General features: G+C 44.9%; 3 protein-coding genes and 1 pseudogene across 6 annotated transcripts; 2 read left to right on the top strand and 2 right to left on the bottom strand.

Annotated features, from left to right (window-relative positions):
* Positions 1-50,511: 50,511 nt before the first annotated feature.
* LOC311630232 (spermatogenesis-associated protein 31A1-like) lies at positions 50,512-61,941 on the top strand (the record flags this gene model as incomplete). The annotated part of the gene is made up of 4 exons (XM_084899104.1): positions 50,512-50,542; positions 51,944-51,998; positions 52,882-56,388; positions 61,914-61,941. The coding sequence occupies 4 exons, from the start codon at positions 50,512-50,514 to the stop codon at positions 61,939-61,941; spliced, it is 3,621 nt and encodes a 1,206-aa protein (XP_084755230.1).
* A 3,130-nt stretch (positions 61,942-65,071) lies between these two features.
* On the bottom strand, positions 65,072-77,974 carry LOC311630231 (NUT family member 2G-like; the record flags this gene model as incomplete). Its single annotated transcript, XM_084899103.1, has 7 exons — positions 65,072-65,179; positions 73,012-73,128; positions 73,672-73,916; positions 74,336-74,475; positions 74,924-75,052; positions 75,399-76,113; positions 77,959-77,974. 7 exons carry the CDS (start codon positions 77,972-77,974, stop codon positions 65,072-65,074), a joined length of 1,470 nt encoding a protein of 489 aa, XP_084755229.1.
* A 21,142-nt stretch (positions 77,975-99,116) lies between these two features.
* On the top strand, positions 99,117-101,445 carry LOC311630229 (ADP/ATP translocase 4-like; annotated as a pseudogene). Its single transcript has 2 exons — positions 99,117-99,895; positions 101,404-101,445. The product of its transcript is annotated as an ADP/ATP translocase 4-like (transcript).
* Positions 101,446-102,559: 1,114 nt separating this feature from the next.
* ZNF484 (zinc finger protein 484) lies at positions 102,560-138,248 on the bottom strand. Of its 3 annotated transcripts, none has more exons than XM_084898962.1 (7): positions 137,951-138,079; positions 137,747-137,860; positions 135,753-135,811; positions 125,999-126,125; positions 125,619-125,714; positions 116,778-116,838; positions 102,560-102,581 (listed from the first exon to the last, which is right to left on the bottom strand). In XM_084898962.1, exons 3-7 carry the CDS (start codon positions 135,765-135,767, stop codon positions 102,575-102,577), a joined length of 306 nt encoding a protein of 101 aa, XP_084755088.1. In that variant the 5' UTR covers positions 135,768-135,811; positions 137,747-137,860; positions 137,951-138,079; the 3' UTR covers positions 102,560-102,574. The 3 variants fall into 3 exon arrangements, with proteins under 3 accessions (XP_084755088.1, XP_084755086.1, XP_084755087.1); XM_084898960.1 differs by lacking the exons at positions 102,560-102,581; positions 137,951-138,079 and adding exons at positions 112,981-116,309; positions 138,141-138,248; XM_084898961.1 differs by lacking the exons at positions 102,560-102,581; positions 137,951-138,079 and adding exons at positions 112,981-116,309; positions 138,141-138,248 and having other exon boundaries at positions 137,747-137,856.
* Positions 138,249-144,179: the final 5,931 nt, after the last annotated feature.

Raw genomic sequence — 144,179 nt, 5'->3', positions numbered from 1 at the left:
TGACCTGCCCTCAGTCCTGACCTCCCCAACCCCACTTTCCCCACAGAAAAACGGGGAAGGAACTCGCTCCCAGGCTCTCTAAGGAAGGAGGTAATGTTACAATATCACCCTGGGAGGCTACAAGGAAGCGCTGAGCACAGGTGGACACAGGGAGCCCCTTCTCCTTTGAGCATCGTGATTTCCCCGGAGGAGTGAAGGGAGGGCACTGCCCTTTCCACAGATTCCACTTCAGTCACTAGGAGCCCTGCAGGCTCCCTGCCTGACGCCCCGCCCTCCAGGGGGTCCTGTCAAGTTTGTTTCCTGTGATGAAGAGGGTTGGCTGCAGGGAAATAGGAAACACTTCTTCCCTTTTCTTGTCATTGCTCCCAGCTTAGTATTTACAGACGCTAATGTGCCAGTCTCTCCAGGATTCCACGTAGCCGTGGACTTGGCCTCCCCCATGATTGAAGCAGTGATGGGCCTCCAGTCAGACCCTCTGTACAGGCTCCAGGGAGATTTCGGGGTTCCCAGGTTTCCGAGGTGGGGGCAGCCCAGGCTCTGCCTCCCGCTGGGAACCGTTCATCCAAACAATGACTCAAAGGCAGAAACAGCAGGCGAGTGGGGACAGGCTCAGAGACATCTGGGGCCAGGTGTGAACGTGATGGTGGTGACAAGGCACACAGGTGGAGCGAGTGGGTTCCCTTCAAACACACTCAGTGTTCCTGACAACCTGGGCGGAGACGGGGTAACCTATTTCACCACCGAGACCCTGAAAGCAGGGAAGTAGCAGGACTAATTCGCACAGGGAACGAGGGTCCAGGCTGTTTCTCTCAGCCTCACATTGGCATCCAGGGCCGGCCACCCAGGCAGGGACACATTGGGTGCCCATGGGGAGGGTGCTGACCCGGGAGGGCTGGCGGCTTCTGGACCAGCCCACGACACACGCAGAGTCTGGCACAACCTCTGAGCCCCTTTCTCTGTGTTGAGGCCCAGCTGGGCAGGGAGGGGCAGCAGCCAGGAAAGACAGGCCAGGTGAGAAGTCTCCTTCACAAAGTGCCCGGAGGCCGGAGAGTGGGTGTGCCCGCCGCACGGGACAAGGGAAGGCAGCGGAGGAGGAGCTGAGGGCTGAGCTGCGATTCTGTGGGAGGGGAAGGCCCTGACATGAGGCCATTCTCCCCTGAGCTGTGTGGGCAGCAGAGGGCCAGGCCTCCTCTGGAACTGCAGGGCTTCAGCCCTCCCATGGCTGCTGCGGGGCCTCCGCCCGGGCCACAGCTCTGCTTGCTGGTGGGCAGGGCCCTGCTCAGAGCCTCAGCCTTCCCACCCAGCCTGAGCCCGGGAAGGAATCAGAATTTGAACTTGGGGGAGAGGCATTGGCCAGAGGCAGGGGGTGAGGGCCAGGGCATGGCCATGTGGGAGCAGAGCTGGGACAGGCAGTTCTGCAGACAGGGGTCTCCTCCTGGCTCTGCTCCTGCCCTCACCGCTGGCTCATCTCTTACATCCGGGGTTTCGGGCCCCGCTTTGTCTGTGGGGTCTGTAGCAGTGCCCACAGAGGTGACTGGGGCCCCTCCCTCAGCCTGGATCTCAGCTCCCACCAGCCCTGGGGCCACACACACCCGGGACCTGCTGCCCCTGCGGGTGGCACTGGTGAAAGGGCCCCAGGGGTGTGAGGAGGACCTGTTCCCACGCGGATGTAACTCTACGTCAGCATCTGTCACACAGAGCCCAGCCATGGCTGGAGGGAAGGGACAGCAGTCGTCGGCCCTTGAAACCCCGTTGTCCCTGAGCCCAGGCCCCCAGCCACAGCAGAGGGGTCCTCCTCCCCCAGCTGGACTAGACTGTCCCACACAGAAATCCCACAAGGGACTTGGTATCCTCCCACCACTGTCATTCCCGTGTCCCCACCTTCAACAGGCGTGTCGCCGTTACTCCCTGTCACCCCTGTTCCAGCCTCCCGCACCCCCTCACTCTCAGTCACCCACTGAGACAGGGTGCTCCTCCTGCAGGAGGCCCAGGGGGACAGCCGGCCCCTGAGGCCCAGCCTGTCCCTCCCTGCACAGGCCTCAGTCTGGCCTTGGGAGCAGAATGATGGAGGGGTCCCCGGGGATGAGAGAGCTGTGTGCTCCCAGGAGCAGTGGGAGGAGGTCCCTGTCAATCAGGAGGAGGGACTGAGGGTCCCTGTGGGTGCAGAGCGCCCAGGACCTCCCGCATGCTCCCTTCCTCTCAGGTCCCCTCCAAGGAGCAGCGCAGACCCGAGTGTGGACACAGCAGCCCAGAGCATTTTCAAACAACACTCTCTTTATTCATAACTGACCCACAATGCCCCACAGGTGCTAGCCCTACCCCCACCTTACCCACCCCGAAATGGTCCTCTCCTCCCTCCTACCCCACCCCAGACCCACCCCCCCTAAGGGTCCTGCCCTCCCTCCTGCCTCCATCCTCCCAGGTCAGGGGACCAGCAGGATCAGCCCTGCCATGAGAAGGAGCCCGTGGCTCCTCTGGGGGACAGCCAGGTCCCATCAGGTCTGGGCCCCTCGGGGCGCGGGCAGTGGGGGGCACTCCCCTCTGCTCCATTCTGGCTGCAGTGCCGCTTCCTCCAGCTCCCTGGGTCAGAGGGCTCACGCTTTCTCTTGTGAGGCTGTGAGGAGGGAACCGGCCCCGGAGCCAGTGCTGGCCTCCCCCAGACCCCGAGGTCGGCCCCTGGGCGGGGGGTCTTCTCCGCATGGACGGGGCCGCCCCCCAGAGCGCGCTTCTGAGGCTGGCAAGCTGCAGGGGAAGCGCGGCTGAGGCCTCGTCTCTGCAGGGACCGGGCCTGGGCAGCGCCCCGGGGCCCCGGGCCTCCAGGGCAGGCCGGGCCCGAGGCAGGGCCAGGGCTCAGAGAGAGCGCGCAGGGCAGCAGGCGGCGGGGGGAGGCCCAGAGGAAGGCCAGGCTGGGGAGGTCCTCCTCGTCCTCAGGGGGCCTGGCCGCTGGCCCCAGCGTCTCCCTGACCACAGAGGCTTCTCTGGGGATGCAGGCGGCCCTGGGTGCCCGTGCAGAGTCCGCAGGCCCGTGGCCCTGGGCAGCAGCGGGGGGGCATCCAGCCCGGAGCGGTGGCTGCTCCTCAGGCCCCGAAGAGACAGCACCAGCCGGGGGCCGGGAGCGGGGGGCGTCTGCTGGGCCGCGCCCCTGAGGGTCCTGGAAGCCAGTCTCTGGCGGGCAGGCTGTGCCACTGACCCCCAGCTGGGGGCCCTGGTCACGCCTCCGGGCATCTTGGCTGCTCGCAGGCTCAGAAGGACGTGAGTCCCACAGGGGAGCACCGCGGCTCGGGGGTGCCTGCACGCCCCCCTCCTCGGAGGCCAGGAGTCGCCTCTCTGCCAGCTGGAGGGAGAAGGGACAGTGACTGGCGCTGCACACGTGTGTGAGGAGGAGGAGCGGGCGATGGGACAATGGCACTGGGGGGAGGGGAGGAGCTGACACCGTGACTCGAATCCATGACACTCATGAGGCTCTCCTCCGTCCCCTGTGCCATATTCCCAGCTTTATGCCCCCCTTCTGGGCCCCCACGCCCCCTCCTCTCTGTAGCCCTCTCCTCCTTGCCCTGCTGCTCTGCTCCCACCCAGGCTGGCCCCTTGGCATACGCTGCCTGCAGGCATGGTGGTGTGGACACAGGCTGTGTGTCTAGGTTCTGGGGTGCTCCCTCCCCTGGCTCATCCCCAGGCCCATGATCTACCTGGATCCCTTCCTCCCTGACTCACCAGGGCCTGTCCCTCCTCTAACTCCCTGGGGTCCCTGGGTCCTATGGTCACTTGGGGTCCCCCCCATCGCCCTAAGGTCGCACCCTCCCCTGGCTCACCTGGGCAGCAGTGAGCCCTTCTTCCTGCTCCAACTCCTCAGCAAGGGCCAAGGGGTCCAGCTGGGCATCTGGGGAATTCAGTTGCTTCAGGAACTGGGGGTCAATGACCTCCTCCACCTGGGACAGAGGAAGCGGCCGTGAGCCCCTTGGCAGGGAGGGAACTGGGAGGAGCGGGGCCCGGAGGACAAGTGGGAAAGCCAAGACCCCCGTCCTCCTGCACAGGTGGGTGTTCCCCTCCATCACGGTCATCAGGTACACACGCATGTACACATACACACACGCACGCACATACACATGAACACACACATGCACACATACATGCACACACACCACACAAGGGCACACCCACATGAACACAGATACCATACACAACACCCAAACTAAGTGCACAAATGCACACACAGACACACACACTCTCAGGCGCCCAGCTCAGAAGCGAAGAGCAGAGCCCCATCCCATCAGCCTGGGGGAACACGGGTCTGGGGGCAGCAGAGCCACCCTCTGGGACCTCGTAGTCCTGGAGCCATGCGTCAGCCCACCTGGGTGACAAAGTCTTCCTGGGAGCACAGCTGGTCCAGGTAGCTCAGGAGACCCTCATCCTGCAGCCACTCCTTCACTTCCTCTGCCCATCCTCCGCCAGGCGTCCCCATGGGCAGCACCTCCGTGAGGTCCATGTCCTCCTGCTCGGCCTCATGAGGGATCACATTGTGTGACTCGGTCTCCCAGGGCGGCTGGGCGCTGGGTACAGCCTTCCAGGGAGTGGGCGCTGGGCAGAGGGAAGAGGAGGGAGCGTGAGGGGACAAAGCTCCCACCTGCAGGGCACGCGATGCTGAGGGCAGTGTTGGGCATTAACACAGGTGTGACTGTGTGAGGGGAGGCCAGAGGGGAGCACCCAAGAGGGTCAGCTGTGAGGACGTGGGGAGCCACCGACTCCCAAGGGGACTGGCAGCCAGCCTGCTTCTCAGCAGACTTCATGTGGGCCCGTGGCAGGGAGCGGGGCGAGGGGATGAGAAAGGGGACCCGGTCCAGACCCCATGGGGACACAGGGCGCTGAGGCCCGGCTCTCAGGGCTGTTTCCCTTCAAGAACAAAGCCCCCTGAGGAGAAGTCCATGTGGGGGACAGTGGCCTGGGCTGGGCCCTGTTGCCTGTGGCCATGGGCTCCAGTGGGAACGTGCTGGCTTACCTGGCTGCACGCCCACCACTGGGGCTGGGGGCCCCCGAGGACCAGGTCTCGGTGGGGCAGGAGGCTGGGTCTGCGCCCCCTTCTCCAACTGCAACTTCTGAGCCTGCATCTGCTCCTCCACCTCAAACGCCATGAACCTGGGGTGAGGGCACAGGCTGTGCTGAGAAGGAGCCGCCAGGAGCCCGCACAGGCAGCAGCGGGCGGAGGATGGAGAGCAAGGGCCTTGGGGCTGTCAGGGCCCGGACCCTGGGGAGGCAGGAGGCTGCTGAGCACATTGCTGCACAGCCCCTCTGGCTGGGGTCTGGCCCCGTGGGCGGGTCACCCCCTCCCCAGCCTGTCCTGAGCCTTCATGTCCCACCCAGGATGGGTCAGCCTCAGAGGAGGGGGAGCTCCCAGGAGGTGGGACAGGAGCACCCACGCTCTGAAGCTGAGGGAGAGACTTCCCCAGGAAGAAGGGCCTCAGGGCTGCGGGGACCCCGTGCTGAGTGACACCCTCCCACCCCTCCTCTCTGATGAGACCATAGCTGGACCCTACCCCGCAGTCAGCCCCCTCCCCCGGTGTGGGGACCCAGGACCCTGACTCACTTTTCTGCCATCTTGAAATAGACCCTCCGGTCACAGTGGCTCTTGCGCTGCCATTCCTGCATGGCCCGCCCTATTCCCTCCGCCAGCGTCATGGTGGGCTTCAGGCGGGACAGGGGCCGGAGCTCTGGCCTGTAATGCCTCAGGGTCAGTCACCGCCCAGCCTGGCCTCTGCCCGCCTGGCCACCCCAGCTCAGTGGAGCCCGTCCCATCCTCACCCGGCAGGACTGAGCACCCGCAGGTGAGGGAGAAGGCGTCTGTGTGCAGACAGACCTTCCAGCTGCTGCTGTCAGGGCCTCACTACACACCAGCCCGTGAACAGGCCTGGAGGTGACCCCGCACTCACACCCATAGCTGGGACCCCACCCTCAGGCCTTCCCGCCAGCGTCCCAGCATCAGCCCGCCTGCAGGGCCCTCCCACCCCCTCTGTGATGGGAAAGCTCCAGGGGCGCCCCCTGCCCTGCCAGTGCACTCACATGAGGAAGCAGCAAAGAGCGTCCACATCAGGGCTCTGGGGAAGGTGCCCCCGGGCCAGGGCCTTGAAGCGCCGCCAACGACGGAAGTCCTCGTACACACTCTTGGGGTCAGAGGCGTCCAGCGAGGCCTTGGACTGGGAGGCGGCCAGGCCACCCTCCCTGGAAGCCCCATGTGGCCCTGTTCTGGGGTCCACTCGGGGGACGATGGGGATCAGCTGGGCAGCTGGCAGTGGAGCTTGAGGAGGAAGGCTGGGACACCAGCCTCCATCGCCAGCTTGGGTGCCCCCCAAAACAGAGATGGGCATAATGTTCTCCACCGCAGTGGCTTCCAAGAAGAGGGGTGCAGGACACACAGCACCCCCACGGGCGGCACCTGGAGCGCTCCCGTAGAGGGGGGCCTGGGTCAGGACAATGGTCTGAGTCTGGGAGGGCTGTGGTTGCCTCCCTTCTGAGCTGACCTGGGCCATGATGTTGTAAGCCCCAGACCCATCGGGGCCTTGACCAGAATCTCCTGCCACCAGAGGTGTCCTGGGCCAAGCCGGCAGCACCAGGGGGCGGCCAGGAGGGAATGACCGGGTCCTGGGGGGCGGCAGGTGCTGCTCCCCAGGGGGCCAGTGTGCGGGGCCAGTAGATGGTGGGGGACAGGGCTGGGCCATGAAAGGAGTCAGGGAGGCTCCGGGCTTCAGGCTCACATCCGCTCCCAGCGCTGCAGATGCTGTGGAGACAAAGGAAAGGGGGAATGGAGGAGGAGGCCCAACAAACAGCACTGAGGCACTCTGGGCCCCTTTAGCCACTGGGGAACCAGGGCAGTGAGTCTCACCAGGGAGGGCCCTTTGGGTGGGCAAACTGGGGAGGTGGCAAATGTCCTCAGGTCATGGTCACGCTCTGACCTCCAGTTGGGAATTATTCCACTGGAGAGCTTGCTCCCCGTTCACCAAGGCTCCCTGACCCCTGTCTGCGAGAGGCACCAGCCCAGCCAGCGCTGCCCTGAGAGGATCCCTAAGGACTCCCCGGCACCGACCCTGCCAGCCTCAGAGGCCTGGCCCTGGGCAGATGTCTGCTCTGGGGCAACAACCCTAGGCAGACACACTAGCGGTAGTGACCTTGGAACTCATGTCTCAGAGGTAAGTTCTAGGCACCCGAAGGGACTCTGAGAACAGCCGTGTCTAACACATTAGGGCCCATCTGCTCCTCAGTCTTCCTCTTCCTCAGTACAAATCTCCCCCTTTCTGTCCTGGGCTTGCACAACAACACAGAAACACTCAAGTAATGTCTCTGCACAAGAAGGCACAGGAACCCTGATCTAACCTTCCACACACCGCCCAGCATGCACATGTGTCAGAACCAACAGTGAACACTTAACATGGCCAGGCCCTGCCACTGGGCCCCAAAGCTCAGACTGATGGCCACCCTCAGGAGCTCTGTCATTTCACAGCCAGCAATGGCTGCAGAGAGTCAGAGGAGGGCCACTGAATGGGGCAGAGCGGGGCTGGATTGTAGGGGTTTCCAGAAACTTCCATAGCTACTGTCCTGTTAGGTGGGTCACGAGACTGCAGACTGTGTGAGGTCCTTCCCCCTCCAGCTCCCAACAGTGGGAAGTGAAGGCACAGAGGAAGCAGGTGAGAGCGGTGACAGTGGGACACAGGTGTCTGAACACATCCCCGCTCAGAGGAACCAGAGCAGACCTCGTCCAGGGGAGCACTCTTCATGCCGCACCCTCATTAGTCAGGACAGATGGGCGTGGCCATTCACACTGACACAGACATGGTCCTCCTGCCCCTGTGCTCCCCTTCCCCCTTTACAAAGGAACCCGCCTTCGCAGACGTTCCACGGACACCACCCACGCTCCACATCTGTTTTCTGTCCCCGAAGCAGGGATGTGGTCTGTCAGTAAAACCCTCATCCCAAAGGTAAAGGCAGGGCAGAGGGTGCGCCATGAGATGCAGGACAGGAGGTAGTCGGGCTGCAGACCTGGGTGGCACGGGGGGAACAATTGGGGACAGCTCCGGGAACCGGGCCCTGTCTTGGTGGAAGTTTCCCGGCCGCCCTGCCCGTGTGGAATCCCAGCCACCAGGCAGCTCCCTGGGCTGAGGAGCAGTGAGCTCTGGGCTGGAGGCAGGGGAGAAGCTCTGGGCGGCAGCCAGTGGAGGACCTTCCAGCCCAGCCCTGGGGAGGACATTTCATTGTGGACTTGGCCACACACAGCCCCACTGGACAGCTTTCTGGCTAAGACCACCCTCCCACTGTCCCATTGGCTCTAGCGCACTCAGTTCAATCCCTTAAAAAGATGCTGCAGGGCCAGCTCCAGGTGCCCCAGAACAGCACACAGGACTGGACTTTCCCGTGACCACCCTGACCCCCTCCACACCCAGGCATGTCCCTGAGCCACCCTAAACCCCTCTGAGGAGCCCTCCTGGCCAGTGCTATCACAGGTTCCCACTGGCTCCCAGCCTCCCCAGGTGACAGGTCCTTGGAGGTCCAGTGCTCTCTGCCCCCTACTTCAGTCAAGCCGTGTTTCCCCAGTGTCACATTTCAATCCCAAGTTTTGAGGGACAGCTCAGTGTTTAAAACACATCCCCTCCAATCTATATTCCTACCTCCTACTGAAGCCATCCTCGCGGGCTCATTCACGAACCACCACTGCCTAGAAGCCTCCACAACGAGAAAAGTCAAGCCGAGGATCCAGAGAGTGACCTGCTCCAACAGCTGCTCACCATCCAGTGGAGGGAAGGTTGGGATTTAAACGGTAGAATGTGGGGCTCCTGTCATTCTGCTGCGGGGGAGGGGCAGAGGGCTGGTTGGCTGGGGTGCTGGGGGCATTCCATGGAGGGCTCTGATAGGTAGGCAAGAACCAACAGTTCCGTTCAAATTTAAAGTCATAAATTTAAAGACACACTAACAGTAATAACCCCCAAGGTTAAGTTCTAGGCACCCGGTTATTGATGTGTCCTTTATCTCCGTTCTTGATCCATCACCCTAGTTCTGGGTCCCTCAACCTGCTTTCTATTTGGTCTTGGTTTACTTCAACACAGGCTACATTTTCTGAACAAAATTCAGAACATGTTGCCTGAAGACATAATGGGAACATATGGCTCATGGATCCCAGTGTTTGAAATTAGGATTGACTCCACAGAGGCAGCATGCTGGTTTTCATTCCTTAGGAAGCAGTCCTATGTCCCCAAGTTCTGCCCAGTGCTGGGAGCCCTGCAGATGCAGCCGGCCCAGCCTTACAAAACATCCCCTTTGCTCCAGTCCATCAGGGCAAGGCCCTGCAGCCTACAAGGCAAGGCCAGAAATTACCACTTTTGTTTCTCATTGTATTAGGTTGTTAAATGTTAAATTTTTTGCTCTTTGAGTGACTTTAATGTAATCTTTTAAACAAGTAATGCCTTTGCATAGATCACAACTTGTGCTAAATGGAAAATGTAGTGATGCGTCTTTCTCCTGCCTCTTTCCCTTCTTGCAAATGGCCAGAAAGATGATTGTATAATTTCAGTTTCTTTGGAAAGTATGACAAACTCAAGTGAATAAGTTGATTCTGCTACTATACATATGTTTTATTGACTATTGAAATTCTGCAATATAATGCAAATATGCAGGGTGGGCAGAGTGACATTGTTCCCATGCTACCTGCCATGTCATGGGAAACTGGTGCAGACAGCCACGTTTTGAGACCAATGTTTGAACAACAACCTTGCAAAGGAAACATCTGAGTGAAGCAACATTTATTTAAAAACCTCCACATACTGAATAAATACAGGAGGGACGGGGTTAGGGTCCTCTTCCTCTGCTGCAGGGACAGCCTGGGTTCCTCTTCCCAGGGTGCCTCGCGCCAGGACACAGGAGCACGCCCACTGGGGGCGGGGCTCTGTCCTGCAACTGCTCCCAGAGTCTATTGCAGCGGTTGGCTCCTAAAGGTGCATGCGCTAAGGCGGTTGCTCCCATAGGCGCATGCGCTAAGGCGGTTGGCTCCCATAGGCGCATGCGCTAAGGCGGTTGGCTCCCATAGGCGCATGCGCTAAGGCAGTTGGCTCCCGTAGGCGCATGCGCTAAGGCGGTTGCTCCCATAGGCACGCATGAGCTAATGGCAGGGAGCGTCCTCAACTGCCTCCCAGGCTGCACGTGGGGCCTGGCATGGCGGCCTCCAGAGTCCGTTAGGTGAACAGGAGGGAAGGGGCGCGTGGCCTCCGCCCCCCTCAGGTGTCCCCCTCTTCTCTGCTGTTTGCCCCCAGGTCTGTGTTCCCCACCCCGCTCACTTCCGGTGGTGCTCGCAGGGGAATGGGCTCTGACTGGCGGTGTTGGGCGGGTGGTCAGTGATGCCCGTGAGCTGTCCGCCCGGGGCTCCTCTGTGTCCCGCTTTCTGGACACGCAGCTCCCAGCAGTTCTTCTGGATCTGAAAGCGCCTCCGGGTCAGCAGGAAGCTGCCCTCATTGTAAACAAAGGGACATGGCGGAGCCTCCCCTCCCCACAGGTCCCGGGCTCCTTCCCCCTGGAGCCCCTCAGCCCGCGGCTTCCTTCCCCCGCACCCCGCCCTGAGGGCAGCGGCCTTGTGACCACATAATGCCTGTGCCTGGAGCCTGGGGTGGGGGTCAGGCCTAGGTGTGTGAGGCCTGGGGTGTGTGAGGCCTGGGTGTGTGAGGCCTGGGGTGGAGGGCAGGCCTGGGTGTGTGAGGCCTGGGCTGGGGGGCAGGCCTGGGTGTGTGAAGCCTGGGCTGGGGGGCAGGCCTGGGTGTGTGAGGCCTGGGCTGGGGGGCAGGCCTGGGTGTGTGAAGCCTGGGCTGGGGGGCAGGCCTGGGTGTGTGAGGCCTGGGCTGGGGGGCAGGCCTGGGTGTGTGAGGCCTGGGGTGGAGGGCAGGCCTGAGGTGTGTGCCCTGTTCACTCAGTGGCGGGAATCTGAGGTGTGAATTCAAATGTGTGCTCTCGCTCTGTCTGTGGATGTCTGTGATCACGGGAAGGTCATGCCTGTGTTTCTGTGAGTGTGTAGGGTTGAGTACTGTTTTTGGAGGGTGTTGAGATGTAGTGCATGAATACTCAAGCAGTGGGTGGTAATGTGTTTGTAATTTGGTGTTTGCTGAAATGTTATCCGTTTTGTTTTTCCCCCTTTGAATTCCGGGATTTTTCTTCTAGCAGATTTGGAAGGATTATAGGCATTCACATAGGGCAATGTTAGGACAAGTGCAGGCGTTCATTAGCTTGGGTGTATGATCTGTGTTTTGTATTTGGGGAATGTAGATGGATCATTGTGTATTTGGGGCATGTTGTAATGTTATGTGTATTTCTTTTTGTGATCTTCGCCTGTTTCAGTGTGCAAAGTGACTATTTTTAGGACTGGTAGATCTGTATATGCTGGTTTGCAGTAGTGTTAGTGCCATTCGGTGTGGTGTGTGTGTGGCTGTATTCTATAAGATGGAAGAGTTAATTCTGTGGGAATTTGGGAGTGTGGGGTTCTGTGTATGCAGGTGGTGTGGCATGAAGTGTATTTGGGACATAAGTATAGGGAGGTGGGTTTGCATATTTGCGGTGCACTGGGTGTTTGTGGGTCTATTTCGGGCTTGTGGAGCCTATGTGTGTGGAGTTCACATGTGTATTCCTGTGTATTCCAGGGCCATGGCCGTAGGGAAGGATATTTGCTGGAGCTACATGTTTGTATTTTTCAGTAGGGTCTCTAAGGCTTACATATTTTGGGTACCGAGTATGTGTGTATTTGACGGGGAGAGGGGTTTCTGTGTTTATAAAGGGGAGTGGGAGGATTGTGTCTATGTATGGGAGGTGTGTGATAATGGTTATTAGTATTTGTGGATGTTAGAGCTAACTTGTTAGCTAGAGGTAATTTGGTATTTGGACGTTGTTTCATATGTGGTTTCCTGGAGATATTTCTGTTACTTGCACGTGTATATTGGTCTGTATTTATGTCTATCACTAGCTGCATGAATTGTCAGTCTGCTCAGAGGTTATGGGTGTGTTAGGTGTACTTAAAGTATTTCTCTTTGGGGAATACTAGAGTGTTTCTACATGTATTTAGTAGCCAGTAGAAAGCAGTGGTCTGTCTGTAGATTCAGAGTAAGGGTAGAAAAAAAAATATATATATATGATATCTTTTTATTAAATATTGAAGAGGAGAGATGATGAGGTACTCTAGAATACAGGGATTGGGAATTTTTGTATGCAAGTGTGTGCGTATTGTATATGCATATTAGTGAGATTTAAGGGATTGTTAGTGTTTTTGTTTTGTGTGTATCTATACTTCTGTGTGGGGTGGATATTCATGAGTGGTTGGAGGGCATGTGTATTTGGGATATGTGAATGTGTCAAGTGGTCCTCTTTGCATCTGTTCCAGAATGTAATGCTTGCAGAATTTGGTGGTGGTGCTTGTATGTGTCCTCTCAGTGTGTGTGAGGTGGACTTGTATGTATTTGATAAGTAGTTGTTTTTGACTGTGTAGGTATTTGAGTTTCTGGAGCTTATGGGATGCATATGCTAGGGAATGAGGAAATGTGAGGTTTCACTTTGTGTGTTTGGAAATTGAGACTGTAGGGTGTGTGTGTGTGTGTGTGTGTGTTCAACAATCATGGAGAATGTGCATTTCAGAGCTGTGGGAATGCATATGGACTATTTTGGCACATGAGACAGTTGTATACTTGGTGGTTTTAGAGAGTCTTTGTATGTATTCAGTGTATATATCTGGGTAGTATGTTGGTGACACATGTTTGTATTCAGACCCATATGGTGTGTGTGTCTGTGTGTGTGTGTGTGTGTGTGTGTGTGTAGCATGTGAATATACAGATTAATTAGGGGTTTGTTGGTAAACATTTAGGTAGTAAGAGGTGGTTTATCTGTATATTCAGTGAGGTTGAGGATAGAAATATTCATGTTTGAGATATATGTATCTGGGGTAGGAGTTGAGGGTCCTACTCAGTGTTTAAGAGTATTGTGTGCACATATGGAATGAAAAAGGGTGGGGTGCACTGGAACTGGCTCGTCCTAGCTTGGGATACTTGATGACACATGACTTCCCTAAACTATGTTTGTTACATCAGGCGGATACCTTGAAATTAGTGGCACTGGGCATATTTGTATCAGTTACACACCACAAATGAAGCCTTTCCTACATCCCCCTGAGAGTGTACAGTATTCACCAGCACACCACTTTGTGTGTGTGTGTGTGTGTGTGTGTGTGTGTGTGTGTGTGTGTGAAGCATGAATATTCAGGCATCAGTGGACATATGCATGGGAGGCTCTATGAGATTTACAAGTGAGGCATCTGGGTCTGTTGGGCCTTCTGTGTGTGCATGGATCCAAGTCATTTTGAATCATTGTATTGCTCTTAATCACGTTGATCCATTCTTTTCTTTTTTAAAATGTTGTTTGTTTGTTTGTTTAAAGTATTATTAGTACATATATCTCTTTTTCCCTGATTGACCCCCCCCCCCCCAAACCTGGTCCATTTAGGGCCAAAGAATTGACACAAATATGGATAAGTTCTGGCCCCTCTTCATGCAGATGGACTCAGGCATGTCTCTCATTTAGGCAGGTGGACATTTCTTTTGCACCTGAATGGTCCTGACATCAGGGACCCATATGAGTGGGCCTGGTAGACCAGATAGCCAGGCAGAGAGACCCTTCCCATGTGTGTGATTGGTGTGACAGGGAGCAGTCAAGAAGTATTGGGGCTTCCTAGACAGGAGGTCAGATAGCCAAGTGTTGCCCAGGAAGACTCCCTAAGAATCAGCTGGACAGCTACAGGCATTGTGGCCCTTCTGGGGTATGGCTGGTTGTCAAGGACACCCTCCACTTGGGGTTATGTGGTAAAAGTCTACAGAGCCTTGTGACCCTGCATCCATCTGCCCCATGGGGGTATCTCAACTAGGTGTGTCACTAGTTCTCAACCCACCTACCTCCATGGAAACCTCAATCCTTAGGTATTGGAAGTACTTTAGGGGTCAGTGAAGTGGCAGGGATGGAGATGGGGAGACTTTGGGCCTGTGGAGGGCTGGAAGCTGAGACCTGGAGAGACTGGGGGTATTACTCTGATGAGATATATATATTCCCAAACCCTTTAGACATGCTCTCCTTTGTTTTCTGAAGGCCCAGAATGCTTCTCACACTGACATGAAGCTCATCTCAGCCTCACATTTCACTGAGAGGATGACCTGACCCTATTTTCTTTATTCCATGTTTAGCTGCACACTCACCAGAGGGAACCACGTGATCAATGTAGCTATCCTCAGTTCCACCCTGAGGATTTCTAGGCCTTTCTTCCTCATGGCAAATCTCCTTCTGGCCTTTTCTCTCTCATGGCCTTTTCTCTCAACAGAATGTGCCAGCCTCACTTGTTTAAATGCCCAACAACTGCTTTTCTTAGTACAAGCAGAGTCCTAGTGGCTCTCACTGCCCCCTTCATAACCTATCCCCAATAAAATGACAGTGCATTGTACTGATTATATTGTGTGTTGTTGGTAGAATGGAGCTGAGCGTGATTTTATATTTAAATGAAAATGCAGTATAATGTATATACAGGTATATGTTTTGGTTTTGTTGTTTTGATTTGATTGGTCTGGTTTTGAAATGGTAAGTCACGGACCTTGAGTTTTAGGGGGAAGGGACAGGAGTATCTCGGTATCTTGGATCAGCATTGAAAATCCTCCACCAGATGGAATGAGAATTCAAATTGTTGGAATGGCTACTGCTGGACAGAGCTAGTTGTCCTGGGGCTGATATTTTTTGGAGTATATGTCATTCCCCCGTCTCTCCATGGACAGAAGGAATCCTCTGCTCTTTTGTGTTAAAATAATTTTTTGAACTTTTAAATGTCAGATGCCATTCAATATTATATTAGTTTCAGGTGTATAACATGGTTACTAGACGTTAATATAACTTACAAATTTATTACCTCGATAAGTCTAGTATCCATCTGACACCATATATAGTTACAATATTATTGTAAGTATTATGCTGTACTTTATATCCCCATAACTGTTTTCATAACTATAAACTTGTATATCTTTCTCCCTTCCCCTTTGTACCCATTTCTCCCAACTTCCTTCCTATCTGCAACCACCAAAATATTCTCTGTACCTACAAGTTTATTTCTGTTTTGTTTGTTCATTTATTTTGTTCTTTAGATTCCATATATAAGTGAAATCATATGGTATTTATGTTTCTCTGTCTGATATTTCACTTGACATAATACCCTCTAGATACTCCCATGTTGTTGAAAATGGCAAGATTTCATTCTTTCTTTTGGCTGAGTAATATTCCATTGTCTACAGTAGCACATCTTTCTTTATCATTCATCTATTGATGGACAGATTGGGTTGCTTCTGTATCTTGGCTATTGCATAGAATGCTGCTGGGTTGCTTCTGTATCTTGGCTATTGGCATAGAATGCTGCTGTGAATATAGAGATGCATATAGTTTTTCAAATTAGTGTTTTGGTTTCCTTGAATAAATACACAGTAATGGAATTGCTAGGTCCACATTGTTTTCAATTCATTTTTTCTTGTTATAGCCTTTTTTTTAAGTCTATTTAGTCTGGTATAAATATTGCTACCTCAGCTTTATACTCGGTTCCATTTGCATGAAATATTTTTATCCATCCCTTTACTTTCTGTGTGTGTCTTCAATCTGAAGAAGGTTAGGGTTCTCCTTTAGACAGCATATGAACAGGTCTTGCTTTCTTACCCATTGAACTATCCTATGTCTTTTAATTAGAGCATTTAATCAATTTAAATTTAAAGTATTATTGATAGGTATATAGTCATTGCTCATATTTTTATCTGTTTTTTTTCCCTTTGTATTGTTATTAAAGAGGTCCCTTTAACATTTCTTGTGATGAACTCCTTCAGCTTTTTCATGTCTGTTTTCATGTCTCTAAAGTTCTGTGTATCTCCTTCAATTTTAAATGATGGCCTTGATGGATAGAGTGATATTGAGTATTGGTTCTTGCTTTTCATCATTTTTAATATTTGGTGCCAGTCCATTCTGACCTGCAAAGTTTCTGTGGAGAAATCTGCTGACCATCTTATTAGGAGCTTCTTTGTATGTAACTAATGGCTTTTGTCTTGTTGCTTTTTCAGATTCTCTCTTCCTCTTTTACCTTTGGCACTTTAATTACATATCTTGCAGTGGCCCTCTCTGAACTTCCTGGGCTTGTATGTCCATTTCCTTCACCAGGTTAGGGAGGCTTTTCATCATTATTTCTGCACATTATTTCAGTACTTGCTCTGTCACTTCTCCTTCTGCTATCCCTGTGATGTGAATGTTTTTATACTTGCTATTGTCCCAGAGGTCTTTTAAACTATCCTCATTGTTTTCAATCAATTTTTCTTCTTGCTGTTCTGTTTGGGTGTTTTATGCTACTTTGTCATCCAAATTGCTGATTTGATCCTCTGCTTCATATAATCTATTGTTAATTGACTCTAATGAATTCTTCATTTCAGTTATTATATGCTTCATTGCTGACTGCTTCTTTTTTATATTTCTTCTCCATTTTCATGTTTCCTATGTCTTTGTTAGTGTTCTCACTGAGTTAATCTACAGTTCCCCTAGCTTTATGGAGCATCTGTATGACCAGTGTTTTTAATTACACATCTGGTAGATTGCTTGCCTCCATTTTATTGAGTTGTGTTTTGTTGTTGTTGTTGTTGTTGTTGTTATTTGGTTGTGTGTTTTTTTCTTTTTCTGGAGTCTTGTCTTATTCTTTTGTATGGGACATGTTTCTTTGTCTCTTCATTTGGCTGTCTCCTTGTGTGTTTCTGTGTATTAGTAGCTCTGCTCTGTTTACTGGTTTTGTAGAGTGTCCTTATGTAGTAGGTGTCCTATGGGGCCCAGTGGTGCAGTCTTCTAGGTCACCTGTGCTGGACTCCAGGTGTGTCCCTTGTATGGATAATGTGTGCCCTCCTGTTGTAGTTGGCATGTCAGTGGGAGGGATTGACCTTCTGGCTGATGGCTGTGAGTACGGCAGACAGGCTTATGCAGGGGCTGACCCCCCAGAGCAAGATTCACTTTAGTGAGGATCTATTGTCTGCCAAGTCTGACCTTTAGTTGTGTCACTTATGGAGGTGTTTGAATAGTGCTCTCATGTGGTTCTGGGGCCTCTTGGAAGAGGATCTTATATAGGCCAAGGTTTTGTGCCCAGCCTGGGGCCACCTAGTAGGAGCTACAAGTGATCTGCTGATGGTTGCCACTTGTGATAGGTTTGAAAACACCTGGGAGATGCTATGCTGCAAATCAAGGCCAGCTGCCAGTAGTGCCAGACTTGGGGCCACTTAGCAAGTGGTATGGGGCATCCCTAGGCTAGATGCTGCTAGTTTGGGTTTTGTAAACCTGTAAGAGATTTTAGGAAAGTCCTCAGTGCAAATCAGGACAGGCCACTTGTGTGGCTATGATACTGGATGTCGTTTGGGTATACCATAAGTTTAGTGGAATGGAGTCTCAGGCAACAGCCATGTTGGGGTCAGTGGCATTGGCCTGGTTGATGGATTTTCAGACTTTGTGCCCACCTGCACATGTCGGCTGTGAGTGGGGAGACTCAACAAAGGAACAGTGTTGCCTGCTAGCACTTTTGTCCTGGAAAGAATAGCCCCTCCAGGCCTCACCCAGAAGCCTGACAATTCAGTTCCTTCTCATATGTCTGCTGGCTCAGCGCTGGAGCACAGAGTAAATGAGTCCATCAGCAATAAGTCTGTGTGGATGCCCTTTAAGAGAACATTGAGACTCTAGCAGCCTTCTGTCTCACTCAGCCACAATCTCCACTGGTCTCCACAGCCAGAACTTATGAGGACTTCTTTTCCCAATCACTGGAACCCTAAGCTGGGGATCCCAGTGTGGAGCTGAGATGCCTCACTCCTCTTGGATTCTTCCTCAGTGAAGATAACCCTGCCAATTTCTAACTGCCACACATGGGTATGAGACTAGCACGTTTTGGGTCTCCACCCCTTCTACCAGTCTTGATGTGGCTTCTTCTTTATATCCTTAGTTATAGGAGTTATGTTAAGCTAGTCTTCAGGTGGTTCTCAAGGGTGATGGTTCTGTAATTTAGTTGTGATTTTGATGTGGTGGTGGGAGGAGGTGAGCACAACATTTACCTAATCCACCATCTGGAAGGTCAGACTGAGTGGTTTCTCTGGCCAGACCATTAGAAGCCTCTATCTGTTCTACTTCCCAAAAGTTGATGGCAATAAGATTCTGAACCCTTACCACCCACACTGGTAGTGGGGTCCTAGGGGCTCTGCAGAGACACAGTGGTGGGTCTGCAGAGACTCAGAAGTTGACTGTACAGCCACTAAAGAGCTTCGCCTGAAAAAGAGGCCATTCTGTCCTAGCTGGTTTGGCTCAGTGGATAGAGCATTGGACTGTGAACTGAGAGGTCCCAGGTTCAATTCTAGTCCAGTGTACATGCCTGGGTTGTGGGCTCTATCCCCAGTAGGGGACTTGCAGGAGGCAGCCGATCCATGATTCTCTTTCATCATGGATGTTTCTATCCCTCTTCCTTCCTCTCTGAAATAAATTTTTTTAAAAAAAAATTTGTAAAGAGGCCATTCTGATGTCTGTTGTGGGTCCAGGGAAGAAGGTATGCAACTGGCAAAGCCCAGGAAAAGCAGAACAGGGATGACACACTAGGAACAGGGGAGGGAGACTATGGGAGCCTGGACAGGGCTGGAGGTAGTAGACTTTGATTGTGCAGGAAGATTTGGAGACAGCAGGTGGGGATATGAAGTCCCAAACACCTAACTTGAAAGTCCCTTTCCTCTTGGCCAGAGTCACCTCCTGTGGCTGCAAGTAGCAGGCAGTTTTATTTGTGGTCTTGAGTGTCAAGGAGACTGCTGGAGACCCGGGTGATCCTCTTAAAGCACACATGTGAGAGGGTTAACTTGAAACACAGGTAGATAGGGCAGGGGTCCAGTGGAAAACAAAGGCAGATGGAACATAGACAGGGTCAGACATGACAGCTTGAGTCAGCCTAATCAAAAGAACTAACCAGAATAATAAAATGTTTCTGGACGCAAAGCGGGAAGCATGGGAAACCAAGGGAGGGCCTACAACAATAAGGTGTTGAATCAATAGAAACATAGAAAGTTCAGCCTAGGAACAAAGAAAGAACACATAGAAACAGGAAAATTTCAGATCCGTTGTTGGGCAAGAATAATTGAGGGAATCAATCAGGTGATGACATGGATAGATATAGAAGCAGGCTTGTAGAAAATGTATACTCCTGAATTACAAGGCTTCCCGGGACAGCCCATTATTGGGCACTCCTCCCTGTGAGGAAGTATGAATCAACTTGTACTAAATTTTCCACACTTTGGCTTAAGTCTTCTGGTCTGTGGAGCTCATTCTTTGGTGTCATGGCGCACAACCGCAGGAAAAAACATCTGCTCACCATTCCAGTTATCACATGAACAAACTTACATTCTCTCACTTCCTCTAAGCTCTAGTACCCGCTAGTGACTATGGGGAAATCCAGGACATACAAAGGGATGGGGGAGGTTACTGGACTGTCTGGCATTGGGACAAGAATTCAGGGGAGTGGCTTTCTCCCAGACAGGGATGTTTGCAGGGGTCATTGTTCCTGTGCTGGACCTCCCTGTTGCAGAGCTGACTGGCTCTGAGTTTCCATCAGCATGTCTCACACTATTCATTCCACCCTGGTGATTCTCTGAGATCCCCTCCCCATTCAATTTGCAACCCCACCCAAACTGTTTACAGCTGCTTTTCCTAATGAATGGTCGGTCATGGTCCAGGTTTCAGACGTTGCTGAAATCAAACAAGCAGCAGCTGGATTTGGTGTGACCCAAATCTATCCAAAAAAGCCCCAAGATCTAAGAGGAGAAACCAAGATGGTGGCATACGTAAACACCTGAAATTGATGCCTTGCACAACAACTTCAAAACTACAACTAAAAGACAAAACGGACATTATCCAGAACCACAGTAAGGCTGGCTAAGTGGAAATTCAACAACTAGAAGGGAAGAGAAAAGTACACTGAGACTCAAAGGAGCTGTGGAAGTAAAGGCAGAGGTATGGAGGCGCTCACGTGGAGAGGGCTGACAACTCAATATGCAGCTGGCTTTTCAATCCGCAGGGAGAGACAAGCTTCAGACTGCTCTAATATCCAGTTCTGGGTGAGACTCTAGGGACACAGACTCATACAGGGAGAAAGTGGACTGTCTGAATGCAGGTGGAACTCGACGGTGGCTTTCTCTCAGAGGTGCGTGCAGCAATTACCAAGGGGTACTGAGACCTGGGGGCCTCTTAGGGCAGGGCTGACGGGAAGCCATTTCTGTTTGCACTGCACTGAGACTCTGCCCTATCCAAACTGTGCGGAGGCTTTTGCATATGAATGGCCTGGTCCTTTGAAATATAAACTTACCTAACAAACTGCAACTGTGACAGTGAGACCAAGAATATCCAAAAGAAGGCCCAAGGACCCACAACAGCTTGCATTGCTTCACAGCTGGGCCTCATCTGGGCACCTCCAAAACCCAAACAAAGAAGAGGAATCTGCAGATCTCTCTGTAGTTTCTACTTGGTGGCCTCAGGCAGAGGCTAAATTAGCATCTTCTTGGCGATCCAAGAGCCAGTGTACCCAGGGGTCAGAGTAGGACCACCCAGATTATAACTCCTCAGATCCATAAGGGACACACTCAGGGGGCAAACTCGGCACCAAAGCCCCACTTAAACAAGTCTTGCCTCATAAAGGTGTCTCTAGCATAGAAGTTCTCCCATCGCAGACACAGCTGATCCTCACAGCCAATTGATTCTGGAGATCAATTCCTTCCAGTGGTATCAAGGCTTAAGTACAACAAGACTGTGCACACAACTCACAAAGAGATGCACCAAGAGTGTCCACCTCGGGTAACTGGGGAGGCTGAGCCACTGGGCCCTATAGGACACCTAACACACAAAGCCACTATCAACTCAGGTAAGCAGCCAAAATGCGGAGACAAAGAAACAGGTCACAAATGAAAGAAATGGAGGAAAGCAAACTATTGGATATAGAGTTCAAAACCACAGTTATAAGGTTTTTCAAGAATTTTCTAGAAAAGGCTAATAAATTTAGTGAAACCCTTGAGGATATGAAAAAGGACCAACTAGAAATTATCATACTCTGACTGAAATAAAAAAATTATATACAGAGATCCAACAGAAGACTAGAGGATCACAAGAATCAAGTCAAAGATTTGAAATACAAAGAAGCTTAAAACACCAAACCAGAAAAGCAAAAGCCAAAAGCATCCAAAAATATGAAGATAGTGTAAGGAGCCTCTGGGACAACTTCAAGCATACTAACTTCAGAATTATGGGGGTGCCAGAAGAAGAGAGAGAGCGAGATATTGAAAACCTATTTGAAGAAATGACAGAAACCTTCCCCCACCTGGTGAAAGAAATAGACTTACAAGTGCAGGAAGCACATAGAACCTTAAACAAAAGAATCCAAAGAGGACGACACCAAGACACATCATAATTAAAATTCCAAGAGAAAAATACAAAGAATATTAAAAGCAGCAAGAGGAAAACAGTTCATTAACTACAATACAAGGGAGCACCCATATGATTGTCAGCTGATTTCTCAACAGAAACTTTTCAGGCCAGATTGGAGTGGCAAGAAATATTCAAAGTGATGAATAGCAAGAACCTACAACCAAGATTACTCTACCCAACAGAGCTATCATTCAAAATTGAAAATCAGATAAAGAGCTTCACAGATAAGAAAAAGCTAAAGGAGTTCATTACCACCAAACCAGTGTTATATGAAATTATGAACAATAAACACATATCTATCAAGTGAATCTAAAAATCAACTGAATAAAAAATCTGATGAACAGAATAAACTGGTGAATATAATAGAATCGGGGGCATAGAAATGGAGTGAACTGACAATTCTCAGGGGGAAAGGGGTATGGTGGTTGTGGGAAGAGACTGGATAAAAACTGTATATCTATGGATGAGGACAGTGGGAGGGTAAGGGCAGATGGTAGTGTGCAAATAGGGTGGAGGGGAGCTATAGGGGAGAAAAAAGGAACAATTTCAATAATCTGAACAATAAAGATTTTTTTTAAAGCCCCAAGATCTGGAACTCACACCAGTCTTCTTGACCTGTCCTGGGCACTTCCTAGCCCAATACAAATAGCAAATCCCTCTATAGCTCCTGCCAAGTGGCCCCAGGTAATGGCTGACTTTGCACTGTCCTAGAGGCTTCAGACCATACCAGATTACAACTCTACACATCCAGGAATGACACACTCAAGGGGCAGACTCAGTACCAAAACCCTACTGAAGCAAGTCCTGCTCCATAAGGGTGTCTCCTGAACAGCAGCTCTTCCATAGAATACATAGCTGGTCCTCACAGCCAATTGGCCTGGAGGTAAATTCCTTCCAATGATGCCAATAGCAATCAAGACTCAACTACAACAGGACTGTGTACACAGCCCACACAATGGCGCACCTAGAGTGCCTAACTCAGGTGACAGGGAAGGCTGAGCCACTGGGCCCTACAGGACATTTACTTATCCAAGGCCATTATACCAATTCCAGAAGACATGGCAGCTCTACCTAATACTTAGAAATGAACACGGAGAAGCAGCCAAAATGTGGAGACAAACATGTCACAAATGAAAGAAATGGAAGCAAGCAAACTACTGGATACAGAGTGCAAAACCATTATTTAAGGTTATTGAAGGTTTTTAATGAGAACTTCAAAGGTCTTGAGAGCTTCAGGGGACTTAGTGAGTCTTTCAATGATCTTAGAATTTCAAATACATGAAAAAGGACCAGTCAGAAATTAAGCATACACTTGGTAATTATGCATACTATAATCATCAGATTAGAATATTTAAGTTTGGTGTAATTAATGGATTTGTGACATTTTTTCTAAATTTTTATTTCAAGGCCATCCAAATTTCTGATAAATGATATACAGTGGTGCCTCGCATAACGAACGCCTCGCACAGCGAACTTTGGACAGGTTTTTCATGAAACCATCGGCCAAAAAGCAGAAAATGGATGAAGATTTGCAAGATTCGGTAGACTCTACTTAGTCTGTCTTAAAATTAAAAAAATGTGTGTTTTTTTTTAAAAAAAATTATGTTTTTAGATGTATCTAAATAAAAATATGTCATCTTAGCATATTTTTTATGTCATCTTAGCATATTTTATGCTACAGAACGAATTATTTTTTTTAACATGTATTGTTATGGGAAAACGATTTTCACATAATGAACTTTTCGCATAACAAGCTTGCTCCTGGAACGAATTAAGTTCGTTGTGTGAGGCACCACTGTATTTGACTCAAAATTGTTCTCTGTTGAAGAAATAATGAGGAAGACAAAATAATATAGAAAAAGAATGAATTTGATATAAAAAGCAGAGATTGAATTAAATTTTAAAGGGAACTTTTTACAAATAAATGTGTTCTCAATTTTATACAAGAAAACAATATTGTGATGGTTACTGCTGAATGCAGAGTGCCAGGCAACTACCAAAGGTTAATGAGAGACCTGCCAAAGGTTTAATTTACTGCAAAATATACATAATTTGAAAGAGGTGGGGATGAGTTCAGGAGACTCATTCCTGTTAATATAGGAGATATTTATTCAAATAATAGAGATTTTATTCAAATTCATATTTATTAGAATGACTTGGACAATTTCTTTGCCCAAGTTTATTTGAGATGATTGAGTAAATAGCTTTTCTGATATAGTGTCTGTATTCAAGGCCTACTCTTAAACTCACTAATTTGCTATTCTAAATGACAAATACAAACACCTCTTACTCCAAATCTTCCAATAAGAATACTTATTCTTGGAGAAACCAAGATGGCGGCGTAGGTAAAAAACTGGTCTGCTGCCTCGCACAATTTAAAAATTAAAACTAATATAAAGGACACCTATCACCCCAAACCACAGGAAGGCTGGCTGAAAGAGAAAGGAGCGCAAGTGCTGAAAAGCTGAGGAGCCTAGGTATGGAGGCACGCGAATAGGGCTGGTGGCAGGCGACTGGGCGTGTGGTTTTTTTTCAACCCGAAGGGAAACAAGCTCCTGATCACTTTGAAATCCAGTTTCTGGAGTCCCGTGGGGGACCCAGACGCCTATGGGAAGAAGCTGGTCTGTCTGCCATCGGGTTCGAAAGTGAGGGTGACTCTCGCACAGTAATCATTGTTTACTGCGCTGGATCGCAGGGAAGCAGGGACTTGGAAATACGGAAGGGCAGGGAAGGCTGAGGGCAGCCATTGCTGTTAGCCATGCCCCAACCTAGTGATGTCCTGAGACCCCCACTCTCCCTGAAGCCCCGCCCCGCCCTGAGGCTCTGCCCACACATTCTGCAGACCTGCCCAGGCACCACACAGCTGCTTTTGCATATAAATGGCCTGTATTGTGGCAGCTTAACAATATAAACTGCAGCTCCTGCATCAAAACCGCCAAGACCCAAGCAAACAGGAGAAAACTAGTTTTGCGGTTGCTCCTGCAGGGTGGCCATAGACAGTAGCTGAACTGCATCCCATTGGAGATCCAGAAGCCAGTGTTTCTAGTGGTGAATTTCAACCACTCACACCCATAAGTGACATATTTGGGAGACGGGCTCAGTGAGCACCAAAGCCCCACTGAAACAAGGTGTGTCTCCAGCGCAGCAGTTTTTCCTTTATAGACACAGCGGGTCCTCACAGACAATTGGCCTGGAGATCAATTCCTCCCAGAGTACCAACAGCAATCAAAACTTAATTACACCAAGACTTTGCACTCAGTCCACGAAAGGATATACCAAAAGTGACCACCTCAGGTGATTAGGGAAGCTGAACTACTGGTCCCTACCACACAAAGCGACTCCATCAACACAGGGAGGCAGACAAAATGAGACACAGAAACATGTCACGAATGGGAGAGATGGAGGAAAGTAAACTGCACGACACAGAGTTCAGAATCACATTTATAAGATTACTCAAGAATCTTCTAAAAACCTTTGAGAAACTTGATGAGACCTCCAAGAAGCTTTGTGAGACCTTCAAGGATCTTAATGAGAATACCAAAACAGTCTACAGCCATACCACCCTGAACGCACCTGATCTCGGAAGCTAAGCAGGGTCGGGCCTGGTTAGTACTTGGATGGGAGAATATCAAAACAATGGAAAAGGACCAGTCATAAATTATGCATACAATGTCTGAAATAAAGAATATACAGAAACTCAACTATAGACCAACGTACCCCAAGAATCAAACCAAAGATCTAGAATATAAGGAAGAAAAAAATCACCCAACCAGAGAGGCAGAAAGAAAGAAGAATCCAAAAGTGTGAGGATAGTGTAAGGAGCCTCCAGGATGGCTTAAAGTGTACCAACATCCGGATTTTTGGGGTGCCAGAGGAGAGCGAGCAGGATATTGAAGGCCTATTGGAAGAAATAATGACAGAAAACTTTCCCTACCTGGTAAAAGAAATAGACTTACAAGTTCAGGAAGCACACAGAACCCCTAACAAGAGGAATCCAAAGAGGACCACACAAGGCACATCATTAAAATGTCAAGGGCAAAAGATAAAGAGAGAATCTTACAAGCAGCAAGAGAAAAACAGCTAGTTACCTACAAGGGAATACCCATATGACTGTCAGCTGATTTCTCAACAGAAACTTTGCAGGCCAGAAGGGAGTGGCAAGAAATATTCAAAATGATGAACAGTAAGAACCTACAACCAAGATTACTCTACCCAGCAAAGCTATCATTCAGAATTGAAGGTCAGATAAAGAGCTTCACAGACATGAAAAAGTTAAAGGAGTTCATCAACACCAAACCAGGATCACATGAAATGCTGAAGGGTATTCTTAAGAAGAAGAAGAAGAAGAAGAAGAAGGAGGAGGAGGAGGAGGAGGAGGAGGAGGAGGAGGAGGAGGAGGAGGAGGAGGAGGAGGAGGAAGGAGGAGGAAGGAGGAGGAAGGAGGAGGAGGAAGGAGGAAGGAGGAGGAAGGAGGAGAAGGTAAAGGTAAAGGTAAAGGTAAAAATTATGAACAACAAAAAGACATCAAATACATACCTACCAACAAGTGAATTTAAAAATCAAGTGAATAAAAAATCTGATGAACAAAATGGACTGGTGAATATAATAGAAGCAGGGACACAGAAAGGGATTGGACTAACAACTCTCATGGGGAAGGAGGTCTGAGGGGTGTGGGAAGAGATTGGACAAAAATCTTACACCTATGGATGAAGACAGGGGCAGGGGTAAGGGTATGGGGTGGAGTTGGGAATCAGGGGGGGAAAGTGGAACACCTGTAATCTGAACAATAACGATTTTTTTTTAAAAGAATACTTATTCTTGCTAGGTAGGATAAATGAGAGTTTTTAAAAATAATTTCTGCTTAATCTGTTTATCCTATTAACAGCATTCATAACCAAATTTTAAAGATTTCTAAATAGACATGCAAAATAATTTTTAATTTTAAACTTTTTATTGTCAACCCATCACTGAGGTTATCCTCTTTTCACAGAACTCTCTGATCTGTCTTCTCCCCCTTTGCTCATACTGTCCTCCCCCATACTAATCTGATCAGATTCCTCTTCAGTTATTTAACCTTGTCTCTTCTGGCCTCTGTCTTCTGGATAACTTAATACAAAGATTCAAAGCACTTACTGACTTAAATGTGAAATTCTCCTTGCCTGCCGAAACCGGTTTGGCTCAATGGATAGACCGTCAGCTTGGGGACTGAAAGGTCCCGGGTTCAATTCCGGACAAGGGCATGTACCTTGGTTGCGGGCATATCCCCAGTAGGAGGTGTGCAAGAGGCAGCTGATCGATGACTCTCTCTCTCATCGATGTTTCTAGCTCTCTATCTCTCTCCCTTCCTCTCTGTACAAAATCAATAAAATATATTAAAAAAAAAAAAAAAGAAATTCTCCTTATCACATAATCACTATATCTCAAGTTAGATTTCTCTTTTTCTCATGTAGGCTATTTTGAGTGTATTTTAGATCTGCTCAAAGAACTATGACTTCATGGCTTAATCACTTCACCAAGTGCTATGATGATAAAAATAGGTAAACCTCACTCACTGAGAATAGTTTGTTTGGATATGTGTTTGACAAAAGGAAATCAATCCTTAGTGACAAATGACATAAACTTCTTACTTAAATATAAACTTTCCAATCATTCAAAAGTGTTTTTATAGGCAATGAACTCAATATTAGACATTGGCTGCCCCTGACATTAACCTTTCTGACCTGTGTACCTCACACAATTTTCATCTCATGCAAAAGCTGATCCTTTATAGTACCTGGTAGTACAGGGGCACTTGTACAGATCTGCTGTTTCAGGACAGGAAAGGCCTTAGAGTCCTATGAAGTTCATGGAACTTAAGATAGAGCAATCAACATATTTTTCTGCCATGTTATTCACATAGCTGGAAAATAAGTTTCTGGGCTCAGATACTATGCCAGAGGCAGGAAGGGGCCCCAGAGCTAGAGTGAGAGGAAGGGATTCCACTGGAGGGAGCAAAGGGAATCAAGAAGTTTCTCTAACCCACAATTAGGGCATAGACTTTCACCGTCAACTCTCTATATATCTTCTTAGGCGCCTCTCATTACCCTACAGCTGACACCACAGTATGCACCCCACATAGTGTTTGTGTGGAGGGCAGTGCAGTTAGGCGTTTGCACTGGGATAATGCTTTTCCTTCAGCTAAGAGCTGCTTGCTCCTCAGGCAATGACTATCATCTATCTATCTATATCTATCTATCCATCTATCTATCTATCTATCTATCTATCTATCTATCTAATCGTCTTTCATCTATCCATCTAGCCAGCTCTGTAGGTGAAAAGGGCTGTGATATCCTCTCTGCTTTTCCTCCTCTTGCTCCTGTACCTTCCTGTCTCTGTATGCCAGAGGGAAAAACTCAAGCTTTTTGAGAATAAAACCAGGTTTCCACAGGATAGGCCCCTTGTTATTGGTGTTTGTTTTTTCCAGAGTGTACATATATATGCTCACGATCAAGATGAGCAATGGAATTACTTTCTTGCTGGTCCAAGTCCAGAGATGTTTTATGACCAGTAAGTACTTGATTTCAAAAGCATGTTTTCATATGTGACCTGAAGCTGATAAAAATACAGGCAGACTTACATTGCATGTTCCTTTTTCTCTTTTATTTTCCTGAGAGGCTTCTTTCTTTCTTTCTTTCTCTTTCTTCCTTCCTTCCTTCCTTCCTTCCTTCCTTCCTTCCTTCCTTCCTTCCTTCCTTCCTTCCTTCCTTTCCTTTCCTTTCCTTTCCTTTCCTTTCTTTCCCCAAGTATATTTTTATTGATTTCAGAGAGGAAGGTAGAAGGCGGGAGGGGGAGAGAGAGAGAAACACCAATGACGAGAAAGAATCATTGATTGGCTGCCTTCTGCACACCCCTCACTGGGGATCTTGCCCTCATCCTGGTATCTGCCCTTGACTGGAATTAAACCTGGAATCCTTCGTTCCACAAGCCTATGCTCTATCCACTGAGCCAAACCAGCTATGGGAGAGACTTCTTTTATTCTAGCAAGAGAGAGAAATTACTGTCTTTCCTATATTTGAACTAGAGGCCCAGTAATTCATGCTCCAGTGGGGTCCCTCAGCCTGACCTGTGGAGATCAGGCTGAAACTGGCTCTCCAATATTCCCCAGGGGGTCCTGGATTGCGAGAGGGCACAAGCCAGGCCAAAGGACCCCACCAGTGCACAATCAAGGCCTGCAGGAGGAGGCCTTGATTGCAGGAGGGCTCCAGAGTGTATCTGGCCATCTTGCCCAGTCCTGATCAGCTGGACCCCAGCAGCAAGCTAATCTACTAGTTGGATCATCTACCCACTGGTGGTCAGTGCACATCATAGCAATTGGTCTAACAGTCAAAAGAACAATCGGACACGTAGCATATTGGGCTTTTATTCTATAGGATTCTCTCTGTTTAGTCTCAGAGGTACACCTTTGACTGCCACTGACCACTGAGTGGATTTGGGGCTGAGTGATGTGTGAAATCTCCACCAGAGCCCTCTGTACTAATGTAGATATCTTCTTCCTCCTTTCTCACTGCAGGCTATAGGGACGTCTTCAGAGATAAGAACTAGTGGCATGAGGATATTTAAAGAGACTCCGTTTGCTACATCTTGGCAGCACTGAGCGAAGACATCATTTTATACTCTGTTACATTAAATGTATTTGTATGGGAATAGGGATGGCAGCAAGGTTCTGTTTCTGCCCTTTATTTTTTTTCTTTGTTGATTAAGGTATTACATATGTGTCCTTATCCCCCCACTGCCCTCCAGCCCACCCCCCACTGCCCTTTATTTTTGATTATTTAATTGATTAATCATTTCATGATCTTTTAGTTTTCTTTCCCTATACTTTTTCTCAGTTAATGGCATAATATGAGAAGCACTTTATATGTATATGAAACGTGTTTTTTAGTTAAAGAATTATACCCTGCTTTTGTGTGCAAAACACTAATCAATGAGAACTATATGGGAATATTTGCTTTGGGACATAATTGGGAAATAAGATTTCTTTTTTTCCTTTCTGCTACTCCTTTGAAAGGAGATAGGAGAGTGGAGGGTAGGCTTGGGAGACAAAGATAATGTATAGCTCTCTCTTTAAACTGCTAATTCATGGACAAGGAATAGTTCTTAATAGATAGGGCTGCATGCCCTAACATATTATAGTCTCATCTTTGAATGTCTTATAGATGGAATTGGGTTGTCTAGCCTATATATTAATGTTTCTTTCATATCATAGTTTATTGGACCATCATTCAATCTCTGTACCAGCATGGTAATAGCTACTTTATTCTTAGAACAACTTATAGTCGTACATTATTTTAATGTACAACTCAGTAATTACTATTCTTGTATCTATGTTTTTACTGAATTTTAAAATAAATTTCTAGAAATAAAATATCTCCAGAGAAAGGTGTCTCAATCATATCTTCAAAATTAGATTATGTAAGTATTTCATTTCTTACATGTTTCTAATGCAGAAAATGGAATTATTTTTTTAAACATTTAAAATATGCTAGGTAAGTAATCATGTACTTTTCAGGTGGCATTTTTAAAAGTTTTATTTCTTGCCAGAACTGGTTTGGCTCAGTGGATAGAGCATCAGCCTGCGGACTGAAAGGTCCTGGGTTCGATTAAGGTCAAGGGCATATACCTTGGTTGTGGGCACATCCTCAATAGGGAGTGTGCAGGAGGCAGCTGATCGATGTTTCTCCTCGATGTTTCTCTCTATCTCTCTCCTTTCCTCTCTGTAAAAAATCAATAAAATATATATATTTTTAAAAAGTTGTATTTCTTAGTTTGACATGAGGTTGATTATCTCTTTGTAAATCTTTTTAAAAGTTATTTTGTGAATATCTTGTTTATGTTCTTTGAACCTTTTTCTGGGATGTGTGTCTTCTGCTTTCACTTTTTTCTATAATAAATATATTGTTTGTCTAATATTTATGTATATGCTTGTCTAATATATATACCAAATATTTTCTTACTTTGCTGTTCTCTTCTAAATTTGATTATGATGTTCTCACATGTAGAACTTTACATTTTGTTACTGCACCTCTTCATCATTTTATTTTTTTCTGCCTTCAATATAGTCTTCTACATTTAAAGATTAAAGACACAGAAACACATGCTTCATTCTATTGTTTATAGGTTTAGAATATCTATTTCATCTGTAATTGGTCTTCACACATGATAGGGATAAAACTTAAGATAGTTATCTGTATACAATTTCTTGAAAGGCCAATTCCTCAATTATTTGAAATGCAATATTTATTATACAGACATTTTTTAAAGTACATTTTAGTCTATTACTACAAATTTTGCTCAGTTTTACCAATATGTCTATTTTGGTATTGTTCCCACACTTTTACTATGACAGATCCTCCTCATTTTTATTTTCTTCATAATTTTATTATTTCAGAAGAATTTATCATTCTTTACTGATAATCAAAAAAATTTTAAGTGAAATATGAATTACATTTTTTAAGATTTTACACAATGATCTAGCTGATTTAAGCTTTTTCTTGATTTATTCTGTGCACTTAATATTTTAAATTAGGTTATTCTAACATGTTTTATTTACTTACACACATACACATATAAATGCTGCTAATATGAGTACAGGTTTTCTATATCTTTATTTTTTATTTTGACATGTTTCTGAAAGCCATGATATTTCTACATTGAACAGAAAACTTACATTAGTGTTTTTTAAAAAATAATTCTTTGTTGTTGAATATTACATGTGTTCCCTTTTTTTCCTCCAATTACACCCTCTAGCCCAGCCCTATTCCCCACTCTTACCCCAGGCCTTCAGAACCCTATTATCTGTGTCCATGGATTTTGCATATATGCATTCAAGGTCTTTGATTGATTAACTCCCACCCGCCCACCCTCCCCAGACTTCCCTCTGAGATTCTACACTGTTCCATGCTTCAAGTCTCTGGATCCATCAGTTTATTTTGTTACTTAGTTTCCAACATATGAGTGCGATGATGTAATACTTGGTTTTCTATGACTGATTTATTTCACTTGGCATGATACTCTCCAGGTTTCTCCATGTTGTCTTAAGAGTCTTCTTTTTTACTGCTGTATAGTATTCCATGGCATAAATGTGTCACATGTTTTTTTAACCCACTCATCTACTTATGGGCACTTGGGCTGTGTCCAGATCTTAGCTATTGTAAATTGTGCTGTATGGATATAGAGGTGCATACATTCTTTCTGATTACTGCTTCAGGATTCTTAGGATATATTCCTAGAAGTGGGATCACTGAATCAAATGACAGTTCCATATTTAATTTTTTGAGGAAATTCCATACTGTTTTTTCATAATGGCTGCACTGTCTGCATTCCCACCAGTAGTGTACTAGGGTTCCCTTTTCTCCACATCCTTGCCAGCACTTATCATTTGTTGATTTGTTGATAGTAGCCATTCTGACAGGTGTGAGATGGTACCTCATTGTCATTTTTACTTGCATCACTCAGGTGATTAATGACTTTGAGCATTTTTCATATGTTTCTCAGCCATCTGTATGTCCTCTTTGGACATACACAGTGATCCAGCTGATTTAAGCTTTTTCTTGGTTTATTCTGTGCACTTAATATTTTAAATTAGGTTATTTTTATGTGAATTTTAAGTGCACAGAATAAACCAAGAAAAAGTTTAAATCAGCTGGATCATTGTGTAAAAGGTCCTTTGCCCATTTTTTAATTGGATTGTTCGTCTTCCTTTTGTTAAGTTGTTTGAATTCCTTATATATTTTGGATATTAATCCTTTTTAAAAAAATATATTTTGTTGATTTTTCACAGAGAGGAAGAGGGATAGAGAGCTAGAAACATCGATGAGAGAGATACATCGACCAGCTGCCTCCTGCACACCCCCTACTGGGGACGTACCCGCAACCGATGTACATGCCCTTGACCGGAATCGAACCCAGGAACTTTCAGTTTGCAGGCCGATGCTCTATCCACTGAGCCAAACTGGTTTCGGCTGGATATTAATCCTTTATCAGATATATCACTGCCAAGTATATTCTCCCATATAGTGGGATCTCTTTTTGTTTTGTTGATGGTTTCTTTTGCTATGCAGAAGCTATTTTGATATAATCCCATTTGTTTATTTTCTCCTTAGTTTTCTTTGCCTGAATTGCCAATGTGTTTATAATAAAAATGGAAATTGTGTCCACTAAGCAAATACTATTTAGGTAAATAATATTTTGATGTTCTAAGCTGGTTCATTGTATTCAGGAACAATTTGTGTTTTCAAGTTTCCCTTTGCTAACCTCTGATTAACTATATTTATAAAAATTCACATCTGATCATCTTTTCTAGATGATTACACAAAGAATTCCCAATTTCACAAGCTTCACTTTACAGTTTAAAATATAAGTATCTTGGTTGTCTTAATTAGAGTAATTGATCATTATCCATTACAGTAAAACGTTTCTAAATAATACTAAACCGGTTTGGCTCAGTGGTAGAGCGTCGTCTGCAGTTCCAGGTTCAATTCCGGTCAAGGGCATGTAGGTTGGCTGGCTGGTCAATGTTTCTCTCTCATCGACATTTCTGGCTCTCTATCTCTCTCCCTTTCTCTCTGTAAAAAATCAAAATATATTTTTAAAAATTGTTAATATTTTTTTTTAAATAATAATAATAATAATAATAATAATGCACAATTAGAGTAATTGATCATTTCTTGGTTTAAGTTACTTGTTTTAAGTTACATATTTTCTGAATATGTAATTTATTCATATTCACACTAGAGATCCAGTGCATGAAATTTGTGCACAATTAGGGTCTCTAGGCCTGGCTGGCAATCAGAGCCAATTTGGGCCTCCCAGCTGCTGGCTGGGGCCTTCCTTCATTCCATGCCACCTCCAGATGATCAGCGCATGTCATAGCAATCAAACTCCTAGTCTCCTGGTTGAACTCCTGAGGGGACAATTTGCATATTATGCTTTTATACATATAGATTTCTAACTTGTTGATAGCCTATTTCAAACACTAAATAAACTAATTTACTCGCCAATGTATTTCCCTTATGATTTTTTAATTATAAAATAGGGGGAAGAAAGAAGCTGCATTCTACACCTGTAATAAGTATTTCAGTAAATGAGATAAGTAACATCAGTAATAAATAAAGCAATTTACATATTTCAAAAATGACTGTCTTGCCCTAGCCAATGTGGCTCCATGAATAAAGCATCGGCCTGCAGACTGAAGGGTCCTAGGTTCGAATCCTGGTCAGGGCACATGCCAAGTTGTTGGCTCCATCCCTAGTAGAGGGTGTGCAGGAAGCTGCCCATCTCTCATCGTTGATGTTTTTATCTCTCCCTTTCTAAAATCAATTTAAAATTTTTTTTTAATTACTATCTCTACTTAATATAAAAGCTGTAGCCAGTGGTAGAGCCTAGCAGCTGGTATGGCTAAAGTGAATACTTACTGGGAAATTAGGTTGTTACTCTATCAGCTTCATTATACTGACAAGGACACACTAAGATTCCTGTGGAACATTTTAGAGCTTTCCTTTTGTGTTCACTACTAGGAAATGACATCATTTTACTTGGTCACTGATATCAGTTGAGTGACACAATGCAGTTCATTGCTGCTCCTGCAAAGCAATTAGCTTTACTTCCCATTGTAGGCAGAGTCCAGAGTGTTCTTTAATGAGAAATAGGAAGAGAAGAAATCCATAAGATTGGTGAAAAATAAAAATTATATTACATTTCCAAAGGTTATTATGTTTCTAGAATGCCTAGGGGTTGTGAGAATAGAGCATGTTACAATATGATGTCAGGAATTCATCATTTTACATACACACACTTACCCTGCTGATCAGCTATCACAAGTTAGACTACTACAAGTATAACAAAATTAAAATTTCCCAAAGTTTAAAAAAAAACAATTGTATTTTCTAATAACCACTAAATCTATAAGGACCTATGGTTAGTTAAACTGAGTTTTCCTATGTCACAGGTAACTAGAAAGATCATACAACTACCTAAAAGTTATGATCAAACCACAAAAAAAAGTTATGAATCATATCCTCACACTAATGTTTGGATATTAGTCATCTAGGCATCATCTATTCATGGACCACGTATGTGACTTTAATTTACATACAACTAAAGAATAGTATTGAATTCATTTCTATTGACATACTAGAGGCCTGGTGCATGAAATTTGTGCACTTGGGGGGGGGGGGGTCCCCTCAGCCTGGCCTGTGCCCTCTCAGTCAGCAGCCATGGGAGGATGGCTGACTGACAGCTTGGCCTAAGCATCAGTCGGACATCCTTAGCATTGCCACGGAGGTGGGAGAGGCTCCCAGCACTGCCGCTGTGCTCACCAGCCATGAGCCTGACTTTCGGCTGAGCAGCGCTCCCCCTGTGGGAGCGCACTGACCACTAGAGGGCAGCTCCTGCGTTCCATGTCTGCCCCCTGGTGGTCAACGCGCATTATAGTGACCAGTCATTCCACCATTCAGTCTTGTGCATATTAGCCTTTTATTATGTAGGATATGGTGTAGATGAGGCCCCCCAGAACCATAAGAAATGCAACAAATTCACTGTTAACTCATTCTCTAATTGCCCCACTTAAAATCAAACCGCCCACCTCCCCCACTTCCCACCTGTGGGGCGTGCGCTGCACCTTGGGAACCCCTGGGCTTGACACTTCCTCTCTGAGCTTCATTTCTGAATACGTACACGTCTACCATGGGGATTGTAACCTCTTCTCCGCCTGCCTCTCTGGGCTGTCATGAGGAGGTTCCGAGCCAATAAACCTAGAAATGTCTCATTCAGTAAGTGATGTCTAAGTGGGAAGGCTTTGTTATTTTTAAGCCCACGGTACCCTCACAGGTAGCAGTGCTGATTAGGGGAGGAGGGCATGGTTGTTTCCTGAGACTGTGGCTGTGGAAGCTTTGCAAAGGGTTCCACTGGCCTCGGAAGGGCGGGCTCTGGCCAGCAGCCCTGTAGTGGCGGCAGGGGGCAGGGAGTTAGGGGGACGCTAGGGGGACAGCGAGACCGAAGGGGGAGTAACTGTCAAACCTTCCCGCTTGGTGCCATTCTTTAAATTGTACCTGGCTGTTTCGCAGCTGTACCCTCTCAGGGCAGGGCTCCAATCCCCTGGAGCTGGGTGGGGGCCAGGCCAGGGCCGAGCCAGGCGGGCTAGGAGGGCGGGTTTATCCGTGTCCCCAGCGAGGTTCAGCGTGCTTTCGCTGCAGACACTGCTGCTGCTGGGGGGGGGGGGGGGCCGGGGGGGGGGGGCCGGGGGGGGGGGGGTCTAACTGTGGGAGGCCACTCAGACCTGCCTCCACCCGGATCTGAAGTAGGGAGGAGAGGCATGCATGCCAGCCCCGGTGGAGGGGCCCAGCAGTGGTTGGCCGTGGGCGCCAGGTGCCTGGGGGGCGCTGATGGGTGGTCACCAGCGTGCTATTGTTGTGGGCGCCCTTGGGGGCGGGGGGGAAGATCGGGAGTTGGAGGCACAGGCTGCAGCTACCCCCAAGGCGGGGTCTTCTCCCATCTGGTCCGCCTCCCCATCCCCTGGGGGTGCAGGAGATTGGAAGAGCTCCCTGGCTCAGCAGCTCCTCCTCCTTTGCAGTCCAGGCTCCTGTCAGGCACTCGCCCAGACCCCCAGGAACTTGGCTCCAGGTTCCTGCCCCCTGCTGCACACACATCAATATGCAAATTGGTCGTTATGGGGACTCAGTAGCAGCAATTAGCATATTACCTCTTTAATGTGTATAGATTTGTAGCTTTTATCTGTATAGCACATGTCAGAGCACAGCCCAATCTCTGCATGAGCACTGCTGCTCTGAGTTGCTCTGAGTCCATATATTCTCCAAAATTCTTCCTGACTATGCCTGAGCAGGTCCCTTCTTAAACCCTGCTCACTGTACTAACTATTGGGAACTTAGTCCAAATTCTTCCTTTATCTTCTGTTTTTATCACTAGTTACAGGTGTTGTCCAAGCCCCTCTGCCTGGGGCTGGACCTCCTTGGATGCCAGGTCTTAGGTGAAGCCGTGAAAAAAGCTGTGGGTGTATACGAGTCTTTATTGCAGAAGCCAGTGGCCATACAGTCATCAGACAACACAGTCTTTTATAATAGTGTCCCAGTCAGGCAGGCAGCCATACACGGCTGGTAAATACATGTCTTTCCTACAAAGCAGCATTAATCTCTGTGCCCACAGCTATTATCTGAGCTGCCACATGCTGCCTCTAAACCTAAAGCTTTACATAGAAAGCCTGAGTTCTCCCTCAGAGCTACAGCTTCAGTATCCTCCCTGGCACAGCAGCTTCTCCCGTCTCTCCTGCCCAGTGAAAGGGCAGGGCAGGGTGGGGCTAACTCCTGACTCCATTTTGTACTGTGGGGCAGGGAGGAGCAGGGCGGAGCTATCCTCCATTTTGTGTAACTGGACCCTAGCCCTCACCCAACCAATCAGGGTCTGCCAAAGCAGTGACATCACCACCCCTATAAAACCCATTGAACTGCTGAAATTCATCCTCTCTTCCACCACGCTGTCAGTGTGGGTGGGACAGAGCCCATGCTGGCATGGAATTCAGGCTTTCTGCAATTGCATTGGACTCGGCTCCCTGGTGTTCCTTGGGGATCACGAAATCTGGGTGTAACATTTGGGGGTTCATCCGGGATCCCCAATCCAGAGAGCCTGACTGGCAGAGGTAGGTGTGTGTGTGTGTGTGTGTGTGTGTGTCTGTGTGTGTCTGTGTGCTTGTGTGAGCTGGTTCTGGAGGGGGCCAGAATCCCCTCATGTTGGTAGTGTCTGAAGAGGTTTAGGTGGACGCACCATTGAAAGACCACGGGCCGGAGGGTTCGAAAGACATTCCGATCCTCCTTTAGGAGGGACATAGAATTCCCTCTCAGGACAAGGCGAGCGGCTGAGGCTGATGTCTCCTAGGTGGGAGGGGGTGGCGCCTCTCCCAGGTCTGGTTTTGAGTTGGGGTGTTGATGTTGGGCGCTCTTTTCTTGTTGGTTATTGTGTTAGTGTGCAGGTCTGGAAGGGCCTATGGCAGACTTGTTCTACCATGTTTCCCCCCAAAATAAGACATCCTCCGAAAATAAGACCTACTTACAGATTTCCTTCTGAGTGAAATATAAGGGATCCCCCGAAAATAAGCCCCCACCCCCAGGCTAAACATGAGAGATTTGGTCCACTGATTCTGAAAGAAATGGAGTCACAAGAAATTCACCAGGAAATTCAGGAATTGGATTGTTATGATGATGTTCCAGAGATGATGACATAATTGTCATTGAATAAATGAATAAATGATACTGTAGGATTCACAGTTTGTCTGGTTTATGTTGGCAACTACCATACTACCATACCATATACAGGTAATAAATTTCCTTTATTTTCATTTAATAATAAATGTGTACCATATTCTTCTTCATGGAAAAATAAGATATCCCCTGAAAATAAGACCTAGCGCATATTTGGGAGCAAAAATTAATACAAGACACTGTCTTATTTTCAGGGAAACAGGGTACTTCCAGTACTATGTCAAACAGGAGTGGTGAGAGTGGGCATCCATGTCTTGTTCCTGTTCTTAGAGGGAATGGTTTTAGTTTTTGCCCATTGAGTATGATGTTGGCTGTGGGTTTATCATAAATAGCTTTTATTATGTTGAGGTATGATCCTTGTACTCCCACCTTGTTGAGGGTTTTTAAAAAGAAAGGGTGTTAGATTTTATCAAATGCTTTTTGTATTCCCAGAATAAATCCTACTTGGTCATGGTGTATGATCTTTCTGATGTTCTGCTGGAGCCGATTTGCTAGAATTTTCTTTAAGATTTTGGCATCTATGTTCATGAGGGATATTGGCCTGTAATTCTCTTTCATTGAGCTGTCTTTATCTGGTTTTGGTATTAGGGTGTTGCTGGCTTCATAGAAGGAGTTTGGAAGTGTTCCTTCCTCTTGAATTTTTTGGAATAGTCTGAGGAGGATAGGTTTTAGTTCTTCCTTGAATGTTTGGTAAAATTCTCCTGTGAAGCCATCTGGCCCTGGGCTTTTGTTTGCTGGAAGCTTTTTGATGACTGCTTCAATTTCTTCCCAAGTCACTGGTCTATTAAGATTTTTAGATTCTTCCTGATTGAGTTTTAGAAGGTTGTATTTTTCTAGGAATATGTCCATTTCCTCAAGGTTGTCCAGTTTGTTGGAATAGAGTTGTTCATAGTATTTTGTAACAATCCTCTATATTTCAGTGGGGTCTGTTGTTATTTCATCTCTTTCGTTTCTGATTTTGTTTATTTGGGTCCTCTCTCTTTGTTTCTTGGTTAGCCTGGCTAGAGGTTCATCAATCTTGTTTATCCTTTCAAGGAACCAGCTCTTGGTTTTGTTGATCTTATGTATTGTTTCTTTGGTCTCTATGTCGTTTATCTGTGCTCTGATTTTTATTATTTCCTCCCTTCTGCTTACACTGGGCTTTTCTTGTTGCTCTTTTTCTAACTCTTTGAGTAGTAGAGTTAGATAATTTGTTACCATTTTTTCTTGTTTTTTTGCAATAGGCTTGTAGATATATGAACTTCCCTCTCAAAACTGCTTTTGCTGTGTCCCATAGATTTTGGATTGTTGTGTTTTCATTGTCATTTGTTGCCAGGATGTTTTTCATTTTTTTCCTTGATTTCTCTGGTAACCCAGTCCTTATTTAATAGCATGCTGTTTAGACTCCATGTGCTTGATTTCTTTGGATTATTTTTATTGTAGTTAATTTCCAGTTTTATGCCACTATGATCTGAGAAGATGCTTGATATGATATCTATCTTCTTGAATTTGAAGAGACTTTGCCTATGTCCCAACATGTGGTCTATCTTTGAGAATGCCCCATGTGCACTTGAGAAGAATGTATACTCTGTGGCTTTGGGATGGAATGTTCTGAAGGTGTCAATTAATTCTATCTGGTCTAGTGAGTCATTTAGGATTGATATTTCTTTGCTGATTTTTTGTTTAGATGATTTGTCCAAAGGTGACAGTGGGGTGTTAAAATCTCCTACTATGATTGTATTGCTATTAATCTTTCCCTTAATGTCCTCCAGCAGTTTTTTGGTTTTTTTGTTTTGTTTTGTTTGTTTGTTTGTTTGTTTGTTTGTTTTAATGTATTTGGGTGCTCCTGTATTAGGTACATATATGTTTACCAGAGTTATTTCTTCTTGTTGGATTGCTCCCTTTAGTATTATGAAGTGGCCTTCATTATCTCTTGTTATGTCCTTCACTTTAAAGTCTAATTTGTCAGATATAAGTATTGCTATCCCAGCTTTTTTTTTTTTTTTTTTTTTTTTCATTTCTGTTTGCCTGGAAAACTTTTGTCATCCCTTCACCCTCAGTCTGTGTGTGTCTTTTTTTCTGAAGTGGGTTTCTTGTAGACAACAGATATATGGGTCTTGTTTTCTTATCCAATCTGTTACCCTATGTCTTTTGATTGGAGCATTTAATCAATTTACATTTACAGTTATTATTGATAGGTATTTATTTGACGCCATTTTTATTCTATACCTCTGTGTTCCTTCTTCGCTTCCTATTTCTTTATTTTTACAATAGACCCTTAGGCATTTTTTGCATTGCTGGTTTGGTGGTGATAAATTCCTTTGGTCTTTTTTTGTCTGTGAAGCTCCTGATTTCACCTTCAATTTTGATTGATAGCCTTGCTGGGTACAGTATTCTTGGATCCAGACCCTTCCTTTGCATGACTTTGTATATTTCATCCCATTCCCTTCTGATCTGATGAGTTTCTGTTGAGAAATCAATTGCTAGTCTGATGGGGGTTCCTTTATATGAAATTTTCTGTCTCTCTCTGGCTGTTTTTAAGATTCTTACTTTGTCATTGGTGTTTGGGAATTTAATTATAAAGTGCCTCGGCGTCGGTCTTTTGGGATTCATTTTGTGTAGGACTCTGCGAGCATCTTGGATTTGTGTGTTTTGGTTTTTTTTTTAATCTCAGGAAAGTTTTCTGTCATTATTTCTTGAAATATGTTTTCCATGTCTTCCTCAGTTTCCTTTCCTTCTGGAACCCCTAGTATTCTAATATTGTTTGTTTTTTATTGTCCCAAAGCTCCTGTAGGCTCTCCTGCTGCTTTTTAATTCTTTTTTTCTAAAAGCTGCTCTAATTTTTCCCCCCATCTTGTCTTCTAGCTCATTGATGCGGTCCCCTGCTTCTTCTAGTCTGTTCTTGATGCTTTCTATTGAGTTCTTCATAGTAGTTATGTCATTTTTCATTTCTTCTTGGTTGATTTTCATTTCCTCTTGGTTCTTACTCATATTGTCAAATTTGTCTTCCATTCTTTTTAGCCATCTTATTATCATTACTCTGAATTCTTGCTCTGGTAGGTTGCTTGCCTATAACTCGTTTACTTCCTTTTCTGGTGATGCCTGCTTTTCCTTCATTTGTGGGCTGTTTCTTTGTCTCCCCATGGTCTCTCTTTTCAGGATGTCTGATTACGTAGATCTCTCTCTTCTTTCTATGGAATCCACGTGTCTGCACCAATCGGGGCCCCACAGCTGCTCAGTGGTCTCCACAGTTGTGGTTTTTTTCAGGTCTCAGATAAGATCCCAGTTGTAGCTCTGATGTGGTTGTGAGAGGCAGCACGTACAAGTGTTTACCTATGCTGCCATCTTCCCAGAATTGGGAAGTGCTTTGGGATGACACAATTGGCCCCAGTCCTTGAGGTTAGATTGGACATGAGCCATGCGGAGGAGGCAGGACCAGTCTAAAGGGCTGGGCCTAAAGGTGGGGGTTGTTCAGAGAGATGTGTATTTCTGTAATTAATTTGTGCCCTGCCTTGTGGACCTACTTCCAACCTCACCCAATGGTTGTTTAGGGGTGGGACCCACTTTGAACCTCACCCAATGGTTGTTGAGGGGCGGGTTCCACTCCCAACCTCACCCAACGGTAGTTGAGGGGTGGGACCCACTCCCCACCTCACCGAATGGTAGTAGAGGGGCGTGACTCACTTCCTACCTCACCGAATCGTTGCTGAGGGGTAGAACTGACTTTGAACCTCACCCAATGATAGTTGAGGGGCGGGACCCACTCCCATCCTCACCCAATGGTAGCTGAGGGGGGAGACCCACTGCCAATATAACCCAATAGTTTTTGAGGGGCAGGACTCACTTCGACTCACTTCCAACCTCAACCAATTGGGTTCAAGGATGGGACCTACTTCTACCCTCACCCAATGGTTGTTCATAGGCGGGACCCACATCCAACCACAACCAATGGTTGTTGATGGGCGGGACCAACTTCCAAACTCACCTATGGTTGTTGAGGGTTGGGACCCACAAACCAGTCCTTGGGCTGATGCTCTTAGCACTGAACATAATTGGCCAGAGCTATTAATTACATTTTTTAAAAAATAATTTTTTATTTTGGAATAATTCTAGATTTACCCCACAAATTGCATAGTGAGTACTGGGTTCCTGTGCACAGGTCTGCATAGCTAGTCTCTCCTGTGGTTCGCAGCTTCCATAACCCCAGCGCCGACACAGCTAACAAGTGAACGCTGGTGCCCTGCTTGAACTGGACTATAGACATAAAATGATGGGAGTTATTTCTTGGCATAAATCTATTTCACATAATGGTTACACTAGTCTTTTTGTGAAGGAAATGAAATTATATGAACACCTAAGCCTCCAAAAATCTCCAGCTTCCAAGAATCGAGAAAGTAAAATTATTGTCATGCCAGGGATGCTCAGTGTTTGGGTGTCCATCATGAACCATGAAGTCACAGTTCAATTTGCAGTCAGGGCACATGGCCAGGTTTCAGGCTTGATCCCCCATAGGGGGTGTGCAGGAGGCAGCTGATCACTTATTCTCTCTCATTGATGTTTCTATCTCTCCTCCCTTTCTCTCTCTGGAATCAATAAAAACAAATTTTTCAAAAAGAAGATAAACTATCTTCTCTTCATTGTTTGAAATGTCATTTTTTTTAAATTATATGCCATCAATTCTAAATTACATTTATGAAAAGAGATGCAATCTACAATAGATTTTCTTTTAAATACATTAAAAAAATGGCCGTTTTGCTCAAATGTTGTACATTTATGGTACATTATTTCTTGTTTTCCAGGAGTTTGACTTACCTTTATTGTGAAAGACTAGAAAGAAACATTACATCTCTTGCAGCACATCACCAAGATAACCTAATCTTATTATTCTCTTTGATAAATTACTGTTTTCTAGACCTGCTGCCAGTTGTCAGCTTTTATTTCTTGGCTGTTCATTTCAAGTACATCCAACTATTTTTGGATCTAATTACTGTCTCTTTCATCAAGTTTCTTTCTCATTTTTTCCCCTGAATTGGTGCATGATAGTTAATTTTCCTATTTACTTTAATGTCCCAAGAAGGTTTTAATTTATTTCATATTCCATTAACATTTTATGATTTATACTCTTTGTTTTGTAACATCCTGTGTAAATGATGGATCATCCTTTAAAGAAAAATTGACTTTGATTGACATCAGCAATGTTGGAGACAAGAATACAGGTGAGTAATATTTTAAAGGATTGAAAAGAAACAAATTTTAAGCCTTGGATTATATGCAGCTAAGGTCTTTTAAATACAAAGTCACAAAAATATGTTATCAGAAAATAAGGATTCAAAAGTTGTATTTCAAATAAATCTGTTCGAAAATATTTTTAGAGAAAATACTCTAAGTAGGAAGAAAAATAGCATGCTATTAGATTTGTGAAATGATTGATACTAATGACCTTTATTGTATCCTAAAATGTAGATGAAAGTGTAGCATATTCAAATAACCTAGCATTAATGCTCCAGAATATGTCCCTTTGAAATAAAGACTGCCATGATGGAGAAAGCAACACCAGAGGAGATGAGAGGAGGCAAGAGTGCTTTGCTGAGATGATATTAATATTGCCACACATAAGAAACTGAAGAGGAAATTAACAATTAATGACATAAAACCATTACAAATAAAAATTTCCAAATTCTAAATTAACAAAACCAAAAACCCTACACTTGATCTATAAAGTGGAAGATGCAAAAGGAGGGGGGAAAGAGACAAAGTATGGAAAATAAAATATAAACTAAGATGGCAGAAATAAATCATAGTACAGGAGTAATTTAATGAATCAAGGTAAAGATGGTCAGATAAGATTTTTAAATGTAAAACAATTTTAAACAGCCCTAGCTGATTTGTCTCAGTGGCCTGTGGACTGAAGGGTCCCAGGTTCAATTCTGGTCAAGGGCACATGGTCGGGTTGTAGGCAGCCAGTCAATGATTTTCTCTCATCATGGATGTTTCAGTCTCTTTCTCTCTCTCTCTCTGAAATCAGTAAAAATCTTTTTAAAGATATTTTAAACATATTGAAAAAATACAAAGAGCAAATATGAATATAAGCATAACCTAAGCCCAAAAATTAATAAAGGGTTGAATTCAAGGTAACAATGGCATAAAGGAGGAAAAGACTGGGAATCATAGAAGCAATAGTACAATAGATAAAGAAAAATTTGCTTGTGAATGTGCTTGTTCGTGACAGTGCAGCCAAATAAACTCAAATGTTCTGGTTCCCATAAAGCTGTCTAAAATAGTAGAGGCCCAGTGCATAAAATTCATGCACGGGGGAGGGGTCAGGGGTTCCTTCAGTCCAGGCTGCATCTTCTCGCAATCTGGGACCCCTCGGGGAATGTCCGACTGTCAATTTAGACCCAATCCCATAGGGATCTCTGCAGGATCAGTCCTAAACCGGCAGTTGGACATCCCTCTCAAAATCTGGGACCTCTGGCTCCTAACCACTTGCCTGCCTCATCGCCCCTAACCTGCCTGCCTGCCTCCCTCATTGCCCCTAACCACTCTGCCTTCCTGCCTGGTCGCCCCTAAACATCTCTGCCTTGGCTCCCACTACCTTGGCTTCATCCAGAAGAACATCTGGAATGATGTCCAGAAGGTGGTTTGGCTGTCCAGTCTAATTAGCATAGTAAGCTTTTATTATTGTAGATGACCAATAAGGAGGGGACACACATTCCTTTTAAGTGCACCTGGGGTGTTAAAACAAATTTTCCATGTGGGTCCCAATTACTGCTGCTGAAGGGATGCAGAGGGAAGTCTGTATGGTACCATAAGCTCTCTCTAGATGGTTCAGGCTGGACTTGAGGCTCCAGATGTCTGGAGGGGAGGACATGATTGGCAAGTCACAGTCAGAAATGAGAATATGTACAAACACACTAGTGATATCCAAAGAGGCTGCTTAAGACCTGAATCAGCCCCAGGCTTGGACCTCTTGTCTCACCTTCCACCCTATAAACCTGAAGGGACAGTACCTCAGCTCACCCTGACCCATTCCTGGTTTCCGGGTATAGCACATATGCACATGTCTGAATAATTATGCATTGTCCCCAGATTTATATGTTGAAATCCTAACTCCTAAAGATGATAGGGCCTTTGAGTGGTACTTTTAAGCCCTCATTAATGGGATTGGTGTTTTATGAAAAAGGCTCCAAAGGTCCCTAGCCTCTTTCCACCATGTGAGAACACGGAGAGAAGGCTATAGCTGTGAACCAGGAAAGCGGCCATCACCAGAAGGTGACCTCATGCCTTGACCTTGGACTTGCCAGCCTCTAGAACTGTGAGAAGTAAATTTCTATTGTTCTTAATCTATCCAGTTTGTGATATTTTGTTCTAGCAGCTCTTGTGGACTAAGATAACATATTGTAACTTAAGTAGAGCGTGAAGACTGGGTCAACACACGTTTGAAAAAATTTTAAGTGGAAAATTATGGATTCTTGGATTTGAAAATACTGGATTGGTTTGTGAAAGGATAAGTGTGTGTGTGTGTGTGTGTGTGTGTGTGTGTGTGTGAGAGAGAGAGAGAGAGAGAGAGAGAGAGAGAGAGAGAGAGAGAGAACATATCCCAAAGGTCTTTGTGCCGTTTTTAGCTTTACTAACTCCAGAATTATAAATACTGTAAATTTATAAGGTTATTTAAAGGTTTAAATACATATAACTCTTTCATACTTAGATTTGTACCTTTTTTTAAAAAAATATATTTTATTGAGTTTTTACAGAGAGGAAGGGAGAGAGATAGAGAGCTAGAAACATCAATGAGAGAGAAACATCGACCAGCTGCCTCTTGCACACCCCCTACCAGGGATGTGCCCGAAACCAATGCACATGCCCTTGTCCGGAATCGAACCTGGGACCTTTCAGTCCTCAGACCAACGCTCTACCGCTGAGCCAAACTGGTTTCGGCAGATTTGTACCTTTTGAATAATAAATAATAAATTCTTTTAACTTTTTGTTTGCAAGTCACTCTGATTGAAATTGTGACAAAACACTACTCAAAATACATAAAACTAAGTAAGTGTAAAAGTTCTGAGCCTGGGTTTATACAAGACAAAAACATTATGTGCAGAAGCTGGAGTTGAGGACAGAAGAAATAGAACAAAAATCCCTGGAAAATAGCCACAATTATAGGATAAACTTCTAATTTTCAAGGTTTATGAAGCTGGTGGGCCTCAAGTCAAGATCTCTTAGGGACAAAGGGAACCTTCCAGATGAAACTAATAGGAAATTGGCTAAGGTCTCTCTGGCAGGACGAGAGAAGAGCTGGAAGGAGAGATCTAGAAGGTCCAGAAGGGCACAGGGAGATGCGGGGCTGGGTGTGGGGGATGGGCATCCTCCTCCTCTTATTGCCCCTCCCCCACCCTCAGGAAGCTTTGTGACAAGGTCACAGCTCTGTGATGCAGCCTGGGATTCTGCCCCCTAGTGCGCTGCCAGTGTTCAGTTGCCTGAGGGCAGCAGTGCGATTCAGATCATGGAGAACCTTCTCTGTCCTCTGAAAAGCGCCATTGCTACATGGCAGTGCTCCAGTCTTCGCTGGGTGATTGAGACCATCTTTGGCATCCTGTGTGGAGCACTGCTCTTCCTTGTGTTAGTCCTGTTATTGGAGAGAGATCAATCCTCACCACCACCTAGGGAACATAAAAACATCAAAAAGGTAAGGATTCCTTGCCCCAGACCCAACAGAGATTATCATTTTTATTTTCTTATTCCCATTTTCTGAATCACCTAGAGACTCTTGAATTGGGAAAGAATAGAAAGACAGTTCTCAGGAAAAAATAGGACTTTATCCCTCTAGGAACCAGCCAGGTGAGGCAGGGTTTAGAGCAGGCACAAGGATTTCTATGCAAAGATCTCTGACCAGGAGTCCAGGTATGGTGGGGCTCTAGAGCACAACCCCAAAGACAGTGACCAGTGGCCTCGGGCTGGATTCTAATGGCTGGATCTCTGTGAGGGACAGGCCCTGGTTCACTTGATAACTTCCCATGGCAAGTGTCGGGTGAGCTTCTCCTCTGTTGAGACTGATCTGAGAGCAGTAATTTGAGGGAGAGGCTGAGAGGAGACTGTGGCCTTAGGAAGTTGAGTCCTACCTGAGAGAACTCAGATGGGCCTGCAGATCTGAGGATGTGTTTCTTGAGCAGAGAAACAGAGATGGAAGAAACCAATGGTGGGTCTCACTCAGAAAATTCTTTTTGGCTTTCTTCAAAGAAGAAAAAATATTTTATATACTTTAAAAGCGAGTAAAAAGGATTCTAGTCAGTGGAATGGTGGCAAAAGAGAGCTACTTAACCTCTCATCCTGGAATTTCAACATCTTAACCAACTATAACCGAACAAAGAATTTCCTGCTCAATACAGAGGAATGCCTGAGAGACCTGCACATGTAAACATCTAAAGGTGAGCAACCAGGAACAAATGGGGAGATGAGAAGGGACAAAAGGGCAGGTGGCCTGAAGAAGCAGCCCTGCGCTGGGACCTCATGGCTCTGCCTGGAGAGGAGAGGAAGCCAGCAGTAGCAGACTCTACCTTCTGCGATCTGCGAGGAGGAACAGAGAACAGCAGGGGGCAATTCAGCAGGGTGAGTGGCTAGTGAAGCAAACAGTGACTGAGCCAGCAGATGCCTGACAGAGCACAGGGTTCTGCTATGTGACTCTCCACTGTCAGGTCAGGCAGTGGTGGTTCAGACAAAGAAATGGAGCCACAAAGCTCTGCCATCCCTTGTAATCCCAAAATTTGCTTCCCATTGCCCTTGGGACAAGAAGCAAATTATCTGTCAACTAAGAACTATTTCAGTAGAACTGTTATTTCCTTGTGACTGACTGATCCTCAGCTAGGGTGCTTGGAATGGAACCACACCAAGATCAGGAGTCATGATTATGGTGAGGTCAAAACAGACCTCACCGCCAAGCAGCATGCCTGTGCTATCTTACCAAAGCTGTGAATGTCAACCCTGGGAAGTCACAGTTTTAAGATATTAGAAAGAGAAGAAAAGCAACCAGAAGTCAGCAGAAGAAAATAAACAATAAAAATTAGAGAAGAATGGAATGAAATAGAAAACAAAAAGGTTATACCAAAAAAATGATAAAAACAAAGAGCTGGTACTTTGAAAATATTGATAAAAATTGACAAACCCCTAGCTAGACTCACTAAAGAAAAATGGAAAAGACTCATATAAACAAAATCAGAAATGAGAGAGAAGTGGCCACAGACATAACAGATATACAAAGGATCAAACTAGAATATTATGAAAGACTACATGCCACCAAATTCAATAACCTACAATAAACAGATAAGTTCCTAGAAATGTATACGTATATGCTTTCCTAGACTAAATCATGAAGACCTGGAAAATCTCAATAGACTAATTAGCAGTGAGGAAATTGAAACAACCATCAAAAACCTTCCCAAAAATAAAAGTCCAAGATCAGATGATTCCACCAGCGAATTGTGCCAAACATTCAAAGAAGATTTAAAACTATCCTCTAACTCTTGGGAAAAAATTGAAGAGGCATCACTTCCTAACATGTTTTATGAGGCCAATATAACCCTGATACCAAAACCTGACAAAAATAATACAAAAAAAAGCTAAATATCAATACCTTTTATAAATACAGATGTAAAAATCCTAAACAAAATACTAGGAAACATAATAATACAATACATGAAAAAAAAAAAAAAAAAAAGATCAAGAATGGTTCATTCCAGGGACACAAGGATATTTCAGCATACAAAAATGAATCAACATTATATACCACATTAAGAAAAGGAAGGATAAAAATCACATGATCTTATTAATAGATGCAGAAAAGCATTTGATAATTACAACATCCATTTATAATTAAAATACTCAATAAAATATGAATAGAGGCCAGCTGGTGTGGCTCAGTGGTTGAGTGTCGACCTATGAACCAGGAGGTAATGGTTTGACGCCCAGGTGGGGCACATGCCTGGGTTGTGGGTTCTATCTCTAGTGTGAGGCGTGCAGGAGGGAGCCGGTCAATTATTCTCAATTATCATTGATGTTTCTACCTCTTTTTCTCCCTTCCTCTCTGAAATCAATAAAGAAGTTTAATAGGAATAGAAGGAAAGTACATCAACATAATAGAGCCCATCTACATATGTAAAAGCCTAAGCAACCAATTGACTGCTTGACCACTCGACTGGTAGCTATGACATGCACTGACCACCAGGGGGCAGGTGCTTGATGCAGGAGCTGCCCCAAAGTAGCACTAACAATCACCGGCCGTGGTGGCAGGCATGGCGTGGCTGGGATGAGCAGGAGTGGGTGGCACACACCGGGGCTTAGGCTCCTCCTTGGCCACCTGCCACTTTGCACACTACTACATCTCTCTGGGGATGTCAGACTGCCAGTTTTGGCTGAAACCGGCAGTCCAACATCCCCTGGATTGCAAGAGGGCACAGGCCAGGCTGAGAGATCCCACCAGTGCACAAATCCATGCTCCAGGCCTCTAGTATATAATAAACCCTCAGCTAATAAACACTCAATGGTGAAAAACTGAAAGCTTTTCCTCTAAGACCATGAACAATATAAGGATGTCCACTCTTACTATTCATATTTAGCATAGTACTAGAAGGCCCAGCCAGAGCAAAAAGGCAAGAGAACAAAATAAAAGTATCCAAATGGGGGAGGAAGAAAATTGTCACTTTTTGTGAACAACATCATTTTGTGTATATAAAACCATAAAAACTCCACCAAAAACTATTAGAAACTATAAACAAATATAGTCAAGTTATAGGATACAAATCAATGTGCAGAATCCATTGCCTTGCTGTATACTAACAACAAAATTTCAGAAAAGAAATGAAACAATTTATTTTGCAAATAAAACAATAAAATACCTAAGAATAAACTTAACAAAATATATGAAAGGCCTATATACTGAAAATTACAGAGCATTTTTAAAAGAGGTTGAAAAGGACATAACAAAATGAAAAAAATATCCCATGTTCATGGATTAGAAGAATAAAGAGTTAAAATGGCCATATTATCCAAAGCAATATACAGTAGTAATGCAATCTCCTTCAAAGTCCCAATGTCATTTTTTTAAAGATGTAGGGCAAAAAATCATCAGATTTGTTGGGAGCCGAAAAGGACCCCAAATAGTCAAGGCAATCCTGAGAAAAAAGAACAAAGCTGGAGGTATTACACTACCTGACTTCAAATTATACTACAGAGCTATGATCATCAAAACAGCTTAGTATTGGCAGGAAAATGAACACAAGGATCAATGGAACAGAATAGAGAGCCCAGCTATAAAATCACATGTAAATGGACAGGTAATTTTTCTATAAAGGAACCAGAAACACACAAGTAAAGATAGTCTCTTCAATAAATGGTGCTGGGAAAACTGGAAAGCCACAGCAAGCAAACGAAACTGGATTATAGTTTGTCCCCATGTACAAACGATTAATTCAAAATGGATCAAAGACCTAAACATAAAACCTGAAACAATAAGTCACATAGAAGAAAATTTAGGCAACAAACGTATGGACCTTGGTTATAAAGAACATTTATGAACTTCATCCCAAAGGCAGGGGAAGTAAAGGTAAAAATAAATGAATGGGACTACATCAAACTCAAAAGCTTCTGCACAGCAAAAGAAATGGACAACAAAACAAAGAGGCAGCCAATCAGATCGGACATGATCTTTGGAAACAGTAGCACCAACAATGGTTTAATTTCCAAAATATATAAAAGAACTCATAAAACTCAACACCAAACAAACAACCCAATCAAAAGTGAGCAGAAGACCTAAAAATACACCTCTCCCAAGAAGACTTACAAACAGCTAATAGGTATATGAAAAGATGTTCAATCTCACTAGCAATTTTGAGAAATACAAGTCCAAATTACAACGATATACCACCTTACACCTATTAGAGTGGTCATTATAAGACAAGCAATAACAAGTGTTGGAGAGGTTGTGGGGAAAGCGGGAACCCTCATTCACTGCTGGTTGGAATGTAGACTAGTACAACCACTATGCAGTCTGGCAATTCCTCAAAAAATTAAGAACATAGCTACCATATGACTGAGCAATCCCACTCCTGGGTATATACCCAAAAACTCAAAATCATGTATTTGCAAAGATATATACACCCCTATGTTCATTGCAGCATTATTCACAGTAGATAAGACACGGAAACAACCAAAATGTCCTGAGATAGAAGACTGGGTAAGGAAGATGTGGTTCATATACACCAGTGGTTATGAACCTTTCTAATGCCGTGACCCTTTAATACAGCTCCTCATGTTGTGGTGACCCCCAACCATAACATTATTTTCGTTGCTACTTCATAACTGTAATTTTGCTATTGTTAATGAATCATTATGTAAATATCTGTGTATTTTATGGTTGGGGGTCACCACAACATGAGGAACTGTATTAAAGGGCCGCGGCATTAGAAAGGTTGAGAACCACTGATACGCACAGTGGAACACTACTCAGCCATAAGAAAGGGTGAAATACACCATTTACAGCAACATGAATGGACCTTTAGAACATTATGCTAAATGAAATACATTAGTCAGAAAAAGCTAAGACCGTATGATTTCACTTCTATGTGGGATATAAACCGGAAACTCATAAACACATAGCAGTGTGGTGGTTTCCAGAGGGAAGGGAAGTAGGGAGAAGGGGTCCTAACGTAAAGTGACAGGAGAAGATTTGGCTGGGTGGTGGCACACAGTGCCAATATACACATCTTGTAACATAGAAACCCACACCTGAAACCTGTATGATCATGAGGTCTAATGTCACCCCTATAAATACAATTTTTAAAAAAATAAGTAAAAAAACAAGCTTTTAAATAAATATGTTTTCATTTCTATCATAAAATACTTACTATACTATGAAGTTCTGAATACTTTTGGAGAAGAAACAATAAAGCTAAGAACCCACATAATATTTTAGTATTAAAGAAACTCTAATACTAAAAAATATAATAATAAAAAAGGAAAAAACAGAGATAATGTAGAAAGTCATATTGTTCCCCAGCCCTGAGCATCGGCCTCTAGTCTAGAGAGGAGAGTAAGGATCAAGTCCCAAAACCCTCTTTTATCTTGTCTCTCAGCGTTCAGTAAAGCCAAGAAGAAGAAGTTGCAGGAAGAAACGTGGAGCTTTGAAAGGTGAGCTTCTGCCCTCACTCAGGCTGCCTGAGACTTTGCCTCCATCTGCACTGTCCCTGGGACCAGGTAGGTCCAAGGATGCCAGCGGCAGAGCTGTCTCTCAAGAAGCAGAGCCTCCGTGGCTCCTGGAAGGAGGCAGAAGGCAAATGCTTCCCAGATCCCGTGCTGGGAACGAAGCCTCGGGGCCTGGACCTGGGTGCTTCCCTAGCAGGGGTCCCAGGAGAGGCCCTGGGCTGTTGTGGACCAGTAGTGCCGGACTGGGAGCGGGACCCCAGGTCCAGCTGTGGGCGTGCTGTTTACCTTTGCTCAGATCCCTCCCTGGTGCCCCTGCCCTTTCTCCCCACAGGGACTTGGGGGAGGGAGAGCGCAGGGGGTAGTGGATGGAAACACTTTGTAAATGACAAAGCACTACCTGTGCTGAGCCTTCCATCGCTGTCAGGGCTCATGTGGCCTTGACCCTGATGCTTGGGCTCCTGAGTCAGCTCTCCAGGGTGTCACTCTTAAAGGCCCATGGCACTCAGCCTCCTGTCAGACCCCCTGGCCCTGCTCCACCATGTGACACAGTCTCCTGATTTCCAGCCTGCAGAGAGTGCCTGCAAGAAGTGGAAAAGGCTCGGGGCCTAATTAATCTTCTCGGAAGGTAAAGAATCTTCCCCTTCTCTCCTGGGTCCTCTTCCCCCGAACCTATGACGTCCCCTTAGGCCGCCTGGCACTGCCCTGGGAGGGGCCATGGGACAGGGGGTGGCGATGGCCCTGGGGTGAGGGACAGCAGGAGCACTGGGAAGTCAGTGTCAGGACCATGAAGGACCCTGGAGGTGCCCACCCCGTCCGGCCTGCCCGCCCGCCTGCTCCTGGCTGCAGCCTGTGCCTCCATCTCCTGCAGCCACCTGGGGAGGCCCCCTGAACAGGGCTGCTTTCGTCAGCGCTCCTGTCAAGACCCCTCTGGTGAGGTCTGCGAAGCAGCGCCTGCTGGAGCCAAAGGGCCCTGTGGGGTGCCTGTGGAAGATGCTGCTCCCACCATGTCCCCCTCGGCCTCTCTGGCTCCTGTGACTGAGTGCCCGTTACCTCCGGCCTCCACCTTGTCACCAGGACCGACCACCTCCTCTGTCCCCCTTCATTCCCACTCATTCCTGAGTGCCTCTCGGACACCAGAGCCTTTTCTTTTGCTGGATGACCTTTCACCCCAGCCACTTGCACTTTCCTATTCCCCTTCACTTCCCCCTGATTCAGGGGCCCACCCTCCACCTCCCACAGCCTCCTCTGCCTCAGCACCACCAGCCTCCACTCTGACTCTTCCCCAGTGTGACTCAGTGGCACTGACACTGGGCCCCGTCCCGCAGAGCTCATGTCCACACACACCTCGGTCGGCTTCTCCCACCCCAGCCGTCTCAGGCCTTGGCCACTCAAGCGGTCCCATTTCAGCCCTGTCCTGGTGGCAGGCAGCTACCAAAACCTTGGGCCTCTCAGCTTCATCACAGTACAAGTCCCAGCAAGAGCGCCTGTCCCACCAGCCAGCAAGACCACCTGTCCCATTACCCACCGCCCGGCAAGAGCACCTGTGCCACCACCCACCAGAGGCCTCGTTCCAGGAAGGCCCCACAGACAGGCAGACAGAGGCTGATGAGCAGAATCTCCTGGAGATACATATCACAAAGGTAATCAATGTAAAGATTTTGGGAAAAAATGAAAAAGATACATTATATCCAAAACAAATGAAGCCAAACTACCACCTGCGCTCTCTGGGGAATACGTCAACATCACTGGGTGCTGAGCAGGACACCACCACCCCCCAGCCCTTCTGGAGCAGGAAGGATGAACAAGAACAAGTGCATAGTTCTCTGCAGCTCTATCGCCAGCTTTTTTGGGGTCTCCCCTCACTGCACAGCGAATCCCTGGAGGCTACGGCCTGGGCATCTAAGAGCTCTTCTACATTACAGCCTCCACCTTTCTTATTCAATGGCTTCTCCAGTCCCTGCCCAGTTCAACTGCAGGCTACAGTCTCTCCGCTGCTTTCCCATCCCCAGCCCATGTCTCCCTTGGCGTTCCCATCTGCACCCTTGCTTCCAACCGTGCTTCAATTACAGCCCCCACCTCTGGCTCAGATCCAGACCCAATGCTCTCTACCAGCCCTACCACCTTCTTCTCCACCTCAGATTGGAAGCTGTGGAGTATCATGCCCAACAGCCCAGAATGAGACACAATTTTTAAACCCAATTGAGATTCCACATCCAGATAGGCCCTTGTTGCAGAAGCAAGTAGAAAGTGGGTGGGATTTATCCTCTGTAGTCAAAAGGTCTCAGGAAGTCTTCAGTGTCTTCACTTCCAATTGTCCCAAGGACAGCATCCTTCCTGAGAATTTTCCTATCAATCCTGAACCCCGGAAGCAACTGGAGCCACATCTGCAAAACTGGCATATGCAACACAGCTGGGAGCTGTCCCCCAAGATCCAAGAACCACCCAAACTTGGGCAACATCAGAGCGAATTACCAGACACATGTCAGGCAGAGGACAAGCATGAGTCCTCACAGCCCTCTTCACACACAGGTGAAAGCAGCAACGACACACAGAACGTGGGGCTCCAGCTAAGCCACGTCACAGGGAAGGTCCCAAAAGATCTCTCCAGGGGCTCAGAAAGCTGCCTAGTGGCGTTTCACAGGGTAGACTCTGAGGAGTCAGAAAGTGACGTGATGCTTTTGAGAAGGGACTCCGGAAGTGATTTACTGAGGAACTTAGACAAAAATCTAGAAAACACGCTAAAAGGCCACTTGGGCAGCAAGTTGGGACAGAGGAGCAAGAGCCTGATGAGTATGCATGGACACTGGCTTGATGTCAGCCACTCTTCTGCCAAGGCTGACACTCACATGGAAACCAAAAATCTGGGAATTTTGAAGGATTGGGAACCCTGTATGAACACCTTTCATGCGGTGGTCTTTCTCGATACTGATGTTCAAAAGGTGCTGGAAGCACATATTACAAAGTTTTGGGTGAAGCACAGGTGGGGCCTGCCCCTCAAGGTCCTCAAGCCCATGCGTCTCCTTAAGTTGAAAAGGGCTCAAACCTCACCCATTCCCCACTCATCTACCTGTGTATCTGGGGCCTTCTCAATAGACAAAATTGTTGAGTTCCCAGGAAAACCATCTCAGGCCTGTCGAGGAGAGAAAGTGAAAACAGACGACTCAGTTCCCACCCTGTCAAGGTCTCTCCTTGCCCCCTCACGTGGGTGTGAGGAAATGCAGAGTGCTCTGGGAGGGACCCCACCTGGTGTTGGCCATGGTCCTTCAAAGGCCTCTCTGACTAGACAGGAGGGTAGGCCACCATCTCAGTCTGTCTCACTCACCTGGAAGAGTAAGACTGTGGAGTGGGCTGAGCGGGATAGTCTAGATCTCAGTCCAGGTTCAGCCATGGCCAGGAATGATCCAAGAGGGAAGGGCAGGGGTGGGGCCTCACAAGAGCCCTTCAATGGGGTAGCAATGCAGGTGATGAACTTAATATCCCAATCTTTGAGGGCAAAAGAGATCAAGGAGACAATGGAGGCCAGTGTGTCCCCTGCTCTTCAACCAGAGTTGGGAACCAATGTACTGACAATATCCCAAAACATCAATGCACATTTGAAGAGTGTAGAATCTCAAAGGACCAGTAACGACTCCCTAGTCCCTAGAACATCTTTTCTCCAAGAACGAGGAGAGCCATGCCTTAACAAAGAGGTCATTAATGAACTTAAGTCTAAAGTGCAGGTACCATCAAAGAACCAACCTCAAGACAGTCCCACACACATGCCCCTTGCTGCAGACAAGGTGCACCATCGCCTCTCCCAGAGAGTGCCCCCTGGAGTCAGGCTAGCGTCCCATGTGTTATGTGGCCTTAAGACACCCCAAAGGAGCAGCCAAGGGAAGCAGGAATCATATATGCAGGACTCGTGGAAAAATCAGAGACAAATGTTCACCCCTACCTACAGGAGAGAGGACATTCCAGGAAAGCATGCAGAAGGGCCAGAAAAATTGGGGACCTCTCAAGCCATGCAAATGAGCCCCTCAGCCAAGGCTAGTGAAACAGTAGACTCTGTTGAGAGGCAATACCCTTATCTGGGGCCAGAAAAGAAACAGGGTCCTCCAGAAAGTTTCTTCAGACAAAGAATGAAGCTCTTTTTTCAGGGGATTTTCCCCAATAAAAAACCCAAAGGTCAGGATGCTCTGCTAGACTACAATCTCAATTCAGCTACTGCCCAGAACCAAGGACCAGTCAAAAGCATATCAGTTATGGGCAGCAAGATCCCTGAGGCTCAGACACTCATAACAACTGTAGGGCAGATTCTCGAGGAGAAAATTCAAGAGGGACTTCGTACCACAGTATTAAATGAGCACAAACAGGAACCTAAACCCCCAGTGTGCAGGTATGTTTGCTACAGCAGGCTTCCTTTCTGCGCGAAAGGGGGAGTGATGAGTCACACAGCCTGCAGTCACCAGGCCAACTCCAATCAGAGTTGTTCCCCTAGGAAAGGGCAAGTCAGACAGACAGAGTGCTTGAAAAGCATCAAATTCACTGATGAGCCCTTGGGCCTGAGTCACCCCACATTCCTGGCCTCCAAGACATCTTTGTCTTCAGTCAGATCCTGCCAGCATGGGCCAAAGGGGCCAGGTGCCCTAGGCCACCATCAACACTGCCCGAGGCACTGTCTTTTTCCGGTGGGTGTCTTGTCTGGTCGACCATAAAAATGTTTCCATGAAAAAAATCAGTCCATTGTCTCAGCACATTCAAAATATTGAATTTTCCTCAATATATGTTTGTTTCCTCCTAAGAGCTGGTGCAGTGGCTTCTGTCTGTGGTGTTCAGTGTACACTTTGGCTTCTAGAAGGGAGGGGCATAGAGGGAGACTGACTGGCATTGTAAGCTTATCTCAAGTTCTTTCACTGTGTGTTTTCACAATATGTCATTACACAGCAAAAACTCTAAAACAAGAAGAGAAAAATCCATAAAGACCCACCCCAGGATCTGGTTCAACCCATCTTTCTCCTGCTTCCGCTCTATTTTGAACGTTATGCAGCTCTAGGGAACAGGTTTACAGGGACATCACAGGGCTGGGCATCCCACTCAGGCTCCAGAAAGTATCAGAGCAAAGTGGATGGAAGTTTGGGGGTGGGTGTAGTGGTGTGGAGGTTGCTGGGCCCTGAGTTCAGAAGCACGCTCTTGGTGGGAAATTAATAGCATCTGCCCTTAAGACCCCTTCTTTCCCTGATGAAGACTGCGGTGGAGATGGCCCTGTGAACCCCTCTGAGCTTAGCCTGGATAAAATACAGCTCCCCCTCCCCCATCCCTGCCTGCCCCACACTTAGAGCCCAGCGAGGAAGGCACTCTTCACTCCGCGTGGATAGAAGGCAGCGACAGGGAGTCTGCTGAAGGCTGAGTTCACCTCTGCCCCAGATGAGTGAGTGGCCATGGCCACGGGTCACCTGCCTCCCTCTGTGTAAATCCTAGGGAAGGAGTTCTGGCGGACGGAATGGAGCGTGACTGTGTGTGGTCCCCATCTGACAGTCGGATACCATGAACCTCAGGCGGAATGTGGGTAAAGAAGGGAAAGGTTGGATCCAAGGAAGAAGGCAAAGTGGCACAGTGTTCGTAACTGTGCAGTGACCGAGGAGCCCTGAGGTCCCACCGCCATCTACAGCCTGGGGGTGGGGGAAGGGCTGCCCCCCAGGTCTTCACCTGCTACCGCTCCCAGACCACAGACCTAAAGAAGCCACCTCTAGGCCAAACGGAGGGGTAATGTCCTCACAATAGTTCATAAGCCCGCACACCTCACCTCCTGAGTTCTAGAAAGGGTGATTAACGACACGTGGAAAGCCAGGACGAGGGAATTCGGATGCCACTCCCAGGATGGTAACCTTCCCGAATTCCCTTGTCTGGAATCCCAGGATGGTAACCTTTACAGAAACACATGAAGCAAGCCTGCTCTGGGGGAGAGATGGGGACTCAGAAGGCTGAGACCAGCTGCCATCACATAAGTCTTACCTGGCTCCATCTCGCTCACCCCAGAGCCAAGCAGAAGAGGCCATCAGACAGGACTTAGCACATGGGAAGGTGGAAGTGACCTGCCCAGAATGGGGGCTGCAGCCCAGGAGGGGTGGGGTCTCTCTGTGCTCTGATCCTAGTGCAGCTGCCCCTCCCCACCCCCAACCATACCTGAAGCAGGAAGAGAGCAATTTCTCTGGAGTGATTGTGAGGATGGGTGCAGCAGTGACAGCCCAGCCAGGACCTGGGGGAAGGGAGACCCAGGGCAGAGAGTGCCTTGCACCCTCAGGAGCTCAGGATCTTGAGCCTGGCTGCTGCTGGGTGCTCCCAGGAGCACAGAGAGGTGGGTTCTTGGAGTGGGGGAAGCTGGACATGGACCCCACGTTCCTATCAGAAGTGCCACAGACTGGGACGCTGGTGAAATGAGAAACAGGAAGAGCAAGTCCCTCCGCCCATCTGCTGCTGCTCAGTCTTCCATAAGGTGCAGGAGGCCAACTATGGAGAGGCCCACACAGGGACCTCTCACACGGAGACATCTCCCAGCAGAGAGACAGAGACCTCACAGAGAGACCTCTCCACAGAGACCTCTCACAGAGGTGACATGCAGAAACACCTCCCAACAGAAAGATACACAGACCTTAGAGACACTGTCCAACAGAGAGACACAGAGACGTCACAGAGACTCTCTCCCCAGAGACCTCTCTCACAAGATATTAGAGATTCTCTCCAGAGACACTTCCCAACAGAGACAACCAAGACCTCAGAGACACCCCCCAAAGGCAACACACAGAGATCTCAGAGATACCGCCCAACAGAGACCTCCCACGAGATGACTGGCAGACACTCTCCACAGAGACCTCACAGAGATATCTCCCAACAGACACCTCTCCCAGACCCTCTCCATAGAGACCTCGTCCTAAAGCCACACACAGATGTCACAGAGGCTTCCCAAAGATCCCTCCAACACAGACCTCACCAGAGACAATACAGGGGCCACATGTGGCCTCAGAGATACCTCACAGAAAGACCTCACAGAGAGACTCCTGTAGAGACAGGACACAGACTCCCCCTGCCCCACAGAGACTTGGCACAGACCTCATATTCATGTGCCAGGACCCTGAGCATCACCGTGTCCTTCCTAGGGCATATGAACCTTAGCAAACTGGCAGCACCAAAGAAGTATCAGCTGGGCCCCCTTGAGGTCCTCGAGACACTGTTAGCATTACACTAAGTGGGGGTATCTGCTTGCGGGAATGCTTGGGAATTTTTGTTTTAGTGTCATCACCTCTGAACACGAAATTACAAATTCCCCATGTAGATTTGTAAAATTAAGTGTTCCACGGGTTCCATTAGGTGGAGAATTGCAATTTTAAAAACAACTAAAACATTGTCAGTCTCCAATGAGAGAGAATATCTTTCGTCCGGTTTCAGTTACTGTCCAGCCAGATGCTGTCACTGTCACATTTTTACTTTGTCAGGGACAAGACCTGAACTTGACGTGACTTGTTTACTTTGGGACATCATAATAGTGCGCAACTGATAGACTCTAAGAATGAAAGAAACCAGGAAGGAGTCCTTTGGACTTCACACTCACCTCCCGGGAGGTTAGCTTGCTAGCCCAGCATCTTGCACATTAACAGCTTGCACCAGATTGGTGGTGGTGGTGGTTCTATTTTTTAACAAACTAACAGTCATGAGCATTTTTTCACAAGTCATATTCCTGGCAATATTCTTATATCATCTGGAAAATTATACTTGTTAAATATATTATTCCTTAAAAGGTAGCAATGCCCTCAGAAAATATTATTGCACATGTTCCAGGAAATTATAGACCTAAAGTTCAGCAAACATACTTAAAAAGATGATCTATTGTGATTTTATTTTCAAATAGTTCTATGAAATGCGCATTTTCTAAGACAGCATGCATTGTGTAACAATTACAGAGCTGAAAAGAATGCATGGTTAAACGATGTTGAAATATTATAAAACATATCACTGAGGCCACGCAGAGACACCTACGGCCTCGTGCAGGTGCTGAGGAAGGGCTGCTTACCCTCTGAGCGGAAGGCAGTGTCATTCCATCCATCTTTGTATTGTAAGAAATAATAACAGGCCTCACATATGTATCCAGCACTTTCTAAAGGGTCCACTCTGAGAGACTCCATATTTCTTACTGATAACAGGCAGCCAGGTGCCCTTGCCTTGGCAAAATCTCTTTTAATGACAGTTGTCAAGTGTGTATCACCGGGTAAGTCTCCCAGAAGATCCATCGGGAGGACGGCCTCAGGCCTTTAAGGGGAGCAGAGCTGACACCAGGGCGGTTTTGGCTTATTTATTTTGATCAAAAGTAATCCTGCCCTCGGTTCCCCATAATTAACAAGTGTGTAACTATCACTTTTTCTATTCCCTTAAGTCACTGAATCATAAAATGATGGAATATGGTCATGGCATCGGCTAACATTCCACTGGATCTTTTTTACAGTGCAACATATGCTGGTTTAGTTTATTAATCAGAACAAAATGGGATCAACTGGGGAAAAGTTCATAGAGGAAAATATGTTTTTCAAGTTGACTATCTTAATGGGGTTCAAATAAGTGATTATTCTTTCATCGTTTGAATTAAAGGTAAGAATGAAAGATATATAGAGACAAATGAGAATGACAATACAACATATTAAAACCTCTGGGATTCAGTGAAAGCAGTAATAAAAGGGAATTTTATATCATTACAGGCCTATCTCAAGAAACAATAGAAATCCCACATAAACAACCTAACATGACATCTTAAAGAACTAGGGGAAAAAAAGAAAGGAAATAATAAAAATTAGAGCAGAATTAAATAAAATAGAGAACAGAAAAGGCTATACAAAAAAAAAAAAAAAAGAGCTGGTCCTTTGAAAAAATTAATAAAATTAATAAACACCTGACTAGACTCACTAAAGAAAAAAGGGGAAAGACCCATATAAGCAAAATCAGAAATGAGAGAGAAGTCACCACAGACATCACAGATACAAAAAGGAAAATACTAGAATATTATGAAAGAGTAAATGCCACCAAATTTAATAACCTAGAAAACATGAATAAGTTCCTAGAAGTATATAACCTTTCTAGACTAAATCATGAATTAGAAAACCCAAATACTAGTATACTTGCTGCTCCATCAAGCCTCAAGCGCTAGTGAGGGAAGGCAGACACTGCCCTGCCTTTAGGGAGAAAGGAAGTTCACAGACAATGTGAACATAGGACAACTGTGGGTGGCATGGGAGCAGGTGAGAAGGGCATCCAACCTGGAGGGGAAGCAAGGGAGAAAGGGTGTTGTCAGAAAAGACTTGTTAAAGAGATGATGACTGAACAGGGGCTTGAAAGTTGAACTGGAGGGGACCAAGCGCAGTGTAGGGAATGACAGCACAAAAATCAATAAATGGCACAGAGGGTGACACGTGCACCTGCAGGGTGGGTCTAAAGAGAGAGGAGGAGGAAGAGGACTCAGTTATGCAGTGCCTTGTTATGATGGCCATTCATGCCAAGCCAAAGAGTCTGCATCCTTTGGCCACTGGTACCCATTCCTCCCTGGCTTTGGGAGGAGTTATCTTACCTTGTGTGCAGTCTTGGTGGGATTCTTAATTTAAACACCTCTGCTACCCTAGTGGATAGATGGGCAATTGACTCAAACTAAGCCAATTAAGATATCACCAAGTGTGAAAGGGAAAGTAGGTAAGGAGAATATGGAAACATTTGCATTAGAGAGGAAGTGATGGGGTTTCTTTGAGTCATGAAAAGATGAGGAGATTGGATGGAAAGCCAAACCCAGGTTAGAGATGATGTGTGATGCTTTCCTATAGTTTGGATTCTTGGCACTTCATTTTCACATCTCATAACTGGATATAAATACTGTGTTTTATTTCCCAGATGGAGTGACTCAGTAGTTGAGCATTGACCTATGAACCAGGAGATCATTGTTCAGTTCCTGGTCAGAGCACATGCACAGGTTGTGGGCTCAGTCCCCTGTGTGGGGAAGGAAGGAGGCAGGGGATTGATGATTCTAATCATTGATGTTTCTATCTCTTTTCCCCTCTACTTTATTCTCAATAAAAATATATTTATTAAAATTTAAGTAAATAAATACTGTATTTTTTCACTGGAAATATGTACTCTTAGTTATTGTAATTATATTTTTAAAAATATTTTATTGATTTCAGAGAGGAAGGGAGAAGGAGAGAGGTAGAAACATTAATGATGACAGAGAATCATTAATCAGCTGCCTCCAGCACCAGGGATTGAACCCAAACCTAGGCATGTACCATAATTGGGAATCAAACTGTGACCTCCTGAGAGAAACCAAGATGGCGGGATAGAGTAGACACCTGAATGCAGCCTACCACAACAATTTTGAATTTACAACTGGAAAACAGGAGAAACATAGCCCTGAAGTGCCGGACGGCTGGCTAAGAGGAGGCTCTACCATCTAGGAAGGGGAGAGAAGGGACGCTGAGCCTCAGGAAGGTGGCTACCGAGTTCACTCCTGGCTTGTTTGCGGCGTGTGGAGAGGGCAGGCCGAGTTCGCTGCTGGCTTACTCCTGGAGCACGGAGAGGGTGCACAGCTAATGCAGGGCTGGCTTTCTTGTTCGGGAGGAAAACAAACAACCCTGCTGCTCTGATAGACGGCCCCAGTCAGGGAGAGGCCGAACTATCAGGCAGTGGGCAGAGATCTCTCGGAGGTGGGTGAAGCCAGCAGCCATTACTGCAGGCCTCAGGAACCAGAACCTCATAGGGAGAGGCTGATGGGAAGCCAAAGCTTGTCTGCACCACCCCAAGACTCCGCCCCATCCCAACGGAACACAGAAGCCCTCCAGGAAGCTGGCTTTCTCGTTCGGGAGAAACAAAAGCAAAACAAAACAAAACAAAAACAAAAACAAAAAACAAAACAAAAACAAAAAAAACTCCAAACTGCACTGAGAGACAACTCTGAGCTGGGAAAAACTGGCTGTCAGGGACAAGGCAAAACTCGAGAACAGCTTTTACCCAAGAGGTGCACAGGCCAGCAACCAATCTTGCGGGACTCGCTGCGAATAGGACTTTCCTAAGGCAGGACTGACAGGCAATCAAAGCTTGTCTGTGCCTCCCTGAGACTCCTCCCCATGCAAGCGGAGCACAAAAGCCCTCCTAGCTGAGACACTGCTGATCCTCACAGCCAATTGTCTTGGAGATCAACACTTCCCAGTGATACCAACAACAAGCAAGGCTTAACAAGACTGCACACACAGCAGGGCTGCACCAAGACTGTACACCTTAGGTAACTAGGAAGGCTGTGCCACTGGGCTCTGCCAGGACACATAGCACATAAAACTATTCCATCAAATCAGGGAAGCAGCTAAAATGCAGAGAAGAGGCAGGACACAAAGGAAGGAGATGGAGGAAAGCAAAAGAATGGACATTGAGTTCAAAACTACAGTTATAAGGTTTTTCAAGAATTTTCTAAAAAAATAAAAAATAAAAAAAATTAAAAAAAAAGGCTGATAAAATAAACGAGACCTATGAGGATATGAAAAGGGATCAACTAGAAATAACAAGGGATCAACTAGAAATAAAGAAAACATTGTCTGAAATAAAAAAAAATATTATACAGAGTCCTAAGAACAGACTGGAAGATCGCAGGAATCAAGACAAAGATTTGGAACACAAAGAGCCAGAGGACACTCCTCCGCAGAAGCAAAAAGATAAAAGAATCCAGAAAGTTGAAGATAGTGTAAGAAACCTCTGGGACAATTTCAAGTGGACCAACATCAGAATTATGGGGGTCCCAGAAGAAGAGAGAGGGCAAGATACCGAAAACATACTGGAAGAAATAGTGACAGAAAACTTCCCCCACCTGGTGAAAGAAATAGACTTACAAGTCCAGGAAGCGCACAGAACCCCAAACAAAAGGAATCCAAAGAGGACCACACCAAGACACATCATAATTAAAATTCCAAGAGCAAAAGACAAAGAGAGAATATTAAAAGCAGCAAGAGTAAAACAGGTAGTTACCTATAAAGGAGCACCCATACGATTGTCAGCTGATTTCTCAACAGAAACCATGCAGGCCAGATGGGAATGGCAAAAAATATTCAAGGTGATGAATAGTAAGAACCTACAGCCAAAAATAATCTACCCAGCAAAGCTATTGATATCACTCAGAATCGAAGGCCAGATAAAGAGCTTCAAAAATAAAAATAAAAAAGCTAAAGGAGTTCATCACCACCAAACCAGAATTATATGAATTACTGAAGAGGAAGAAGATAAAGATAAAAAATTATGAACAACAAATACATAACTATCAACAAGTGAATCTAAAAACCAAGGGAATTAAAAAAAAAAAAAAAAAACCCTGAACAATATTAACTGGTGAATATAATAGAATCAGAGGTATGGAAGGGGAGAGAACTAATGATTCTCGGGGAAAAGGGGAGTAGGGGCTGCGGGAAGAGACTGAACAAATAATGTGCACCTATGAATGAGGACCATGGGGGGTGGGGAAAGGGCAGAGGGTGGGGTGGGAACCTGGTGGAGGGGAGCAATGGAGGGGGGGGGGGGAGAACGATTTGTAATAATCTGAACAATAAAGATTTATTTAAAAATTTTAAAAAGATAAACTATGACCTCCTGGTTCATAAGTCAATGCCCAATCACTGAGCTGACCAGCTGGTCTGTAATCAGATTTTCTAATCAAAATTTAAATATTTAGTGTTTTAAATCAGCATTAAATTCAGACTAGGTAAATATCATTTCTCTATGACAGTTTGGATGGGCTGTTCTATTAAAAAAAATTCTTTTAGTAATATGTGCAAAAACCCTGTCCAATTTTACTCTTATCCCATGTTTACCTAACAACCTTTGTGAAGTTTTAACCCAAGAACAAAAAATTTTCCAGTAGAAAATTGATTTCTCTGTTATTTATGTTATATGAGAATTCTACATACCTGGTGGATATCTTGAGACCACACCAAAGCACCACCCAACTAGTGCCAGAAAGAAAGCACCAAAAGGGTGAAATTGGCAGGCACCAGCCATGCTAAAACGAATCCCACTTACAAGGTCAGGCTCTGCACAACAGCTGACTGCTGTAGTGATGACCAGTCTTTATAACCAGTAAACCTGAGGGTCAGTCTGATGTGCCTACAGCAATCAGGGTGCACCTAGAGCAGGAGAGCACACAAATCCACAATGGTACATTGTTGGGCACCTGCTTGGAAAATCAGGGAGACTATGCCACTAGACCTCACAGGACACCTACCACATGAGGCCACTCTGCCAGGACCGGGAAACATAGCAGATCTACCCAATACTTAGAAACATACACAGGGAGGCAACCAAAATGAGGAGACAAAGGAATATATCCCAAAGGAAAGAATAGGACAAATTTCCAGAAAAGAACTCAATAAAATGGAGGCAAGCAACTTATGGGATACAGAGTTAAAAACACTAGTTATAAGGACATAGGGGAAGAACAGATTATCTCAGTGAGAACTTTAACAAAGAGATAGAAAATATATAAAAAGGAGATAGAAAATATAATAAAGAACCAGTCAGAAATGAAGGTACATACAGTGAATGAAGAATACTGGAATCAATCAAGAGCAGATTAGATGAAAAGGAGAATCATATCAACAATTTAGAAGTCAAGGTAGTAAAAAACACCCAATCAGAACAACAAGAATAAAAATTAATCCAAAAAATAAAAATAAATAAAAAATGGATAGTTTCATAGACGTCTGGGATTACATCAAGTGTTGTCCAAAAGTAGGAGAGGGAGAAGAGACAAAGTGATTGAAATGTACTTGCTGTAATATTGAAATGTAACTTCCCTTATTTGGTGAAGAAAATGGACATACAAGTCCAGGAAGCACAGAGAGTCCTAAACAAGATGAACCCGCCCCAGCTGGTTTCACTCAGTGGATAGAGCATCGGCCTGAGGACGACTGAAGGGTCCTGGGTTTGATTCTGGTCAAGGGCACATGCCCAGGTTGGAGGCTTCACCACCAACAGGGGACATGCAAGACACAGCGAATCAATAATTTTCTCTCATCATTGATGTTTCTATCTCTCTCTCTTTCTCTCCCTTCCTCTCTGAAATAAATTAAAAATATCTATTTTTAAAATATGAACCCAAAGAGGCCCATAGCAAGAAACCTCATAAATAAAATGGCAAAAGTCAAAGAGAGAAAAGCATGAAAAGCAGCAAGAGAAAAACAGTTTGTGTGTAAAAGGGAGCTCCTTCTCATAAGACTGTTAGCTGATTTCCCAACAGAAACTTTGCGGTCAGAAGGCATTGGCACCAAATGTTTAAAGTGATGAAAAGTAAGAACCCATAACCAAGGTTACTGTACTCAATAAGGCTACTATTTATCATCAAATGAAAGATAAAGAGTATGCCAGCCAAGAAAATACTGAAGGAGTTACAAGAAATATTAAAGGGACTCTTTTAAGAAAAAGAAGGAAAATAGACAAAACCAGTTTGGCTCAATGGATAGAGCATCGGCTTGGGGACTGAAGAGACCCGGGTTCGATTCCGGTCAAGGACATGTACCTTGGTTGCGGGCATATCCCCAGTAGGGGGTGTGCAAGAGGCAGCTGATCGATGACTTTCTCTCATCGATGTTTCTAACTCTCTATCTCTCTCCCTTTCTCTCTGTACAAAATCAATAAAATATATTTTTTTTAAAAAGAAGGAAAATAAAAAATATGAATAAGAAAATATCACAAAGAAAATATTCTCATCGACAAAGGAAAACACATAATAAAAGCAGTGAATCAACCAACATTAAAGTTTGTACAAAGGTTAAAATGTAAGAGTAGGAAGATCATGTGTAAATACAGCAGTAAATTAAAGGATACACACACATACCATATAAACATGGACAGGGTGAATAAAAAAGTGATAGTGATTTTAGAATGTGTCCAAATTTAAGTGACCATAGGCTACTATAAACACAGCTTGATATATTTGAAGCACATGATAACCACAAACCAGAAATATATGAGATATATAAGAAATAAAAATGAATTGAAGCACAATCCCACAGAAAGTCAACAACATTCAACAGAAGAGAGAAAGAGGATAACAAAGGAACAGAACTATGAGAACAATCAGAGAACACCTAATAAAATGGCAGTAACTATACACCTATTGTTAATTACTTTAAATGTAAATGGATTAAATGCTCCAATCAGAAGACAAATTGATAAAGAAATGGTACATATACAATAGAATATTGCTTGGCCATAAAATAGTGAAATCTTACTATCTGTGACAACATGGATAGACCTATAGAATATTATGTTAAGTGAAATAATTCAGACAGAGAAAGACAAATGCCATATGATTTAACTTAAATGTGGAATCTAAGAAACAAAATAAACAAGACAAAAATAAATTCATGGATACAGACAACAAAGAAATAGTTGCCAGATCACAGGGGGATTTTGGAGGTAGGTGGAAAAAGTGAATGGATTAAGAAGTACAAATTGACATTTAAAAATCAGTCATAGTGATATAGAATGCAGCTCAGGGAATATAGTCAATAATCCTATCTAACAAAAGAGTAATATGCAAATTGACAGTCACCCCAACACACAAGATGGCTGCCCCCATGTGGACACAAGATGGCCAGCAGGGGAGGGCAGTTGGGAGGGACCAGGCCTGCAGGGGAGGGCAGTTAAGGGGCAATCAAGTCTGCAGGTGAGGGCAGTTAGGGGTGACCAGGCCTGCAGGAGAGGGCAGTTAGTGGCAATCAGGCTTACAGGGAAGTGGTTAGGGGGTGATGAGGCAGGCAGGCAGAAGCGATTAGGAAGGCAGGCAAGCAGTTGGGAGCCAGCAGTCCTGGATTGTGAAAGGGATCCCAGATTGGAGAGGGTGCAGGTTGGGCTAAAGGACACCCCCCCATCCATGAATTTCATGCACCAGACCTCTATTCTATAATAATAAAAGCATAATAAGCTAATTAGACTGGACGTCCTTCCGAACGAAGCTGGGGCTGTGAGGGAAGCCCAGGTCCCAGGTGCCAGAGGAAAGCCAGTGCCAGCAGTCGGGGGGAGGGGGGGGGGGGATGAGCCTACTCTTTTTTTTTTTTTTTGTAACAATTTCTGATCGTTTACAAGCAATGGGAAAGATATATATATAGATATATATATATATATATATATATATATATATATATATATATATATATTATTGATTTTTTACAGAGGGAGAGAGCTAGAGAGCTAGAAACATTGATGAGAGAGAAATATCAATCAGCTGCTTCCTGCACACCCCCTACTGGGGATGTGCCTGCAACCAAGGTACATGTCCTTGACTGGAATCAAACCTAGGACCCTTCAGTCTGCAGGCTGACGCTCTATACACTGAGCCAAACTGGTTTTCGTAGGAAATGAAGGCCTACTCTTGCATGAATTTCATCCATTAGGTCTCTAGCATTGTAATAACTAAATATGGTGTCTGGTGAATGTAAGACTTCCCATGGAAATCACTTTGTAAGTTATATAAATGTTTAAACTCTATGCTATGACACCAAAAGCAAAGACAACAAAAGAGCAAAATAAATTCAGCTTCCTCAAAAGTAAAGACTTTTTTCATTCAAAAGACACTATCAAGAAATTAAAAAACAACCCACAAAATGGGAAATTTTTGTGGACACCTTATCTCTGGAAAGACAATTTATTTATCTAGACCTTCCAGTGACTTGCGACTCTTTGGACCTTGTGTGGGAATCTTCCACAAAACACCATGGCCTGGGGAGTCTATTTGGAAGAAGTGGCGTTAGAGGAAATTTAAGATTAAAAAATTTGGCTCTCAAAAGAAATTTCGATCCTTGTATTGTTGATATTTGGCTCTGTTGACTAATGAGTTTGCCAACCACTGAACTCTTACATTGCAATAATAAAAGCCAAACAAACTAAACGTTGGCAAACAGAGAGGACAAGTTGCTCCAAAGAAGATGCACACATGGCCAGAAGCAATCTCCATCCGCAATGAGATGCCACCCCGGGCCCCGAGGGTGGTGCCCGGTCTTGCTCCTATGTCGCTGGGACTTCCCCAGGGAGCCAGGGCTTCCTCCAGCGGATTGATTCCTCCTGGAGGAGCAGGAAGTCTCTGCAGCCAAGCCCGCCTGGTGCCTCCCAGGCTGCCCCACTTCCTGCTGTGTGACCTGCCCTCAGTCCTGACCTCCCACCCCCACTTTCCCCACAGAAAAACGGGGAAAGAACTCGCTCCCAGGCTCTCTAAGGGAGGAGGTAATATTACAATATCACCCTGGGAGGCTACAAGGAAGCGCTGAGCACATGGGGACACAGGGAGCCCCTTCTCCTTTGAGCATCGTGATTTCCCCGGAGGAGTGAAGGGAGGGCACTGCCCTTTCCACAGATTCCACTTCAGTCACTAGGAGCCCTGCAGGCTCCCTGCCTGACGCCCCGCCCTCCAGGGGGTCCTGTCAAGTTTGTTTCCTGTGATACAGAGGGTTGGCTGCAGGGAAATAGGAAACACTTCTTCCCTTTTCTTCCCATTGCTCCCAGCTTAGTGTTTACAGACGCTAATGTGCCAATCTCTCCAGGATTCCACGCAGCCGTGGACTTGGCCTCGCCCACGATTAAAGCAGCCATGGGCCTCCAGTCAGACCCTCTGTACAGGCTCCAGGGAGATTTCGGGGTTCCCAGGTCTCCGAGGTGGGAGCAGCCCAGGCTCTGCCTCCCGCTGGGAACTGTTCATCCAAACAATGACTCAAAGGCAGAAACAGCAGGCGACTGGGGACAGGCGCACAGACACCCGGGGTCAGGTGTGAACCTGATGGTGGTGACAAGGCACACAGGTGGAGCAAGTGTGTTCCCTTCAAACACTCAGTGTTCCTGACAACCTAGGGGGGTGGAGGGGTGTTTAACCTGTTTCACCACTGAGACCCTGAAAGCAGGGAAGTAGCAGGACTAATTCGTACCAGGGAACGAGGGTCCAGGCTGTGTCCCTCAGCCTCAAATTGTCATCCAGGGCCAGCCACCCAGGCAGGGACACATCCCGTGCCCATGGGGAGGGTGCTGACCCGGGAGGGCTGGCGGCTTCTGGACCAGCCCACGGCACACGCAGAGTCTGGCACAACCTCTGAGCCCCTTTCTCTGTGTTGAGGCCCAGCTGGGCAGGGAGGGGCAGCAGCCAGGAAAGACAGGCCAGGTGAGAAGTCTCCTTCACAAAGTGCCCGGAGGCCGGAGAGTGGGTGTGCCCGCCGCACGGGACAAGGGAAGGCAGCGGAGGAGGAGCTGAGGGCTGAGCTGGGATTCTGTGGGAGGGGAAGGCCCTGACATGAGTCCATTCTCCACTGAGCTGTGTGGGGGGCAGAGGGCCAGGCCTCCTCTGGAACTGCAGGGCCTCAGCCCTCCCATGGCTGCTGCGGGGCCTCCGCCAGGGCCACAGCTCTGCTTGCTGGTGGGCAGGGCCCTGCTCAGAGCCTCAGCCTTCCCACCCAGCCTGAGCCCGGGAAGGAATCAGAACGTGAACTTGGGGAAGAGGCATTGGCCAGAGGCAGGGGGTGAGGGCCAGGGCATGGCCATGTGGGAGCAGAGCTGGGACAGGCAGTTCTGCAGACAGGGGTCTCCTCCTGGCTCTGCTCCTGCCCTCACCGCTGGCTCATCTCTTACATCCGGGGTTCGGGCCCCGCTTTGTCTGTGGGGTCTGTAGCAGTGCCCACAGAGGAGTTTGGGGCCCTTCCCTCAGCCTGGATCTCAGCTCCCACCAGCCCTGGGGCCACACACACCCGGGACCTGCTGCCCCTGCGGGTGGCGCTGGTGAAAGGGCCCCACGGGTGTGAGGAGAACCTGTTCCCACGCGGATGTAACTCTGGGTCAGCATCTATCACACAGAGCCCAGCCATGGCTGGAGGGAAGGGACAGCAGTCATGGGTCCTTGAAACCCCATTGTCCTTGAGCCCAGTCCCCGAGCCACAGCAGAGGGGTCCTCCTCCCTCAGCAGGACAAGACTGTCCCACACAGAAATCCCGCAAGGGTAAGGTGACCAGAGGATTCTTTCCAAAAATCAGGACTTTTTTAAAACACTGAGGGACGCAGGACAAATTGTAAAAAATCGGGACTGTCCTACCAAAAGCGGGACGTCTGGTCACCTTACCAAGGGACTTGGTATCCTCCCACCACTGTCATTCCCGGGCCTCAGCCTGGCCTTGGGAGCAGAATGATGGAGGGGTCCCCGGGGATGAGAGAGCTGTGTGCTCCCAGGAGCAGTGGGAGGAGGTCCCTGTCAATCAGGAGGAGGGACTGAGGGTCCCTGTGGGTGCAGAGCGCCCAGGACCTCCCGCATGCTCCCTTCCTCTCAGGTCCCCTCCAAGGAGCAGCGCAGACCCGAGTGTGGACACAGCAGCCCAGAGCATTTTCAACCAACACTCTCTTTATTCATAACTGACCCACAATGCCCCACAGGTGCTAGCCCTACCCCCACCCTAACCCACCCCGCATAACAGTCCAGCCCTGCTCCTAAACCACCCCAGGCCCACCCCCCCTTAGGGTCCTGCCCTCCCTCCTACCCCCCCCCCCAGACCCCCCCTTAGGGTCCTGCCCTCCCTCCTGCCTCCATCCTCCCAGCTCAGGGGACCAGCAGGATCAGCCCTGCCATGAGAAGGAGCCCGTGGCTCCTCTGGGGGACAGCCAGGTCCCATCAGGTCTGGGCCCCTCGGGGCGCGGGCAGTGGGGGGCACTCCCCTCTGCTCCATTCTGGCTGCAGTGCCGCTTCCTCCAGCTCCCTGGGTCAGAGGGCTCACGCTTTCTCTTGTGAGGCTGTGAGGAGGGAACCGGCCCCGGAGCCAGTGCTGGCCTCCCCCAGACCCCGAGGTCGGCCCCTGGGCGGGGGGTCTTCTCCGCATGGGCGGGGCCGCCCCCCAGAGCGCGCTTCTGAGGCTGGCAAGCTGCAGGGGAAGCGCTGCTGAGGCCTCCTCTCTGCAGGGACCGGGCCTGGGCAGCGCCCCGGGGCCCCCGGCCTCCAGGGCAGGCCGGGCCCGAGGCAGGGCCAGGGCTCAGAGAGAGCGCGCAGGGCAGCAGGCGGCGGGGGGAGGCCCAGAGGAAGGCCAGGCTGGGGAGGTCCTCCTCGTCCTCACGGGGCCTGGCCGCTGGCCCCAGCGTCTCCCTGACCACAGAGGCCTCTCCGGGGACGCAGGCGGCCCTGGGTGCCCGTGCAGAGTCCGCAGGCCCGTGGCCCTGGGCAGCAGCGGGGGGGCATCCAGCCCGGAGCGGTGGCTGCTCCTCAGGCCCCGAAGAGACAGCACCAGCCAGGGGCCGGGAGCGGGGGGCGACTGCTGGGCCGCGCCCCTGAGGGTCCTGGAAGCCAGTCCCTGGCGGGCAGGCTGTGCCACAGACCCCCAGCTGGGGGCCCTGGTCACGCCTCCGGACATCTTGGCTGCTCGCAGGTTCAGAAGGACGTGAGTCCCACAGGGGAGCACCGAGGCTCGGGGGTGCCTGCACGCCCCCCTTCTCGGAGGCCAGGAGTCGCCTCTCTGCCAGCTGGAGGGAGAAGGGACAGTGACTGGCGCTGCACACGTGTGTGAGGAGGAGGAGCGGGCGATGGGACAATGGCACTGGGGGAGGGGAGGAGGTGACACCGTCACTACAACCCACAGCAGTCATGAGGCTCTCCTCCGTCCCCTGTGCCATATTCCCAGCTTTATGCCCCCCTTCTGGGCCCCCACGCCCCCTCCTCTCTGTAGCCCTCTCCTCCTTGCCCTGCTGCTCTGCTCCCACCCAGGCTGGCCCCTTGGCATACGCTGCCTGCAGGCAGGGGTGGTGTGGACACAGGCTGTGTGTCCAGGTTCTGGGGTGCTCCCTGCCCTGGCTCCTCCCCAGGCCTTCGATCTACTTTGGTCCCTCCCTCCCTGACTCACCAGGGCCTGTCCCTCCTCTAACTCCCCCGGGTTCCTGGGTCCTATGGTCACTTGAGGTCCCCCCCACCCCCATTGCCCTAAGGTCGCACCCTCCCCTGGCTCACCTGGGCAGCAGTGAGCCCTTCTTCCTGCTCCAACTCCTCAGCGAGGGCCAAGGGGTCCAGCTGGGCGTCTGGGGAATTCAGTTGCTTCAGGAACTGGGGGTCAATGACCTCCTCCACCTGGGACAGAGGAAGCGGCCGTGAGCCCCTTGGCAGGGAGGGAACTGGGAGGAGCGGGGCCCGGAGGACAAGTGGGAAAGCCCAGACCCCCGTCCTCCTGCACAGGTGGGTGTTCCCCTCCATCACGGTCATCAGGTACACACGCATGTACACACACACACACACACACACACATAGAGAAACAAATACATGCACATACACCACACAAGGGCACACCCAAATGAACACAGATACACCACACACCATACCCACACAAAGTGCATACATGTACACACACACACACACATATACACATAGACACACGTGTATACACAGATAAACACATGCATGGGCATACACAAGGGCACACCCACATGAACACAGATACCACACACCACACCCACACAAAGTGCACACATGCACACACAGACAAACACACTCTCAGGCGCCCAGCTCAGGAGCAAAGAGCAGAGCCCCATCCCATCAGCCTGGGGGAACCTGGGTCTGGGGGCAGCAGCGCCACCATCTGGGACCTTGTAGGCCCTGAGCTGCGGGCCAGCCCACCTGGGTGACAAAGTCTTCCTGGGAGCACAGCTGGTCCAGGTAGCTCAGGAGACCCTCATCCTGCAGCCACTCCTTCACTTCCTCTGCCCATCCTCCGGCGGGGGCCCCCATGGGCAGCGCCTCCGTGAGGTCCATGTCCTCCTGCTCAGCTTCAGCGGGTATCCCATCGTGTGACTCGGTCTCCCAGGCCGGCTGGGCGGTGTGGGCGCACTGGGCGCTGGGTACAGCCTTCCTGGGAGTGGGCGCTGGGCACAGGGAAGAGGAGGGAGTGTGAGGGGACAAAGCTCCCACCCGCAGGGCACGCGATGCGGAGGGCAGTGTTGGGGCAGTAACACGGGTGCGGCTGTGTGAGGGGAGGCCAGAGGGCAGCACCCAAGAGGGTCAGCTGTGAGAATGTGGGGAGCCACTGACTCCCAAGGGGCCCCGCAGCCAGCCCGCTTCTCAGCAGACTTCACGTGGGCCCGTGGCAGGGAGCGGGGCGAGGGGATGAGAAAGGGGACCCGGTCCAGACCCCATGGGGACACAGGGCGCTGAGGCCCGGCTCTCAGGGCCGTTTCCCTTCAAGCCCAAAGCCCCCTGAGGAGAAGGCCATGTGGGGGACAGAGGCCTGGGCTGGGCCCTGTTGCCTGGGGCCAGGGGCTCCAGTGGGAACGTGCTGGCTTACCTGGCTGCACGCCCACCACTGGGGCTGGGGGCCCCCGAGGACCAGGTCTCCGTGGGGCAGGAGGAGGCTGGGTCTGCGCCCCCTTCTCCAACTGCAACTTCTGAGCCTGCATCTGCTCCTCCGCCTCAAACACCATGAACCTGGGGTGAGGGCACAGGCTGTGCTGAGAAGGAGCCGCCAGGAGCCTGCACAGGCAGCAGCGGGCGGAGGATGGAGAGCAAGGGCCTTGGGGCTGTCAGGGCCCGGACCCTGGGGAGGCAGGAGGCTGCTGAGCACATTGCTGCACAGCCCCTCTGGCTGGGGTCTGGCCCGCTGGGCGGGCACCCCCTCCCGGAGCCTGTCCTGAGCCTTCATGTCCCACCCAGGATGGGTCAGCCTCAGAGGAGGGGGAGCTCCCGTGAGGTGGGACAGGAGCACCCACGCTCTGAAGCTGAGGGAGAGGCTTCCCAGGAGAAGGGCCTCTGGGCTGCAGGGACCGCGTGCTGAGTGACACCCTCCCACCCCTCCTCTCTGATGAGACCTCACAGCTGGACCCTGCCCCTCAGTCAGCCCCCTCCCCCGCTGTGGGGACCCAGGACCCTGACTCACTTTTCTGCCATCTCGAAATAGACCCTCCGGTCACAGTGGCTCTTGCGCTGCCATTCCTGCATGGCCCGCCCTATTCCCTCCTCCAGCGTCATGGTGGGCTTCAGGCGGGACAGGGGCCGGAGCTCTGGCCTGTAATGTCTGAGGGTCAGTCACCGCCCAGCCTGGCCTCCGCCCGCCTGGCCACCCCAGCTCAGTGGAGCCAGTCCCATCCTCACCCGGCAGGACTGAGCACCCGCAGGTGAGGGAGGAGGCGTCTGTGTGCAGACAGACCTTCCAGCTGCTGCTGTCAGGGCCTCACTACACACCAGCCCGTGAACCAGGCCTGGAGGTGACACCGCACTCGCACCCATAGCTGGGACCCCACCCTCAGGCCTTCCCGCCAGCGTCCCAGCATCAGCCCGCCTGCAGGGCCCTCCCACCCCCTCTGTGATGGGAAAGCTCCAGGGGCGCCCCCTGCCCTGCCCAGGGCACTCACATGAGGAAGCAGCATAGAGCGTCCACATCAGGGCTCTGGGGAAGGTGCCCCCGGGCCAGGGCCTTGAAGTGCCGCCAACGACGGAAGTCCTCGTACACACTCTTGGGGTCAGAGGCGTCCAGCGAGGCCTTGGACTGGGAGGCGGCCAGGCCACCCTTCCTGGAAGCCCCGTGTGGCCCTGTTCCGGGGTCCACTCGGGGGCCGATGGGGATCAGCTGGGCAGCTGGCGGTGGAGCTTGAGGAGGAAGGCTGGGACACCAGCCTCCATCGCCGGCCTGGGTGCCCCCGAAAGCCGAGGCAGGCATAATGTTCTCCACCGCAGTGGCTTCCAAGAAGAGGGGTGCAGGACACACAGCACCCCCACAGGCGGCACCTGGAGCGCTCCCGTAGAGGGGGGCCTGGGTCAGGACAATGGTCTGAGTCTGGGAGGGCTGTGGTCGCCTCCCTTCTGAGCTGACCTGGGCCATGATGTTGTAAGCCCCAGTCCCAACGGGGCCTTGACCAGCATCTCCTGCCACCAGAGGTGTCCTGGGCCAAGCCGGCAGCACCAGGGGGCGGCCAGGAGGGAATGACCGGGTCCTGGGGGGCGGCAGGTGCTGCTCCCCAGGGGGCCAGTGTGCGGGGCCAGTAGATGGTGGGGGACAGAGCTGGGCCATGAAAGGAGTCAGGGAGGCGCCGGGCTTCAGGCTCACATCCGCTCCCAGCGCTGCAGATGCTGTGGAGACAAAGGAAAGGGGGAATGGAGGAGGAGGCCCAGCAAACAGCACTGGGGTGCTCTGGGCCCCTTTAGCCGCTGGGGAACCAGGGCAGTGAGTCTCACCAGGGAGGGCCCTTTGGATGGGCAAACAGGGGAGGTGGCAAATGTGCTCAGGACATGGTCACGCTCTGACCTCCAGTTGGGAATTATTCCACTGGAGAGCTTGCTCCCCGTTCGCCAAGGCTCCCCGACCCCTGTCTGTGAGAAGCACCAGCCCAGCCAGCGCTGACCCTGAGAGGATCCCTAAGGATTGCCTGGCACCGACCCTGCCAGCCTCAGAGGCCTGGCCCTGAGCGGTAGTGATCTTGGAACTCACATCTCCGAGGTAAGTTCTAGGCACACAAAGGGCCTCTGAGAACAGCCGTGTCTAACACATTAGGGCCCATCTGCTCCTCAGTCTTCCTCTTCTCAGTACAAATCTCCCCCTTTTTGTCCTGGGCTTGCACAACAACACAGAAACACTCAAGTAATGTCTCTGCACAAGAAGGCACAGGAACCCTGATCTAACCTTCCACACACCGCCCAGCATGCACATGTGTCAGAACCAACAGTGAACACTTAACATGGCCAGGTCCTGCCACTGGGCCCCAGGCTCAGGCTGATGGCCACCCTCAGGAGCTCTGTCATTTCACTGCCAGCAATGGCTGCAGAGAGTCAGAGGAGGGCCATGGAATGGGGCACAGTGGTGCTGGTGGTAGGGGTTTCCAGAAACTTCCATAGCTACTGTCCTGTTAGGTGGGTCATGAGACTGCAGACTGGGTGAGGTCCTTCCTCTCCAGCTCCCAACAGTGGGAAGTGAACACAGTAGGAAGCAGGTGTGAGCGGTGACAGTGGGACACAGGTGTTTGAACACATCCCCGCTCAGAGGAACCAGAGCAGACCTCGTCCAGGAGAACAAACCTCAAGCCGCGCCCTCATTACTCAGAACAGGCGCCTTGGCTGTTCACACTGACACAGACATGGTCCTCCTGACGCTGTGCTCCCCTTCCCCCTTTAAAAAGGAACCCGCCTTCACAGACATTCCACGGAACACCATCCACGCTCCACATCTTTTGTCTGTCCCTGAAGTAGGGATGTGGATTGTCAGCAAAACCCTCAACTCAAAGGTAAAGGCAGGGCAGAGGGTGCCCCATGAGATGCAGGACAAGAGGGATTCAGGCTGAAGACCTGGGTGGCACGGGGGGAACAATTGGGGACAGCTCAGGGAACCAGGCCCTTTCTTGGTGGAAGTTTCCCGGCCGCCCTGCCCGTGTGGAATCCCAGCCACCAGGCAGCTCCCTGGGCTGAGGAGCAGTGAGCTCTGGGCTGGAGGCAGGGGAGAGGCTCTGGGCGGCAGCAGGAGGAGGACCTTCCAGCCCAGCCCTGGGGAGGACATTTCATTGTGGACTTGGCCACACACAGCCCCACTGGACAGCTTTCTTGCTAAGACCACCCTCCCACTGCCCCCATTGGCTCTAGCGCACTCAGTTCAATCCCTTAGAAAGATGCTGCAGGGCCAGCTCCAGGTGCCCCAGAACAGCCACAGGACTGGGCTTTCCCGTGACCACCCTGTGCCACCCTGGCCCCCTCCACACCCAGACATGTCCCTGAGCCACCCTGACCCCCTCTGAGGAGCCCTCCCGGCCAGTGCCATCACAGGTTCCCACTGGCTCCCAGCCTCCCTGGGGTGACAGGTCCTTGGAGGTCCAGTGCTCTCTCCCCCCTACTTCAGTTAAACCGTGTTTCCCCAGTGTCACATTTCAATCCCAAGTTTGAGGGACAGCTCAGTGTTTAAAACACACCTCCTCCAATCTATAGTCCTACCTCCTACTGAAGCCATCCCCGCGGGCTCTTTCACAGACCACCGCTGCCTAGAAGGCTCCACAACAAGAAAAGTCAAGTGGAGGATCCAAAGAGTGACCTGCTCCAACAGCTGCTCACCATCCAGTGGAGGGAAGGTTGGGATTTAAACAGTAGAATGTGGGGCTCCTGTCATTCTGCAGCGGGGGAGGGGCAGAGGGCTGGTTGGCTGGGGTGGTGGGGGGCATTCCATGGAGGGCTCTGATAGGTAGGCAAGAACCAACAGTTCCGTTCAAATTTAAAGTCATAAATTTAAAGACACACTAACAGTAATGACCCCCAAGGTTAATTTCTAGACACCCGGTTATTCATGTGTCCTTTATCTCCGTTCTTGATCCATCACCCTAGTTCTGGGTCCCTCAACCTGCTTCCTATCTGGTCTTGGTTTACTTCAACGCAGGCTCCATTTTCTGAACAAAATTCAGAACATGTTGCCTGAAGAAATAATGGGAACATATGGCTCACGGATCCCAGGGTTTGAAATTAGGATTGACCCCACAGAGGCAGCATGCTGGATTTCATTCCTGAGGAAGCTGTCCTGTGGCCCCAAGTTTTGCCCAGTGCTGGGAGCCCTGCAGATGCAGCCGAACCAGCCTTACAACCCATCCCCTTTGCTCCAGTCCATCAGGGCAAGGCCCTGCAGCCTACAAGGCAAGGCCAGAAATCACCACTTTTGTTGCTCATTGTATTAGGTTGTTCAATGTCTAATTTTTTGCTCTTTGAGTATTTAATGTAATGTTTTAAACAAATAATGCCTTTGCATAGATCACAACTTGTGCAAAATGGAAAATGTAGTGATGCGTCTTTCTCCTGCCTCTTTCCCTTCTTGCAAACGGCCAGAAAGATGATTGTATAATTTCAGTTTCTTTGGAAAGTATGACAAACTTAAGTGAATAAGTTGATCCTGCTACTATAAGTATGTTTTATTGACTATTGAAATTCTGAAATATAATACAAAAATGCAGGCTGACATTGTTCCCATGCTACCTGCCATGTCATGGGAAACTGGTGCAGACAGCCACGTTTTGACCAATGTTTTAACAACAACCTTGCAAAGGAAACATCTGTGAAGCAGCTTTTATTGAAAAACCTCCACATACTGAATAAATACAGGAGGGAAGGGATTAGGGACCCCGTCCTCTGCTGCAGGGACAGCCTGGGTTCCTCTTCCCAGGGTGCCTCGCGCCAGGACACAGGAGCACGCCCACTGGGGGCGGGGCTCTGTCCTGCAACTGCTCCCAGCGTCCGTTGCAGCGGTTGGCTCCCATAGGCGCATGCTCTAAGGCCGTTAGCTCCCACAGGCGCGCATGCGCTAAGGGCAGGGAGCTTCCCCAACTGCCTTCCAGGCTGCACGTGGGGCCTGGCATGGCGGCCTCGGGAGTCCGTTAGGTGAACAGGAGGGAAGGGGCGCGCGGCCTCCGCACCCCTCAGGTGTCCCCCTCTTCTCTGCTGTTTGCCCCCAGGTCTGTGTTCCCCACCCCGCTCACTTCCGGTGGTGCTCACAGGGGAATGGGCTCTGACTGGCGGTGCTGGGCGGGCGGTCAGTGTGCGGGGCCTCCACGGGTCCAGTGATGCCCGTGAGCTGTCCGCCCGGGGCTCCTCTGTGTCCCCGCTTTCTGGACACGCAGCTCCCGGCAGTTCTTCCGGATCTGAAAGCGCCTCCGGGTCAGCAGGAAGCTGCCCTCATTGGAAATGAGCGGACATGGCGGAGCCTCCCCTCCCCACAGGTCCCGGGGCTCCTTCCCCCTGGAGCCCCTCAGCCCGGGGCTTCCTTCCCCCGCACCCCGCCCTGAGGGCAGCGGCCTTGTGACCACATAATGCCTCTGCCCCGAGGCCTGGGTTTGGGTCAGGCCTGGGTGTGTGAGGCCTGGGGTGGAGGGCAGGCCTGGGTGTGTGAGGCCTGCGGTGGAGGGCAGGCCTGGAGTGTGTGAAGCCTGGGCTGGGGGGCAGGCCTGGGTGTGTGAGGCCTGGGGTGGGGGACAGGCCTGGGTGTGAGAGGCCTGGGGTGGGGGGCAGGCCTGGGGTGTGTGAAGCCTGGGGTGGGGGGCAGGCCTGGGTGTGAGAGGCCTGGGGTGGGGGGCAGGCCTGGGTGTGTGAGGCCTGGGGTGTGTGAGGCCTGGGGTTGGGGGCAGGCCTGGGTGTGTGAGGCCTGGGGTGTGTGAGGCCTGGGGTTGGGGGCAGGCCTGGGTGAGTGAAGCCTGGGGTGGGGGGCAGGCCTGGGGTCTGTGCCTGTTGGCTTGGTGGAGGGAATCTGAGGAGTGGATTCAAATGTGTGCTCTCGCTCTGTCTGTGGATGTCTGTGATCACGGGAAGGTCATGCCTGTGTTTCTGTGAGTGTGTAGGGTTGAATGCTGTATTTGGAGGGTGTTGAGATGTAGTGCATGAATACTCAAGCAGTGGGTGGTAATGTGTTTGTAATTTGGTGTTTGCTGAAATGTTACCCGTTTTGTTTTTCCCCCTTTGAATTCCGGGATTTTTCTACTAGCAGATTTGGTAGGATTATAGACATTCGCATAGGGCAATGTTAGGACAAGTGCAGGCGTTCATTAGCTTGGGTGTATGATCTGTGTTTTGTATTTGGGGAATGTAAATTGTATTGTGTATTTGGGGCATGTTGTAATGTTATGTGTATTTCTTTTTGTGATCTTTGCCTGTTTCAGTGCAGGTCTGTGACTATGTTTAGGACTGGTAGGTCTATATGCGAGTGTGCAGTAGTGATAGTGCGATTCGGTGTGGTGTGTGTGTGGCTGTATTCTGTAAGATGGAAGAGTTAATTCTGTGGGAATTTGGGAGTGTGGGGTTCTGTGTACGCAGGTGGTGTGGCATGAAGTGTATTTGGACATAAGTATAGGGAGGTGTGTTTGCATATTTGCAGTGCACTGGGTGTTCGTGGGTCTATTTGGGGCTTGTGGAGAGTGTGTGTGTGGAGTTGACGTGTGTATTCCTGTGTATTCCAGGGCCATGGCCGTGGGGAAGGATATTTGCTGCAGCTACGTGTTTGTATTTTTCAGAAGGGAATCCTAAGGCTTACATATTTTGGGTACCGGGTATGTGTGTATTTGGCGGGGAGAGGGGTTTCTGTGCTTATACAGGGGAGTGGGAGGATTGTGTCTACTATGTATGGGAGGTGAGTGATAAGGTTATTGGTTAGTATTTGTTGATGTGAGAGCTGACTCATTAGGTAATTTGGAAGTTATTTCATATCTGATTTGCTGGAGATACTTCTGCATGCCTTGTCCATGTATACTGGTATGTGCTTATATCTATCACCAGGTGCTTGAATTACCAGTATGTTCAGGGGCTCTAGGTGTATTTAAAGTATATTTCTTTGGAGAATACTAAATTGTTTCTACATGTATTTGCTAGTAGTTAGCAAGCAGTGGTCCGTATATTCAGTGATGCTGGAGAAAAAATGTGTACAGTGTGCTTTTGTTACATACTGCAGAGGGGAGGTGAGGAGGTTATATTCTGGAGAGGTGGCATAATGCATAGTGTTTGAGGGGTGTATACATCCAGGTATTGGGATGTATCTGTGTGTGTGTGTGTGTGTTCTCATAGGTGTGTGAGAGTTGTGTATGCACATTAGTGAAGTTAAAGGATTGTCAGCGCTTTTGTGTTTTGCATGTATCTGTCTGAGCATGTGGGATGTATATTCATGAGTGGTTTGAGGTCTGTGTATTTGGGATTTGTAAGATAACCCACTTATCTCCATGGAAAGGAGGCTTAGGATCTTCTTTGCATCTGTTCCAGAATGTAATGCTTGCAGAATTTGGTGGTGGTGCTTGTATGTGTCCTCTCAGTGTGTGTGAGGTGGACTTATATGTATTTGATAAGTAGTTGTTTGTGACTGTGAATGTATATAAGTTCCTGGAGTTTGTGGATGGGCTGTCTATTCTAGGGAATGTGAGTATTCACTTTGTGTGATTGCAAACAAAGAGGCTGTCCAGTGTGTGTGTGTGTGTGTGTGTGTGTGTGTTCTGGAATCATGGAGTATGTGCATTTTAGGGCTGTAGGGTTGCATATGGATATTTTTTGGGTGACACACAAGACAGTTGTGTATATGATATTTTTAGAGTCTGAAGTATTCAGTATTCAGTGTGTATATCTGGGTGGTATGTTGGTTGCCCATGTTTGTATACCGGCCCATGTTGTGTGTGTGTATAATTGTAGGGGTAGAATGTGAATATTCAGGATGATTAGAGTTTTGTTGATAACAATTTAGGTACTAAGAGGTGGCCTATCTGTATATTCAGGGAGAGTGAGGGTAGAAATGAACATATGTTCATATATGTAAATTTTTGTTTATATATCTGGGTGGGAGTGGAGCTTTCTACTCCAGGTGTTAGTGCCTTGTACACATATAATCATATGACAGGGGATGGGGTGCACTGGAACTGGCTCACACTAGCTTGGGATAGTTGATGTTGCATATCTCTCTGGGGCTCTGTTCATCGGGTGGGTAGCTTGAAATTAGTCATGCTGGGAATATTTGTACCAGGTACTCACCACAAATGATGTCTTTCTTGCATCCTCCTGAGAGTGGTCAGCATTCACCAGCACCCCACTTGTGTATGTGTATGTCTGGATGCATGTGTGTCTGAAGCAAGAATATTCAGGTATCAGTGGGCATAAGTATGGGAGGCTCTCCATGAATTGCAAGTGAGGCATCTGGGGCTGTGGGCCCTCCTATGTGTGCACAGACCCTGGTCATTCTGCATCATTGCATTGCTCTTAATCAGGATGGTCCATTCTTTAGGGCCAAAGAGTACCATAGGTGTTGGTGATTTCTGGCCCCTCTTCCTACAGATGGATTGGGGTGTCTGAACTTTAGGCAGGTGGACATTTCTTTATTCTTTTGCATTTTTATGGTCCTTGCATTGGGGGCCCTAGATTGGTGTGCCTGGTAGACAGATAGCCATGCAGAACAGAACCTTCACAGGTTACTGCTGGCCTGACAGGCTGCAGTCAGAAAGATGGGGGGAGGGGACCTCCTGGACAGGAGGTCAGATGGTGAAGTGTTACCATTGGCAAACTCCCTAAGAATCAGCTGGGCCGGTACTGGTGTTACTGAGCTAAGTTACTGGTGTTCTGGGCTAAGGTGAGTGGGCAAGGACAGCTTTCACATGAGGTCCAGGTGGTGAGTTGTGTTGCGTATCAGGATGGTCAGTGATGTCACTAGTTCTTAACCCACTTATCTCCATGGAAAGCTCAATCTTTTTGGATAAGAAGGACTTTAGGGGTCAGTGATGTGACAGGGATGGAGGTGAAGAGGCTTTGTCCCTGAGGATGGCTAGGGGCTGACTCCCGGAGAGACAGGAAGTCCCACTCTGAGGACATAGATGATTCTGACATTTCTGAATGCTTTAGACATGCTCTTCTTTGTTTTCTGAAGGTTCAGGATGATTCTGGAACTGAGATGAATCATGTTTCACATAGGATGACATGACCCTCTTTTCTCTATGCCATGTTGATCTGCAAAGCACCAGAGGAAACCACATGATGAATGTAGCCACCAGTACCACCAGCTGACCCCACAGCTGCCTCCTGCCTCTCTTAATCCCTCCCAAGCATTTATTATAGTGAGTCTCCTTCTGGTCTTTTCTCTTCAATGGTGGATCCTCCTGCCAACAAAATGTACCCCTCATTTGTTAAATGCCCCAATAACTGCTTGTCTGAGTATAAGCAGATTCCTAGTAACTCTCACTGTCTTCTTCATAACCTAGCTCCAATAAAATGACTGTGTTGTACTGATCATATAGTGGGTTATTGCCAGAATGGAGCCATGCATAGTTTTATATTTTAAAATGTCATATATATATATATATATATATATATATATATATATATATATATATATGCCTCAGTGACTGTGCAACAGATCGACTGGTAGCTATGACATGCACTGACCACCAGGGGGCAGACACTCACTGTACAGGCATGGAAACCTGGAACCAACTGATGAATCTCAGAAGGAATGTGGGGAGGGGATTTGTGCACCACGGAGGTCCCTTGGCTTGGCCTGCAGGGATCAGGCTGAATCTGTGCACCCACCTCCAACATCCTCTGAGGAGTCCCAGATTGCAAGAGGACACTGGCCAGGCAAAGGGACCCCACCAGTGCATGAATCAGTGCACTGGGCCCCTAGTATTTAAATAAACATGCAGTATAATGTAGACTTGTTACAAGGTAGGTGTTGAAAACATTTTTGCTTTGGTTCTGAAATGGGAAGGCATGGCTCTGAGTTTCTGGGTGAGGGACAGGAGTACCTTGGTATCTTAAATCAGCACTGAAAACCCCAACCAGGTGCAATTAATGCAAAATGCTAGAATGGCTGGGCTTGGACAGAGCTGGTCTAGGGTTCAGGATCTACAGGAGGGGCCACACACAAATTAAAACACTAGACATGAAATATGACTTTAGAAGGCATGGGGCCAGGTGGAAACCCCTCTCTAGTGGAGAAACTCATTGAAGCCCTGGACCTGTCAGCTTTTATTCACTTGAACATTTGCCCTTTAAGAATGCATCCAGGCATATTAGGGAATTGCCTTCAGCCATTAAGCCCAAAGCAGGGCAACACTATTCTGATGCTCAGCCTTGCTGAATATCAAAGTCCAATGGCCTTCCAATGGGTCTTTTTGCCTTTATATGCTACCTACTGTTGGTTTTAGCCTCTGGCGTTTCCCACTTTTTGTTTTCTTAGTAAATCTAAAAAGCTTATGCCAGCTACAGGGCTTGAGTCCTTTTAAGACTTTTCATTAGCATCTTCAAACTAGAAATAAATATAAGAGCAAGAATGAAAAGCAAATGTAGGAAAGTCCAATGAAAAGGATTAAGCTCTTTCATGTCCTTTTAAATTGCTCTCAGGCATTTAAGGAATTAGTTTGTAGAAGTCTCCTTCCCGGGCCTTCAGTTCTTTGACTTCCCCTTTCCAATCACTGTCCCCTGGGATATGACAGCAGTGATATTCTTGTTCTGAATGGTGGACAAAACAATGGGCAATGACCATGCAGGTCCGACCTTCTTTGGCTTTGTCCATGGCAACCTGCACCATTGCACAACAGATGACTGCTGGCATGGCAAGGCTTCTTCACCATCCCCCAGCTCATTTCTGGACTGTTCCTCCTCTGTCTCTTTCTCCTTCCATTCCTTATCTTCAGCGTGCTGCTTGGGACTACTGCTATCTGTGGCTGGAGTAGTGGATTGTCTGAAGTCATAGGTACAGGTTGAGGCCTTGTAGGAATCCACACGGGCTTGGAGGAGTTTTCTGGAAATACACCAGCGTATCCTCGACCAAAGGTTAACAAGGGTCCAGGGCCCTTCCATAAGCCAGACACGGGATCTTTCCATTTAGCCAGACCATTTTCCTTTGACTTATCCTGACACCAGTGTAATTCCGTGGGTGTGTTGCCATCAACATTACAAGTGAAAAAATTTAAAGTAATTAAGGCTTGGTGTAGTTTACTTACAGGAGGTTTCTCCACTGTCCCCCTTTTTGTTTTTCAAGTTGGGATTTTAGCCACTGATGTTGGTGTTCTATAATTGGCTGTCCTTGGGAATTGTATAGTATTCCCATAATGTGCTGAATTTTCCAATTTTTACAAAATTGCTGGAAATGACACCTGCTTAAATAGTATAAATAGACTTTGGTCACTGAGCCATTTAATCAAGCAGTCTCAATTCTATTTACCAGGCCAGAAGCATAGGCAGAATCAGAAACAATATTAAGAGGCTTTTGGAAATTCTGTAGTGCAGTCTTGATAGCTTCTAAATTAATTATTTGCACAGAAGTATGACTGGTCTGGATGACTCATTCTGAATTCATTGCATGATAAGCAGGTTTACCATTAGATGAACCATCAGTAAAAACACTTAATGCTCCAGGAATATGTTCCTGCCTAGTATTTTTTGGTATAAGAGTAGGGATATAATATAAAGATTGTAATTTTTTTTTTGTAGGTGAAAACTAAATTCCCCTTAATTCACCAATTCAAATCAGTCTGAAATAACACTTCTAATAGCTTCCCAGTGAGGGAAAGATAGATGCATTGGGGTTCTTCTCCTTTAAGCTGCCTGCAGTGCTTTCTGAGTTGAGATATTAACTGAGCCATGAGTTCTATATATATAACCACAGTTTTAAAGGATTGATGCCCTAGGTGGGCCCACTCAATAATAGTAGAAGAGTTTTTATTTTGGAACATGACTCCAGTAGGACTATTTACAGTAGGATTAATCTGTACTAATAAAGGCAATTCAAGCTGTTTCCATGCTACTTAGGCTGAGGATATTGCCTGCTCAATTCCTAATAACTCTTTCCTACCTTCATCTGTTAATGTTCAGGGCAAGGAAAGATTAGAATCACCCCTAAATATGTTGAATAAATTGTTCATTTCTCCCATAGAAATTTTTAGATAAGGTCTTAATCAATATCCTCTAATAATTTTTGAAATCATTTAAGGCAATCTTTGCGTATTTCTACCTTTTGAGACCTAATACATTGTATTTTTTATTACAGTTCCTAAGTATTTGAAGAGCATCTTCCTCTGTATTTTTCCCCAGAGCAATCTCTAAGCCACATATAATGAGTTTCTTTTAAAAACTTTTACTTTCTTTTAAACAGAGCGATAAACTTGGTTGCTTTTCACAAAAACAGTAGAAGAGAGGTATGCTGGCCAATACTGCAATGCATTTTACATACATTTCAAGTAAAAGTAACTCTTTTTCTTATGGTGTCTCATTAATGGTGAGATTTAATACTTGAATAATAACTTTTAGTTTATTTTGTAAATAGTGAAAGATTTTTAAATTTCTCATTTTTATTAAACTTATATTTTACCTTTAAACAGCATTTTTTTGGCTAGTGCTCATCTGCATATGTATGCAAATTTTACTTTGGACTTTACTAGAACCAATTGCTCATAAAATATTGGCTTCTCATATACTGAGTTTATATAAGACCTTGATTATATTGTGGAAAGCTAATGAGTATTTAGCAAACTTGTCCTGCAAAGCTTAGAGGCTCAGTGTATGGAGCGTCAGCCTGTGGACTGAAAGGTCCCAGGTTCAATTCCAGTCAAGGGTGTGTACCTTGGTTGAGGGCACATCCCCAGTAGGAGGTGTGCAGGAGGCAGCTGATCAATGTTTCTCTCTCATCAATGTTTCTAACTCTAACCCTCTCCCTCTATCTAAAAATCAATAAAAATATATTTAGAAAATAGAATAATAAAATATATGTATATAAATAGAATACAGTTAATAATTTTTATTTAATAAAGCTTCCCACATGATATCAACTATTTTAGATCAGCCTAATGTAGTTCAAAAATATTTCTTTTAAAAAGAGAGAATAAATCCTTGAATCATTCCAGGGCCCTCAAATTGTCCCAAAGCTATCTCAAGTTAAAGTCTTGAAATTTAACTGGGAAAGACTGTCAAATATACATAACCCAAAGACTATATTATACACTTTTAGTAATTAAAATATATCAATTAAATTTAAACCGGTTTTAATATGAAAAATTTGGTTCAGACCATATAATTCTCTTTTTAATCAGGCCAATAAAATATTATATCCTCAGTTGAAATTCTACTACATATAGAACACATGACTACAATATATTTTGAACTATTAATTTCGCCAGAGAAAATATAAGATTTTTCTCAAAAATGAATTTCTATACTTTATGCATTTTGTTATTACAATCATATAATTTCTCCCAGAACTTTTAACTCTTAGTCAAGTTAAATACTTGGCATTTCTCAGATTAGTAATATATATTTACTATTAAAGATATATTTCAAATAAAATAAAAGACATTAAATTAAGAGATTCAAATCTATCCTTTAGGTTTTTCATATTTGGCAAACTGAGATTAATATTTCAGTATTTTCTCACTTTAAAATACCTAGATATTTAATAATTTTTATTATTTAATTCAGCAATGTTCTAAAGTTCTAAATTACCAAAGATTTTGGAAAACTCTGTTTACGCATATGAGACTGGGGAAAAGAGGGTGGGGGAGCAGGCCTGTAGCCATTTGAATTTAAAACTGCAACATTCTTCTTTAGAGATAACCTCTAAGGTTACTGCTGCAACTTCTGAGCTTGTACAGGGAGAAGGGCGACTGACCCTTTCCTCTAACAGAGAGTGCAATCAGTCTCCTGTTGAGTGGCTGGACTTTCATTATTAATATATTTATAAATATTACTGAAAAGCTTTATTATAAATCCTTCATTTTAGTTATATCTATTCATTTACATTTTAACAACTTTGAGATTTTAAAGCCAATTATTATTATCCAAGGCATTTTCTTTGGAAAATTCTGTAACACAGATAACTTACTTTCAGTGGCTTTAATATTACCCTATCCTATATAATAAAAAGGTAATATGAAAATTGATCATCACTCCAACACACAAGATGGCCACCCCATGTAATCAAAGATGGCCGCCTCATGTGGACGCAAGATGGCCACCACAAGATTACTTGCAGGGGAGGGCAGTTGTGGGTGATCAGGCCAGCAGAGGAGGACAGTTGGGGGGATCCAGGCCTGAAGGGGAGCGAACTTGGGGGGAACCAGGCCTGCAGGGGAGGGAAGTTAGGGGTGACCAGGCTGGTAAGGGCGGGCAGTTAGGGTTGACTAGGTCAGTAGGGGAGGGCAGTTTAGGGGTGACCATTCTGGCAGGGTGGGGCAGTTAGTGGTGACCGGGTCAGCAGGGAAGGGCAGTTGGAGGTAACCAGACCTGCAGGGGAGGGCAGTTAGAGGCAACTGGGCTGGCAGGGGAGCAGATAGATGTCAATCACGCTGGAAGGGAAATGGTTATGGGGTGATCAGGCTGGTAGGTAGAAGCGATTAGGGGCAGGCAGCCAGTCAGGCAAGCAGGCAAGCAGTTGGGAGCCAGCAGTCCTGATTATGAGAGGGCTGTCTCCCATTCACTGCTGGTGAGAATGCAGACTGGTACAACCACTATGGAAAACAGTCTGGTGAGTCTTCAAAAAATTAAGAATAGAGCTACCATACAATCCAGAAATCTCATTTCTGGAATATATACCCAAAAAAACTTGAAAGCATGTATTTATTGGCAAAGATATATGCAGCCTTATGTTCATTGCAGCATTATTCATAGTGGCTAAGATCAAAACAACCAAAGTGTCCCTCACTAGAGGACTGGATAAAGAAAATGTGGTACATATACAAAATGAATACTACACAGTTATATGAAGGAATAAAATATCGCCATGTGCAACAACATGGATGGACCTTGAGGACATTATGCTAAGTGAACTAAGTCAGTCAGAAAAAGCTTAGAAAACGTATGATTTCACTCATATTAGAGATATAAAACTGAAACTCAACCTAACCGGTTTGGCTCAGTGGATAGAGCATTAGCCTATGACTCAAAGGTCCCAGGTTTGATTCCAGTCAAGGGCATGTACTGTGGTTGCGGGCACATCCCCAATAGGAGGTGTGCAGGAAGCAGCTGACCGATGTGTCTCTCTCATTGATGTTTCTAACTCTCTATCCCTCTCTCTTCCACTCTATAAAAAAACAATTATATATATTTATATATATATATATATATATATATTTTTTTTTTTTTTTAAACTGAAACTCATGAACATAAACAATAATATGGTAGTTGCTATAAGGAAGAGGGTGGGGATAAAAGGAGGTCCTAACTTAAGGTGACATGAGAAGATTTGACTCTGGGTGGTGGGCACGAAGTGTAATATACAAAACTTATAACATAGAAACCCACCTAAAATCTATATGTTCATCTTCACCAATATCACCCCAATCTACTTAATAAAAAATATATTGTTTCCCAACTCTATGATCATCTGTATTATTATTTTTTCCATTTTTTTATTAAGGTATTATATGTGTACATATCTTACCATTCCCCCTAGCACCCCACTCCCATACATGCCCTCTCCCCCTCCCCCCCCGAGTTTTACGTCCATTGGTTATGCTTATATGCATGCACACAAGTCTTTCAGTTGATCTATTATTTCCCCCACCTCTTCCTAATTTTCCCGCTATAATTTGGCATTCTGTTTCATGCTTTACTGTCTCTGTATCTATCTTTTTGTTCAACAGTTTATAATTTTCTTTATTATTCATAAATGAATGAGATCATGTGGTATTTTTCTTTCATTGATTGGCTTATTTCACTTAGCATGATATTCTCCAATTCCATCCAGGTTGCTGCAAATGGTAAGAATTCCTTCTTTTTTTATGGCAGCATAGTATTCCATTGTGTAGATGTACCATAGTTTTCTGATCCAGTCATCTAGTGATGGGCACCTAGGTTGTTTTCAAATCTTAGCTTATTGTAAATTGTGCTGCTATGAACATAGGGGTGCATATATCCTTTCTTATTGGTGTTTCCAGTTTCTTAGGATATATTCCTAGGAGTAGGAATACTGGGTCAAATGGGAGTTCCATTTTCAATTTTTTGAGATAACTCCATACTGTTCTCCACAGTGTCTGCACCAGTCTACATTCCCACCAGCAGTGCACAAGTGTTCCTTTTTCCCCACATCCTCAACAACACTTGTCGTTTGTTGATTTGTTGATGGTAGCCATTATGGCTGGTGTGAGATGGAACCGCATTGTCGTTTTGATTTGCATCTCTCAGATAATTAGTGACTTTGAGCATGTTTTCATGTGTCTCTTGGCCTTCTGTCTTCTTTTGAAAAGATTCTATTTAGGTCCAATGCCCATTTCTTTATTGGATCATTTATCTTCCTTTTATTAAATTGTATGAACTGCCTGTAGATGTTGGAGATTAAACCTTTATCAGTGATAACATTTGCAAATATGTTCTCCCATACAGTGGGATTTCTTGTTTTGTTGATAGTTTCTTTTGCTTTGAAAAAAGATTTTATTTTGATGTAGTCCCATTTGTTTATTTTCTTTTTAGCTTCCATTGCCCTAGGGGCAGAATCAGTGAAGAAATTCTTTTGGCATATGTCTGAGATTTTGCTGCCTGTGGATTCCTCTAGAATTTTTATGGTTTCCCATCTTATGTTTAAGTCTTGTATCCATTTTGAGGTGGGTTTTTTTTGAGGGTTTTTTTTGGGTATGGTGTAAGTTGGTGATCTAGTTTCATTCTTTTGCATGTATCTGTCCAATTTTCCCAACACCATTTATTGAAGAGACTGTTTTGACTCCATTGTGTGTTCATGCCTCCTATGTCAAATATTAATTGAGCATAGTGATTTGGGTTGATAATCTGGATTCTCTATTCTACTCCATTGATCTATATATCTGTTCTTGTGCCAGTACCATGCTGTTTTGAGAACAGTTGCTTTGTAATACAGCTTGAAATCTGGTATTAAGATCCCTTCTACTTCGTTCTTCATTCTCAGGATTGCTGTGGCTATTCAGGGTCTTTTGTATTCCAGATGAATTTGTGGAGAGTTCTTTCTAGGTCTGTGAAATATGCCATTGGTATTTTAATGGGGAGTGCATTGAATCTATAGATTGCTTCGGGTAGTATGGACATTTTAATGATGTTGATTCTACCAATCCGTGAACATGGTATGTTCTTCCAACTGTTTATGTCTTCCTCTATCTCTTTTTTCAGTTTCCTGTAGTTTTCCGTGTATAGGTCTTTTACCTCCCTAGTTAAGTTTTTTCCTATGTATCTTAAATTTTTTTGGTGCAATGGTAAATGGGATTGCTTTTTTAGTCTCTCTTTCTGTAAGTTCATAATTGGTGTATAGAAAGGCCATAGATTTTTTTTGGCTTTAATTTTGTATCCTGCTACATTACAGAATTCATTTATTAAGTCTGTTAGGTTTTTGATAGAGTCTTGGGTTTTTAATGTACAATATCATGTCATCTGCAAATAATGACAGTTTTATTTCTTATTTTCCAATTAGGATGCCTTTTATTTCTTCTTCTTGTCTAATTGCAATGGCTAAAACTTCCAGTACTATGTCAAACAGGAGTGGAGAGAGTGAGCATCCCTGTCTTGTTCCTGTTCTTAGGGGAAATGGTTTTAGTTTTTTCCCATTCAATATGATGTTTGCTGTGGGTTCATCATATATAGCTTTTATTATGTTGAGGTATGATCCTTCTATTCCCACCTTGTTGAGAGTTTTTATCGAGAAGGGGTGTTGGATTTTTTCAAATGCTTTTTCTGCATCAATTGATATGACTATGTGATTTTTATCTTTCAGTCTGTTTATGTGAGGTGTCACGTTTATTGATTTGAGAATATTGTACCATCCTTGCATTCCTGGGATAAATCCTACTTGGTCATGGTGTATGATCTTTATGATGTACTGCTGGAGTCGATTTGCTAGAATTTTGTTGAGGATTTTGGCATCTATGTTCATGAGGGATATTTGCCTGTACTCTTTTATTGTGTTGTCTTTATCTGGTTTTGATATTAGGGTGATGCTGGCTTCATATAAGGAGCTTGGAAGTGTTCCTTCCTCTTGCATTTTTTTGGAATAGTCTGAAGGGGATAAGTTTTAGTTCTTCCTTGAATGTTTGGTAAAAGTCTCCTGTGAAGCCATCTGGCCCTGGGCTTTGGTTTGCTGGAAGCTTTTTGATGACTGCTTCAATTTCTTCCATACTTAATGACCTATTTAGCTGTTTGGATTTTTTCTGATTAAGTTTTGGAAGGTTATAATTTTCAGCAATCTGTCCATTTCCTCCAGGTTGTCCAGTTTGTTGGAATAGAGTTGTTTGTTGTATTTTGTAACAGTCCTTTGTATTTCGGTGGGGTCTGTTGTTATTTCACCTCTTTTGTTTCTGATTTTGTTTATTTGGGTCCTCTCTCTTTGTTTCTTGGTGAGCCTGGCTAGAGGTTCATCAACCTTGTTTATCCTTTCAAAGAACCAGCTCTTGGTTTTGTTGATCTTTTGTATTGTTTCTTTGGTTTCTATGTTGTTTGTCTCTGCTCTGTTCTTAATTATTTCCTAACTTCTGATTACACTGGGCTTTTCTTGTTGCTCTAACTCTTTGAGTTGTAGGGTTAGGTAATTTATTACCATTGTTTCTTGTTTTTGTCTTTGTTTTTTTTTTTTTTAATATATTTTATTGATTTTTTTACAGAGAGGAGGAGAGAGGGATAGAGAGCTAGAAATGTCGATAAGAGAGAAACATCGACCAGCTGCCTCTTGCACACCCCCTACCGGGGATGTGCCCGCAACCAATGTACATGCCCTTGACCGGAATCGAACCTGGGACCTTTCAGTCCGCAGGCTAAAGCTCTATCCACTGAGCCATACCGGTTTCGGCATGAGGTGTGTTTCTTGTAGACAGCAGATATATGGATCTTGTTTTCTTATTTAATCTGTTACCCTATGTCTTTTGATTGGGACATTTAAACCATTTACATTTAAAGTTATTATTGATATGTACTTATTTTTTTAAATATATTTTATTGATTTTTTACAGAGATAAAAGGAGAGTGATAGAGAGCTAGAAACGTCGATGAGAGAGAAACATCGACCAGCTGCCTCTTGCACACCCCCTACTGGGGATGTGCCTGCAACCAAGGTACATGCCCTTGACCGGAATAGAACCCGGGACCTTTCAGTCCACAGACCGACATTCTACCACTGAGCCAAACCGGTTTCAGTGATAGGTACTTATTTCTCACCATTTTTATTCTATACCCCTGTGTTCCTTTCTCGCTTCCTATTTCTTTTTTTCTTCCTTCCTACCTTTCTTTCTTTCTTTCTTTCTTTTTTTTATTTATTGCAGACCCTTTAGCATTTTTTTTTTTTTTTATTGCTGGTTTGATGGTGATAAATTCCCTTAGTCCTTTTTTGTCTGTGAAGCTTCTGATTTCACCTTCAATTTTTATTGATAGCCTTGCTGGGTACAGTTTTCTTGGATTCAGACCCTTCCTTTGCATGACTTTCCCTTCTGGCTTGATGAGTTTCTGTAGAGAAATCAGTTGCTAGTCTGATGGGGGTTCCTTTGTATGTAATTTTCTGTCTCTCTCTCTCTGGCCTCTTTTAAGATTTTTACTTTGTCGTTGGTGTTTACCAATTTAATTATAATGTGTCTTGGTGTCGGTTTTTTGGGGTTCATTTTGTTTGGGACTCTGTGAGCTTCTTGGATTTGTGTGGGTTTTTTCTTCCCTATTTCAGGAAAGTTTTCTGTCATTATTTCTTGAAACAGGTTTTCTATTCCTTCCTAAGTTTCCTTTTTTTCTAGAACCCCTATTATGTGGCTGTTGTTTTGTTTTATGTTGTCCCAGTGTTCCCTTAGACCCTTCTCCTGCTTTTTAATTTTTTTTTTCTAGAAGCTGCTCTACTTGGGTATTTTTTTCCATCTTGTCTTCTAGCTCACTGATGCAGTCCTCTGCTTCTACTAGTCTACTGTAGATGCTTTCTATTGAGTTCTTTACAGCAATGATGCCATTTTTCATTTCTCCTTGGGTTTTTACTCATATTGAATTTGTCTTCCACTCTTTTCAACCACCTTATGACCATTTCTCTGAATTCTTGCTCTGATAGGGTGCTTGTCTCTTAATTCGTTTACTTCCTTTTCTAGTGATGCCTGCTTTTCTTTCATATGCAGCCTGTTTCTTTGTCTCCCTATGGTCTCTCTCCTCAGGATGTCTGGTTATGTAGTTCTCTCTCTCCTGTGTTGATTTAAAGGTACAAAATACAACACAACCAGGTATAACACACAAGGCACTGAACAGCGATGTATTCTCGATATTAATAACCTCCAATATATGTGACCACCAGAGAAAGGCAAATTAGGGGGTAGGAGAGAAAGAAGAGTAAAAAAAAAAAAAGAAAAAAAAATAAGAGAGACTAGAACGAGACTAAAAAAGAAAAGAGGAACAAACTACATATATGGGGAGGAATCTCCAATAGAGCAACCATTAATACAACAAATGCCAGCAACAAGTACCTGGAGATTAATACAACCTAAAACACCAACTAATATCAAGCAAGGACAGGGAAAACTTAAGTAAAAAAAAAAAAACAAACTAAAACACGGCAAACAAAAACACAAACAATCAAACAAAGAGAATAAGCAAAACGATCTCACAAAAAAGCATTAAAACTTCGATATAGTTAACATTCAAACAAACAACTACAAAACGACATAGAGAAAAACAATTTTTTTTTTTTTTTTTGGACAGCGAAAAGAGGTGTGTGTATGGACTTGGAGCAGGGGATTGGAAATTAGATATATAAGTAGGGTGAAATTTTAGCAGGGGTAAACAGAAAGAATAGGGAAAATCTAGAGCAGGAAAGGGTTAAGATAAACAGGACACCAAAGGGAAAAGGTTAGGTAGAGAGTTGAGAGAATAAAGCGATGGTGAAGGAAAGGTGAAAATAGACTGTAGAACACTAATCCCGAAGTAAAATAAAGAGCAAATAAAATGACACTTAAAAATATTTAATACAGCCGAAACCGGTTTGGCTCAATGGATAGATCGTCGGCTTGGGGACTGAAAGGTCCCGGGTTCGATTCCGGTCAAGGGCATGCACCTTGGTTGAGGGCATATCCCTAGTTGGGTGTGTGCAAGAGGCAGCTGATGGATGACTCTCTCTCATCGATGTTTCTAACTATCTCTCTCCCTTACTCTGTACAAAATCAATAAAATATATTAAAAAAATATGTAATACATTAAAAAGGTTAAATAGTGGTAGTAATAATGCTGATTACAAATAAAAATGTAATAATTAAAGGGCAAAATCAAGTGAGGAAAAAAGAAAAAAATCATTTTTTAAATAAATGATGCAAGTAATGAAAATACAAAAAATTAAAAAATAAAATGTGCAGTAGTAAAGGTCATTCACTTCCTCTATTGTTCTGTTTGGCATGCCTGTTTTCCAGTCTGGACAGTATTGCAGTTTCCTGCATTTTATTGCTCCTCAGTGTTGTAATGCAGCCATGATTTTTAAGCAGGCAGTGTCTTAATTTCTGTATTCTTTTATTTTTTATTACACTAGGGTCAATTTGTGATTCAGCCTCTGGGTGGAAGTGTTTCTGGGTTGACTTCCAGGACTCCACAGCCTCTCTAGCTTTTTTTCTCTGTGACACTCAACCAGTTTGCAGAGGCTGACGGGCAAGTCCAAGGAGACTGCACACCCCTGAAACTCGCAGGCTATCCCTCCACATCAGATCAAAACAGGTTGCTCTTTGGAGATCCCCCGTTAGCAGCTCTGAGGACCCCCTTCCACATTCACGGATCACGTCAGCCCAACAGCCCGGGGCGTCTCCAGCAAACACCTCCCTGGTCCTCCAGCTTCCACAGTGTGCAGTGCCTGCATTACTGTCTTCCGCCAGGACTAGAGCCCTCATCCTATTCCCCGAAATCTGACCTTTCCATGGCGGAGTAGAGAGCTCCTTTGAGTCCAAGCATTTGCGCCACCTGAGACTGGTGTTCTGGGGCTCACAGCTGCTTGGTGGTCGCCGCAGCTGTGGATATTCAGGCCTCTGACAAGATCCACTTTTCCTTTCAAGATGGCGAGATCTCCCCATCCGAGCCCGTAGCTCCGGATGGGACCCAACCGCCATGGGTGCTTTCCTGTCAGGGGAACCCTGTCCAGCAGTCCACCACCTTCTCCTGGAGTTCAGCTCTCCCTTAGCTTGCTGTTCTATCTTCTCTGGGACAAGGTTCAGAACACGTCTGTCTATTCTGCCGCCATTTTCTCCACCTCGGATGTATTATTATATATTTTTAATAAGATTCACCTAATGCAAATTATATAATAAGATTCACCTAATGCAAATTATATATATATGACCAGACAAAATGGGTATCAAAATTTAAAGAAAATCAGATCCCCTTTATTTAAAAAAAATTACATAAACGTTTTTCTGAAAAGTAATTTTTAATTTATAAATAAAAGAGTCTCTACATGATATTTAGGATATATTACAAATTTGAAACTAAAATTTTTATTTAAAATAGGTCTCCCACAGATTTCAATAAAATGGGCACTGTAGAATACAATGTGGAGGGAGGCAATTATATGGTAACTTCCTTTTTTATTTTTTTAATCCTCACCCCAGGATATATTTATTGCTGAAAGAGAGAGTGAAACATTGATGTAGATGTGAGGGAGAAACATCAATCTGTCACTTCCCTATGCACCCTGACCAGGGATGGAACCCCCAATCTCTGTATATGCCCTGACCAGGAATTCAACCCACATCCTTTTGTGTAATGGAGGGTGCTCCAACACATTTAGTCACCTGGCCAGGGCTGTGATAGATAAAATCTTAATATTCCAAAGAGTACAGATAATTTCCAAAGCCACTGGTAATGTTAACCCTGGGAATGAATCCCCTTGATAGGTTACCATATTAGATTAAGTTTCATATACTTCATAAAGATCTCCCACAAAAGGACATTTCAGGAAGTGTCCAGGATATATAGCTACGGTATTTTCTGGCGTTTAAGACGACCCCCTAATTTTACAGTTAAAACATAGGTTTATGCCTATATTCGCTGTATAAGACTACCCCCCACTTCCGAGGCAACACCAGTTCTTTTTTTAATAGGCCGCCTCTCTGACTCTGGCTAATCTGAGCAGGCTTTTTACTAGAACTGGTGTTGCCTTGGAAGTGGCATAAACCTATGTTTTTACTGTAAAATTAGGGGGTCGTCTTTTACGCCAGAAAATACGGTACACTTTCTGTGGTGCTCACACCAAGGACAGAACTGGATGCCAGGGGCTTCATAGTTATGGCCACCTTGCTGAGCTCAGGCAGATTGTCTTTAGGATTGTGCCCCTGGCCCCGTGGATTATTGGGAAATCCATTTCCCAAATTATTTGAAATGTATTCCTTACTCAGGTCTGCCAGAGTCCTCTCAGGCAATGCCTGACTGTGCCCACAAGCTGTAGTGACTCAGGAGCCACTGCACCAGGGCTACCTAGCCACATCACCCCCCAGACATGCAAGTGGTGCTGATGGAGCTTCCAGAAAGCTGTAAAATAAGAGGAGGCTTTAGAATATGTTAACATCTTTTGTGGAAAATGTAGATAACACAGCTCTCTGGTGGTAAGTTTTCTTTGCCTGTGGCCTGGCCCCTGGATCTGGGGAAGTGCAGCTTTTGGAGAATTTCTCCCCCTCACTCACTGGAGCAATGATATCTGTGCTCCTCCTTCCTTCTATAAGTCCAGAAGCTGGAATTTACATCATCTTCTCCCTGGGACTCCACAGTCTCTACCATCTGTTCTCAGTGGCCACTCCACTCAGCCCTCTCTCGGTTCAGGTTCCACTCAAATGACCAGGAAGGGTCACTGCCCTTTCAGTGCCACCCATTCCCCTGACGGTGCCAATGACTTTCTCGTGCTGAACGTGGCCTCTGGAAGCCACCTACTAGGTCTGTTACTTGGGCAAGTCATTTGTTGCCTAGATTTACCAATTTTATTTTATAAAATGTTATTATGTTATAAAATAGGTAAATTATGAATTTAGGCTATTTGTTAAATACTGGAATTTATCTAAAATATTTGCCAATTTTTCTCTCTTTTATGCATATACTAGGGGCCCAGTGCACACATTTGTGCACCTTGAAAAGAATTGTGGGCTGCTAGGCAGTGGTAGGCACAGGAGCAGGTCCCGGCCCATCCTCCACACCCCCACCTGGCCCCTGCTTATATGGTCCCCGGTCCCCTGTCTGCAGGTATGAGTAGCGGCTATTGTCCTGATCACCCCTCAGGAGCAGAGGAAGGGGGAGAAGCCCTTGGGCGATCAGGGCCAGTAGCCATCGCTCACACCTGCTAATGGCGCTGAGTGATCAGGACCAGCACTGGGTCCCAGGTGCCGGAGGAAACCGGTGCTGGAAGCCAAGGAAAGGCACTGGCAGTGAGTGCAAGCGGTGGCTCCAGTGCCAGCTGCACATGTGAGTGGGGCCAGCACTGGCAGTGGGTGCGAGCAACAACTCCAGCGCTGGCAGCGGGTGTGAGCACCGGGTGGGACTGCAGCACTCGGGAACAAAGAATTTTCAGTTACCACCAGACACCTGTCCCAACGACAGCAACCGGTGCCCCACCTTGGTCTGGCACCCCCCACTCACCTGCTCCACCACCCACCACAGCCAAAGCCTGCCATGTCCCACACACACCCCAGAGATCAGCACATCATAGTAACCAGTTGTTCGGTTGTTTGGTTGTTTCGGTTCTGGTGTTCAGTCTATTTGTATATTAACCTTTTATTATATATGATATAATAAAATACATTAAGAATTCAACTGTGGGGTTTTCTGCTTCCTTTTGCCTCTTCCAAGCACATTTTACCTGCTGCTGTTGGTTTTTTACATCTGTCATCTCACCATGCATCATGACCCTCCAAAGAAGAAGCCAGAGGAGGACAGAAAAGCGGTTCTTTGACACCATGTCCTTCGGGAAGGATCTGCTGGCTTGTGGTTGCTGGCAGCTGTGTCCAAGACTGCAGCAGCGCCCATTGAGCAGGTGAAGCTTCTGCTGCAGGTGCAGGCGTCATCCACGCAGATCCCCCCTGAGGCTCAGTACAAAGGCCTGGTGGACTGTCTGGTGTGGATTCCCCATGAGCAGGGTTTCTTCAGTTAATGGCATGGCAGTTTTGCAAATGTTATTTGGTATTTTCCAACCAAGCTCTAAATTTTGCTTTTAAGAACAAATTCAAACAACTTTTCGTGTCTGGAGTTAATACAGAAAAATAGTTCTAGAGATGGTTTTTGGCAAACCTGGCTTCTGATGGAGCAGCTGGGGCAGCATCCTTATGTATAGTATATCCACTAGATTTTGCTCGAACCCGAATAGGTATTAACATTGGAAAATAACAGTGAGACTGAACGGCAGTATAAAGGAATCTTAGACTGCTTTGTGAAGATATACCAACACCAGGGAGCCATTGCATTTTTTCGTGGTGCCTTCTTCAATATACTTCATGGTAGAGGGGGCACTTTAGTATTGGTATCTTACCTAATAATAGACAAACATGTAAACTGACCATACCTCTGCTATGCCCACAGCCCATCAGAGTGAGTATGCAAATTAGAAGGCCAAAGATGGCGGCTGCCCAGCTGCTCCAGGCACAGAGTGGCCAAGCGGGGCAGGACGCCTACTGAGGGAGGGCAGGGGCCCAAGGGATCTACAGGAGCGGAGTGCCACAGCGAAGTCTGCAGTGAAGACGAGATGGCAGTCTGCAGCGAAGATGGCAAACTCCAGCTGGAGCGAAGGCCGGGGCCCGGGGTGCCGGAGGAAACGTGCTGGAAGCCAAGGAAAAGGAAGACCTATTGTATGAATCTCTTCATGCACCGGGCCTCTAGTTATAAAATTTAAGGATTCCTTAATATTTGTATTGGAGGTAGTTCACATCAGGAGATTAAATTGAGAAATGCATACATTTAACTTGTTAAACATACAAATTATATAGCTGCTGTATGTATATATTTTGATGGTTATTACCGTCAGTATTTCTTAAAGTGGTAATTCTACAATAAAGCATAAGCTTTTTTAAGCATTTAAGTATTAAAAATCAGATAAATGAGGGTTTCTTTCCCATTAAAACACAAACTCACTTTACTGAGTATATGTTATTTTTAAAAATATATATATTTAAAGATATATATATATATATATATATATATATATATATACATTTAAAATATATATTTTATTGATTTTTTACAGAGAGGAAGGGAGAGGGAAAGAGAGTTAGAAACATCGATGAGAGAGAAACATCAATCAGCTGCCTCCTGCACACCCCCTACTGGGGATGTGCCCACAACCAAGGTACATGCCCTTGACCAGAATCGAAACCAGGACCCTTGAGTCCACAGGCAGATGCTCTATCCACTGAGCCAAACCAGTCAGGGCTAGTATATGTTACTCTTATTAGTTAAAATGCTTTTCTTTTGTGATGAAAAATTAAAATGTATAATATTAAAATATAATAAATTAAAGTTCTTCAAAAATGCTATTATTTTAATATAATTATTTTCCTTTCTTTTAGAAACATATGACATATTTCTTAAAAGCTTATCAGAAGAAGTCATTATATCTTTGAGCATAAGTAAGCTTTCTTCTACAACATTTCTACTAAAACACTTCAGTTTATTACTAAGTATAGTGTTTATGGTAATATATAGCTTTTAATAAACCCAAATCTAGGTCACATAAAAAAAAACACCTGATAATGACATTAATGACACTGTAAACCTGTAGTTTGGGGGGGGGGGTGATACAAAATGGCATATATCTGCTAACTTTTTTCTTTAAATAAAATCTTGCTAATGTGAATATATCTTGGAACAGAACAAGTCCCCTCAAAAATTAGTTTGTGTATTTTGTATTAATAAAAGAAGTTTAAAAATTTTAAAAAAAAGAATTCAACTGTGAAGATACAACAGTTGGAAATACTTTTTTAGTATTTTCACTGTGTAAACTTATTTTTATATTGAATCTCTGTTACTTCACAGCAAACAAGAAAACTTGTTTTTGGGGGTAAATATCGGTCTTAAGGGCTTACTAGATTAAAACTTGGCATGTTATATCTGAGGGTCATCTTACTTTTTTGAAAATGTTTTTCATGTTTTGGTTAAAAAGTCACACAAGCTTAGGAACAGAAACAAATTAAGAATTAAAACCCAAATCATTACAATGAAGTTTGTCCAAACAGTTTGTGTGGAGATGACGGTTTAGAGAAACCAGCAGGCAGTGTTCCCAGAATTGAGAATAGCCAGCACCGTGCAGGCTTCTCCCGGAGACACTTGCATGCTGAGCGGTGACCACGTTTCCCTGGGAGACCAGGGCGAAGAAAGAGTATTCACTCGCATTCAAGCACTTGGTTACCTGAGTGGTGAGTTGTCAGGGGACACTGGTGAAGGAGAAGTGTGGGGAGGATGCATTCTTTTCTGAGTGACTTAGAAACCATGAAAATTTATCCAACAGAGATGCTAGAAAACATCTTTCCTACTAACTTCCTAGTAGGGGAAGCAGCCAATAGTACATTTTGGGACAAAGATCTGTACTTGGGAGAATTTTTCACAAAAAGCAGTGAGGGGAGAAAATTATGCCTCTGGACCTGGCTAGTAATATTCTTTCACCACTTTGTGTGGTCTCCCTAGGCTTGTGTGGCTGTTGCCATCCTGGTGCCCAAGCTGTGGCCCTTACTGCCTGGCCCAGGGCAACCCAGCAAGCAGCTAGTCTGGAGGCAGGCACGCCCTCCCACTCCTGCTCCTGGCAGCCCAGATGGACACACACGTGCAGCTGAGAGGTGCCTATCAACTAGCTTCACTTCACAGGACACAGCTCCTATGCTCCACAGTAAAGCCCATCACTGCCTTCTGTACTCTAAGGTAGAAGTCATCATGTTAAAATCCTCCTCCCGGAATAACAAAGCACAAGATTCTCCCATTCCCACACCCACCCAGAGTGGTCAGATTGGTTTACTAGGGCTGCCATAACAAAATACCACAGACCGAGGGCTTAAACAACTAAGATCTATTTTCCCATTGTTCTGGAGGCTTGCTCCAGATCAAGGTGCCAGCAGGTTCATTTTCTTTGAAGCCTCTGTCCTTTGCTTGCAGATGGCCACCTTCTCACCATGTCCTCACCTGGATGCTCCTCAGTCTGTGCACATCTGTCTCCTTATCTCCTATAGGAGCACCAGTCATATTGGATTAGAGTCTACCTATATGACCTCATTTTACCCTCATTACCTCTTTTAAGGCCCTGCTTCCAAATACAGTCACATTCTGAAGTCCTGGGAGTTAGAACTTAACATAAGGAATCTGGGAGGGGACACAACTCAGCCATGGCAGTGGTCTAGCTTAGTTTTACAGTGAGCTGAGTCTGTTAGAGACCTGACTAGGGGTCACAGTGACCTAAGAGCTAAGCAATTGAACTGGCTAACATGCACCACATTTAGAAGTAAAGCCCTTGAGATTTGGTAAGGTGCGGAGGTTGCCACTTAGAGATGTGACCCATAGACACATGGAATTTAAAATCCCCTCCTCCAATCAGAGCCCCTGATCCTCCAGGTCACAGTTCCACGCTCAACCATTGAACCACGCTGGCTGATCAATGATTCTTGAACTTGTAGAGACTTGTTTTGTGTCCTAACATGTGGCCTATCTTTGTGAATGACCCATGTGCACTTGAGAAGAATGTATATTCTGCACCTTTGGGGTGAAATGTTCTATAAATGTCAATTAAACCCACCTGATCCAGGGTGTTATTTAGAGTCACTGTTTGTTGCTTTGTTAGTTTTTTGTCTGGAAGATCTATCCAGTGAGGTCAGCAGGGTATTAAAATTCCCTACTATGACTGTATTATTATTGATCTCTCCCTTAAAATCCTCCAGAAGTTTTTTTTTTGTGTATTTAGGTGCTCCTTTTTTGGGTGCATATATGCCTATCAGGGTTATATCCTCTTGTTGGATCGATCCCCTTAGTATTATGTAGTGACCTTTATTATCTCTTGTAACAGCCTTCATTTTGAAGTCTATTTTGTCAGATATGAGTATTGATATCCAGTTGGTTTTTTGTTTTTGTTTTTTCGTTTCCATTTCCATTCCTTCACTCTCATCCTATCTGAGTCTTTTGTTCTGAGGTGGGACTCTTGTAGACAGCAAATATTTGGGTCATGTTTTTGTATCCATTCAGCTACTCTATACCTTTTGATTGGAGCATTTAATCTACTTACATTTAAGGTTATTATTGACAGGCACTTCTATATTGTCATTTTCATTTTAAACTTATGCCTATGTTTCTCTATATTTCTTCTTTTCATTTCATTAGTCCCTTTGGCATTTCTTGCAGTGCTTTCTTAGTGGTGATAAATTCCTTTAGCCTTTTGTTTCTTCTGGGAAGCTCTGTATTTCACCATTTATTTTGAATGATAGCCTTGCTGTATAGTCATCTTGGTTTCAGATCCTTGCTTTTCATTACCTTGAATTCTTCATGCCATTCACTCTGGTTTGTAGAGTTTCTGATGAGACATCAGGTGTCAATTTTATGGGAGGTGACAAATTTCTTTTCTTTTACTGCCTTTAAGATTCTTTGTCTTTAATTTTTGGCATTTTGCTCATTATGTGCCTTGGTATGGGCCTGTTTGGGTTCTTCTTGTTTGGAACTCTTTGTGTCTCCTGGAGTTGCGTAACTTTTTCCTTTACCAGGTTAGGGAAGTTTTCTGCCATCATTTCTTCAAACACATTCTTGATCCCTTGCTCACTTTCTTCTCCTACTGGAACTCCTAGGATACAAATATTGTTATGTTTCATGTTGTCCCACAGCACCCTTAAGTTGCCCTCCTGTTTTTTAATTGTGTTTTTTTTCTTTTTGGTTCTCTGATTGAATAATTTTTTCTACCTTATATTCTAATTCACTGATCTAATCCTCAGCTTCCCCTAATCTTCTGTATATTTCTTCCAATCTGTTATTAGTGCTATGTCATTCTTCATAGTTACTATGTCTTTTCTCATGCTATTGAGCATCTTTGCCATCATTACTCTGAACTCTATGTCTGATATAATAATTTCTTATTCCACATCTATATATTAGGTAGATCTACTATGACTCCCAATCTCTAGTGCAGGAAAGTATCAGGTGATGTTTCATTACTAGCCTTTAGCTTCTCTCTCATTGATGTTTCTATCTCTCTCCCTTCCTCTCTGTAAAAAAAAATCAATAAAATATATATTTTTTTAAATGAAATGTCATATCCTGCCTTAGCCATTTTGGCTCAGTGGATAGAGTCTTGGCCTGCCAACTGCAGGGTCCAGGTTTGATTCTGACCAAGGGTATGCACCTAGTTTGTAGGCACCTCCCTGGCTGTGGACCAGGTCAGGGCTCATGCATGAGGCAAACAATCAAAGTGTCCTGCTCACATTGATGTTTCTCTCTGACTTTCCCTCTCTCTTCCACACTCTCTAAAAATCAATGGAAACATATCCTCAGGTGAGGGAAAAAAAAAAAAAGTCATATCCTATGAAAGACACATCTTGAAAATGCCTGAAGAAAGTTGTCATTTTTTCGTGGTGAAGGGACTGGAGTTCGTGTTGATGAAAGCACTTTGGCTGCTGCGGCGGCTGGCAGTGGCAGCAGCAGCGGGGTGATGGGAGAAGCACCTTCCCCTGATCAGCCTGGTCACCTCCCACAGAGGGAGGCCAGACTGCAGCTTCAGCCGTCAGTAGGACATCCCCTAAGGGCTCCCGGACTGTGACGGGGCAGCTGGGCTGACGGACCCCTCCATCCCAGTTCACGAATTTCATGCACTGGGCCTCTAGTCCCTTTATAAGAGCCAGGTCTCACAGACAGGATAGATTGTGCCCTCCTCCCTGACTTTTTGGGGTAATAAACCCAAGCATATGAGGTAATAACATGACTCTGTTACCAACAGCATTAGGCATAGTTTCATCATCTAAAGCTTTCTGATAAACGAGTAATTAGTTCTACACTGTCTCAAAGCCTAATGTCATGGTAGATATAGATATAAGATGACATTCAAAATATTTAACCCACAGTATGAAATAAGCAATAACCAATAACCCTCAGCCTGGCCTGCACTTTCTCGGGGGATGTTGGATAGCTGGTTTTTGCTCAATCCCTGCAGCCTGATGCAGACAAGAGGGAGCCCGATCACCACAGGCCTGATCTAGACAAAAGGGAGCCCAATCCCCCAGGCCTGATCCCCACAAGCTCAATTCAGGCAGAAGGGAGCCCAATCCCTGCAGTCCTGATCCAGACAGGAAGGAGCCCAATCCTGTGCATTCAGCACCTGTCCCCTGTTGGTCAGTGCATGTCATAGCGATTGGTCGACCGGTCATTCAGTCACTTAGGCTTTCATAGATAGATATCTAGAGGCCCGGTGCATGAAATTTGTGCACATGGCGGGGGGGGGAGGGGTGTCCCTCAGCCCGGCCTGTGCCCTCTTGTAATTCAGGACCCCTCAAAAAGGGTCCCTAGGCCTGACTGGCGATCAGGGCCCATTGGGGCTTTCCTTCCCCTGGCTCCTGGCAGCTGGCCTCACCTCTGCCGCTGCCACTGCTTGCCATCCGTGCAGCGCTGTCCCTGCTCCCACCACCAGTCAAATCCCTCTGCGGGCAACGGGCATGGGATGCCATCATTGGCTGGCTTGGGCCTCCCTCTGCAGGGGATCACTGGCTGGCTCCGCCCACCCGCCACAGTGCTGCCAGTCTGGTAGCCTGGGCCTCTCTCTTTGAGGTGATCGATGGCGGGGCTCCCCCTCCCCCACCACCAATCGCCATGCAGGGGGTGGCCTGGGCCTCACTCTTTGGGGTGATCACAGGAGCACCCCTTCCCCAATTCATTGCCTTGCCAGCAGGTGGCCTGGGCATCCCTCTGTGGGGCTATTCTAACTATGTCTTATGGAGTGAAATTATGTACTTTTGTCTTTTGAGGAATTTGTCAACTTTACCTTAGTTATCAAATCTGTTGGGATAATATGTTTATAATTCTTATCTCTTAAATACTTATAAAATCTGTTACTTCTTATTCCTGATATGCTAGTTTTCACATCCTCTTTTCTGATCAGCCTGATTAGATGTTTATAAATAATATGAATTTCTCAAAGATTGTTTAATTAAATTGTTTTAACATATATTTTTATTGATTTCAGAGAGGAAGGGAGAGGGAGAGATAGAAACATCAATGAGAGAGAATCACTGATTTGCTAACTCCTGCACACCCCCTACTGGGGATTGAGCCCACAACCTGAGCATTTGCCCTTTACCAGAGTGGAACCTGGGACCCTGCAGTCCTCAGGCCAATGCTTTATCCACTTAGTCAAATTGGCTAGGACTTTAATTAAATTTTTAAAATATTTTTGCTTTTCTATTTTTTCATTTCCACACTGGTATTTTCTTTGTTGATATGATCCTACCTTAATTTTATTTTTTCCATTAAATGTATTGGGATGATATTTGTTCATAAAATTATATAGATTTCAAGTATACAATTCTATGATGCATCATCTGTATATTGCATGGTGTGCCCACTATTCAAAGTCAAATCTTCTTCCATCACCAAATATTTGACCCCCAGTATCTTTACTACTTCCTACCCACTTTCCTCTGGTAACCACCATACTGTTACCTGTGTCTATGAATTTTTGTTTTTATCTGTTCATTTGCTTTCAGCTATTTGCAACAACATGGATGGATCTTGAGATTGTCATGTTAAGTGAAGTCAGAAAAAGTCAAGAATCTTATCATGTCACTCATACGTGGAACACACTGAAATTTTCTTTCTTTTATTCTGAATCTTTTTGGTTGTATTGCTCTTCTTTTCAAGGTGGAAGCTGAGATCAGTTATTCAAAATCTTCTCTAATGTAATTAATACAATAAATTTCTCTTGAAGTACTCAATGAGGGAGATTTCACTAAACTTGAAATAGTTCTTCATTTTCATTCAGCTCAAAATTAATTGTTTGGCTCTATTTCAACCCATGAGTGACTTATAAGTGTTTTGCTTGGTTTGCAAGTTTGTGAAGAACTTCTAGAGATCTTTCTGTTACTGGCTTCTAATTTAACTCTCTACTGAAATATAACACATCCTATTAAGTTTAAGAGAAGTATCTCTTCCATTATGACAAACAGCACATATATTTGTACTATTTTTCTAAGTATGTTATTAGCTCCATGTGGGCAGGTCATAATCCCAATACCTTGTATAATGTCTGTTTAATAATTGCTCATTATTATGAATATTCATAGTGTTTAATAATTGCTCATTATTATGAATATTCAAAGATCCCACACTTCAAATACCATCACACTGGGGAGTAGCGCTTCAAAATATGGAGATTGGGGAGACACAAATATTCAGTCAATAGGGTAGGGGATGAAAAAAGAATTCACATATAAGTCATCCCTACTTCACAATTTTTTTCTTCAATACTAGATCTGGAAGTCCCGATAATAAGGCTAAAATTAAGGTCTAACAGTTTAGAAACATCACCAAACGAGACACTATGTCTATTTCTTTGATTAATGGCAAGAATTCCAAAGGGATTGATGGGATGGATAATCTCCCTGTATCACCAAGTTGGGCTGACTGTACAAATGTTTTGTTGTCTTGTGGATAGGACAGCCATATTTTTTCTGCACTTAACCAACTCAATCCTATACGGCTAGGAATGGCCCAAAGAGGAAGCCCTGGTCATTTTGCCTTGCTAACATCACTTGCTACCATTAATGACTTCAAAGGGAAAGGTCGATTTTAAAATTAATGGTACATGGGAGCAATCCTGAGATTGTTGCTTAGTGGAGGGGAGCCAATAAATGGGTGTTACAAAAGCAAACATCTATACTAATAAAAGGATAATATGCTAATTAGACCAGACATCTTCCAGACGTCCTTCCAAAGCTACGGTGGTGGGGGCTGAGGCAGAGGCGGTTGGGGGTGACCAGGCCAGCAGGGAAGGGCAGTTAGGGGCAACCAGGCAGGCAGGCTGAGTGGTTAGGGGCAATCAGGCAGGCAGGCGAGTGGTTAGGAGCCAATGGTCCCGGATTGCAAGAGGGATGTCCGACTGCCAGATTAGGCCCAATCCTAAATTGGCAGTTGGACACCCCCCAGGGGGTCCCAGATTGGAGAAGGTGCAGGCTGGGCTGAGGGACCTCTCCACCCCATTCATGAATTTCGTGCACTGGACCTCTAGTTCTAAGATAATAGTGGTGCCTGAAGAGAGGCTTAGAACAAGTGAAAAATATGCTTAGCTTAGACTCTGGTGCATCTTGGGACAAAAGACTGCCAACATTTCCTCCACTTTTAACTAAATGAAGGAGCTGTACAATGGCCAATCTAAGCACACTTTCAGGATTGATCTATGTCCTCCTTTTTATTCTATAAACAGATCAGAACTAAGATGACTATGTGGAACAATACCCATGTAGCTGTCTCTTATGGTTCTCATTCCATAGAACATTGTGTTTATAAAATAGAATAGGCTTAAGGAATACTTACACTTGAATGACAGACTGATTAGAATTCTTATTATTCAACAGATGTATACCATAAAGTGCAGATAGCTATAGATCTGGGAGGCCCTCCAAAAAGGAAAGTGTAAAAATATAAAAATATGAGACTATTTGTAACAGCATTATAGGGTGGTCTAAATTATACAACCCTACACTTGTTACTACAACTCTGAAATTGTGTGTATTTTGATTGTCTATTTGATTACATGTTGTTGAAAGGCAAATGACTGTTGTCAAACTAAGAGAGATGGTTTTATTGTTAAAGGCTTGGACAAAAAAACAGGGGTATTAAGTCCAGCACACTTGGAATAGGCCTAACCTAAAATATCTATACATCACTATTCATTAGTCAAAGAATGAAATACTTTAGTGTTGCTTTGTAACCATGGATCCAAGAAGTTTGGGGACATGTTTGAACATCTTATCAACAGTGTTTATTGATAACAGTGCAATTGATCATTTATACCCATTCTCATTAAGACCTTCAGTCTGCTTACCTGAAAATACGCCTACATATCTAATACAATAGAAGAAACCTTGGCAGTAAATCAATTTTTGGATGACAGGGTATTCTGCGCATATGTTGGTTCTTACGAGATAAAATTATGTCTGTACAGTGGATAAAATTGGGAGCTTGTGCTTGACTTTTATCTAAACCCCTTGCTGAGGAGCAACCTTGGCTATGATGTAATGCATTATTTTTCCTTAATACATTAAAATTTGTAAGTATTGCCATTTTGGTCCTGAGTCTTCTTTGCAATTTAACTGTCACTATTAGTGCACCATATTCCTTGGAATATGGCAGTTCTGTAGTTTTATGCCTCGTGGCCACTTCTCAATACATAACCTTTTTCTCTCTCATGAGGTAACTACCCATAAGGCTTGATGTATAATCTAGTTCTTTTTTCATATTGTTTATTCAGTAGTCTCTTTTGTTCCTGTGCTTTCAAAGTGTGCTTGTTGGTTTCTCCTTTTCTTGGATTCACAGTGTACTCTGGCCACCAATAATCTTCTCTGGTTTCCTGAGAAGTCATACAATGAAGTTTTATTCCTGTTTATCACAATAGGCACGACTACATTCTACTTGTGCTGTTGGGCTATTATCTTCTATAAGAGGTACATGCCTATTTTTGAAAGCATGTTATCAATAGAACTGTTTTTCACATGTATTTTAATCAATTTCTCTCCCAGAGGTGGTGTTTTTATAAGAGTTCCTATTAAATTTTCATCCACACTTGTATAATATGCACTGTTTGTATGTTACAACATATGCCCATGTGTTCTTGCTTCACTAGTAATTCTTAGTCTCTATAGTCCTTCCCTGGTTTAACTATTAATATATTATCTGGGAGTGACCATTTGCTCCTCATCTTTTATATAGCTACTAGAGGCCCAGTGCACAAAATTCATGCACTGATAGGATCCCTACCATCTGCTGGCTGCTGGCCCAGTAATCCCCTCCCTCCCTTCCCCTGGCCAGCTCTGCTCCCTGGTCAAACTCCCAAATGAACTCCCAGTTGAGGGGACAATTTGCATAATACACTTTTATTATATAGGATCTCATTATGTCACCTGCCTATTGTTGACAGGCCCAAACCTAACTTTCTGTCTAATGATAACACACACACACCTGTTTTGTTTTTATTTAATCCTAACCCTACAATATTTTTCCACTGATTTTTTGAGTGGAATGGAAGGAGAAGGGGGGAAGAGAGAGAAACATTGATGTGAAAGAGACACATTGATTAGTTGTCTCCTGCATGCCCAGGCTGGGGATGGAGCCTACAGCCAAAAAAAGTGCCACTGACCGGGAATCAAACCAGCAACCCTACAGTCAACAGTCCAGCACTCTAACCACTGAGCTAACAGGCTAGAGCGACATCACTCTTTTTTTAAGTTGTCTTAGTACCATATAACTTATCAAAGCTTTAAAAGAAAAAGCCCTATGCAGGCATTTGGCCGTGATACTCCCATTTTACTCTCAAGCCTGACTTATTTCTCCTATCATCTTAGATTTCTTAGTTATCACGGATTGCCATTCTTTGTATCTACTGTTATTATCTGGGTTAATATAATAACCTCTGGGTTGATTGGCTCAGATAACGCAAACTTTCTTTCAGTCCTTTCGTTACTCAAAGTCCAATCTCCAAAGATAAAGTTGATGTATAGAAGAGCTCAGCCGATGTGGCTCAGTGATTGAGCCAGGAGGTAGCGATTTTGATTTCTGGTTAGGTCTCATGCCCAGGTGTGGGCTCACTCCCCAGTGTGATGTGTGCAGGAGGCAGTTGATCAATGGTTCTCTCTCTTCCTTGATGTTTTTTCTCTCTCCTTCTCCATTCCTCTCTGAAATCAATAAAGGTAAATATATATTTTTTAAGATGTATAGAAGAGTTGAGCACCACTACCATGATGAGATGTGAAGATAAATAAAATCCTGAAGATAAATCCTGGGAACAAAGAAAAGGGCAATGATTCATTCATATTCCAATAAACACTAAAACCAAAAAGTTGGATTATGAACTAAATCAGCATAAGACTCCAGGTGTTCTAGTTTTTAAGCTATTTTTATTGTCTCCAACACTAAAATATGAAATATATAAAAAGGATTTTGATCTTATTTTATGTGCAACTTGATAAACTATTAGTTTATTCAAGAAATTTTTATCAAGTAGTAAGCATGGTGCTATGCTTTTAAGTTGAGGGATACCACCTCAACCAGATGATCAAGCTTAGCATCGTTAATGATCATTCACATTGACAGCATATGCTATTAATGAGAATGGCATTTCTTTAACCTCTGTGATCTTCCTTCAGAAGTATAAAATGGTAACACCAGTGCAAACATAAAAATATACTAGAAACCCAAATTGAGAGTCTACAAAATACTCAAGTACTTCTCAAAACTGTCAAGTTAAAAAAAAAAAAAAAAAAAAAAAAAAAAAAAAAAAAAAAAAAAAAAAAAAAAAAACACCAGCAACCCTATTTCTCATATGGAAGGTATGAGAAATTGTCAAAGACCAGTGGAAGCTAAGAAATGTACTAGAGTAATAAAAGATGTTAATAAGGGGACTGTGTGAGGAGTATATAGGAATTATTGTTTTAATTTTTCTTTAAATCTATTATTCCAGAATGAAGTTAATTTTTTTAAAATTTAAAGTACTTTAATTTTCTAGGAATCAATAGTTTTCTGAAAAATCAAGCATGATTCATTTCCCTTTTGGCCCCGTGCAACAAACTCACATTGTATCGAATCGGCAGGGCCAAACATATTCTCTTAGTTGCTGGAACTCTCCTGCCACTAGGAGTGCTAACTCAGTCTCTGGTGTGTTAGCCCAGGTGGTACTATCAGCCTCGTCTCCTGGCTTTTTTCTATGGCAGTGAAGCCACTAAGTAAAGCGATAACAAGCCAGTCAAAGAAATACCTGCTTTTCCAATTAATGGTAAAGAACAAATAATAACACATAATTTTCTCTCACATAATATTAATAGGGAATAGAATATTTACTCAGGGAATCAACTGACATTGTCCACATAATCTATCAGATCACACTTGCAGAAAACAACATGCCCAGTGTTAAGATAAAATTTTAGTGGTTCAGATTTTAAAAATGAGAAATTAATTTACTTTCTTCTCTGTGCTGACCAAACCATGTAGCCTGAAATTAGGACAGATTGAACAAATATTTTCTTGGCTAAGACTGTGGTATATTTTGCCCCCCCGCTTTCCCGTCCCCCCTCCCCCCAAAAAGCGAGTTCTTTTTAAGATTAATGCAGACTTCTGACATGAAAGTAGTCTTGATTTCATTCAAATTCTAAAACCTTCTATCCAAGCAGGGCAGAAATCAACTAGTTTGCAATGCTGCATTATCAGCAAGCATCATGGGAGTGGGATAAAATCCTATATAGGATCCTCAGGCTACATTTGTACAAGAAAGCTGAGACTTGCTTTATAATTACTCAGTGCAAAATGAAACACTAAAATGGCATAAAATGAAGGCCAAAAGAACACCTAAGAATCAACATCCATCACACACACAAAGAATCCTTGAGAAATCTTATAGTCCTAAAAAACAGGGTCAGAACAATATTCAGAGATCACAGGCATGCCAAAATCTAACAGCATCAAGCTCAGAGAATCCAAAGCAGCATAGACAGTCAATCAGAAAAGTTAACAGGCCCAGACCAGGTTTGGCTACTGCCTTCTATTGTTACAGAGACTCACAGATGTACCACATAACTCAGAGACTAGTCACAAACATTTATTAGTGTTGTCCACAGAATTCAGCCTATTCTTCCATCTTTAAAATTTCCACAGTGAGTTTGTGCAAAAGTATTTTCTATAAAACTTACATAACATATAAAACAAGTTTTAGTACATCAGTTCTAGGTGAAAATTTTACTCATTTCTGAAACTGATAATTTTCGTAGAAAAAAAAATTATCTGTTGCAAACTCAATGTGTTAGAAATGTACTTATCAAAATACAAGATTTTAGTCTAATCTTAATCATTTGATGTTTAATCAAGTTCACTTGGAAGTAAAGGCCTTTGAGTTTTTCCCTGAGATTCTCTCATTTCTAATGAGGTCTTATTCAGGACATTGACCGAAGTTGCTTTCCATATACAATGACTAGGGGTCCAGTGCATAAAATTCATGCATGGGGGAGAGAAGGGGGTCCCTCAGCCCAGCCTTGCACTCTCTCCAATGGGGGACCCCTTGGAGGATGTCTGGTTGCCTGTGGGATAAGGCCCAAACTGGCAGTCAGACATCCCGCTCACAATCTGGGACCACTGGCTCCTAACTACTCACCTGCCTGCCTACCTGATAGCCCCTAACTGTCCTCCCCTGCCAACCTGATCCTGCCCCCAACTGCCCTCTGCTGCCGGTCTGGTTGTCCCCAACTGCCCTGCCCTGCCAGCCTGATCTTGACCAGTCTCTGTTTCTCTTTGTTTTTCTCAGCAGTCCTCCATGCCTCCCTATGTCCCTCTTCCTCTTTCCCAACTGGGAGGGGGTGGGGCCAGTGGGGGCTACTCCACTCTCTGCCTGCCCTCCCTTCCACCCAGACCTCTTCAGGCCCAGTCTGTTTTGTTTCCTCATTCTGAGAGAGGCTCAGAGGGTGAGCTGGGGGGAGGAAAAGAAAGGGAGAAAAGGCTGTGAGCTGGTGGGTGCTGTGTGTGTCTGTGAACATGTGCAGTTGTGAGTATGAGTGCTGGCCCCACGTTCCCCATCCCTGTCTCCACTGCCACAGGTCCCCACCTACCAGACTGGGAAATTTAGACAAGCTTGTACCTATTAGAAGAGGAAATAGTTAAAGGAAACAACTTGCCAGTCTTTGAGACATGACCTTCCCCACTATGTGTTAATAATAATACAGTATCAGTTTCTTCATAACTTCCCAAATTCATTACATGGAAGGTTTTTCTCTCTGGTGTGCCTTCTGTTATAATGTACTCTTAGAACTGCCTTACGAGTAAAAGTTTTCCCACATTCATTACATTCATGTGGTTTCTCCCCTGTGTGAATTCGCTGATGTTCTCTGAGAGTTGAATTGTGGGCAAAAGCTGTCCCACATTCATTACACTCATAGGGTTTCTCCCCTGTGTGAATTCTCTGATGTGATTTCAGAACAGATATACGGGCAAAAGACTTCCCACATGCACTACAATCATACAGTTTCTCCCCTATGTGAATTCTCTGATGTTCTCTGAGAGTTGAATTGTGGGCAAAAGCTGTCCCACATTCATTACACTCATAAGGTTTCTCCCCTGTGTGAATTCTCTGATGTGATTTCAGACCAGATATACGGGCAAAAGACTTCCCACATGCACTACATTCATACGGTTTCTCACCTGTGTGAATTCTCTGGTGGGTACTGAGATTTGTCTTACGGGAAAAAGTTTTCCCACATGCATTACATTCATAGGGTTTCTCCCCTGTGTGAATTCTCTGATGTGTACTGAGGTGTATCTTCCTGGAAAAAGTTTTCCCACATTCATTACATTCATAAGGTTTCTCCCCTGTGTGAATTCTCTGATGTGTACTGAGATGTGACGTCTTGGAAAAAGTTTTCCCACATGCATTACATTCATAGGGTTTCTCCCCAGTGTGAATTCTTTGATGTACTTGGAGGGCTGAATTATGAGTGAAAGTTTTTTCACAGTCATTACATTCATAGAGTTTTTCACCTGTGTGAATTCTCTGATGTACTCTAAGGGTTGAATTATGGGCAAAAGATCTCCCACAATCACGACATTTGTACAGTTTCTCACCTTTGTGAATTCTCTGATGGGTACTGAGGTGTGTCTTCTGGGGAAAAGTTTTCCCACAAGCATTACATTCATAGGGTTTCTCCCCTGTATGAATTCTCTGATGTGCACTGAGGTGTGTCTTATTAGGGAAAGTTTTCCCACATGCAATACATTCATGGGTTTTTTTGCCGGTGTGAATTCTCTTATGCACTCCGAGATGTGATGATGTCTTGGAGAATGTTTTCCCACATTCAATACATTCATTTGGTTTCTCTTCTGTGTGAATTCTCTCATGTTTTTTTATCTGTGCCACCGTGGAGAATGATTGACCATATTCATTATTTTGATAGAGTTTAATCTCTGTGTGTGTTCGCTGATGTACTAAGAGGGCACACTTCTTGTAAGATTTCCCACATTCATTGTTATCATAAGGTTTATTTTTTGTGTGAACTGTCAGATGTTCACTGAGGTTTGACATTTGACAGAAAGTTTTCCCACATTCATTATCTTCATAGAGCTGGGCCCTGATATGAGTTCCAGGATAATTAATAGTGTGTGAATTTGAACAGAAGAATTTCCCACACTCCTCACATTCACAGGTTTTCTCCTCTGAGTGGGTCCTCTGATGCTGAATGAGGTATGCTTTCTGGTAAAAGAACTGACTGTATTCATTACTTTCAAATGACTTCTCTCCTATATCATCTTCCTGATTTACACTGAAACGTGAGTTTTCAAGCAAGGATGCCCAATGTTTACCACGGTGATAAAACTTCTCTTCTGTCTGAGTTCTTTGATATATTGGAAGGTCTAAGTCCTGGTAGGAGGCACTTGTACTTGTACATCCATTAAAAACACAGACCTTATCTGCAGTTTGTGTCTTCTGATGTGCCAGAAGGGCTGATCTTTGGGTCAAGTTTTCCTCACATTTACTGCTTTCAAAAGCAGTTCTTTTAACAGTTCTTGTAACAGTCCTCTGAGGTTGAATGAGGAGTAAATTCCTGTTGAAATTATTTCCACTTTCATTACATTCATAGTGTGTCATAGTCATCTGAACTTTATCATATTCCACAATAGTGGCTTTGTCACAGGATCTCCCACATTCATTAATATCAAAGCATTTCTCCCTTGGACCAGTTCTCCTGTGGTTAAATAGAGTTGCGTTATCACAGCTTTTCCCAAATACATCATCCTTACATTATTCCTTTCCTGTTAGAGAATTCTTAACTATAACACAGACAAAAGTGTTATCATGAAAACTTTTCCAAATTCATTACATTCAAAAGGTTGCTCCAAGTTGGAAATTTCAGATGATCTTTCTTATAACTGAGAGCGTTCATATTTTTATACACCTAAGATGAGCTTTCTCATGTTTGATATCAAGCTGCAACTTTCCACATACATTCGTGTAATCAACCTTTCTTGAAAAGTTTCTATCATTAATAATTATGTCAGAAATAAGTGGCAACTTCATTCTATGAGTCACATTCACAGGCATTTTTCCTGAGAAATCTGCAGTTATAACCAGATTAATAACCAGATTAATTGGTTTTCCTAAAACTATCTACCTTTGTTTACTCAGTGGTTTATTATCAATGAATATTACTTGCCAAAGAGGTTTCTCTTGTTTTTCCTGGTTCTCTTCAATGTGGACATCAACTTTGTAATATCCTAAAATTAGAAACATTGAAAACACTCGTAAATCTTAAATTTCTTATTATTAGGAGCTTATAATCATGTTTTGTTATGCTTTGTATTGTTTCTGGTCATGTTTTCAAAGATTAATAACTCATGCACACAGACAGAAACACAAGACACACACACACACACTTTCTCTCTGCTCATCCACATCATTTTAAAAAATCAGAATTACTCCCAGTGCTAGCCAAAATGGATCAGTCTCCTTCTTCCAGGTCCTTACTCTTGCAATTAAAAAAATTTCTGGGGGGGAGGGAGGAGGGGAGACTCTCAGCAAAGTAGGAATAGAGGGATCATGCCTCAACATAATAAAAGCCATATGTGACAAACCTACAGCCAACATCATACTCAATGGGCTAAATTAAAACCATTTCCCCTAAGAACAGGAATGAGACAATGGACGTCTGCTTTGTTCTAACCACAGCAATCAGACAAGAAGAAAAAAAACAAAAGGCATCCAAGTTGGTAAGGAGAAAGTAAAACTGTTATTATTTGAAGATGACATGATATTGTATATAGAAAGCCCTAAAGGCTCCATAAAAAAACTACTAGATTTAACAAATTAATTTGAAAATGTAGCAGGAAACAAAATTAACACCCAAAAATTGATGTCATTTTTATACACCAACAATAAAATCTCAGAAAGAGAAACAAAATACAATCCCACTTACCATTGCAAAAACAACAAAAAGTTAGGATACTTAGGAATAAACTTAACCCAGGAGGTAAAAGACCTAGACTTGGTAAACTAAAGGAGTTGAGAAAGAGCGAGAGGGAGATATACACAAGCAGAAGAATATACTGTGTTCATGGGTTGGTAGAATCAACATTCTTCAAAATGTCCGTACTGCCCAAAGCACTGTATAAATTCAATGCAATCCCTATTAAAATACCAACAGCATAGTTCACAGATCTAAAACACTCCAAAAATTTATAGGAACCAAAAGAGAACCCAAATAGCCACAGCAACCCTGAGAAAGAACAAAGTTGAAGGCATCACAATACCAGATATCAAGTTATACTACAAAGCCACTCTACTCAAAATAGTCTAGGACAGGCACAAGAACAGGCATATAGGTCAATGGAATGGAACAGAGAACTCAGAAGTTGACCCAAGCCATTGTACTCAATTACTATTTGATAATGGAGGCAAGAACATACAATGGAGTCAAGAGAGTCTCTTCAATAAATGGTGCTGGGAAAACTGGACAGGGACATGCAAAAAAATGAAACTAGTCCACCAACTTACACCAAACACAAGAATAAACTCAAAGTGGATAAAAAACATAAGTGTAAGACATGAAACCATAAAAATCTTGGAAGAAACCATAAGCAGCAAAATCTCAGACATCTCTTGTAGCAACATGATTACCAATACATCTTAAAGGGCAAAGGAAACTAAATGGAAGTATATCAAAATAAAAAGCTTCTGCACAGCAAAAGAAACATCAAAAAATGACAAGAGAGTTCACTGCATAGGAGAACATATTTGTCAATGATACATCCAAATAGGAGTTAATTTCCAAAATATACAACCTTAGTACACTGCTGGTGGGAATGCAGATTGGTGCAGCCACTGTGAAAAACAGTATGAAGTTTCCTCAAAAAATTAAAAAGTGGAACTCCCATTTGACCCAGAGATCCCACTTCCAGAAATATATCCAAGAAGCCTGAAACATCAATCAGAAAGAATATATGCACCCCTATGTTCACAGCAATGCAATTTACAATAGCTAACTAAGAACTGGAAACAGTCCAAGTGCCCATCAATAGACGAGTGGATAAAAAAGCTGTGGTACATCTACACAATGGAATACTACAAAACTATAAAGAAAGAAAGAATTTTTACCATTTGCAATAGCATGGATGGATCTGGATAGTATTATGAAAAGTTAAATATGCCAGAGAAAGATATGTTTCACATGATTTCACTCATATGTGGAATCTAATGGAAAAAATGAACGAGTGAATAAAATAAGCCCAGAGACATAGAAGCAGGAAACAGACTGATGAATTTCAGAGGGAAGTTGGGGGTGGGGCATATGGGAGCAGAGTTATTAACCTGGGAACTTATATGCATATATGCACAGTCCATGGACAGACAATAGAGTAGTGAAGGCCTGCGAGGGGTGAGTATGGATGGGCGGGGGATCAATGTGAAAAAACACTAAGTGGACATCTGTAATACTTTCAACAATAAGATAAATTTAAAAACAATAAGTAAATAATAAATAATAAAAATCCCTGGGGAGAAAAAAATTAACAAACAAATGTAGATGCTATGAAATAAGCATAGCATCCCACTCCAAAAGAGAAAAAAAGAAACACTTTCCTATGGTTCTACCACAGATAGACCACTAAAGCATTTTCACACTCTTGGAAAATTTTCCTCCATGAGCCAAACCAAAGTTCATAGGAAAGATTATGAAGAATTCTGAGAAATCTCTATTCTGTGAGATGGTAGCAGCAGGTACTGCCAAAATGCCACCTGAAACCATATTTCTATCTACTCTTTAAAATTTGGGTGGGCAATAGTAACAAAGCTGTTGGTTCAGGCACTGGTGGCCAACTCATACCAGGCAAGAGAAAAAAAAAAAAAAAGGGAAAAAAAGAAGTACAGCAAAAAAGGGGAGCAGGAATACATGGTAGGCCCAATATTACAGCTAGGAGAAATGAAACAACATGTGAACAAAGTATACCCTCCAAACACAATACACTAAAAAGCAGCTGAATTTCACATTATTATCAAATGAATACATGACTATTCATTAAGACAGACCAAATTATGGGCTGTAAGACAAATCTTTACAAATATTTTTAAATTATATAAAATATCTTGACCCACTGAAAAATTATACTAGAAATTAGTAACATAAGATTATCTTAAAAGAAATAAAAAATATATATTTGTAAATTAATATGCTTCTAATTAAATCATGGGTGACAAAGTGCAGCTCACAGAAAATTAAGGTATTTTAAAGTGAATGAAAAGAAAAACAATTCAAAACATAGAAATTTGTGGGATGCAGCTAAAGTAGCACTGTGATAAATTCATAGCTTGAAATTTTTATATTAGCAAAAACAATCTCCAACCAGTTACCTAAGCTTCCACTTTAAGAAACTACACAAAGCTGAAACCTGTTTGGCTCGGTGGATAGAACTTCAGCCTGCAGACTCAAGGGTCCCAAGTTCGTTTCCGGTCAAGGGCATGTATCTTGGTTGCGGGCACATCCCCAGTAGAAGGTGTGCAAGAGGCAGCTGATTGATGTTTCTAACTCTCTATCCCTCTCTCTTCCTCTCTGTAAAAAATCAATAAAATATATTTAAAAAAAAAAAAAAGAAAGAAAGAAAGAAAGAACACAAAGAGCCCCAGATGGATGGCTCAGTGGGCTGGAGTGTCATTCCCTAGGCTAGGGGTGTCGAACTCAATCAGAGAAGGGGCCAAAATCTAAAATCCAGCCTAAATCGCGGGCCGAATGGTTTACTGAACAGTCATAAACTGACAATGTCATAAACTGACAGCGGAGTGCAGTGATGACAGCGCGGTGCGGGCCACATTGCAAGGCCTGGCGGGCTGGATTTGGCCAGCGGGCCTTGTGTTTGACACATGTGCCCTAGGCCAAAATGTTGCAGTTTCAATTCCATCTGGGCACATCTAGGTTGCAGATTTAGTCCTTCATCAGGGCATGTAACCAATCAATGTTTCTCTCTCTCTGAAATCAATGAACATATCTTTGGATAAGAATAAAAATAACTACAGAAAGAAAAGTTAAATCTAAAGAAAAGAAAATATTAAAGGTTAGCAAATACAGTAAAACTGAAAATAACAGAGAAAAATCAAACCAAAGCTTGCTTCTTTGAAAAGAAATTTTTTATGTGATAAAAATGAACCAAGGAAAAACAAGAAGACATGTTATCAATATCAGAAATAAATACAAGGGGGGAATATAACTACAGATACAACAAACATTAAAGAGATAATAAAAGAATATTGAGAGAGACTCTATGCCCATAAGTTTAACAATTTATATGAAAGGACAAATTTCTTAAAAACAAAGAACTACCAAACTCACTCATGAAGAAAGAAAAGTCCCAAAAAGATCTAGTTAAAAAATTGAATTGGGGGGGTGGGGGGGAGGGAAGAATTATGCAGTGTAAAAAAAAAAAAAAACAACACAGCTCCAGGACCAGATGGTGTTAACTACTGAATTCTACCAAACATTTAAAGAAGAAACAGTATCTCTTTTACATAATCTCTTCAAGAAATTACAATATGTAGATTTCCTGAATAATTTTAAGGCCTATGTCCTCACAGCAAAACCAATGATAATTCAAGAAAAGAAACCTACAGACCAATATCCCTCATGACAATAAATATAAAAGTACTAAAAACTAGCATCTAGCCCTGGTTTGGCTCATGGTTAGAGTGTAGGCCTGCAGACTGAAAGTTCACAGGTTCAATTTCAGTCAAGGGCAAGTACCTCCACTGCAGGCTTGGTTCCTGGCCCCAGTCAGGGAGTGTGCAAGAGGCAACATCGATGTCTCTCTCTCTCTCACACAATGATGTTTCTCTATCTCCGTCTCTCCCTTCCATTTTAAAGAGAAAAGAAAAAAAAACAATGAAAAATATCCTCTGATGATGATTAGCAAAAAAATAAAGTAGCTAAAGGAACACAACTATATATAAAAATAAATAATCAGGATCAAGTGGGATTCATCTCAATAATGCAAAGTTGCCAATAGGAAAAAAAATCAATATAATCCATCATTTAACTGTCTAAAATATTAATACACACAACCACATCACTTAAGATAAAATATTTCATTAAATTGAAAATTCAACCATTGACCTAATAAAAGGAATCTACTAAAAGCCTATAGCTAACATCATACTTAATAGAGACTGAAAACTTTAACACTAAGATTAGAAAAAATAAATAGGTGTTTACTCTCAAAAGCAGAAAAAGGTGTTGAGTAGAAAGTGTTTACTTCTACTAGAAAGTGTAATGGAAGTTCCAACCAATGCAATAAAGCAAGAATAAAAATGAAAGATACAAAGTCTACCAAGAAAAATCACCAAAAAATTCTTTTAGAAAACTCCATAAACTAAGTATTTTCAGCAAAGTCAAAATACAGAGCTAATATACAAAAGCCAATAATATACAAATAATTGATCAACTGGAATTTGAAATTAGATATACAAGATAATTTACCATAGTACACACACACACACACACACACACCAGAAAAAAAAACAAAAACCAACCCCCAAAACTGGTATCTATATGCTGAAAACTACTGATGAAAGAAATCCTAAATAAATGGAGGTAAATATCATTTATGAATTAGAATACAATACATTATTAACATGTCGACTGTCTTTAATTTGATCTATAGATTTAATGCAATCCAAGCTGAAATGCCAGCATGCTTTTTTATATCAAAAGCTCATTTAAAAATTCATATAGAAAGTTGATGAACTCACACTACTCGATTTCAAAAATTAGCTACTATAGTAATGATAGCAAATGAATAAAAAATAGACATCACAGAAATATACAATCTTAGACATACAAAGCATGCAAATTGCACTCATCTGTTTTTCTGAGGTCATGCAAGTACTACTCAATGGAGAAATGATAATCTTTTCAACATATGGTGCTAAAATAACTGAACACCTTTTTCAAAAATTATACCTCACGCTTTCTATAAAAATTAACACTAAATGGATCACAAAATGCAAAATGTGGATTTTAAAATTTTCTAGAAAAAAAATCACAGGAATAAATCTGAGTTCTGATGTTTCTAGACAGGACAACAAAAGCATGATCCTCACAGAAAATTAAAGAGTGGACTTTGTCAAAGTTATTGTTTAGCCTTAGCCTCCTCTGAAATCATGCCAACAGAAGAATGGGGTGCAGCTCCAATACAGCCAAGTGGGAAAAGAAGTTCAGGTAAGCCACTAAACCTTTGTAGATAACCCCTGGGAGTTGGAGGACAAAGTTGCCACATTAACACTGAGCAGGGGTGAGACCTGGCTCCCACAAGCCTTCAGTAACAGTAACCACCCAGTTATTTTATCAGGTGCCAATGTCCCTTATTTAAGTACTAGAGGCCTGGTGCAGCACATTCGTTCACTGGGAGGGGGTGGGGCACCCCCAGCCCAGCCTGTGCCCCTTGCAGTCAGGGCCCCCCCGGGGACTGGTAGGCTCCCCAGGAGCGGGCCCAAGCCGGCAGTCAGACATCCTCCGAGGGTCCTGAGCGCTGCGGGGGGGGGGGGGGGGGGGGGGGAAGGAGAGGCTCCCTCCAGCCCCGCTGCACTCACCAGCCATGATCCCAGCTCTGGCTGAGCAGTGCACTGACCACCAGGGGGCAGCTACCGCGTTGAGCATATGTCTATCCTCTGGTGGTCAGTGCATGTCATAGCGACCAGTCATTCCGCTGTTTGGTTGATTTGAATATTAGGATTTTATTATTTAAGGATATCATTTATAGCCAATTAGTATGATCCAATCATTTATATTTAGTGACTGGGAAACATGTTTGAAATTTTGTCAACCTTTATGTTACACTACCTATTTAAATAGCTTCACAACAAAAACTTTCAGTGAAAATATTTACTTAAAGATGACTTTACTTTTTTGCTTGAGGAACTGTACTGAAACTATGACTTCTGAAATTCCTGAAATGTTTTATTAGTTTACATAAAGGGCAATAAGCAGATGAAAAGATGGTTGGCATCATTAGTGGTCAGAGAAACTATTATGGACGAACTAGAGGCCCAGTGCATGATATTCATGCACTCGGGGGTGGGGGCAGGGAAGGCGGTTCCCTCAGCATAGCCTGTGCCCTTTAGCTGTCTGAGAGCCGTCGTCAGATATCCTTAGCACTGCTGCTGCGGTGGGAGAAGCTCCTGCCACTGCCGCTGCACTCGCCAGCCATTAGCCCGCTTGTGGCTGAGCAGCACTCCCCGATGGAGTGCACTGACCACCAGGGGGCAGCTCCTGCGTTGAGCATCTGCCCCCTGGTGGTCAGTGTGTGCTAGATCAATTTGCATATTACCCTTTTATTACATAGGATTGCATCCCCCTATCTCAGTTCACAGTTGGAAGCCTTAACTCCCAATTCTATATAATAAAAGGGCTCCCGAACTGCGAGAGGGCACAGGCTGGGCTGAGTGACCACCACCTCCCCACCCCCAAGTGCACAAATGATGTGCACCGGGCCTCTAGTGTAACTATATCTACTCTAATAAAAGAGATGCAAATTGACTGTTCCTTCACGACACCCACCAGCCAATCAGGAGTGAGTATGCAAATCAACCCAACAAAGCTGGTGGATTAATTTGCAAACACAGTGGCTAGGGGCGGGGCAGGGCGGAGCGGGGCCTATGGCAGCATGGGAAGGTGGGAAGGCGGCTCCAGCCAGAGCAAAGACGGTGCCAGCAGCCAGGGTAAGGAAGGCCCATTCTTGCACAAATCTTTGTGCATAGGGTCTCTAGACATAAAACCTTTAGAGAGGTAATTAAGATTAAATGAAGTCATAAAGGTGGGACCCTAGTTCTACAGAACTGGTGTCCTTACAAAAACAGGAAGAGCCATCAGAGCTCTCTCTCCATGGGTGCAGAGGAAAGGCCATACGAGGATACACTGAGAAGGTGCTCACCTGCAAGACAAAAAGGCCTCACCAAAAATCTAGCCTGCTGGCACCATGATGTTAAGACCTTCAGCCTCTAGAACTGGGAGAAATATACTTCTATTATTTAACACATTAAGCGCCATGTCAGTCATTGGTGACTGACAGTATCCTTTCCATCCAGACCGGTCAGTCACTGGTGCTGCCAACATATCAGTGAAATGGGTATCGCGGGCTAAATGGAAAGGAAGACAAAACAGGCTTGGCACTTAACGTGTTAAACCACCCAGACTATGGTATTCTGTTATGCCAGCCCAGTTGACTAATAAAAAAATGCAAATCAAAACCTCAATGGTGTAGCATTTCACATTCACTAGGGTGGCTCCAATCAAACGTCAGGTAGTGAGTGCTGGAGAAGATGTGGAGGACCCAGAACCTCAGGTGCTGTGGCTGGGAGGTGAGATAGCACAGCTGCTTTGGAAAACAGTCTGGCAGTTCCACAGTTACCATCTAACCCAGAAATTCCACTCCTACCTAGAAACTCGAGGTAAATAAAAGCTTATGTCCAACCAAAACCTTGTAAATGAATGATTAATTAGCACTACTCAATAATAGCCAAAAGATAGCATCCTAAATGTCCACTGACTGATTAATGAGCAAACAAACGTGGTATGTTCAATGAAATATTCTTTCCATAAAAAGGATGAAATATTAATATATGCTATATGAACCTTGTAATGCAAAGCGGAAAAAAAAACACAATAACAAAAGATCACATAATGTGTACTTCCATTTATTTGAAATGTCCAGAATAGCCAAATCCATAGAAACAGAAGCAGAGTAGTGTGCTAGGACTGGATAGGCCAGAGGGCAGGGAGGTAATACAGCTGAGTGGCATGAGGTTTCTCTCAGAGGGGAAGAAAACTGACTGTGGTGAATGCATCTGTCTATGAATATAATAAAAGCCACTGAATTAATTGTACACTTTAAATGGGTGAATTATATGATATGCAAATTATATCTCAATAAAGCTGTTTAAAAGCAAAAACAATTTACTAAAGCCTTTCCCTTAAAGGCCTAACCACCCAAAGAGTTTCCTTTCCTTTGTCCGTGCTCACCTGGGTGCCTCTGGCTTAGGGATTCTTCCTCTATGGGCCAGGGCTCTCCACCTTGCTCCAACTTTAAGACCACCTGGGGTTTGGTGATGCAATACCCTGTGAACACAACAATTGAAGGGATATTCAGAGCAGATCCATGGGCTTTTCAGTTGCTGAAGGTGGAGAAAGACGCAGCAGCGGGAGAAACATAAGGTGCCTGTTTGCAGTGTTTAATGGGAAGCAATGTCGCAAGCATTGTTTCCGTCTCTCTGAAGGGCTCAGTCACTTGGACCTCTTAATCAAAAGCCTAAACGTGGATCTCGATAAAGGATCCATGTGCTCTGACCATTTAAAAGGCGAGGAAATGTACCCTAAGGGAGTTTCCAGGAAGGGCTGCTCACCCGCGGAGACGAGGTGGCTGTAGTTCTCCAGCATCACCTCTCTGTACAGGGCCCTCTGCCCAGCACCCAGGCGCCGCCACTCCTCCCTGCTGAGCTCCACACACACGTCTTCGAACGACACCGATCCCTGCAATGCACCTTGTTAAAAAGTTCTGAATTATGTGGCAAAGAAAATACCGGTGAGAACTACTATTTTCCTATTTACTCTAAAGGCTCAAAAACAGGTATCAAGGATGTCTAATTTTAACTTCATTTGTCTTTAATGTGGAGTTACTCAATTAGCTTCTCATGTACCATAATTCATTTATATTTATGAATTATAGTTTTATTTTTGTTAACCTTTACCCAAGGATATTTTTCCATTGATTTTTTTAGAGTGGAAGGGAGGGAAGAAGGGGGAGAGGAGGAGAGGGAGAAAGAGAAATATCAATGTGAGAAAAACACATCGATTGGCTGCCTCTGACATGCACCCTGACTAGGGCCAGGGATGGAACCTACAACTCAGGTAGGTGCCCTTGACCGGGAATCGACCCATGACCCTTCAGTGCGCAGGCCAACACTCTAACCACTAGGCCAAACAAGCCAGGCAGAATTACAGATTTTTAAGACAAAAAAAAAAAAAAATCCAGTATAAAGAGACTTCTTACAACTCCCCTACATCCCAAGTGACTATCCTGGGTATCCTAGAGAATTCTAGGATGTTCAATCCCTCCTTGGACATCATTACAATAAATAATGGCAGTCAAGAAAGATACATGTAAGCTGTGGAGATATCCTACATGATTGAGCTTATGAATACATAAATGTATAAAGATATATAAATCTAGAGCACATGAAGAGCAAAGAACAACCTGCCAGGGAGGCGGAATCAGGGAGACCAGCGTGAGAGAGCACAATCTGGCCTGAAGTAGCAGCACCCGCTGTAAGGAAAGGGAAGCAGTCACAGCGCAGAAGCAGCCACCAACGTGGTAACCACTGACGTAGCCGCCCAGTCCAGCAACGAGCTGTTCCGGGAACGCTGGTGCCAAACGCTGATGTGGGAACAAAGCAAACCCTGTGCCACAGGCTCTGCTGTGACGGATCTGTTCACGCTGCTGCTGAAGGGTCTGGGAACACAGAGCTGGGACCGTCCCTCACTCTAGGACGCACACGGTGCCAAAACACAGGAAGGAGGTAGAGGATGGAGACCAACACTGGGAGGTAATAGCAGTTTAGGCAGTAACTGAAGTTATCAGGAGTCAAACAGCAACTTGAGCATGAAGAAAATGAGCAAAGAAAAGTACCAAAAACAACATTTGAGGAATATTAAAAGAGGCTGGCAGAGCCCTGCAGTGTTGCTCAATGGTTAGGCCTGTGCACTGAAGGGCCTTGAATTTAATTCCTGGTCAAGAGCAAGTACCTTGGTTGTAGGTTCAATTGCCAGGTCCAATCAGGGGTCTGGTTGGGGCTCATGTGGGAGGCAACCAACCAATCAACGTGTCTCACATTGATGATTTTCTCTATCTCTTTCTCTCTCTGTCTCTCCCTCCCTACTTTTCCTTTGCCCTCTCCCTCCCTTCAACTCTCTCTCTAAAAATTAATGGAAAAAATATCGGGTGAGGATTAACAAATAAAAATAATCCTATCTAATTAAAGAGTAATATGCAAACTGACTATCACCCCAACACACAAGATGACTGCCCCCATGTGGTCAAGGATGGCTGCCCCCGTGTGGACAGAAGATGGCCACCACAAGATGGCTAGCAAGAGAGAGCAATTGGGAGGGATCAGGTGTGCAAGGGAGAGCAGCTGTGCATGATCAGATCAGCAGGGGAGGGCAGTTGGGAGGGACCAGGGCTGCAGGGGAGTGCAGTTGGGGGCGAGCAAGCCTGCAGAGGAGGGCAGTTGTGGGGACCCAGGCCTGCAGGGGAGGGCAGTTGGGAGGGACCAGGCCTGCAGGGGAGGGCAGTTAGGGGCAATCAGGCTGGCAGGTAGAAGCAGTTAGGGGCAATCAGGAAGGCAGGCAGGTGAGCAGTTGGGAGCCAGCAGTCCTGAATTGTAAGAGGGATGTCCCAGATTGGAAAGGGTGCAGGCTGGGCTGAGGGACAACCCCCCAACCCCCATGCATGAATTTTGTGCACCGGGCCTCTAGTCCATATAATAAAAGCCTAAGCAAACATTACGGCAGAACGAGCAGAAGAACCCGTCGCTACGATGTTCATGACTACGAGGGGCCAGACGCTCAATGCAGGAGCTGCTCCCTAGTGGTCAGTGGGATCCCACAGGGGGAACACCACTCAGACAGAAGCCTGGCTCATGGTGAGTGCAGCAGCAGTGGCGGGAGCCTCTCCACCTCTACTGCAGCTCTAAAGAACAGCAAACCCAGTGGTAAGGAGCAGCGAGCAGGCAGGCGGAAGGAGCAAGGAGTCCTGGACTACAAGAAAGTATGTCAGACTGCCGACTTAGGCCCAATCCCCACGGGGAGCAGGCCTAAACCAGCAGGCAGACATCCCCTGAGGGGCCCCAGACTGCGAGCGAGAAGGCATAGGCCAGCCCTGCCCCAGTGAACAAATTTCATGCACTGGGCCTCTAGCAATAAACAAAAAGCACTGGCAGAAAAAACATAGGCCACAAAGCCAGAGAACTTTTTAAAAAGTAACGACAGATGCATGAGAGAGCAGAGTCTTGAAAAGTGAAAAATGGAAAGTTTCCACAAGTCTTCAAAGGGGCAGGTGGTGAGAAGCAGAGAGTTGCTATTCAAGGAGCATAGGTTTCACTTCTGAAAAACATTACGTTCTAGAGAACTCTGCGCAACACTGTGCCTCTAGTTAACACTGAATTGTACACACAGAAATGTGCTGAGAGTGGATCTTATCACAATTAAAAAATAGAAAAAAAGGGAAAGGAGATTAAGAGATAAGAGGACAGACACAATCCAATTACATGTTCATTCATGTCTTCATCACTGAGTGAATACCTCCTCTGTGTGAAGCTCAGAATTAGTAGCTGGGAACTACGTAAAACAAATGCATACAAGAACAGGAACACTTCTCATTAAATTTATTTTAATCTAAAAAAATTAAAGAGCTGAAACCGGTTTGGCTCAGTGGATAGAGCATCGGTCTGCGGACTGAAAGGTCCCAGGTTCGATTCCGGTCAAGGGCATGTACATTGGTTGCGGGCACATCCCCAGTGGGTGTGCAAGAGGCAGCTGGTCGATGTTTCTCTCTCATCGACGTTTCTAGCTCTCTATCCCTCTCTCCTCCTCTCTGTAAAAAATTAATAAAATATATTTTAAAAAATAAATAAATTAATTAAAGAAAATATTAAAGAACATTATAAACTGATGAACCAAAAGACAGATATAAAGATAGTAAAGCAACAAGCAGACTGTCAAATTACAGCGGGGAGGATAGGGAGATCTGGGGGAGATAAGAGATCAACCGAAGGACTTGTATACATTCATATAAGTACAACCAATGGACACAGAACTCTGGGGAGGGAGGGTATGTATGGGAGAGGGGGGCAATGTTAAAATATGTACACAGATAATAATTTAATAATAAAATAAATTAATAAATAAATAAAACAATGTATAACAGTTAAAAAGAAAGAAAGAAAGAAAGAAAGAAAACTTAATTATATTTTCCAAAACTAAAAAATTAGTAATAAAAATGAAATTTTTTTTCGTTTTACTAAACTTTAATATTTGGCTTAATATAATTCAGGTGAACTTTTTTTTTTTTTTTTAATAAGTTTTTATTTTTCATATCATTACAAATGTTCCTTTCCCCCCCCCCCCACACCATTGCTCTCCTCCACCAGGTTCCCACCCCACCCTCTGCCCTTTCCCCTCTCCCCATTGTCCTCATCCATAGGTGCACAGTTTATGTTCAGTCTCTTCCCACGCCCCCCTCTCCCCTTTTCCCCAAGAATCGTCAGTTCACTCCCCTTCCATACCTCTGATTCTATTATATTCAACAGTTAATATTGTTCATCAGATTTTTTTAATTTCCTTGGTTTTTAGATTCACTTGTTGATAATTACGTATTTGTTGTTCATAATTTTTATCTTTGTTTACTTTCTCTTCTGAAAGAACCCCCTTCAGCAATTCATATAATTCTGGTTTGGTGGTGATGAACTCCTTTAGCTTTTTTTTATTAGTGAAGCTCTTTATCTGGCCTTCGATTCTGAGTGATAGCTTTGCTGGGTAGCTTATTTTTGGCTGTAGGTTCTTGCTATTCATCACCTTGAATATTTCTTGCCATTCCCTTCTGGCCTGCATGGTTTCTGTTGAGAAGTCAGCTGACAATCGTATAGGTGCTCCTTTATAAGTTACTACCTTCTTTGCTCTTGCTTCTTTTAATATTCTCTCTTTGTCCTTTGCTCTTGGAATTTTAATTATGATTTGTCTTGGTGTGGTCCTCTTTGGATACCTTTTGTTTGGAGTTCTGTGGGCTTCCTGGACTTGTAAGTCAAATTCTTTCACCAGGTGGGGGAAGTTTTCTGTCACTATTTCTTTCAGTATGTTTTCGATATCTTGCTCTCTCTCTTCTTCTGGAACCCCCATAATTCTGATGTTGGTTCGCTTGAAGTTGTCCCAGAGGTTTCTTACATTATCTTCAATTTTCTGGATTCTCTTGCCTTCTAGCTTCTGTGGAGGAGTGTCTTCTGGCTCTTTATGTTCCAAATCTTTGACTTGATTCTTGCGATCTTCCCTTCTGTTTTTAGGACTCTGTAGAATATTTTTTATTTCAGACAATGTATTCTTTATTTCTTGTTGATCCCTTATCATTTCTTGTTGACTCCTTATTAATTCTAGTTGATCTCTTTTCATATCCTCATAGGCCTTATCCATCTTTTCTAGGAAATTCTTGAAAAACCTTATAAGCGTAGATTTGAACTCTATATCCAGACGCTCTTTGTCCTCCATTTCTTTCGTTTGTGATCTATTTTGTTGTCGCATTTCGCAGTTACAGATGGGGCGGGGTTTCAGGGTGGAGCCTGCAGCTTTGGCTTCCGTCAGCCCCGCCCTATGCGGGTCCTTCAGTGCTCGCTGCCGGCGCCTCTGAGAGAAAGGTGCCCTCGATTTTCGCCTGCTGCCAAACGGTCTATGCTCTCCTACAATGAGCCCGGTATTGGGGTTCAGTTCAGTTGGAAGTGGAGTTGGAGGTGGCGTTCACAGCAGTCTGGAGCCCCAGTCTCCTTCCCGTCAGGGCAATCCCGCGGCACAGCCGACCGTCCCTTCTCTGGGGGCAGTGTGTGCGCCTCCGGGACCTCCTTTCTCCGCTACCCGGGGGTTCCGACTTACAGCCCAGCTCCCTCTGGCTGAGCCTGAGTCCCCGGGGTCTGGCCCAGAACTGGGGTTCAGAGCAGTCAGGGGCCCAGCACAGTCGGAGTGTTTATCTCCTTCCCGCTTGGGAACGCCCGCCAGGCACTCGGCCTCCCTCCTCTCCGGCTCCGTCCTCTCCGCGCGCCGCGTGTCTCCGTACCTTAGGCTTTTACAGCTCTTCCGCGCTTCCTTCTGGTTTTCTCCTTGCTTCTTGTTGTAGGATTTCCAGTCAGTCGACTTTCCTGTAGTTCTGGGTAATGTCCATTTTATATTTTAGTTGTATTTTATTAAAATTGTTGTGTGCGGCTGCAGCTAGTTGCCTACCCGAGCAGCCATCTTGGATTCCTCTCCTGAACTTTTTTTTAATTAAGCTAACAAGTGATTTAGGTTAAAATGTTGAAGAGGGATCACAGAAAATTATCTTCTCCATTTAAAGCAATGAAAAAACTGGCAAAAATTATAGAAGTTGGCAAAGGCAATCTGTGGAAAATATACAAAGAAAATGGCTAATTCACAGTAAGAACAATATTGTGTCCTTTTAATTTAGCCCTCGCTCTCCAACTCTCCAGTAGTTTGAAAATCAACCAGCAACCAGCAGCCTGGCAACTATAAGGGGGTTGGGTTTCCATCAAATCAAAACCTCATTCCCAAAACCTATCCTCCTCAGACTATTCCAAAAAATTCAAGAGGACAGAACATTTCCAAGTTCATTCTATGAAGCCAGCATTATCCTAATCCCAAAACCAGAAAAAGACAACACAATAAAAGAGAATTAAAGGCCAATATCCCTCATAAACATAGATGCCAAAATCCTCAACAAAATTCTAGTAAATCAGATCCAGCATTACATCAGAAAGATCATAAACCATGACCAAGTGGGATTTATTCCAGGGATGCACGGATGGTACAATATCTGCAAATCAATAAATGTGATACATCATATAAACAAAATGAGAGACAAAAAAATCACATAATCATATTCATTCATGCAGAAAAAGTATCTGACAAAATCCAACACCCTTTCTTGATAAAAGCTCAGCAAAGTGGGAATAGAGGGATTATACCTCAACATAATAAATGCCTTATATGACAAACCTACAGCCAACATCATACTCAGTGGGCAAAAACTAAACTGATTCCCCCTAAGAACAGGAACAAGACAGGGATGCCCACTTTCACCACTCCTGTTCGATATAGTACTGAAAATGCTAGCCATAGGTTCCAGCACCATTTATTGAAGTGGACCCAAACCACTATGCTCAATATTTGCAAAAGGAGGCATGAACACTGATCAGACAAGAAGAAATAAAGGGCATCAAATTGGAAAAGAAGAAGTAAAATTGTCCTTATTCACAGATGACATAATACTGTATATAGAATACCCCAAAGACTCCATAAAAAAACTACTAGACCTAATCAATAAATTTGGCAATGTAGCAGGATACAAAATTAACACCCAGAAATCTATGGCCTTTTTACACACCAATAATGAACTCACAGAAAGAGAAATGAAAAAAAAAAAAAACAACCACCATTTACAATCGCACCAAAAATATTAAGATACCTAGGAATAAACTTAACTAAGGAGGTAAAAGTGATACTCGGAAAACTACAGAACACTGAAAAAAAGAGATAGAGAAAAATATAAACAGATGGAAGAACATACCATGTTCCTGGATTGGTAGAATCAATATCATTAAAATGTCTATGCTATCCAAAGCAATCTATAGATTCAATGCACTCCCCATTAAAATACCAATGGCATATTTCACAGACCTAGAAAGAACTCTCCAAAAATTCATCTGGAATAAAAAAAAAAGACCCTGAATAGCTGCAGCAATCATGAGAAAGAAGAACAAAGTAGGTGGGATCTCTATACCAGACATCAATCGGTATTACAAAGCCATTGTTCTCAAAACAACCTGGTACTGGCACAAAAACAGACATATAGATCAATGGAACAGAATAGAGAACCCAGAAATCGACCCAAACCACTATGCTCAATATTTGACAAAGGAGGCAAGAATATACAATGGAGTCAAAACAGTCTCTTCAATAAATGGTGCTAGGAAAATTAGACAGATACTTGAAAAAAAATGAGCTAGACCACCAACTTACACCATACACAAAAATAAACTCAAAATGGATAAAGGTTTTAAACATAAGATGGGAAACCATAAAAATACTAGAGGAATCCATAGGCAGCAAAATCTCAAAATATGCCCAAGAAATTTCTTCACGGATACAACTCCAAGGGCAATGGAAACTAAAGAGAAAATAAACAAATGGGACTACATCAAAATAAAAAGCTTTGTACAACAAAAGAAACCATCAACAAAACAAGAAAACCCACTGCCTGGAAGAATGAACTCGCCAATGTTATCTCCAATAATGGTTTAATCTCCAACTTTTACAGGGAACTCACACAACTTAACAAAAGGAAGATAAACAACCCAATCAAAAACTGGGCAACAGACCTAAAAGATACTTTTCAAATGAAGACAGAAGGAAGGCCAAGAGACATATGAAAACATGCTCAAAGTCACTAATCATCCTAGAGATGCAAATCAAAACAACAATGCGGCATCAGAATGGCTATCATCAACTAGTCAACAAAAGACAAGTGCTGGCCAGGAACCCTCGTGCACTGCTGGTGGGAATGCAGACTGGTACAACCACTGTGGAGAACAGTATGGAGTTTCCTCAAAAAACTAAAAATGGAACTCCCAATTGATCCAGTGATCCCACTTCTAGAAATATATCCCAAGAAACTAGAAACACCAATCAGAAAGGATATATGACCCATATATATGTTCATAACAGCACAATTTACCATAGCTAACATTTGGAAACAGCCTAAGTGCCCATCAGCAGGTGAGTGGATTATAGAACTGTGGTACATCTACACCATGGAATACTATGCTGTGGTAAAAAAGAAGGAATTCTTACCATTTGCAACAGCATGGATGGACCTGGAGAGCAGTATGCTAAGCAAAATAAGCCAGTCAGAAAAAGATAATATCACAAGATCTCACTCATTTATGGAATATAATGAACAACATAAACTGATGAACAAAAACAGATCCAGAGACAGAGAAGCATCGATCAGACCATCAAACCTCAGAAGGAAGGTAGGGGAGGGTGGAGATAAGGGGAAGAGATCAACCAAAGGACTTATATGCATGCATGTAAGCCTAACCAATGGACTTGTATACCACGGGGGAGAGGGCATGAGGGAGGGTGTAAAGGGGGAGGGGGCAATGGAACTGTAAGGACACATATGTAATATCTTAATCATTAAAGAAAAAATTTAAAAACAAAAACACCTCATTCCCAGAAAACTGTCATCATCTGGTGTATTTGGTGGTTGCCTGAAAGACCCTGCTTACAAGGAAGTCTTTATTTGAGCTAACTTGGAGCTTACATAGTGGGAACAGACTATCTTCAGAGCATCTGTCAAAACATTGAAAGGCAAAAAACAAACACTGAAAGGCATCTGTTTAACTTAGTGGCTACCAGAAGTGGTGAATAATAGCAGGGGCAAACAATAACCAATCAAGAAGCTTAAAAGGAAATGCTGGGGAATAAAATGTCAATAAATATTCCATAGCCCTAACCGGTTTGGCTCAGTGGATAGAGCATTGGCCTGCAGACTCAAGGGTCCCGGATTCGATTCTGGTCAAGGGCATGCACATTGGTTGTGGGCACATATTCAGTAGGGAGTGTGCAGGAGGCAGCTGAATGATGTTTCTCTCTCATCGATATTTCTAACTCTGTATCCCTCTCCTTTCCTCTGTGTAAAAAATTAATAAACTATATTAAAAAAAAGATTCTGTAAAGCCCCTGTATACCATATTCCTGAGAATCTGGAAGGCCACTTACATGCAGTTCATATTTACACAAAGTAATTCATATTTATGCTGAGTAATTTTGAGGATATTCAATTGATCCATCAGAAAAATGTCTTAATTCAACCCCTGTGTCTGAGTTTCTGAAAACTAGTATTGACTGAGTTTAAATATAGCATTAAGTCTTGTACTTTCACTGAAGAACAATTAGAGACAATATTCTATTGATATATTATTTCAGGGTTATATTACTGGAAAGTTGTTAACTAAAAAAGATGCCTACTTGAAAACAACAAAGATATTTTTTATCTTCAATTTTCTTTACAATATGGGGAATCAGTTTGCTTTATCTCCTCACCAATGTCAGCCTTTAAGGAAGTATTGTCTGACATTCTGACAGATATCAGAACCCTCAGGAATAAATTTCTGCATATATCCACATGCCAACTTTGTTCTGCTATTCCTCTGTATTTCTATATCTTCTCTGAATGCACCTGGTCCATTTCTATTTCTATTTTTCCATGCTACCATAGAGACACTTAAGCCGTTATAAAATCCACTGTAAAATAAATAGGTTATTAAAAATTGAACTCACCTGAGCTTTGTTCATTTTCTGCTGCTCCTGCAGGAAGGTAAAAAACTGTGAAGGTTTAGCTGGGGAGAAGGGAAGAGAAATGGGTCATGAGTAACCTGGTCTGCCTTACAATTCCTACATTCATCTGCCTAAAAAAGCTCAATACGCCGGGTGGAAAAAAGGCTCCCGATGGGGAATGTCCCTTTGACATTCTTTTTCTATTATTGGTTCCAAAGAGGAAGGGAGAGGGAGAGACTGAAACATCAATGATGAGAGAGAATTATTGACTGGCTACCTCTTGCATTCCCCCACCGGAGATCAAGCCCACAACCCGGCATATGCCCCAACCAGGAATCGAACCGTGACTTCCTAGTTCATAGGTCCATGCTCAGCCACTGAGCTACGCCAGCTGGGTCCCTTTGACAGTCTTGAGAAGGAACAGCAAAAACCACACAGAGGTAGCAGCACATGAAAAACTGCATCTCTGGGATGGTCAAGTGGGCTTAATCTTGCCTTTTCATTAAGTAAACTGCTTTTTGTTAATGAATGAACAATTTATGCTCCCTCCTAATTAAAAAAAAAAAAAAAAACATTTAAAAAGTAAATAAAGCAGAGGACTTGTTAAGTAAATTCAGGTACACCAGAGGCAAAGCCCTCTACTTTCATTAAAACTAATGTCAAAAAACTACTCTGGCTGGATTATTAATCAACTTCTTGTCTTTACAGCTTCTTCTCCTCAGAAAACTCTAAAATATGATGGGACATTTTATGTAAGAAATCTATTCTTAAACTTTTTGCTCTAAATTGGTTACAGTTTCTAAAAAGACCTTTTGAGAAGATGGTTATAGCACTTAGCTGTGTGAGGAAACAGTGCTGGGTTGCTGCTATTGGATGACAAAAATCATTCATTTGGGGACCAATCATTTTGGATTTTCAAAAGTGGCCAATATAGAAAATCTTTCTACGCTCACTCTGAGATCTCTATGTTCAGGAAAGAGGGAGCATCTGCATAACTCTAGATGCAACGTGTGGTGATGGATGGGGAATAGAGCCGCTCAGAATCTGGAGTGAGGGCAGAATAAAGGAAACCTGGCGCTCAGGATTTCATCAGCTCTGGCAGGTCACACCTTCCCTGCACATCCGTCACCAGCCATCCACTGAAGGGCCTTTTCCTGTGCAGCTGGACACCACCCACCCCTCTCAACACAAGCCTCCCGGCTCGCAGAGCGGCCCACAGTTCCCGCCTCACAGTCTGTGACGGCTTTTGGCTGTGGCAACGTCACCCAGTTTGACTCATGCTGCACAGGCACCAAGACCTGCTTCGAGTGGAGCAAACCAGCTTCCGCTCCTTTCTAGAAATGTCTGCCTCAGCTCTGAAGTTCTGGGGAAGGGACTGTCAGGATGGCTGTGTTTCTGGGGCTCCCTCCTTCCTGACTTCAAAGAGTTACTTTGCTCCAGAGGAAGGTGACCTGAGCCCGCGAAACAAATGCACTTTATCTGAAACCGTCCTCCAACATTCTAAACCTGACTCTTTTGGAATTCACTGAAAATGTACTATCCAGTACGGCAGCCATTAGCTGCTCGCAACTACTGCATCGGAAATGTGGCTGCTGCCACAGGACAAAATCCTATTTTGACTGTACTGAATTAGATCAGTAACAGTAACTTCACCTCCTTTTCTTTTCACTGGCTGCGGGAACTTTTTAATGACGTTTGTATATTATATTTGCATTATCTTTCTATTGGCCGCCACCGCCAGACTGGGCCTTCGGGGACGGAGGCAGCCTGGACAGGGCAGGAAGCCACAGAGCCCCAGCGGGCCGGGTTCCGGAGAAAACCCAGGAACCCCAGGATATTTACCCAACGGTGAGGTCCTGTCCCCGCTCACTTCACAGTCATGTCTCTGGGAAGCTGGGGACAGGCTACCCTTCTAAGTGCTCCAAACTCTGGGTTCGGGTCGGGAGGATTTTTACAAGAGCAAGAAACAGGGGGTAAAATCTATATTTGCATCCCACCTCTCTCCACGGCCTGCTCGTACTCTGGGGTGTATCATCCCGCCCCCAGGAGAGTCCTGTTCCTTCTTAACACGGCACGTCCACACGGCGCAGTGGGCTTGCTGTCAGCGCTAACTGAAACAAAAAGGGAACAAAGTGTCTGGGGAGCCTTTTACACCGTGACCACACAGCATTTGGCAACATGTTTTGCAGATGACACCTTACTCAGTTCTCAGAGTAACTGCACCAACTAGGAGTTCACTGTGAACGTCAGGAGGGTGCGCTGCCCTCGCGCCGCCTGCAGTCCCCCCGCCCGCCGCACGGGGCGTCCTCCCCCAGGAGGACTCAGTCCGCCCGCGCCGCGGAGCCGGCGGCGAGCCCCGCAGCAGCCGGGCCGGCGGGAGGGAAGGCCCACCTGCAGAACCCCGGGCTGCCGCTCCCGCGGGGCTCGGTGAGCTCTCCCAGGTGCACAGGCGCCGCTTCCGCACGCACCCGGAAGGCGGCGGGGAGGGGGCGGGGCCGGCGAGCACATGCGCAGAGTGACTGCTGAAGGCCCTTTCCGGGAGGCCTGCTCGGTAGGTCCGCACATTCAAGACTACATTTCCCATGAAACCTTGAGCCCAAAGGAAGTAATTTTTGAAGCATTTCCGCTTCAGTAGCCCCAGGTGCCTGACCCTGGAGACTTCCTTGAATCCACAGCAATTTGGGGTTAGACTTTAGGGCCTGACAACACGTTGCCAAGTGTGATACTTGATGGGATCCGGGTTGGAAAGACAAAGAGCCACAAGAGACAACATTTGTGCCAGAACGAATATGAACCAGATATTAGAAATATTAAGGGAAATTACCATTACCTTGGTTAGTGTGATAATACAAGGGTGGACAAAAGTAAATTATTAATAATAAATAAACAATAATTAATAATACAGGAATAAACTTTTGTGTACTCTTCACTGTAAACTTATTTTTGCCCACCCTTGTATTTGGACTATGCAGGAAAATGCCTTACTTTAAAGGTACATACTGATATAGTTATGTACCTGTCATATATTTATAATTTACTTTTTAAAAATTAAACAAGAAAAGAGAAAGCAAATATGTTAAAAGATTAAGACTCATTAAGCCCTAACCAGTTTGGCTCAGTAGATAGAGAGTTGGCCTGCGAACTGAAAGGTCCCAGGTTTGATTCAGGTCAGGGGCACATACTTTGGTTGTTGGGAACATCACCAGTAGGAGACATGCAGGAGGCAGCTGATTGATGTTTCTAACTATCTCTCTCCCTTCCTCTCTGTAAAAAAACAATAAAATATATTTTTAAAAGAATCGTTAAATCTGTGCAGTATGTGTGAATGTTGCTCATTTTACTATTTCTGCTATTCAGAGTGTTTGAATTTCTTTTTAATAAGCAGTAAAAAACATGGTGTAGCGTGAGATGGAAGGAGATTGGGGATTTTATTAATAAGTGTATCTTTTAAATCAAGCTGCAAGAGAAGTAAAAGTACACACAAGAATCCCTTTCACAGAGTGAAATAGAACTAACCTAGAAAATAGAGCCAGCATTAACCTATTAAAAAGTAACATCTGTGACCAGCAGGATTCAGGTGGGGGAGCTGTTCAAATTACATCAGCAATACATGAAAATCATATAACCCCCAACAAGAAAATGATTATTGCATCATTTTGCATTTCTGTGAAGTAAATCTTCCTTGAAACTTAATGTGTGCACACATCAAATCAGAGGCATGGATACAATAACATAAATTTCTTCTAGCAGACTTTCTAAGAGCAGTTTTAGGTTTACAGAGTTATGCAGTAGAATGCAAAAAGAGTTTTCATATACCCCATCTCATCACCCCCAGAGCAGTTTCTCCTATTACTAACCTCTTACATTTGTGTGGTATATTTTGTACAATTAAAAGGATTATTACTAGCTAAATCCCATAGTTTACATTATCAGTCACTCTTTGTGTAGTACAGTTTTATTATGGGTTTTACCAAATACATAATGTCATCTGGTATAATATCCAGCATTACATTATCATCTATATCTATAATAGCCTAAGCAACCATCGCAACCAAACAGACGACTGAACAGGCTATGTGGGGCAACTAGGCTGGCAGGGCCATTAGTGAGGGGCGACCAAATGACTGAACAGGCTGCAAGGGGCGACCAGGCCCGCTGGGAGGAACAGTGAGGGGTGATCCAGCTGGCGGAAGAGGGGGGGCAGTTGGGGGTAACCAGGCCAGCAAGGGGGGACAGAAGCAACCTGACTAGTGGGGAGGAAAGTTGGGGGTGACTAGGCCAGTAGTGGGGGGCAGTAAGGTGTGACCAGGCCAGTGTGGGGTGGAGGAGGGTTTAGGGGCGACCAGATGGGGGAAGCAGTTGGGGGCAACAGGGCAGCAGTGGGAGTAGTTAGGAGTGATCAGGCAGGCAGGCAGGGGAGCAGTTAGGAGCCAGTGGTTCTGGATTATGAGAGGGATGTCCCATATTGGAGGAGGGTGCAGGCTGGGCTGAGGGGACCCACCCCCATGCACGAATTTCATGCACCGGGCCTCCAGTACAGAATTATTTCACTGCCCTGCAAACTTCTGTGTTATGTCTATTCAACCTCTCCGCTCTTGCTTTTCCATCCTGAACTCTAGGTAGGCACTCATCTTTTTAGTGACTCAGTAATTTTACCTTTTCCAGAATGTCAGCGTTAGAATCATATATGAGGTGGCCTTGTTAGTCTGGCTTCTTTCACCTGAATATGCATTTAGGTTTTCTCCATGTCTTTTCCTGGTTTGGTAGTTCAATTTTTACCAATGAATAACAAAATTCCATTGTATGGGTATACAAAGTTTATTTATTCACTCATCTATAGAAGGACATCTTGTTTGCTTCCAGGAGTTTACAATTGTGACTAAAACTGCTATAAGCATATCTTGTGCAGGCTTTTGTGTAAACATATGTTTTCAAATCAATTGAGTAAATACCAAAAAGTGCAATTGCCAGATTGCATAGCAGAGATTGGATTTTGCTTTACCAAAAGCTGCCATGTGGTCTTCCAAAAGCAGATATATCATTTTGCATTCTCACCAGCAATGAAAGAGGGATCTCCTGCTCCACATCCTCACCAACATTAAGTGTTGCCAGTGTTTTGGATTTTGGCCATTCTAGCTGTGTACTGGTATCCTGTCATTTGCGATTCTATGATAACACCTGATGCTGGGCTTCTTTTCATCTTCTTTTGTGAGGTGTATTTCTGTTCAACTCTTTCACCCCATTTTTTATTGGGTTCAACATCTTATTTCTTTTTTTTTTTTTTAATAAGTTTTTATTTTTCATATCATTACAAATGTTCCTTTCCCCCCCCACCCACCATTGCTCTCCTCCACCAGGTTCCCACCCCACCCTCTGCCCTTTCCCCTCTCCCCATTGTCCTCATCCATAGGTGCACAGTTTATGTTCAGTCTCTTCCCACGCCCCCCTCTCCCCTTTTCCCCAAGAATCGTCAGTTCACTCCCCTTCCATACCTCTGATTCTATTATATTCAACAGTTAATATTGTTCATCAGATTTTTTTAATTTCCTTGGTTTTTAGATTCACTTGTTGATAATTACGTATTTGTTGTTCATAATTTTTATCTTTGTTTACTTTCTCTTCTGAAAGAACCCCCTTCAGCAATTCATATAATTCTGGTTTGGTGGTGATGAACTCCTTTAGCTTTTTTTTATTAGTGAAGCTCTTTATCTGGCCTTCGATTCTGAGTGATAGCTTTGCTGGGTAGCTTATTTTTGGCTGTAGGTTCTTGCTATTCATCACCTTGAATATTTCTTGCCATTCCCTTCTGGCCTGCATGGTTTCTGTTGAGAAGTCAGCTGACAATCGTATAGGTGCTCCTTTATAAGTTACTACCTTCTTTGCTCTTGCTTCTTTTAATATTCTCTCTTTATCTTTTGCTCTTGGAATTTTAATAATGATGTGTCTCGGTGTGGTCCTCTTTGGATTCCTTTTGTTTGGAGTTCTGTGCGCTTCCTGGACTTGTAAGTCAAATTCTTTCACCAGGTGGGGGAAGTTTTCTGTCACTATTTCTTTCAGTATGTTTTCGATATCTTGCTCTCTCTCTTCTTCTGGAACCCCCATAATTCTGATGTTGGTTCGCTTGAAGTTGTCCCAGAGGTTTCTTACATTATCTTCAATTTTCTGGATTCTCTTGCCTTCTAGCTTCTGTGGAGGAGTGTCTTCTGGCTCTTTATGTTCCAAATCTTTGACTTGATTCTTGCGATCTTCCCTTCTGTTTTTAGGACTCTGTAGAATATTTTTTATTTCAGACAATGTATTCTTTATTTCTTGTTGATCCCTTATCATTTCTTGTTGACTCCTTATTAATTCTAGTTGATCTCTTTTCATATCCTCATAGGCCTTATCCATCTTTTCTAGGAAATTCTTGAAAAACCTTATAAGCGTAGATTTGAACTCTATATCCAGACGCTCTTTGTCCTCCATTTCTTTCGTTTGTGATCTATTTTGTTGTCGCATTTCGCAGTTACAGATGGGGCGGGGTTTCAGGGTGGAGCCTGCAGCTTTGGCTTCCGTCAGCCCCGCCCTATGCGGGTCCTTCAGTGCTCGCTGCCGGCGCCTCTGAGAGAAAGGTGCCCTCGATTTTCGCCTGCTGCCAAACAGTCTATGCTCTCCCACAATGAGCCCGGTATTGGGGTTCAGTTCAGTTGGAAGTGGAGTTGGAGGTGGCGTTCAGAGCAGTCTGGAGCCCCAGTCTCCTTCCCGTCAGGGCAATCCCGCGGCACAGCCGGCCGTCCCTTCTCTGCGCGCTGTGTGCGCACCTCCGGGACCTCCTTTCTCCGCTACCCCGGGGTTCCGACTTACAGCCCAGCTCCCTCTGGCTGAGCCTGAGTCCCCGGGGTCTGGCCCAGAACGGGGGTTCAGAGCAGTCAGGGGCCCAGCACAGTCGGAGTTTTATCTCCTTTCCGCTAGGGAACGCCCGCCAGGCACTCGGCCTCCCTCCTCTCCGGCTCCGTCCTCTCCGCGCGCCGCGTGTCTCCGTACCTTAGGCTTTTACAGCTCCTCCGTGCTTCCTTCTGGTTTTCTCCTTGCTTCTTGTTGTAGGATTTCCAGTCAGTCGACTTTCCTGTAGTTCTGGGTAATGTCCATTTTATATTTTAGTTGTATTTTATTAAAATTGTTGTGTGCGGCTGCGGCTAGTTGCCTACCCGAGCAGCCATCTTGGATTCTCCTCTAAATATGTCCAACATCTTATTTCTGAGTTTTAAGAGTTTTTTGTATATTTTGGATAAAATTTCTTTATTAGATATATCTTCTGCAAGTATTTTCTCTGAGTGTGGTTTGTCTTTTCATTCTCTTCATTCTTCCACAGAGCAAAAGTTTTTAATTTTAATGAAGTCAAATTGATCAATTTGTTTATTCATCCTATGTAATAAAAGCCTAATATACAAATTATTCCCTTGGGTGGTTGTTCAATCAGGAGTTTGACCAGGAGATCGGGAGTTCAACCATTTGCTGTGATGAGCACTGGCCACCAGGGGCAGCGTGGAACACAGCAGGTGTCAGCTACGAGGCACCTGGGTGGGGGTGGGGCCTGCCACCTCTCGCTGGCTACCTGGGGGCGGGGGTCGAAGGTGACTGGAATGAGGTGGTGAAAATGCAGGGTGTCACAGAGCGTGCTCTACCCCTGCTACTCTCGCCTGGGACACCAGGGCTTCAGGCCAGAGAAGCCCTCACACTCAGGTACCAGGCGCCTGCGGCGTCTTCCCGGTGAGCCCAGGCCACAACTGCGGGGACCTCAGGGGCCGGTCAGGCTCTCCGTGAGTTCACCCAGGAGCCAGTCTGCAAGCCTGGCTGGGAGACAGCGTGCTGCCCGCCTGGCTTCTGTGCTGTGCCCCTGGCCGGCCAGAGGCCCATGCTGTGCCCCTGCCGCGCTCACCGCATCTCCACATGGGGGCTCCGGCACCGTGACTCAGGCAGGGGGGGGCGCGGGGCCGGGGATCAGGTGCTGCCCAGGACCCAGAGGGCATCTGGGACCTGCCCTTCCACACGAGATGCTCACGCTTGATCACCGGCCAGGTCTAGGGGCCGCACCCGGGCCCGAATTTCTGTGCACTGGGCCTCTTAGTGTTAAAATAATTTCTTAGCAATATAGTCCCTGCATTTTGTTTCCAAATGTATGTGTGCCAACACAATTATTTTTAATATCAAGTATCTATTTTCCAGGAAAAATGAAAGATTTTGACTTACCAAAAATTCACAACTGCCCTGGCCAGCGTGGCTCAGTTGATTAATCATTACCCCATGCATAAAAAGTCAACAGTTCTATTCCTAGTCAGAACTCATGCCCAGTTTTGAGCTCCATCCCTAGTAGTAAATGTTTCTCTTTCACATTGGTGTATCTCTCTCTCTCTCTCTCTCTCTCTCTCTCTCTTTCTCTCTCTCTCTCTC

Source organism: Pipistrellus hanaki, assembly GCF_964339955.1.
Source record: "Pipistrellus hanaki genome assembly, chromosome: 11".
NCBI lineage: Eukaryota > Metazoa > Chordata > Mammalia > Chiroptera > Vespertilionidae > Pipistrellus > Pipistrellus hanaki.
This window is presented reverse-complemented; position numbering and strand designations above follow the sequence as displayed.

Bases quoted from the DNA above. Each gene is read 5' to 3' on its own strand.
- ZNF484 (XM_084898960.1), bottom strand. The intron at 125,715-125,998 runs GTGAGCAGCCCT...TTGTGTTCACAG, and splicing joins CAGCCACCTCGTCTCCGCGG to GGTATTGCATCACCAAACCC. The intron at 116,310-116,777 runs GCAAGTAATATT...ATTTAACCACAG, and splicing joins AAACAAGAGAAACCTCTTTG to GAGAACTGGTCCAAGGGAGA.